Source organism: Euprymna scolopes, chromosome 46 (assembly GCF_053919585.1).
Source record: "Euprymna scolopes isolate OS-2025 chromosome 46, ASM5391958v1, whole genome shotgun sequence".
Taxonomy (NCBI): Eukaryota; Metazoa; Mollusca; class Cephalopoda; order Sepiida; family Sepiolidae; genus Euprymna; species Euprymna scolopes.
The window spans coordinates 146,885,630-147,029,808 of NC_136527.1; the positions used below are offsets into that span (position 1 = coordinate 146,885,630).

Below are 144,179 nucleotides of genomic sequence, written 5' to 3' on the forward strand. Positions count from 1 at the left end.
AGAAAAAACAAATACAAACACAAAAAAAAACAATTAACAGGAAAAATAAAAAAGGGAAAATAAAAATAAGCAAACGAAAAACGCATAAATAACCTTGTTTAAGTGTTAAAACTGTTTAAAAACAGGAAAAACAAATACAAACACAAAAAACAGTGAACAGGAAAAATAAAAAAGGGAAAATAAAAATAAGCAAGCGAAAAAATGCACAAATAACCTTGTTTAAGTGTTAAAACTGTTTTAAAAAATGAAAAACAAATACAAACACAAAACAGTGAACAGGAAAAATAAAAAACAAAAATAAGCAAACGAAAAAACGCATAAATAACCTTGTTTAAGTGTTAAAACTGTTTAAAAAAGTAAAAACAAATACAAACACAAAAAAAAGTGAACACGAAAAATAAAAAATGGAAAATAAAAATAAGCAAACGAAAATACGCATAAAAAACCTTGTTTAAGTGTGAAAACTGTTTAAAAAAGTAAAAACAAAAACAAACACAAAAAGGGAACAGGAAAAATAAAAATGGAAAATAAAAATAAGCAAACGAAAAAACGCATAAATAACCTTGTTTAAGTGTTAAAACTGTTTAAAAAAGTAAAAACAAAAACAAACACAAAAAGGGAACAGGAAAAATAAAAAATGGAAAATAAAAATAAGCAAACGAAAAAACGCATAAATAACCTTGTTTAAGTGTTAAAACTGTTTTAAAAAAGGGAAAAACCAAATAGAAAAACAAAAAAACAGTTAACAGGAAAAATAAAAAAGGGAAAATAAAAATAAGCAAACGAAAAACGCACAAATAACCTTGTTTAAGTGTTAAAACTGTTTAAAAACAGGAAAAACAAATACAAACACAAAAAAACAGTGAACAGGAAAAATAAAAAAGGGAAAATAAAAATAAGCAAGCGAAAAAATGCACAAATAACCTTGTTTAAGTGTTAAAACTGTTTTAAAAAAGGAAAAACAAATACAAACACAAAACAGTGAACAGGAAAAATAAAAAACAAAAATAAGCAAACGAAAAAACGCATAAAAAACCTTGTTTAAGTGTTAAAACTGTTTAAAAAAGTAAAAACAAATACAAACACAAAAAAACAGTGAACACGAAAAATAAAAAATGGAAAATAAAAATAAGCAAACGAAAATACGCATAAAAACCTTGTTTAAGTGGTAAAACTGTTTTAAAAAAAAGTAAAAACAAAAACAAACACAAAAAAGGAAACAGGAAAAATAAAAAAATGGAAAATAAAAATAAGCAAACGAAAATACGCACAAATAACCTTGTTTAAGTTTTAAAACTGTTTTAAAAAAGGAAAAACAGATACAAACACGAAAAAGGGAACAGGAAAAATAAAAAATAAAATAAGCAAACGAAAAAACGCATAAAAAACCTTGTTTAAGTGTTAAAACTGTTTAAAAAAGAAAAAAACAAATACAAACACAAAAAAACAATTAACAGGAAAAATAAAAAAGGGAAAATAAAAATAAGCAAACGAAAAACGCATAAATAACCTTGTTTAAGTGTTAAAACTGTTTAAAAACAGGAAAAACAAATACAAACACAAAAAACAGTGAACAGGAAAAATAAAAAAGGGAAAATAAAAATAAGCAAGCGAAAAAATGCACAAATAACCTTGTTTAAGTGTTAAAACTGTTTTAAAAAAGGAAAAACAAATACAAACACAAAACAGTGAACAGGAAAAATAAAAAACAAAAATAAGCAAACGAAAAAACGCATAAATAACCTTGTTTAAGTGTTAAAACTGTTTAAAAAAGTAAAAACAAATACAAACACAAAAAAAAGTGAACACGAAAAATAAAAAATGGAAAATAAAAATAAGCAAACGAAAATACGCATAAAAAACCTTGTTTAAGTGTTAAAACTGTTTAAAAAAGTAAAAACAAAAACAAACACAAAAAGGGAACAGGAAAAATAAAAAATGGAAAATAAAAATAAGCAAACGAAAAAACGCATAAATAACCTTGTTTAAGTGTTAAAACTGTTTAAAAAAAGGGAAAAAACAAATAGAAAAACAAAAAAACAGTTAACAGGAAAAATAAAAAAGGGAAAATAAAAATAAGCAAACGAAAAACGCACAAATAACCTTGTTTAAGTGTTAAAACTGTTTAAAAACAGGAAAAACAAATACAAACACAAAAAACAGTGAACAAAAAAAATAAAAAGGGAAAAAAATAAGCAAACGAAAAAATGTATAAATAACCTTGTTTAAGTGTTAAAACTGTTTAAAAAAAAGGAAAAAACTAAAACAAACACAAAAAATAGTGAACAGGAAAAATAAAAAAGGGAAAACAAAAATAAGCAAACGAAAAAAATGCATAAGCTACATTTTCAAACGGCGCAAAATTTTGTCATTTTTATATTTTTCAACTCCACATTAATCAGAAGTGTTTAAGGTGTTAAAACTGTTTAAAAAAAAGAAAAAGCATATACAAACACACACAAAAAAATCAGTGAACAGAACCAAAAAAAGGGGGGGGGAAATGGCCGAAATAACCCTGCTTATATGTTAAAAATTCTTTAAAAAATTAAAAAAAAACAAAAACAGAAAAACATGATGGAAAAATAGAAAAAGGGAAATAAAGAAAAAAAAGGCATAAATAATCTTGTTTAAATATTAAAACTTTAAAAGTCGGAAGAAATGTCCGATATGTCAGCGTGAATGTGCAAACTTAAGATAACGACGCTGTCACTATAACTGCTCTATGATCGCGTCAACGAAGTAACGGCGTTTTTTCTATTTAAACTAATTCAAGAAAGAACGGGTTTCGCGCATGCGTGTTAGGATAAATTGTTACACTCCCTCATTGAAAACCTTTATTTCAATAGGAAGTAATTGGCCGTTTTTTCGAATTTTTACATATTTGTCTACGCCAATAGGGGAGATTGTTGATTGGTCATTATTGACTACATTGTTGTAGGTTTTCCAGATAGCACATGTTCCTATTTTCTGTGCTTTAATGCGTTTTCTGGTTGTTTCGGTATATTCTCTCCTAGCTTTTACTTCTTACAATTACTTCTAGCTTTGATAAACTTGTATCTGTTCGTACTGGACTTATGACTGATAAATCTGCGGTATGCATGCTGCCTCTGAGCAATTCTCCAAACCCTGTATATAAAATTTCTAGTCTGTAGACTGAAAATTGACAGAATTATTATGTCGGGAGATGTACACAGACAGACAGGCTGACACACAGACACATAGACAGACACTTTCACACACACACACACACATACACACACACACATATATATATATATATATATATATATATATATATATATATATATATATATACGAAATCTATACAAATTAAAATACATTTTTAAGCTTATTTTACCTCCGAGAAGCCTGGCGCCCCCACCCTACTATTTATTTAATAAATATAAACTGTTTTAAATTATATTCTTTATCCACTTCTGACACTCTATAAACTGGTCCGTCAGATATTTTAATTTTTTCTAATGCTGACATGAAACTATCTAACTTTGTTTGTTTGTTGTTATTTTATTTTTAAATTAAACTATTTAGCAAGATTTTCTGTTCCCTTATAATTTACCATCTCACTATGATTTGAACTTTCCCACTTGAGATTTCTTTTATGAAAATACCTCCAACATTTACGTATTAATATGCTAGTTAAGCCACCCTACTTCTCCTGACTTGAGCTCTCCTAACATTTACGTATTAATATGCTATATAAAACTCCTTACTTCTCCTGACTTGAGCTCTCCTAACATTTACGTATTAATATGCTATATAAGCCTCCTTACTTCTCCTGACTTGAGCTCTCCTAACATTTACGTATTAATATGCTATATAAAACTCCTTACTTCTCCTGACTTGAGCTCTCCTAACATTTACGTATTAATATGCTATATAAGCCTCCTTACTTCTCCTGACTTGAGCTCTCCTAACATTTACGTATTAATATGCTATATAAAACTCCTTACTTCTCCTGACTTGAGCTCTCCTAACATTTACATATTAATATGCTATATCATCCTCCCTACTTCTCCTGAGTTGAGCTCTCCTAACAGTTCCGATACCCGATTCAATCAAAATGAACATGGACAAATTTCCATGGTGATATTCACTGAAGAATATCCCAAGTCTTCACAGTTTCACAGAAACATAAACTGGAAAAAATACTGATCTAATCGTGTGATAGAAGCAACAGAGACGAAAGAAAACAGGAGGTATAAGGATTTAGAACGTAGCATTAGAGTCGTTAGACGTGATAAAAAAAGATTTAATTTAAGTACTAGCTGAGGAGGAGGAAGAGCTTACTGTACCTCCGCGTAAAATACGCTTAATTATGATATTTTAATTTGTCCAGATTTCGTATATAATGTTATAGAGTTGTGATTTCAAAAGTAAAAAAAAAATATTAACATGCTATCATTTCGGGGGAGATAGAGTTTGAAAATGTGGAGCAGACAGACAAACATATAACCGTTAATATATTAGATTACCACGGCAATTTAAAAAAAAACCCAAGAGATAAAAAAAAACGAATAAAAGCCGATAATTCCGCGAAAATGTAAAAATGTAAGACGTTGAGTAGAAAGATGTTTGTTCACAAAGTCATCTACGTGCACATAAACGCACAACGATTAACTAGGACATTGCAAACTTCTGTCAAGCAGTTGAAAGCATCATATATATATATATATATATATATATATATATATATATATATATAGATGATATATATATATAGATGATATATATATATATATATGATATATATATATAGATGATATATATATAGAGATGATATATATATAGATGATATATATATATAGATGATATATATATATTTGTATATATATATACAGATGATATATATATTTGTATATATATAGATGATATATATATATATGTATATATATATATATATATATATATACGATAAAAGTAGTGCTACATTTTCAAACGGTTCAAAATTTTGTCATTTTCATATTTTTCAACTCCATATTAATCAGAAGTGATTTTCTAAAGCATTCATTGTCAAACCAAAATATCAGCTGACGTGATATTGTAAACAAACACGGAATTTGATGGACGACATTATCATCATTATTTTTTAAATATTTTTATTTGGTTATTTTATTGCAAATTAGTCCACCGGGTAAATTATTCCTCGTAATAAATAATATTAAATATAGGATTTATTCTATAATAATACATACGCAATCTGCATAACTGAAAATATCATATTTAAGCATAGTGTACGACCGGGCAACGTCGGGCGTCGATCTGTTCTTGTTCTGACATGATTGTGACTGTTTTTGTTTATCTCGTCGTCATAAAAGTGTAACTAAGCAGCTGAAGTAAAAATGAAACTAGAAATGAAAGTGAAACAGAAAAACAATTAGGCAATTGATGGCGATGTTTTTGGTTGACTGGTTTCATATAAAGCAACAAAGTTGGAAAAGGTATAAACAAGTCAAACAAAACAAAACATTAGCAAAATATTTTTGTTTTTAATTAGTTGTTACCATTGTAACGAAAAGGTGCGTTTCCTTGGTAACATAGTCCGTGTGAGAAAATCAGCGGTCGATGTAGGAAAGCGTGCTAATGAAAATACAGGCTGTTACAAAAGTCTTGGACATATTTCAAGTCCTCATATCTGTTTTCTTGATAAAATCGCCCGTCTGAGAAAATCAACTGCTTAAGTATGTATGGTAGTAATACGAACGTGGTGCCATTTTAAATCGAATGCATTAATTTTTTTATGTATTTTTTAAAGATCCTATATAGCATTCACTCAACCAGAAGATACATTGTGTATGCGTAGATTTTCAACAACTGAATCATGGACACTTGATCAACGTGGATATTTTAGTTAATTATTAACGTTGAGAAAACTTTAAAATTTTAGCATTTTTAAGCTGTAAGCAACAAACAAGTCCATCTATTGCTTCTCTGTAGTGGAATAATATGAATATATAAATCGCTTAAATAATTAAATAATTCGTGCAAAAGAGGAACAAGAAATTTATTTGAAAGACAAAAAAAAATTACACAAAATAAATTTAATAATGCATACTTGTCCATATGCGATTTTCAAAAAAAAAACTTCTTATTAACACAGAAAAGGAAAAATATGTTACTCACAGTTTGAGTTTTCACGCTTTTTTATAATAAGCAGACGACATTTTCTTTTTTTAACAGCATAAGACTTTCTGTGCTTTTAAAGCAAATAAGCTCTACAATAATGCAAGAAACAATTTCTTTCATGGAGAGTTCTTTTTTTTTCTTAAAATTTGTAGAAAAGTCCATAGAAAAAATTTTATTGGTTTCTTTTTCTTTTATTCTTCTTCTTTTGAAATCTTGCCAGACAGCGGCAATTTTATGAAAAAACAAATTCAGAGACGTCTTTTTCTCGGGACAAAATTTGGTTATGAATCTGAAAAGGAAATAGCTGAAAAAAAAGAGCCTAAATAGGAGAATGTAGCTTTTAATATTCTTTTTTATTATATTTAAAAATTAAAATTCTTTCGAACTCAAGAAAACCTCCGTAACTTTCTTTTTTAGAGAATATTCTGAAACAATCCTTGTTTCAATTCTCTTAAATTCTTTTTAATTTATTATTTATCTCTTCGATAAATAATTAATATTTCTTCTTTTTAAATCTAGTCACTCTGACTTCAAGATATATATATCGGATCTCTATCCGAAAAATATTTCCCTCAGGGAAAAATAATTAATTTCTCTTTCTTCAATTTAGTCATTTTAGACTACAATATATATACATATACATATATATATATATATATATATATATATATATATATATATATATATATATATATATATATATATATCGGATATTTTATTTGTTATATAGTGATTATTATTAGTATTATTAGACGATACCACTTGTGCGCGTATGTTACGTGAGTTCTTAATAGTAATGATGTGTGTCTTAGTGAGAGTTCTTGTCTTATTACATATGTTGTTGTATCTTAGAGAGAGAGATGTTGTTGTAATGACATTTTATAACACAGACATATAATAACAATACAATTTTCCTTTTTGTAGAAATCACAAACACAAAGATGATCTTTATCCAAAACACATGATAATTTATTAACTTACGACCGGTCGGGATTTCCTCATTAAGAACTCAAAGTTTCACATCTTAGTTTCTGAAGTGACGTCTCGCTTCAGACGTCCTTCCGTCTCTGTCTCCCCTGACTGTCTCTCTGACTGTCTCTCTGACTCTCTCCGACTCTCTCCACGACCAACTAACTCCCACCTCCTATATTGAGAAATCCATGCATCCCGGCCACGTGAGCAAAATTCACGTGTTTCAACATGCGCGACTTTGCACGTTTCTGACATTGATTTCCCAATAACCTATTTTTCTTGTGTTGTTTCCACAAAGGAATTTAACCTACATATCTAATTTATTTAACTCATATTTTATTATCCACATTCTTTTAACAATTAAATAGTTTATTTATTATTTATTTCATCCGAATTAACAATTTACTGGACATTCCATTTAAACCTATTGTTCTTTAAAACTTATGTCCAGGGTTCGATTTCTGCTTTCTCTTATTTTCATTTTAACTAATCTCTCTATTTTTATGCTTACATGAACAGGGGACAGCCCTTATCATGTAACATTATTTCAAAATTCACTGAAATATTTTGGATTTCTCCCAAAATATTTTAAAACAAATTCTTAATATTTTGACTTCGTCAAAATATTTAAATTTTTTTTACGGAGAATTCTAGATTCGAAATTCAATCAATTATTTGAGAACAATTTGTCTCGGCCCTTCGCAACATTTCTAGAAAGATTTTAACGAAGAAAACATTTTAAAAGGGTATCGATATTTTTTCCGGAGATCAGAAAAAAATCCGAACCGATCAGTTCAGAAATATTTTCCAATCTGATAAAATCTGTTTATTAAGCTTAAAACGAAAACTCTGTTTTTCTTTCGTTTACATCACGTGACACAAAACAGCCAATGAGAAAGCTCAAAAAAGTCGTCTGCTGAATTCAAATAAACCGCTCAAATTCACAAATATTGGAAAAAATCTTAAATCCGTTTTAAAATAAATTTTAATTTTTTTTCTTTTTTACTGAGCCTTTCTGTTGTACTTATTTATTTCTTATTTAAAAATTAAATTCTCAAAACGTTTGTTTAATTAATTACGGTGTAAATAAAGAGAACATATATTTTCTTCCTAAAATAATTTCATTGTGGTAGGTATATCTTGACGATTACAAACGAAACAAATCAATTAACAACGTAACATCTTTGTGGCTTTTTACGCAGAGACATGCAGAAGGACACGTCTGTTTATTTTTACATGTTTACACGAAAAAGAGAGACACGCTGCATACATGTCTTATATAAAACAATCAATTCAAGGGAAATAACTCAGCTAACTAATCTTAAAACATACGTGATCAGTTAACAGAAAAAGGAAGACAACAAGCACGGATCAAAGGAAAACAATTTGGACACCTGAAAATGTTATGAAATGATAAAATCATTTTTATTATCCTTTTAAATAACATGGCTGTATCAAAGAGAGGATAGCCCGATCTAGTTTTCTTTTCTGTTTCTTCATAATATTATTATTAAGAGGACGAGCCTCTCAAATAGAGAAAACCACATCTTGTATTTAAGTGGCTTTTTATTTGATAGAATAAATACTGCCGAATTTCTGTCAAGTTTCGAACAATCACGGAGTACTTGATTTTTTCAAACTATTAACAAAATTTTATAATCACTGACGTATTTATGATTAAACCGAAATTTATTATGATGAATTAATTCCGGTAATAGGATTTTACTTTTTTACTCTTTTTTTTTAATAATTGTAAAAGATAATACAAGAAAAATCTCCATAGAAATCGAAAAATCGACTTACTTGCTTTCAAACAAGTGTAAATATGTAAAATATGTATATTTCTGTGAGAGGAACTTGAATCCTATTTAAATTAAAAACTATATCGACTTTAAGAATGGTCTTAAACTCTATCTTCAATTGACATTTATTCCGTAGATGCTTAATTTTCATACTCTGTCAAAATTAGTTCCTCAGTGTATTATTTTCCTAAATTTAATTAAATTTAAATAAAAACATAAAAAGTGATTTCTAATGTTTTTGATTCATTTGGGATTTTATCTGTTTTTTATTTAATTAGCGGGTGGGTTTTGTCCGGTGTCCTTGTGGTCGATCCCCTAGGTATATATATATATATATATATATATATATATATATATATATATATATATATATATATATATATATATATATGTATGTATATATATGTGTGTGTGTGTGTGTGTGTGTGTGTGTGTGTATACATATATGTATATACATATGTGCATATACTGGTGATGGGATGATTCTAATTTTTCCCACATTCAGATCCAATTCCCGATTCTGTCTTAAATTCCCGGTGTCTATCCATATATATATATATATATATATATATATATATATATATATATATATATATATATATATATATATATATATATATACAGACAGATATATATAGACAGACAGATAGTGTGGCCATGGGTTCCCCATTAGGGCCAGCGTTGGCTAATATTTTTGTGGGTTTTCATGAACAGGATCTATTGTCGGGTTAGCATAAACCAGACATTTATTTTCGTTACGTTGATGATACCTTTTGCTTATTTGACAACGAGGCGAATGCGGATGCTTTTTTTGTGTCTCTTAATAACGTTCATCCAGCCCTTAAGTTTATGTTAGATAAGGAAACGAATTCTACTCTTCCGTTCTTAGATGTACTTGTGTCTAAGACATCTTCGTGTTTTCTTACTTCGGTTTATCGTAAACCAACCTTTACGGGTCTCTATACTCGTTGGGACTCTTTTTGCCCTATTAACCAAAAATATAATTTGATTAAGACATTAATACATAGGGCCTTGATGATTTGTTATAGGGTTAATCTGGATGACGAGTTTAAATTTATTACAAGGGCCCTCTGTAATAATGGTTACCCATTGGATATTGTTGAAACTGTTATTAATAAGAAGGTTTAAAATTTCTATAAACTTAAAGAAATTACGGTTAATAGATGTCCTGTTTACCTACGTCTACCTAAGCAAAAAGAAAATCTTCTTGGACTTAATTTGGTCTCTATGTAATTTTGTTTCCCCTGTTTATTTTTGATATTTATTTTTCTCCTTTCCCTTGCCATATTCATGATTTTCTTCATTTTTTTTTAATCGTATTGCCCTCGATTTGGCTCTGTTGAGCGAGGATCGAAACCGGGTTAGCTGGTCTTTATTTTTATTTTTTATTTTTTTAAATAATCATTATGTATATTGGTCTATATGTAGCCATCATTAAATTCTGTACCCCTCGAAAGATTTTCAAAGATATATATATATATATATATATATATATATATATATATATATATATATATATATATATATATGTGTGTGTGTGTGTGTGTGTGTGTGTGTCTGTGTCTGTGTCTGTGTATATGTATGTACTAGTAATGAGATAATTCCAAATCTTTTCGCGATTCCGATTCAATTACCGATTCTGTCTTAAATTCCTGATCCAATACGATTCCGATTCTTTTAAAATTTTTAAATATTTAATTACTGATTTGTATTTGTCTTTTTTTCGTATTACTCTAAACATGCTCATGTCTGCATATATTTTCGCAAACAAAAAATGCACTTAGTGTGTGTGTGGGAGGGGCATATATTAAATATACGGGGGTGGGGCTAAATATTTTTCTCGAGAAAATTATGAAACAACTAAAGATGCATTTCTTTTTTTAAAACAAAGACGATTTACATTTGTCATTAGTTGGCAAAATGCTGTTTGAATATTTCATAAACAGTTAAAAATAATTAACGATTGTTATGCAAAATAAAACGGTATAGGAGCAGTATAGTTAACAATGTCCCCTCCCTTAAACATAAGTTTCTAAATAACAGAGTTACAATACAGAAAACAATTATAAACTTAAGAACGGATGTGAATGTATTCTTAACTATTCTATACGTTCGCTCTACCAAAGAATGATCATGTGTTTACCCCAATCATCAATATTTTCCCTGTTATTACTACCGACGATGTCACAGATATGTAGTAGATTGATTTCTTAAACAAGATACAGATAATTATAACAGAAATACTTTTTACTAATATTGTGAGAATTTTAGACTCACACCCTTATCTAAAAATGATATTTTCCTTTTGTTTTATTCAACTTTCATTTTGTTTTATGCGATTGCATATGGACAGCTTGAAAATCTTGCCGGAGAAAAGCACAGACAATTATTTTTAAATTTAGATTTTAGTACATAAATTTAACCTAATATGATGAATAATCATTATTTCCAGACTACTCTTACATTTTAGAAATGTTCATTAAGCCGAAGTCTGACTGGCAAGGTTGTAAAACTTTGCGTAATCGCTTAGATCCCCCCAAAAGCTTACAGCATTTATTTTCATGAGGAAAGTAATAATTTATGGTAAGTGTTCTAAAATGCTACAATGCCTCTAAAATGCTACAATGTTTCTGAAATGCTAAAAACCATTTTACGTCCAATTAATATTGCTCAAACGTTTCTCAACTGGAAGGATCTAGAGATCCGACTTGCTGAAGGAAATGTTGTTGACAAAGTAGAGTAAAATCTTTTTGAGAAGGAAACTAAGAAGTGGCGGAGAATTCTAGCTAGATTGCTGGACATTATCAGGTTTCTCACCAAGCAGAATCTGGCACTATGCGGTCACCGGAAAGACGTCCATAATAATGAAAGAGACCAAGAAAACAAATGGAATTTTTTTAGAATTGGTAAATTTAATGGTCGACCAGATCAAGGAAAGCAAATATTTTTGCTTCATTTTTGATAGCACCTCTGATGTATCTCACAAGGACGAGATGAGTGAGGTGTTGCACTACTTAAAAATTGACGAAAATAAAGTGACAGTGGAGGAGTCATTTCTCCGCTCCATCGAGACAAAAGGTAAAATCGCGGGGGACATTTCTAAACTGATTTTGAGAGAACTGAAGAACGATGGGATTTAGACTGGTGACTGTATTGGCCAGGTATTTGACAGTGCTGCTATTATGGCAGGCCACCGATCTCCGGAATCAACCCAAAAGCTCTATTTGTGCCATGCACTAACCATTCATTAAATTTGCCTTGTGTACATGCCGCTTCTGTAGCGGTTCGCTCTGTTAGATTTTTTTTGCATACTGGAACGGTTATTCTCGTTCTTTTCTGCATCTACACATCGCTGGGACGTCTTCATTCAGTTGACCGGTCTAAGTATTAAGCGGGCTGTGAAAACTAGAGTGAGTAATCGAGCAGACGCTTGTAAATGATGTGATAAAAAAATACTGCAAGTCGTCATTGCCCTGGAACAGCTCATGGAAGAAGGAGAAAATGCAACCACAAGATGAGATGCATCTTTAATTCTCAACTCGCTACTGTCGTTTCTGTTTTTTTTTTGTTTTTTTTTTATTTCTGAGCCTTTGGAAAACTATTCTTCCAGAAATCAAGTATATTCAAACAAAAAGACTGGATCTGCAACAAAATTCTGTCGGGCTGACAGTGTTGAGAGGTTGATTTCTTCAGAATAGAGAAAAGATGGTGGACACTGCAATAGACGAGTCCAAAAATCCTGCTCTGAAATGAGGATTATCATGGAGCATCGTGTCCACGAAAAGAAACGAATGGTGAACGATTGACTGCTGCAACGCTGGGGTTTGATATTGAGTTGAGATTGGAAATGCTGTCTATCATAGAAAGGTTGGCTGAAGAAATATCTTGCAGATTTCCGCAAGTTCACAATCTTGCAAGTAAATACGCTTTTCTTACACCTTCAAATCTGCTTGATGATAATTATGATTGTCAGCTTGGTGAAGTTGACGAAGTTATAGAAAAAGATAAATTCTTTGCCGAAAGGAAGAGATTACAGTATTTTGTGAAAGCTTCAGGAAAAGACAAAATCAATGGACCCCTTGAAATTTTGAACTTTATACAGAGATATCACCTTGGGGATTCCGTATTTAGTACTGTGATCTTACTGCGCATTTTCCTTACCCGTTGCCAACTGTGAGCGCTCTTTCTCGAAACTGAAACTCATAAAATACTACTTTCGATCAAAAATGAGCCAGACAAGTCTTAGAGATTGGCAATAATCTCCATAGAGAGGGAACTTGTCGATAGAGTGAATTTTGATAGAGTTATTGATAACTTTGCCAAAAAAAAAAAGCGCGAAAAATATGTTTGTAAATTTTCAACCGATTAATGCCTTGTATTTACGGTGTAGCGCTTAGTTTCTATTTAAAATTATATTCTCGTATATGACGATCATAAAATCTGTTTACAGTCAATTTTTATTCCGTACTTGCTTAATGTTTCTATAATTCCAAAATTATGTAATTTTCTGTTGCTTATTTTCCGTTGTATCATTTAATTATCAGTGATGTCTGAAAGTATTTTTCTTGACAAAAATGTTTTGTTTAATTTTTCAGCATTTTTGGAACATGTAAACCAACTGCTTTCTTTGAAAGGTTACGCAGAGAATTTATACAACTTTTTAAAACTTGTTTTTACAAATAAAATAAATTTACATCATATAGTGATGATTTAAAAACAATAAATATTTAGTACAAAGAATGAAAAATTAAATTAAAAATTTTTAAAAATCGGTTTAGGAATCGTAAATTAAGGACACATTTTTCCGACTCCGATACCTTTAAAAGTTCACATTGTTTTACAACATTTCGGTATAAAATTTCAAATCTTTTGTAAGATTTTTTTTTTTCTATTTTTATCCTCACAAAATGCCGCCCTCTGGTATGTGCCGTTTGTAAAATCGGGACACATTTTTCACGTTTCAATATCTCCAAAAGTTCCGATTTTTTAAAAACATTTCAGTATAAAATTTAGGATATTTTGTTAGCGTTCATTCATTTTTATATATTTTTCTATTTTCTATTTCCCCTCTTAAAATGCCCCCCCCCTCTGACATGAGCCGCTCATAAAATAGAGACACCATTTTCTGCTTCCGATACCTCCAGAAGTTCTGATTTTTTACAACAGGTTTGGTAAAAGAATTTCAATTTTATTGTTAGGTTTTATTTATTTTTCTATTTTCTATTTTTAAACTCTTAACGTGCTCCCCCCCGACGTGTGCCGCTCATAAAATAGGGACATATTTTTCTGATTCCGATACCTCCCCCTTTTTCTGATTCCGATAATTCTAAAGTCCCGATGTTTTACAACCTTTTCGGCATAAAATCTCAGATTTTTGTTAGCTTTCATTTATTTATTTTTACCCTCTCAAAATACCGCCCCCTTGGAACGTGCCGCACGGGGCAGACCGCCCCAACCCCGCCCTTACTACGCCACGTACCACATTTAAACTTCTGTAAGTTAATAAATTCAGCGAAGCAGGAATCAAGGAAGGAATTCCAAAGTCTAGCAGTCCGAGAGAAAAATTAGAAAACCTTCTGGCATGGAGGGACATCAACAGTAAAGAGGGGGGTTGCTCTATGTTAATTTAGGTAGGAGACACCGATTATGAGTTAATTAGAAGAAATTCCATGAAAATACTTGAAAAATAGGCATAGGATTGTGACATTGTGGCGATGGGACAGAGGTTTGGGAGTGGTCGATAGTGTGGGACCCATTGAATTTGAAGCTCGTTAATGTAAATGTCAAAAATACAAGCGTAAATCAAAAACCTCAACTCCTACTTGCACGCATATATTTTTTCACAATTATTTCCCTCATGACCATTAGTTGATTTTTTCTAGATTTATTAAAAACGGGTATGTTTTCACGTTCACAATGCTTACTACATGGGAACGTTATTTTAAAGCACCAATTATGTGAATACGATTTTCGTCTCGCAATTTTCATTATTTTCGTTTGATGGAAATATTTTTTAAAACTATTACTAGTGAATTTTGCCCTTCTTCTTTTAAATGGTACAAAAGTTATACTGATAATATTAATTTATAATAAAGTTAAATCGTGTTACATATAGGGTAGGGTAATTCTGTGGTGAGTTTTGGGGTGCTTATTATACATTTTGTCCATTTGCTTAGTTTATTTTTAATTCTTTATTTTCAATCTGTTAATATTCGTGTCACTTTGATACAGTGGTAACATAAACAGCTATTATTACTGCAGTGTCTGTTTCGATTCGAGCTTTTTTAATTTTTAACATCACGATTCTATAATAATATATATGAAATCTGGACGAATTCAAATACATATTTAAGCGTATTTTACTCTCGAGTACAGCTGACCGCCTATTCCAGCGATTTATTTCATAAATAAATATAAACTGTTTTAAATTATACTATTAACCTCCCCTTCTCACACTGTATAAACTGGTCCATCAGACATTTTCATTTTTTCTAACCCAAAACTATCAACCTTCATAGTTTATTGTTATTTTATTTTTAAATTAAACTATTTAGCAAGATTTTCTATTCCCTTACAATTTACCATCTCACTATGGTTTAAACTCTCCCACTTGAGATTTCTTTTATAAAAATACTCCCACATTTACGTATTACCATGCTATATAAGCCTCCCTACTTCTCCTGAGTTGAGCTCTTCTGTCATTTACGTATTAATATACTATATAAGCCTCCCTACTTCTCCTGAGTTGAGCTCTCCTAACATTTACGTATTAATATGCTATCTCCGCCTCCCTGCTTCTCCTGATTTGATCTTTCCTAACATTTACGTATGGCTATGCTACATCAGCCTCCCTACTTCTCCTGAGTTGAGCTCTCCTAATATTTACGTATTAATATACTATATAAGCCTCCCTACTTCTCCTGAGTTGAGCTCTCCTGTCATCTACGTATTAATATGCTATATCAGCCTCCCTACTTCACCTGAGTTGAGCTCTCCTAACATTTACGTATTAATATGCTGTATAAGCCACCCTGCTTCTCTGGGTACGGATCTCGGTACATTTACGTATTAATATGCTATATAAGCCTCCCTACTTCTCCTGAGTTGAGCTCTCCTAACATTTACGTATTAATATGCTATATAAACCTCCCTACTTCTCCTGGGTTGCTCTCCAAACATTTTCGTATGAACATGCTATATACGCCTCCCAACTTCTTCTGAATTCAGCTCTCCTAACATTTACGTATTAATATGCTATATAAGCCTCCCTCCTTCTCCTGGGTTGAGCTCTCCTAACATGTACGTATTAATATGATATACAAGCCTCCCTACTTCTCCTGAGTTGAGCTCTCCTAACATTTACGTATTAATATGCTATATAAGCCACCCTACTTCTCCAGAGATGAGCTCCTTACATTTACGTTTTAATACGCTATATCAGCCTCCCTACTTCTCCAGAGTGTAGCTCTCCTATCATTATCATTAATATGTTATACCAGCCTCCCTACTTCTTCAGAGTTGAGCTCTCCTAACATTTATGTATGAACAGGCTGTATCACAAATTATCCTGAGTTGAGCTCTCCTAACATTTACTTATATATATGCTATCTCAGCCTCCTTGCTTCTCCTGAGTTCAGCTTTCCTAACATTTACGTATTAATATGCTCTATAGGCCTCCCTACTTCTCCTGAGTTGAGCTTTCCTAACATTTACGCATGAACATGCTCTATACGCCTCCCTACCTCTTCCTGAGTTATCCCTCCTAACATTTACGAATTAATATGCTATTTCAGCCTCCCTACTTCTCTTGGGTTGTTCTCAAAACATTTTCGTATTAACATGCTATATCAGCCTCCCAACTTCTTCTGAATTCAGCTCTCCTAACATTTACGTATAAATATGCTATCTCAGCCTCCCTGCTTCTCCTGAGTTGAGCTTTCCTAACATTTACGTATGGCTATGCTACATCAACCTCCCTACTTCTCCTGAGGTGAGCTCTTCTATCATTTTCGTTATAATATGCTATATCAGCCACCCTGCTCCTCCTGAGTTGAGCTCTCATAACATTTACCTATTAATATGCTATATAAGCCTCCCTACTTCTCCTGATTTGAGCCTTTCTGTCATTTACGTATTAATATACTATATAAGCCTCCCTACTGTTCCTGAGTTGAGCTCTCCTAACATTTACGTATTAATATGCTATATCAGCCTCCCTACTTCTCCTGAGTAAAGCTTTCCTTAAATTTACGTATTAATATGCCATATAAGCCTCCATACTTCTTCTGAGTTGAACTGGTCAGACATTTACGTATTAATATACTATATAAGCCTCCCTACGTCTCCTGAGTTAAAAATAGTCGAAAACATGTACGTATTAATATGCTATACCAGCCTCCTTACTGCTCCTTAGTTGAGCTCTCCTAACTTTTACGTATTAATATGTTATATACGCCTCCCTACTTCTCCTGGGTTTTGCTACCCTAACATTTACACAATAACATGCTATATCAGCCTCCCCACTTCTTCTGAGTTTAGCTCTTCTAACATTTACGTATTTATATGCTATATAAGCCTCCCTACTTCTCCTGAGTTGAGCTCTCCTACCATTTACGTAATTATATGCTATTTCAGCCTCCCTGCTTCTCTTGAGTTGTTCTCCTAACATTTACGTACTAATATGCTATATCAGCCTCCCAACTTCTTCTGAGTTGAACTGTTCTGACATTTACGTATCAATATACTATATAAGCCTCCCTACTTCTACTGAGGTCAGCTCTCTAAACGTTTACGTATTAATATGCTATACCGGCCTCCCTCCTTCCCCTGAGTTGAGCTCTCCTAACGCATTAATATGCTATATAAGCCTCCCTACTTCTCCTGAGTTGAGCTCTACTAACATTTACGTAATTATATGCTATGTCAGCCTCCCTGCTTCTGCTGGGTTAAGCACTCCTAACATTTATGTATTAATATGTTATAGCAACCTCCCTACATTTCAGGAGTTGAGCTCTCCTAACATTTACGTATTAATATGTTATAGCAACCTCCCTACATTTCAGGAGTTGAGCTCTCCTAACATTTACGTATTAATATGCTATAGCAACCTCCCTACATTTCAGGAGTTGAGCTCTCCTAACATTTACGTATTAATATGTTATAGCAACCTCCCTACATTTCAGGAGTTGAGCTCTCCTAACATTTACGTATTAATATGCTATATCAACCTCCCTACATTTCAGGAGTTGAGCTCTCCTAACATTTACGTATTAATATGTTATAGCAACCTCCCTACATTTCAGGAGTTGAGCTCTCCTAACATTTACGTATTAATATGCTATATCAACCTCCCTACATTTCAGGAGTTGAGCTCTCCTAACATTTACGTATTAATATGTTAAAGCAACCTCCCTACATTTCAGGGGTTGAGCTCTCCTAACATTTACGTATTAATATGTTATAGCAACCTCCCTACATTTCAGGGGTTGAGCTCTCCTAACATTTACGTATTAATATGTTATAGCAACCTCCCTACATTTCAGGAGTTGAGCTCTCCTAACATTTACGTATTAATATGTTATAGCAACCTCCCTACATTTCAGGGGTTGAGCTCTCCTAACATTTACGTATTAATATGTTATAGCAACCTCCCTACATTTCAGGAGTTGAGCTCTCCTAACATTTACGTATTAATATGTTATAGCAACCTCCCTACATTTCAGGAGTTGAGCTCTCCTAACATTTACGTATTAATATGTTATAGCAACCTCCCTACATTTCAGGAGTTGAGCTCTCCTAACATTTACGTATTAATATGTTATAGCAACCTCCCTACATTTCAGGAGTTGAGCTCTCCTAATATTTACGTATTAGTATGTTATAGCAACCTCCCTACATTTCAGGAGTTGAGCTCTCCTAACATTTACGTATTAATATGCTATATCAACCTCCCTACATTTCAGGAGTTGAGCTCTCCTAACATTTACGTATTAATATGTTATAGCAACCTCCCTACATTTCAGGAGTTGAGCTCTCCTAACATTTACGTATTAATATGTTATAGCAACCTCCCTACATTTCAGGAGTTGAGCTCTCCTAACATTTACGTATTAATATGTTATAGCAACCTCCCTACATTTCAGGAGTTGAGCTCTCCTAACATTTACGTATTAATATGCTATATCAACCTCCCTACATTTCAGGAGTTGAGCTCTCCTAACATTTACGTATTAATATGCTATATCAACCTCCCTACATTTCAGGAGTTGAGCTCTCCTAACATTTACGTATTAATATGCTATATCAACCTCCCTACATTTCAGGAGTTGAGCTCTCCTAACATTTACGTATTAATATGTTATAGCAACCTCCCTACATTTCAGGAGTTGAGCTCTCCTAACATTTACGTATTAATATGTTATAGCAACCTCCCTACATTTCAGGAGTTGAGCTCTCCTAACATTTACGTATTAATATGTTATAGCAACCTCCCTACATTTCAGGAGTTGAGCTCTCCTAACATTTACGTATTAATATGTTATAGCAACCTCCCTACATTTCAGGAGTTGAGCTCTCCTAACATTTACGTATTAATATGTTATAGCAACCTCCCTACATTTCAGGAGTTGAGCTCTCCTAACATTTACGTATTAATATGTTATAGCAACCTCCCTACATTTCAGGAGTTGAGCTCTCCTAACATTTACGTATTAATATGTTATAGCAACCTCCCTACATTTCAGGAGTTGAGCTCTCCTAACATTTACGTATTAATATGCTATATCAACCTCCCTACATTTCAGGAGTTGAGCTCTCCTAACATTTACGTATTAATATGTTATAGCAACCTCCCTACATTTCAGGAGTTGAGCTCTCCTAATATTTACGTATTAATATGCTATATCAACCTCCCTACATTTCAGGAGTTGAGCTCTCCTAATATTTACGTATTAATATGCTATAGCAACCTCCCTACATTTCAGGAGTTGAGCTCTCCTAACATTTACGTATTAATATGCTATAGCAACCTCCCTACATTTCAGGAGTTGAGCTCTCCTAACATATTCGTATTAATATGCTATAGCAACCTCCCTACATTTCAGGAGTTGAGCTCTCCTAATATTTACGTATTAATATGCTATATCAACCTCCCTACATTTCAGGAGTTGAGCTCTCCTAACATTTACGTATTAATATGCTATAGCAACCTCCCTACATTTCAGGAGTTGAGCTCTCCTAACATTTACGTATTAATATGTTATAGCAACCTCCCTACATTTCAGGAGTTGAGCTCTCCTAACATTTACGTATTAATATGCTATATCAACCTCCCTACATTTCAGGAGTTGAGCTCTCCTAACATTTACGTATTAATATGTTATAGCAACCTCCCTACATTTCAGGAGTTGAGCTCTCCTAACATTTACGTATTAATATGCTATATCAACCTCCCTACATTTCAGGAGTTGAGCTCTCCTAACATTTACGTATTAATATGTTAAAGCAACCTACCTACATTTCAGGAGTTGAGCTCTCCTAACATTTACGTATTAATATGCTATATCAACCTCCCTACATTTCAGGAGTTGAGCTCTCCTAACATTTACGTATTAATATGTTATAGCAACCTCCCTACATTTCAGGAGTTGAGCTCTCCTAACATTTACGTATTAATATGTTATAGCAACCTCCCTACATTTCAGGAGTTGAGCTCTCCTAACATTTACGTATTAATATGTTATAGCAACCTCCCTACATTTCAGGAGTTGAGCTCTCCTAACATTTACGTATTAATATGTTATAGCAACCTCCCTACATTTCAGGAGTTGAGCTCTCCTAACATTTACGTATTAATATGTTATAGCAACCTCCCTACATTTCAGGAGTTGAGCTCTCCTAACATTTACGTATTAATATGCTATATCAACCTCCCTACATTTCAGGAGTTGAGCTCTCCTAACATTTACGTATTAATATGTTATAGCAACCTCCCTACATTTCAGGAGTTGAGCTCTCCTAACATTTACGTATTAATATGCTATATCAACCTCCCTACATTTCAGGAGTTGAGCTCTCCTAACATTTACGTATTAATATGTTAAAGCAACCTACCTACATTTCAGGAGTTGAGCTCTCCTAACATTTACGTATTAATATGCTATATCAACCTCCCTACATTTCAGGAGTTGAGCTCTCCTAACATTTACGTATTAATATGTTATAGCAACCTCCCTACATTTCAGGAGTTGAGCTCTCCTAACATTTACGTATTAATATGTTATAGCAACCTCCCTACATTTCAGGAGTTGAGCTCTCCTAACATTTACGTATTAATATGTTATAGCAACCTCCCTACATTTCAGGAGTTGAGCTCTCCTAACATTTACGTATTAATATGTTATAGCAACCTCCCTACATTTCAGGAGTTGAGCTCTCCTAACATTTACGTATTAATATGTTATAGCAACCTCCCTACATTTCAGGAGTTGAGCTCTCCTAACATTTACGTATTAATATGCTATATCAACCTCCCTACATTTCAGGAGTTGAGCTCTCCTAACATTTACGTATTAATATGTTATAGCAACCTCCCTACATTTCAGGAGTTGAGCTCTCCTAACATTTACGTATTAATATGCTATATCAACCTCCCTACATTTCAGGAGTTGAGCTCTCCTAACATTTACGTATTAATATGCTATATCAACCTCCCTACATTTCAGGAGTTGAGCTCTCTTAACATTTACGTATTAATATGTTATAGCAACCTCCCTACATTTCAGGAGTTGAGCTCTCCTAACATTTACGTATTAATATGCTATATCAACCTCCCTACATTTCAGGAGTTGAGATCTCCTAACATTTACGTATTAATATGTTACAGCAACCTCCCTACATTTCAGGAGTTGAGCTCTCCTAACATTTACGTATTAATATGTTATAGCAACCTCCCTACATTTCAGGAGTTGAGCTCTCCTAACATTTACGTATTAATATGTTATAGCAACCTCCCTACATTTCAGGAGTTGAGCTCTCCTAACATTTACGTATTAATATGTTATAGCAACCTCCCTACATTTCAGGAGTTGAGCTCTCCTAACATTTACGTATTAATATGTTATAGAAACCTCCCTACATTTCAGGAGTTGAGCTCTCCTAACATTTACGTATTAATATGTTATAGCAACCTCCCTACATTTCAGGAGTTGAGCTCTCCTAACATTTACGTATTAATATGTTATAGCAACCTCCCTACATTTCAGGAGTTGAGCTCTCCTAACATTTACGTATTAATATGTTATAGCAACCTCCCTACATTTCAGGAGTTGAGCTCTCCTAACATTTACGTATTAATATGTTATAGCAACCTCCCTACATTTCAGGAGTTGAGCTCTCCTAACATTTACGTATTAATATGTTATAGCAACCTCCCTACATTTCAGGAGTTGAGCTCTCCTAACATTTACGTATTAATATGCTATATCAACCTCCCTACATTTCAGGAGTTGAGCTCTCCTAACATTTACGTATTAATATGTTATAGCAACCTCCCTACATGTCAGGAGTTGAGCTCTCCTAACATTTACGTATTAATATGCTATATCAACCTCCCTACATTTCAGGAGTTGAGCTCTCCTAACATTTACGTATTAATATGTTATAGCAACCTCCCTACATTTCAGGAGTTGAGCTCTCCTAACATTTACGTATTAATATGCTATATCAACCTCCCTACATTTCAGGAGTTGAGCTCTCCTAACATTTACGTATTAATATGTTATAGCAACCTCCCTACATTTCAGGAGTTGAGCTCTCCTAACATTTACGTATTAATATGCTATATCAACCTCCCTACATTTCAGGAGTTGAGCTCTCCTAACATTTACGTATTAATATGTTATAGCAACCTCCCTACATTTCAGGAGTTGAGCTCTCCTAACATTTACGTATTAATATGTTATAGCAACCTCCCTACATTTCAGGAGTTGAGCTCTCCTAACATTTACGTATTAATATGTTATAGAAACCCCCCTACATTTCAGGAGTTGAGCTCTCCTAACATTTACGTATTAATATGTTATAGCAACCTCCCTACATTTCAGGAGTTGAGCTCTCCTAACATTTACGTATTAATATGTTATAGCAACCTCCCTACATTTCAGGAGTTGAGCTCTCCTAACATTTACGTATTAATATGTTATAGCAACCTCCCTACATTTCAGGAGTTGAGCTCTCCTAACATTTACGTATTAATATGTTACAGCAACCTCCCTACATGTCAGGAGTTGAGCTCTCCTAACATTTACGTATTAATATGTTATAGCAACCTCCCTACATTTCAGGAGTTGAGCTCTCCTAACATTTACGTATTAATATGTTATAGCAACCTCCCTACATTTCAGGAGTTGAGCTCTCCTAACATTTACGTATTAGTATGTTATAGCAACCTCCCTACATTTCAGGAGTTGAGCTCTCCTAACATTTACGTATTAATATGCTATAGCAACCTCCTTACATTTCAGGAGTTGAGCTCTCCTAACATTTACGTATTAATATGTTATAGCAACCTCCCTACATTTCAGGAGTTGAGCTCTCCTAACAGTTACGTATTAATATGTTATAGCAACCTCCCTACATTTCAGGAGTTGAGCTCTCCTAACATTTACGTATTAATATGTTATAGCAACCTCCCTACATTTCAGGAGTTGAGCTCTCCTAACATTTACGTATTAATATGCTATATCAACCTCCCTACATTTCAGGAGTTGAGCTCTCCTAACATTTACGTATTAATATGTTATAGCAACCTCCCTACATTTCAGGAGTTGAGCTCTCCTAACATTTACGTATTAATATGCTATATCAACCTCCCTACATTTCAGGAGTTGAGCTCTCCTAACATTTACGTATTAATATGTTATAGCAACCTCCCTACATTTCAGGAGTTGAGCTCTCCTAACATTTACGTATTAATATGTTATAGCAACCTCCCTACATTTCAGGAGTTGAGCTCTCCTAACATTTACGTATTAATATGCTATATCAACCTCCCTACATTTCAGGAGTTGAGCTCTCCTAACATTTACGTATTAATATGTTATATCAACCTCCCAACATTTCAGGAGTTGAGCTCTCCTAACATTTACGTATTAATATGCTATATCAACCTCCCTACATTTCAGGAGTTGAGCTCTCCTAACATTTACGTATTAATATGTTATAGCAACCTCCCTACATTTCAGGAGTTGAGCTCTCCTAACATTTACGTATTAATATGCTATATCAACCTCCCTACATTTCAGGAGTTGAGCTCTCCTAACATTTACGTATTAATATGTTATAGCAACCTCCCTACATTTCAGGAGTTGAGCTCTCCTAACATTTACGTATTAATATGCTATATCAACCTCCCTACATTTCAGGAGTTGAGCTCTCCTTACATTTACGTATTAATATGTTATAGCAACCTCCCTACATTTCAGGAGTTGAGCTCTCCTAACATTTACGTATTAATATGTTATAGCAACCTCCCTACATTTCAGGAGTTGAGCTCTCCTAACATTTACGTATTAATATGTTATAGCAACCCCCCTACATTTCAGGAGTTGAGCTCTCCTAACATTTACGTATTAATATGTTATAGCAACCTCCCTACATTTCAGGAGTTGAGCTCTCCTAACATTTACGTATTAATATGTTATAGCAACCTCCCTACATTTCAGGAGTTGAGCTCTCCTAACATTTACGTATTAATATGTTATAGCAACCTCCCTACATTTCAGGAGTTGAGCTCTCCTAACATTTACGTATTAATATGTTATAGCAACCTCCCTACATTTCAGGAGTTGAGCTCTCCTAACATTTACGTATTAATATGTTATAGCAACCTCCCTACATTTCAGGAGTTGAGCTCTCCTAACATTTACGTATTAATATGTTATAGCAACCTCCCTACATTTCAGGAGTTGAGCTCTTCTAACATTTACGTATTAGTATGTTATAGCAACCTCCCTACATTTCAGGAGTTGAGCTCTCCTAACATTTACGTATTAATATGCTATAGCAACTTCCCTACATTTCAGGAGTTGAGCTCTCCTAACATTTACGTATTAATATGTTATAGCAACCTCCCTACATTTCAGGAGTTGAGCTCTCCTAACATTTACGTATTAATATGTTATAGCAACCTCCCTACATTTCAGGAGTTGAGCTCTCCTAACATTTACGTATTAATATGCTATATCAACCTCCCTACATTTCAGGAGTTGAGCTCTCCTAACATTTACGTATTAATATGCTATATCAACCTCCCTACATTTCAGGAGTTGAGCTCTCCTAACATTTACGTATTAATATGTTATAGCAACCTCCCTACATTTCAGGAGTTGAGCTCTCCTAACATTTACGTATTAATATGTTATAGCCACCTCCCTTCATTTCAGGAGTTGAGCTCTCCTAACATTTACGTATTAATATTTTATAGCAACCTCCCTACATTTCAGGAGTTGAGCTCTCCTAACATTTACGTATTAATATGCTATATCAACCTCCCTACATTTCAGGAGTTGAGCTCTCCTAACATTTACGTATTAATATGTTATAGCAACCTCCCTACATTTCAGGAGTTGAGCTCTCCTAACATTTACGTATTAATATGCTATATCAACCTCCCTACATTTCAGGAGTTGAGCTCTCCTTACATTTACGTATTAATATGTTATAGCAACCTCCCTACATTTCAGGAGTTGAGCTCTCCTAACATTTACGTATTAATATGTTATAGCAACCTCCCTACATTTCAGGAGTTGAGCTCTCCTAACATTTACGTATTAATATGTTATAGCAACCCCCCTACATTTCAGGAGTTGAGCTCTCCTAACATTTACGTATTAATATGTTATAGCAACCTCCCTACATTTCAGGAGTTGAGCTCTCCTAACATTTACGTATTAATATGTTATAGCAACCTCCCTACATTTCAGGAGTTGAGCTCTCCTAACATTTACGTATTAATATGTTATAGCAACCTCCCTACATTTCAGGAGTTGAGCTCTCCTAACATTTACGTATTAATATGTTATAGCAACCTCCCTACATTTCAGGAGTTGAGCTCTCCTAACATTTACGTATTAATATGTTATAGCAACCTCCCTACATTTCAGGAGTTGAGCTCTCCTAACATTTACGTATTAATATGTTATAGCAACCTCCCTACATTTCAGGAGTTGAGCTCTTCTAACATTTACGTATTAGTATGTTATAGCAACCTCCCTACATTTCAGGAGTTGAGCTCTCCTAACATTTACGTATTAATATGCTATAGCAACTTCCCTACATTTCAGGAGTTGAGCTCTCCTAACATTTACGTATTAATATGTTATAGCAACCTCCCTACATTTCAGGAGTTGAGCTCTCCTAACATTTACGTATTAATATGTTATAGCAACCTCCCTACATTTCAGGAGTTGAGCTCTCCTAACATTTACGTATTAATATGCTATATCAACCTCCCTACATTTCAGGAGTTGAGCTCTCCTAACATTTACGTATTAATATGCTATATCAACCTCCCTACATTTCAGGAGTTGAGCTCTCCTAACATTTACGTATTAATATGTTATAGCAACCTCCCTACATTTCAGGAGTTGAGCTCTCCTAACATTTACGTATTAATATGTTATAGCCACCTCCCTTCATTTCAGGAGTTGAGCTCTCCTAACATTTACGTATTAATATTTTATAGCAACCTCCCTACATTTCAGGAGTTGAGCTCTCCTAACATTTACGTATTAATATGTTATAGCAACCTCCCTACATTTCAGGAGTTGAGCTCTCCTAACATTTACGTATTAATATGTTATAGCAACCTCCCTACATTTCAGGAGTTGAGCTCTCCTAACATTTACGTATTAATATGTTATAGCAACCTCCCTACATTTCAGGAGTTGAGCTCTCCTAACATTTACGTATTAATATGTTATAGCAACCTCCCTACATTTCAGGAGTTGAGCTCTCCTAACATTTACGTATTACTATGTTATAGCAACTCCCTACATTTCAGGAGTTGAGCTCTCCTAACATTTACGTATTAATATGCTTTATCAACCTCCCTACATTTCAGGAGTTGAGCTCTCCTAACATTTACGTATTAATATGTTATAGCAACCTCCCTACATTTCAGGAGTTGAGCTCTCCTAACATTTACGTATTAATATGCTATATCAACCTCCCTACATTTCAGGAGTTGAGCTCTCCTAACATTTACGTATTAATATGTTATAGCAACCTCCCTACATTTCAGGAGTTGAGCTCTCCTAACATTTACGTATTAATATGCTATATCAACCTCCCTACATTTCAGGAGTTGAGCTCTCCTAACATTTACGTATTAATATGATATAGCAACCTCCCTACATTTCAGGAGTTGAGCTCTCCTAACATTTACGTATTAATATGCTATATCAACCTCCCTACATTTCAGGAGTTGAGCTCTCCTAACATTTACGTATTAATATGTTATAGCAACCTCCCTACATTTCAGGAGTTGAGCTCTCCTAACATTTACGTATTAATATGCTATATCAACCTCCCTACATTTCAGGAGTTGAGCTCTCCTAACATTTACGTATTAATATGTTATAGCAACCTCCCTACATTTCAGGAGTTGAGCTCTCCTAACATTTACGTATTAATATGCTATATCAACCTCCCTACATTTCAGGAGTTGAGCTCTCCTAACATTTACGTATTAATATGTTATAGCAACCTCCCTACATTTCAGGAGTTGAGCTCTCCTAACATTTACGTATTAATATGCTATATCAACCTCCCTACATTTCAGGAGTTGAGCTCTCCTAACATTTACGTATTAATATGTTATAGCAACCTCCCTACATTTCAGGAGTTGAGCTCTCCTAACATTTACGTATTAATATGCTATATCAACCTCCCTACATTTCAGGAGTTGAGCTCTCCTAACATTTACGTATTAATATGTAATAGCAACCTCCCTACATTTCAGGAGTTGAGCTCTCCTTACATTTACGTATTAATATGCTATATCAACCTCCCTACATTTCAGGAGTTGAGCTCTCCTAACATTTACGTATTAATATGTTATAGCAACCTCCTTACATTTCAGGAGTTGAGCTCTCCTAACATTTACGTATTACTATGTTATAGCAACCTCCCTACATGTCAGGAGTTGAGCTCTCCTAACATTTACGTATTAATATGCTATATCAACCTCCCTACATTTCAGGAGTTGAGCTCTCCTAACATTTACGTATTAATATGTTATAGCAACCTCCCTACATTTCAGGAGTTGAGCTCTCCTTACATTTACGTATTAATATGTTATAGCAACCTCCCTACATTTCAGGAGTTGAGCTCTCCTAACATTTACGTATTAATATGTTATAGCAACCTCCCTACATTTCAGGAGTTGAGCTCTCCTAACATTTACGTATTAATATGTTATAGCAACCTCCCTACATTTCAGGAGTTGAGCTCTCCTAACATTTACGTATTAATATGTTATAGCAACCTCCCTACATTTCAGGAGTTGAGCTCTCCTAACATTTACGTATTAATATGTTATAGCAACCTCCCTACATTTCAGGAGTTGAGCTCTCCTAACATTTACGTATTAATATGTTATAGCAACCTCCCTACATTTCAGGAGTTGAGCTCTCCTAACATTTACGTATTAATATGTTATAGCAACTTCCCTACATTTCAGGAGTTGAGCTCTCCTAACATTTACGTATTAATATGCTATATCAACCTCCCTACATTTAAGGAGTTGAGCTCTCCTAACATTTACGTATTAATATGTTATAGCAACCTCCCTACATTTCAGGAGTTGAGCTCTCCTAACATTTACGTATTAATATGTTATAGCCACCTCCCTACATTTCAGGAGTTGAGCTCTCCTAACATTTACGTATTAATATTTTATAGCAACCTCCCTACATTTCAGGAGTTGAGCTCTCCTAACATTTACGTAATTATATGTTATAGCAACCTCCCTACATTTCAGGAGTTGAGCTCTCCTAACATTTACGTATTAATATGTTATAGCAACCTCCCTACATTTCAGGAGTTGAGCTCTCCTAACATTTACGTATTAATATGTTATAGCAACCTCCCTACATTTCAGGAGTTGAGCTCTCCTAACATTTACGTATTAATATGTTATAGCAACCTCCCTACATTTCAGGAGTTGAGCTCTCCTAACATTTACGTATTAATATGTTATAGCAACCTCCCTACATTTCAGGAGTTGAGCTCTCCTAACATTTACGTATTAATATGCTATATCAACCTCCCTACATTTCAGGAGTTGAGCTCTCCTAACATTTACGTATTAATATGTTATAGCAACCTCCCTACATTTCAGGAGTTGAGCTCTCCTTACATTTACGTATTAATATGTAATAGCAACCTCCTTACATTTCAGGAGTTGAGCTCTCCTAACATTTACGTATTCATATGTTATAGCAACCTCCCTACATTTCAGGAGTTGAGCTCTCCTAACATTTACGTATTAATATGCTATATCAACCTCCCTACATTTCAGGAGTTGAGCTCTCCTAACATTTACGTATTAATATGCTATATCAACCTACCTACATTTCAGGAGTTGAGCTCTCCTAACATTTACGTATTAATATGTTATAGCAACCTCCCTACATTTCAGGAGTTGAGCTCTCCTAACATTTACGTATTAATATGTTATAGCAACCTCCTTACATTTCAGGAGTTGAGCTCTCCTAACATTTACGTAATTATATGCTATATCAACCTCCCTACATTTCAGGAGTTGAGCTCTCCTAACATTTACGTATTTATATGTTATAGCAACCTCCCTACATTTCAGGAGTTGAGCTCTCCTAACATTTACGTATTAATATGTTATAGCAACCTCCTTACATTTCAGGAGTTGAGCTCTCCTAACATTTACGTATTCATATGTTATAGCAACCTCCCTACATTTCAGGAGTTGAGCTCTCCTAACATTTACGTATTAATATGCTATATCAACCTCCCTACATTTCAGGAGTTGAGCTCTCCTAACATTTACGTATTAATATGCTATATCAACCTACCTACATTTCAGGAGTTGAGCTCTCCTAACATTTACGTATTAATATGTTATAGCAACCTCCCTACATTTCAGGAGTTGAGCTCTCCTAACATTTACGTATTAATATGTTATAGCAACCTCCCTACATTTCAGGAGTTGAGCTCTCCTAACATTTACGTATTAATATGTTATAGCAACCTCCCTACATTTCAGGAGTTGAGCTCTCCTAACATTTACGTATTAATATGTTATAGCAACCTCCTTACATTTCAGGAGTTGAGCTCTCCTAACATTTACGTATTAATATGTTATAGCAACCTCCCTACATTTCAGGAGTTGAGCTCTCCTAACATTTACGTATTAATATGTTATAGCAACCTCCCTACATTTCAGGAGTTGAGCTCTCCTAACATTTACGTATTAATATGTTATAGCAACCTCCCTACATTTCAGGAGTTGAGCTCTCCTAACATTTACGTATTAATATGCTATATCAACCTCCCTACATTTCAGGAGTTGAGCTCTCCTAACATTTACGTATTAATATGTTATAGCAACCTCCCTACATTTCAGGAGTTGAGCTCTCCTTACATTTACGTATTAATATGTTATAGCAACCTCCCTACATTTCAGGAGTTGAGCTCTCCTAACATTTACGTATTAATATGTTAAAGCAACCTACCTACATTTCAGGAGTTGAGCTCTCCTAACATTTACGTATTAATATGTTATAGCAACCTCCCTACATTTCAGGAGTTGAGCTCTCCTAACATTTACGTATTAATATGCTATATCAAACTCCCTACATTTCAGGAGTTGAGCTCTCCTAACATTTACGTATTAATATGTTATAGCAACCTCCCTACATTTCAGGAGTTGAGCTCTCCTAACATTTACGTATTAATATGTTATAGCAACCCCCCTACATTTCAGGAGTTGAGCTCTCCTTACATTTACGTATTAATATGTTATAGCAACCTCCCTACATTTCAGGAGTTGAGCTCTCCTAACATTTACGTATTAATATGTTATAGCAACCTCCCTACATTTCAGGAGTTGAGCTCTCCTAACATTTACGTATTAATATGTTATAGCAACCTCCCTACATTTCAGGAGTTGAGCTCTCCTAACATTTACGTATTAATATGTTATAGCAACCTCCCTACATTTCAGGAGTTGAGCTCTCCTAACATTTACGTATTAATATGTTATAGCAACCTCCCTACATTTCAGGAGTTGAGCTCTCCTAACATTTACGTATTAATATGTTATAGCAACCTCCCTACATTTCAGGAGTTGAGCTCTCCTAACATTTACGTATTAGTATGTTATAGAAACCTCCCTACATTTCAGGAGTTGAGCTCTCCTAACATTTACGTATTAATATGCTATAGCAACCTCCCTACATTTCAGGAGTTGAGCTCTCCTAACATTTACGTATTAATATGTTATAGCAACCTCCCTACATTTCAGGAGTTGAGCTCTCCTAACATTTACGTATTAATATGTTATAGCAACCTCCCTACATTTAAGGAGTTGAGCTCTCCTAACATTTACGTATTAATATGTTATAGCAACCTCCCTACATTTCAGGAGTTGAGCTCTCCTAACATTTACGTATTAATATGCTATATATACCTCCCTACATTTCAGGAGTTGAGCTCTCCTAACATTTACGTATTAATATGCTATATCAACCTCCCTACATTTCAGGAGTTGAGCTCTCCTAACATTTATGTATTAATATGTTATAGCAACCTCCCTACATTTCAGGAGTTGAGCTCTCCTAACATTTACGTATTAATATGTTATAGCAACCTCCCTACATTTCAGGAGTTGAGCTCTCCTAACATTTACGTATTAATATGCTATATCAACCTCCCTACATTTCAGGAGTTGAGCTCTCCTAACATTTACGTATTAATATGTTATAGCAACCTCCCTACATTTCAGGAGTTGAGCTCTCCTAACATTTACGTATTAATATGTTATAGCAACCTCCCTACATTTCAGGAGTTGAGCTCTCCTGACATTTACGTATTAATATGCTATAGCAACCTCCCTACATTTCAGGAGATGGGCTCTCCTAACATTTACGTATTAATATGTTATAGCAACCTCCCTACATTTCAGGAGTTGAGCTCTCCTAATATTTACGTATTAATATGCTATAGCAACCTCCCTACATTTAAGGAGTTGAGCTCTCCTAACATTTACGTATTAATATGTTATAGCAACCTCCCTACATTTCAGGAGTTGAGCTCTCCTAACATTTACGTATTAATATGTTATAGCAACCTCCCTACATTTCAGGAGTTGAGCTCTCCTGACATTTACGTATTAATATGCTATAGCAACCTCCCTACATTTCAGGAGTTGAGCTCTCCTAACATTTACGTATTAATATGTTATAGCAACCTCCCTACATTTCAGGAGTTGAGCTCTCCTAATATTTACGTATTAATATGCTATAGCAACCTTCCTACATTTAAGGAGTTGAGCTCTCCTAACATTTACGTATTAATATGTTATAGCAACCTCCCTACATTTCAGGAGTTGAGCTCTCCTAACATTTACGTATTAATATGTTATAGCAACCTCCCTACATTTCAGGAGTTGAGCTCTCCTAATATTTACGTATTAATATGCTATATCAACCTCCCTACATTTCAGGAGTTGAGCTCTCCTAACATTTACGTATTAATATGTTATAGCAACCTCCCTACATTTCAGGAGTTGAGCTCTCCTAACATTTACGTATTAATATGCTATATCAACCTCCCTACATTTCAGGAGTTGAGCTCTCCTAACATTTACGTATTAATATGTTATAGCAACCTCCCTACATTTCAGGAGTTGAGCTCTCCTAACATTTACGTATTAATATGCTATAGCAACCTCCCTACATTTCAGGAGTTGAGCTCTCCTAACATTTACGTATTAATATGTTATAGCAACCTCCCTACATTTCAGGAGTTGAGCTCTCCTAACATTTACGTATTAATATGCTATAGCAACCTCCCTACATTTAAGGAGTTGAGCTCTCCTAACATTTACGTATTAATATGTTATAGCAACCTCCCTACATTTCAGGAGTTGAGCTCTCCTAACATTTACGTATTAATATGCTATATCAATATAATGTAATTACTAAGAATTTAATAATTTAAATATTAGTATAAAAAAAGTAATAAAAATAATTATTGTAAAAGAATTGAATTACTAAGTATTTAATAATTTAAATATTAGTATAGAAAAAATAATAAAATAATTATTGAAAAGAATTTAATTGCTAAGTATTTAATAATTAAAATATTAGTATAGAAAAAGTAATAAAAAAAATTATTTTAAAAGAATTTAATTACTAAGTATTTAATAATTAAAATATCAGTATAGAAAAAGTAATAAAAATAATTATTGTAAAAGAATTTAATTAAACATATGTAATAATTAAAATATTAGTATAGAAAAAGTAATAAAAATAATTATTGTAAAAGAATTTAATTACAAAATATTTAATAATTAAAATATTAGTATAGAAAAAGTAATAAAAATAATTATTGTAAAAGAATTTCATTACTAAATATTTAATAATTAAAATATTAGTATAGAAAAAGTAATAAAAATAATTATTGTAAAAGAATTTAATTACTAAGTATTTAATAATTAAAATATTAGCATAGAAAATGTAATAAAAATAATTATTGTAAAAGAATTGAATTGCTAAGTATTTAATAATTAAAATATTAATATAGAAAAAGTAATAAAAATAATTATTTTAAAAGAATTTAATTGCTAAGTATTTAATAATTAAAATATTAATATAGAAAAAGTAATAAAAATAATTATTGTAAAAGAATTTGATTACTAAGTATTTAATAATTAAAATATTAGTATAGAAAAAGTAATAAAAATAATTATTGTGAAAGAATTGAATTACTAAGTATTTAATAATTAAAATATTAAAAAGTAATAAAAATAATTATTGTAAAAGAATTTAATTACTACATATTTAATAATTAAAATATTGGTATAGAAAAAGTAATAAAAATAATTATTGTAAAAGAATTGAATTACTAAGTATTTAATAATTAAAATATTAGTATAGAGAAAAGTAATAAAAATAATTATTGAAAAGAATTTAATTACTAAGTATTTAATAATTAAAATAATAGTATAGAAAAAGTAATAAAAATAATTATTGTAAAAGAATTTAATTACTAAGTATTTAATAATTAAAATATTAGTATAGAAAAAGTAATAAAAATAATTATTGTAAAAGAATTGAACTACTATGTATTTAATAATTAAAATATTTATATAGAAAAAGTAATAAAAATAATTATTTTAAAAGAATTGAATTACTAAGTATTTAATAATTAAAATATTAGTATAGAAAAAGTAATAAAAATAATTATTGTAAAAGAATTTCATTACTAAATATTTAACAATTAAAATATTAGTATAGAAAAAGTAATAAAAATAATTATTGTAAAAGAATTTTATTACTAAGTATTTAATAAGTAAAATATTAGTATAGAAAAAGTAATAAAAATAATTATTGTAAAAGAATTGAATTGCTAAATATTTCATAATTAAAATATTAGTATAAAAAAAGAAATAAAAACAATTATTGTAAAAGAATTTAATTACTAAGTATTTAATAATTAAAATATTAATATAGAAAAAGTAATAAAAATAATTATTTTAAAATAATTTAATTACTAAGTATTTAATAATTAAATATTAGTATAGAAAAAGTAATAAAAATAATTATTGAAAAAGAATTTAATTACTAAGTATTTAATAATTAAAATATTAGTATAGGAAAAGTAATAAAAATAATTATTGAAAAGAATTTCATTACTAAATATTTAATAATTGAAATATTAGTATAGAAAAAGTAATAAAAATAATTATTTTAAAAGAATTCAATTACTAAGTATTTAATAATTAAAATATTAATATAGAAAAAGTAATAAAAATAATTATTGTAAAAGAATTGAATTACTATGTATTTAATAATTAAAATATTAATATAGAAAAAGTAATAAAAATAATTATTGTAAAAGAATTTAATTACTAAGTATTTAATAATTAAAATATTAATATAGATAAAGTAATAAAAATAATTATTGTAAAAGAATTTAATTGCTAAGTATTTAATAATTAAAATATTAGTATAGAAAAAGTAATAAAAATAATTATTGTAAAAGAATTTAATTACTAAGTATTTAATAATTAAAATATTAGTATAGAAAAATAATAAAAATAATTATTGTAAAAGAATTTAATTGCTAAGTATTTAATAATTAAAATATTAGTATAGAAAAAGTAATAAAAATAATTATTGTAAAAGAATTTAATTACTAAGTATTTAATAATTAAAATATTAATATAGATAAAGTAATAAAAATAATTATTGTAAAAGAATTTAATTGCTAAGTATTTAATAATTAAAATATTAGTATAGAAAAAGTAATAAAAATAATTATTGTAAAAGAATTTAATTACTAAGTATTTAATAATTAAAATATTAGTATAGAAAAATAATAAAAATAATTATTGTAAAAGAATTTAATTGCTAAGTATTTAATAATTAAAATATTAGTATAGAAAAAGTAATAAAAATAATTATTGTAAAAGAATTTAATTACTAAGTATTTAATAATTAAAATATTTATATAGAAAAAGTAATAAAAATAATTATTGTAAAAGAATTTAATTACTAAGTATTTAATAATTTAAATATTAGTATAGAAAAAGTAATTAAAAAATAATTATTGTAAAAGAATTTAATTACTAAGTATTTAATAATTAAAATATTAGTATAGAAAAAGTAATAAAAATAATTATTTTAAAAGAATTGAATTACTAAGTATTTAATAATTAAAATATTAGTATAGAAAAAGTAATAAAAATAATTATTGTAAAAGAATTGAATTACTAAGTATTTAATAATTAAAATATTAATATAGAAAAAGTAATAAAAATAATTATTTTAAAAGAATTAAATTACTAAGTATTTAATAATTAAAATATTAGTATAGAAAAAGTAATAAAAATATTTATTGTAAAAGAATTTAATTGCTAAGTATTTAATAATTAAAATATTAGTATAGAAAAAGTAATAAAAATAATTATTGTAAAAGAATTTAATTACTAAGTATTTAATAATTAAAATATTAGTATAGAAAAATAATAAAAATAATTATTGTAAAAGAATTTAATTGCTAAGTATTTAATAATTAAAATATTAGTATAGAAAAAGTAATAAAAATAATTATTGTAAAAGAATTTAATTACTAAGTATTCAATAATTAAAATATTAGTATAGGAAAATAATAAAAATAATTATTTTAAAAGAATTGAATTACTAAGTATTTAATAATTAAAATATTAGTATAGAAAAAGTAATAAAAATAATTATTGTAAAAGAATTGAATTACTAAGTATTTAATAATTAAAATATTAATATAGAAAAAGTAATAAAAATAATTCTTTTAAAAGAATTTAATTACTAAGTATTTAATAATTAAAATATTAGTATAGAAAAATAATAAAAATAATTATTGTAAAAGAATTTAATTGCTAAGTATTTAATAATTAAAATATTAGTATAGAAAAAGTAATAAAAATAATTATTGAAAAAGAATTTAATTACTAAGTATTTAATAATTAAAATATTAGTATAGAAAAATAATAAAAATAATTATTGTAAAAGAATTTAATTGCTAAGTATTTAATAATTAAAATATTAGTATAGAAAAATAATAAAAATAATTATTTTAAAAGAATTTAATTACTAATTAAGACTAATATGCGAATAACATATATATATATATATATATATATATATATATATATATATATATATATATATATATATATATATTTATATATATATATATGTATATATATATATATATATATATATATATATATATGTATATATATATATGTATATATATACATATATTTATCAAAGCAAGTGAAAATACATTGATTTTCTTAAAATCTTTTTTTTAAAGGAAACCGATGTAAAAAAAAACAAATATTGCATAATTTGCTATTAAACCTATTATTTTTTTTAATTTGGTCTTTGCTCCTTTAATTGAAAAAAAATTTGGTTTTGATTTACATTTTTCAAGTAGTTATAAGCTTCGAAAAGATAGTTGAAGTATTCGTTCTTTTAATGGTCGCTTCTGATACACCTAGCCCAGCAAAGTGGCAGGTAAAAACAGGTTCCTTTATACTTAAGTACAGGGTAAAACGATCAAATTGTCGCTCTAAAGAAAAGAACACTACGGCCTTTTTTTAAAAAATCAATCCAGGTTACTTAATTATGTTATAGAGCTGACATCTATTCAATGTAGCCGCCTTCAGCCTCAATCGAGTTTGGTGTTATGGTAGGTCATGTTGTTGATGTGCGCGTCTTATGACCAAACGAAATAGTCCATCGGATTCAGTTCGGCAAAGGAGGGAAAGAGGAGGTACAAAGTCGTAACATTCCTTCTGAAGCTAAGCCTGAGTCTTTTTGGACTTGTGAACCAGATGGTTGCCCCTTTTTTTTTAAACGCTAATAAAAATTAATTTTCCGTGCAAGTCTATAAATGGGCCACAAGTAATCTTTTTTACTATAAAAATCTGGAAAAAGATCTATATAATGTACGTACTTGTTACTTCATGAAAATGTCATATTCCAAAAATCACGTAAATCGATCAAGTAGTTTTTTTTATTTAAGAAAATCAAATATTATCGAATGTTTAATCGAAGATTTGCCACGCGCCATCTTGTTTGAGAGATAACGCCACTAAAAGAATGTGGAAAGCACTAGTTTTTTTTTTGTTCGTCTGAAAACAGACTTTAATAAGTGTTGTGGTGGCAACCACTTATTTGCATATGCGAATAACATAACACTATAAATGGCAAGCCTAGGTTGGTCTTGGTGTGTCTTACTCAAATGCCACCGGAAGTGACGCCGAGGAGCGTACATGTCCTCCCACCAAGATTCTCTGACTCGACACCGTCATTTGTACATATTGTAAATATACCTTTTCTTTAATACACTTATTATTGCGTTATCTTGGTGTTTGCGTCTTCATTGTATTTCCTTACTAATTATTGTTCAACCTTGCAACCACAACAATAAGCGAAGTACTTCTTTTTTTTTTTTTTGAAGAAAAAACAAACTTTACAATTTTTAGGGATAAGAGAATGTGTCTTTTAGTAAAGATAATGTGTCTTTTAATAAAGATAAAGTGTCTTTTAATAAAGATAAAGTGTCTTTTAATAAAGATAATGTGTCTTTTAATAAAGAGAATGTGTCTTTTAATAAAGATAATGTGTCTTTTAATAAAAATAATGTGTCTTTTAATAAAGATAATGTGTCTTTTAATAAAGATAATGTGTCTTTTAATAAAGAGAATGTGTCTTTTAATAAAGATAATGTGTCTTTTAATAAAGAGAATGTGTCTTTTAATAAAGATAATATGTCTTTTAATAAAGATAATGTGTCTTTTAATAAAGATAATGTGTCTTTTAATAAAGATAATGTGTCTTTTAATAAAGATAATGTATCTTTTAATAAAGATAATGTGTCTTTTAATAAAGATAAAGTGTCTTTTAATAAAGATAAAGTGTCTTTTAATAAAGATAATGTGTCTTTTAATAAAGAGAATGTGTCTTTTAATAAAGAGAATGTGTCTTTTAATAAAGATAATGTGTCTTTTAATAAAGATAATGTGTCTTTTAATAAAGATAATGTGTCTTTTAATAGATAATGTGTCTTTTAATAAAGATAATGTGTCTTTTAATAAAGATAAAGTGTCTTTTAATAAAGATAATGTGTCTTTTAATAAAGATAATGTGTCTTTTAATAATAAGACCATCGACTATTTTTAGTTTTTTTTTTCTTAAATGTCGAAAACCCTTTTTGGGTTTGTATTACTGTACACATAGATTCGAAAAAGTTGCCAAAAAACAAATATATAATAAATAGATGTGATCAAAGGCAAGATAAGTTACTTTTCTACATAACTGGATATTTTTTGTGTTTTTATTAAATGTAATATGTTTATTTAGCTCGAAAAACATACAGTGTTTACCGATGTATTGGAAAATTTAAAATGGCGCCCGACTCTCTTTCATACGGTAAGTTTGCGAAAAGGGGTTATAAATAAAAAACTAGACAACATACTTTTAGAAAGTCGCTCAATATGTTACCGTGACATAGGCAGACATATATTCGGTGGGTTTTTAACAGTATTTTGTATATTTTTTTTTATTTTTAACTCATTTTCCCAAACATACCGTGTTCAACAGAGAAGCTGGCGCCATTTTAAATTTTCCAATACATCGGTAAATACTGTATGTATTTCGAACTGAATAAACATGTTACATTGAATAAAAACACTAAAAGATTATTCAGTTAAGTAGAAAAGTAACTTATCTTGCCTTTGATAACATTTATTTGTTTTTTGACAACTTTTTCAAATCTATGTGCACAGTAATACAAACTCAAGTCAATTTATTTATTTATTATCCCTAAAAATCGCAAAATTTGATTTTCTTAAAAAAAAAAAAAAGTACTTGATTGATGAAATATTCGATGGTCTGCATGTACTGCCCTTGTTGACCCATATTTCCGCCAGGGGTCGTTAGTTGCGTTATCTTTCAAACAAGATGGCGCGTGGCTTTTTCTTCGATGAATCGTCCGATAATATTTGATTTTCTTAAATAAAAAAAAAACTACTTGATCGATTTACGTGATTTTTGGAATATGACATTTTCATGCAGTAACAAGTACGTACATTATAAAGAGTTTTTTTTTCAGATTTTTATAGTAAAAAAGATTACTTGTGGCCCATTTATAGACTTGCACCTACTTTCCTTCCAATACAAACAAAATTATAATCAATCAAGTTTAATTTTTTTCCTTAATATTTAAAAATACATCTTAATTTGTTTTCAAGTCGACTCAAAAGACAAATCACCCGGAATAGGAATGCCCTAATCCTCTACTTAAAATTTATATTATATTTCAGGCTGCTCACATGTAATCGCATATAAAAAGTAAAATTTGATTGGGGGGGGATAGGATTTATGTGAGGGTGAAAGTCCTCCGTTAAATATTGATATGATTTCTAGTTGTAGTTATTAAAAACTGTCTGCCGTCGACTTTTTTCATTTTAACATAATTTGTTTTGGGTTTGTATTACTGTAGGCACCGCCAAAACTGGGGGGGCAGGTCAGTACTTTTTGACGGACCGTCTTTTTAAAAATCTACCAAAAATCAGGTAATTATCCGATCAATACGAAATTTTCAGCGATTATTAGGAGAAGAATGAACTTTATAACAGTGTACTTATTTTTGATAAACGATATTTATATATATATATTTTTTTGCTTACAAAACCCCCCCTTGTTTTGAAGTGGGAACAAATATGCTTAAAATAATCATCTGAAACTGAACAAAACATATTGTGTTGTTGTAAGAGACAGAATTATAGATTAAAAAAAAAACAAACAAAAAACATTGTTTGCATACCTTATTTTGACGTCTGAATATCAGAACTTCGATTGTGTTTAATTATCCCGCTTTTGAGTTTTGAAGTGTGAAATTCGGTGAATATGTTAAGTAAAATAATTAATTTAAGTTAAGCAAAAAAAAAAAAAAAAATTTTTATATTTATACGAAAAAAGCCATTTTAAAATTTTTGATAAATAAATTAACAATTTTTTTTTAGCGAGCCGAATAATGCATGACCATTATTAAACAGAGCATGCTTTGAATAATCGATACAAAAAAAAAAAATTCGATAAATATTGTGCCCTTTGTGTTAAAAATAGCATCTTTTTTTTCGATCTCGTTTGAAAACGTTTGCCGCCTTTCGACTACGGTGGACCAAACGCGCTGAAATAATTTTTTTTTATTCTGCTTTAAATTGCCCCCTCCCCCCATTTTGGGGAGCCTGGCCCCCACACACATACACATTAAAAACCAAACTCATACAAATGGTCACCCATCTGGTACTGGCCAGCCTCAGCTTAATAATACATTGAAATTTTCGTCACTGAAAAATAAGTTTTTTTGGCCTGTTTGGTCTTCCATAGTTTTCGTCTCAATCAAAAGAAAACGTAAACAGAGTCGATCTGAACTCTACGGCGACGCGAAATGTCTGGTTACCTATATGAATAAGTGGAATTATTTGAAATTCAGGTACTTATATTATAATATTTTTGCATATTCTCTTAGAAAATCATCCTAAATCTTAGTTAGACAATAAATGAATAAATAAATTATTTCAAAACCCCTTTTTTTTAAATATTTAAGTACGTTATTTGTGCAAGACAAAAAATATCAATTGTTAACTTTTTGGGAAAATTTAACATTTAAAATTGAATTAAAAATAGTAGAAAAAGTTTTACATTATTCTGTTTTCTATATGATAAAATTCAGAGTTTTATCTTTCTGGAAAAAAAAAAAGTTACTCAGAAATAATGGATTGTAATAAATGTAATTTAGTTTTAAAAAACAACAACAACTTGATTTTGCGGCCATTTTTGGCGGTGCCTATATTACTGTACACATAGATTCGAAAAAAATTGTCAAAAAACAAGTATATAACAAATAAATGTTATCAAAGGCACGATAAAAGTTACTTTTCTACCAAACTGGATATATTTTTCGTGTTTTTATTCACTATAACATGTTTATTCAGCTCGAAAGCCATACCGTGTTTACCGATGTATTGGAAAATTCAAGATGGCGTCTGACTCCCTCTTTAACACGGTAAGTTTGGGAAAAGGTGTTATAAATAAAAAACTGGATAAAATGCTGTTAAATACTGGCTCAATATATGTTACCGTGACATAGGTTGACATATATTCGGCGGGTTTTTAAAAACCCACCGAATATATGTCAACTTATGTCACGGTAACATATATTGAGCGAATTTCTAACAGTATTTTGTCTAGTTTATTATTTATAACACCCTTTCCCAAACTTACCGTGTTAAAGAGAGAGTCAGACGCCATCTTTAATTTTCCAATACATCGGTAAACACTGCATGATTTTCCAGCTGAATAAACATGTTACATTGAATAAAAACACACAAAAAATATCCAGTTAGGTAGAAATGTAAATTATCTTGCCTTTGATAACATTTATTTGTTATATATTTGTTTTTTTGACAACTTTTTCGAATCTATGTGTACAAACCCGTTTTTTTTTATTCAATTGTAAGGTTGAAGTATAGAATAGGTAACTACATCCTCCCCTCCAAATGTTAAGAATGGCTTTTTAAATAATAACGTTATTATTTACGTCCGGATCACTCTCTGCACTAGTACCCAAATATCAAAACTTGATAGAAAAAAATTCGTCACACTTAAATAATGAACGGATATTTTTTACACGAGGAACAAAATAACGATTACACCGTTTTTTTTACACGAGGAACAAAATAACGATTACACCGTTTTAACATGACCTAAATTCATTGTTCCTTTGCAGTTGATTTTCTTTTTAAATAATTTCTCGTTTAAATCGTGTTTTTCATCTTTTAATTTTGATTCTTTTATATTTTCATATATTTTATTTCTTAATATCAAATCAAAAGTTGTATCAATTTACTAAAGAAATCCTAACGAACAAAACAATATTTTCTGTTTTGAACACAAAAGAATTCATCCCGATTTTTTTTTTTCATTCTCGGAATGAAAGGTAAGTTTTTTCCCTTCTTCTTTTAAACTGTTTAAATAATCCTATTCAGTAACTGTTTAAATTATTTGCATAACTTTTAAAATAATCTTAAACATAAAAAAGGTTATTTTTATTACAATGAAAATATATTGATTCCGCCATACTTTATAACAAACCTAAATAACAAAAAAAAAAAGTTTGAATCTTCGATTTAAAAGTTTCTCAAAATTACTTTTTTTCTTTCTGATATTTAAAAATGTGTTTATTTAAGTAAAACGTATGTGATTTCTGTGGAAATAGTAATATTCATCATAAATATAATATTTGGTTATCTTTCAGATGCAAGGTTCATTGTTTACTTGCGGTTTTAACGATGTAAGATTCCGTTGTACGGAAGACCAAATCGGCCAAAATGTCTATGATGTTTTTATTGGCGCTTTTCTTCGCATTTTTAATAACATTTTTTTGCACCATTTACAAGTTCTTTTTACAAATAATTTTTTTAATACTGTAATAGTAAAATTAAGATACATTTATTAATTATACGGAAAAAGTATCTCGTAATGTTTTCACACGAGATTTGTTTCCTGTTGATTTCTCTTTTTTTTTTAATATTAAAATTGATTTACTATTTAAAGTGATTTTAACGCCTTTAACATGACGGAGTTTACAATGAAAACCAAATTACCGTTAAAATTAAAATAATCTTTATTAGAAATTTGTAACAAAATAACAAAATTATAAAACTATTAGATTAAAATTGAGAACTTTTAATTAAACAACGTGAACATTTTATAATGAGTGTTTTGATGAAATGTATTTTTAATAATAAAAAAATAATAATTTTTATTAGAAATTTGTAACTGAAGTTAGAAATCAACAGGAAAAAAATCTCGTGTGAAAACATTATGAGATACTTTTTTCGTATAATTAATAAATGTAACTTTATTTTACTATTACAGTATTTAAAAAAATATTTGTAAAAAAAAAAAAAAACTTGTAAATGGTGCAAAAAAAATGTTATTAAAAAATACGAAGAAAAGCGCCAATAAAAACATTGTAGACGTATATTATCATTTAAACAGTATATCAATTTAAATATTTAAATTTAGTAAATAAATTTAAATATTTAAATTATAGCCGATTTGGTCTTCCGTACAACGGAATCTTACATCGTTACAACCGCAAGTAAACAAGGAACCTTGCATCTGAAAGATAACCTAATATTTTAATTCAAAGCTGGTCGAATTGTGAGATAAAAGAAAAAACTGCTTTTTCGATATTTAATCTTAACGTTTTTTTTTGTTTGTTGTTTTTTTTTTAATTTCCTCTTCCTATTGTGTTGCCAGAAATTCCTTTTGATTTTTTAATCTAATATTTTAAATTGTTCAATCATTAATTATATAATTATTATTATAAAAATATAATTATTGTAAAAGAATTAAAAAATAAATAAATTATTGTTTAAACATGTAATCATTGGTTAATTATTAATTACGTAATTCTTATTATTAAAATATAATTATTGTAAAAGAATTTTAAAAAAATGTAATTATTGATAAAACACATAATTATTGTTTAATTATTAGGCACTGCCAAAAATGGCCGCAAAATCAAGTTGTTGTTGTTGTTTTTTAAAACGAAATTACATTTATTAAAATCCATTATTTCTGAGTAACTTTTTTTTTCCGGAAAGATAAAACCCTGAATGTTATCATATAGAAAACAGAATAATGTAAAACTTTTTCTACTATTTTTAATTAAATTTTAAATGTTAAATTTTCCCAAAAAGTTAACAATTGACATTTTTTGTCTTGCACAAAAAACGTACATAAATATTAAAAAAAAAAAGGTTTTGGAAATAATTAATTTATTTATTTATTGTCTAACTAAGATTTAGGATGATTTTCTAAGAGAATATGCAAAAATATTATAATATAAGTACCTGAATTTCAAATAATTCCACTTATTCATATAGGTAACCAGATATTTCGCGTCGATTTAGAGTCTAAATCGACACTGTTTACGTGTGCGTTTGCTAAGAAGAAAACTATGGAAGACCAAACAGGTCAAAAAAACTTATTTTTCAGTGACGAAAATTTCAATATATTATTAAGCTGAGGCTGGCCAGTACCAGATGGGTGACCATTTGTATGAGTTTGGTTTTTAATGTGTATGTGTGTGGGGGCCAGGCTCCCCAAAATGGGGGGGGCAATTTAAAGCAGAATAAAAAAAAATTATTTCAGCGCGTTTGGTCCACCGTAGTCGAAAGGCGGCAAACGTTTTCAAACGGGATCGAAAAAAATGATGCTATTTTTAACACAAAGGGCACAATATTTATCGAATTTTTTTTTTGTATCGATTATTCAAAGCATGCCCTGTTTAATAATGGTCATGCATTATTCGGCTCGCTAAAAAAAATTGTTAATTTATTTATCAAAAATTTTAAAATGGCTTTTTTCGTATAAATATTTAAAAAAAATTTTTTTGTTTTGCTTAACTTAAATTAATTATTTTACTTAACATATTCACCGAATTTCACACTTCAAAACTCAAAAGCGGGATAATTAAACACAATCGAAGTTCTGATATTCAGACGTCAAAATAAGGTATGCAAAAATTTTTTTTTTTTTTTTAATCTATAATTCTGTCCCTTACAACAACACAATATCTTATGTTCAGTTTCAGATGATTATTTTAAGCATATTTGTTCCCACTTCAAAACAAGGGGGGGTTGTAAGCAAAAAAAAGTATATATATATAAATATCGTTTATGAAAAATAAGTACAGTTATAAAGTTCATTCTTCTCCTAATAATCGCTGAAAATTTTGTATTGATCGGATAATTACCTGATTTTTGGTAGATTTTTAAAAAGACGGTCCGTCAAAAAGTACTGACCTGCCCCCCCCCCAGTTTTGGCGGTGCCTATTAATTATTAATTATGTAATTATTATTATAAAAATAAAATTATTGTAAAAGTCCTATTTCAGTAAAACAATTTGATTATTGAAAGTTAAACATTTTACATTATTTTAAAATTAGAAAAATTAATTGAAATCTCATGAAATCATTAATAAACAAAAAATCAAAATGCACAAAGAGGCATAGAACAAATTGTTGATCATGTTGATGCGTTAAAATATGTTATATCTTCCTTGTATATTATTATGTATTCCAAAACAATATCATTTCGAATTATGTTTGTTTATTTGTGTATTTAATATAAATCATTGGTACTTATGCATTTTTGTTCCCATGAACATGAAAGGCATTCTTAACATAGGGTGTTTTGTAACTATTTTGTGCTTCCACCTAACAATTTAATCAATAAAAAATATTGTGAAACTTGAATTTAACCTGAAAAAATCTATTAAATATTGCTTTACAAGGGAAAAGAGAAAATGGCCGTTTGTTTTTTTTTGTTTTTGTGCAAACAGGCATAAGTCATTTGAACGAAAATAAGGAGGCGGTCATGCCTGGCATGTGTAGCTTTTGAGTAATCCCAAGTAGTCACCCATCTTAGAATGACCAGACAAAATATGGCTTAACTTTAGTCATCTGCATAAGTCATTTGGTCGAATAATGAAAATGACTTGGCGGAAAGTCTTAAAACATAGTAAAACGATTCTCATTTCCTTTCTACACCTCTCCCCCCTCTCTCTCTCTCTGTCTTTCTCCACCCCCCCTCTCTCTCTCTCTCTCTCTCTCTCTCTCTCTCTCTCTTCATTTCTCATAAACAAAGATGGAAAGAAAATGGTTGTATGAAAAAAACAAATAATCTTAGCTAATGTATCGTCTCAAACCTAATTTAATAAGCGTATTTTTTTTTGTTCTGGAATGTTTTGTTCGTAATGTTTTGTTTGACTATCGTATCTAACTATTTTTAACCTGCTAATAACTTTGGTAAAGTTGTCATAACGTCTAAATTAATATTTTTATTTGTATCGTACTTCGCAGTTTTTGCCGATAAGAATCTGTCAATAAAAACATTGAATTAAGACATCGCCGTTACTGAGTGGAATATGAACTACTAAAGAAGTTAGAAGAACTCCCTAAGGATGCGGTATTAAAATTATTTCAACATCAAGATATGGATTCAGATCTAGTAGTAGAATATTTAAAGAAAAATGCAGTATTCACTCCAGATATAAACGTTACCTCCTTTAATAAAAATACTAATATTATGGATCCTTCTGATGTAGATCGTAGTTATGAGAACTTAATTATTTTTGATGATGTAATTCTAGAAAAACAAGTAAGTGTGAAGATTATTATATTCGTGGAAGACACTCAAATATTGTTTTTATATCTCACAAAACTATTTTAAATTAAACAAACCACCAGAGAAAATTCGAATCTATTCTTTTCTATCAAGATAAAAGATCTCTTAGATTTATCTATGAGGATTACGCCTGGGATGATATGTTTTATCCTGAATTCCGAAAATCATTTAATGGTATATGGAATAAGGACTTTGGTTTTTTATGTATAGATCTTAGTAAAAAGAGAGATCAAGGGAAGTATAAAGATAAGTTTACTCCTTTAAATCTATAATAAAATGGATATATTTGGAAGAACAATAAATTCAAAAACTCAAGTATCAACTGTGAAAAATACTGATTATGTAAAGAATGGAATTGCCTCAGGAGAAATTGATATGAATTCTCAGCATATAAAACATCTTAAAACACCAGTAGATTCCAATGATGCAGTTAATAAACAATATGTAGATTAAAAAGAAATAAATATTACAAAGAATCTTGATATGAAGAATCTTAGAATTCTTTTTATTTTTTGGCACATCCAAATTCGTTCATGCAATCCTCAACAATATCACTGAATTGACGCGCCATAGCACTAAACGATATTGTTGGCATGCTGATTCAGCGATATTGTTCAGTGGCATGTCGTGTAGGTCGACAGTGTTGTTCGGGAACATGTTTCTCGATATAATGATAGTGTTCGGTGGCATGGCATGTTGATTTGACGTTATTGTTTGGGATTGCATCGACAGATTTGCACAGGACTGTGCTGTTACTGTTTTTGGGTGCTCTCTTGATGTGTCGAGCTATTTTGGTCATCATAGCCTTAGATCCAAAGCTCATATTTGATGGCAGTGAATCCAGACAGTTATTAGTGGAGTGATTGGAGAAAGTTGAACTAATATGTCAGGTGAGTGGGGTGAAATGCATTGAGTGCGTCATTCTGATGTGCTTGTCAGGCGGCGCATATGCTGTGTAACAGCAATTTGATGAGGAAAAGCCAATTTTGATTGTAGAAACAAAACACTGTACACAGTATTTGCTTTGGATTCTTCAGCTGCATGGAAGGAGTTCACAGCACACCGAGTGAAACAGTCAATGTATTTTTGGCTGAACTACGCAGGCTTGTTGTTCTGTTTGGTGTGTATCAGATCAATGTCTACAATGTGCATTCATTACTGGATTGGCGAAACATGTGGAAGACTTGTTACGAGCATCCTCCCAGACGGATAACCTAGATCTATCACATCTGTTGGCAAGCAATCCTGCAATTTTAAAGAACTGCACGGGTGTTCCAGAGCAATAGATGTTGGTGTAAAGCCCTGAAAACCTATCACGTGTTACCGATGTCAACAGTGAGGGCACATTTCTCAATTTTTCCACAAAACAAGAGGACGAGAATTCAGTGCCAATCTCATCTCCCAAACTGGTGTAAATGGCGCATCACTGTTCACATGCACACAGTAATTGGTCTGGAACATGTGGAAGACTTGTTATGAGCATCCTCCAAGATGGATAACCTAGATCTATCACATCTGTTGGCAAGCAATCCTGCAATTTTAAAGAACTGCACGGGTGTTCCAGAGCAATAGATGTTGGTGTAAAACCCTGAAAATTCAGTGCCAATCTCATCTCCCAAACTGGTGTAAATGGCGCATTGCTGGTTATCATTGTTCACATCAATGGACTACCGTGTACAGATGCACACAGTCATTGGTCTGCAAGGAATGGGTGAGAAAGTAACCCCAATGCTGTCAGCAGATGGAAGCACATTTAGTTGCTATGGAATAGGAATGATGCAAGTCAACCTTGGTTCAATGTGGAGTATTGACATAGAAGTCTTAGTTTTGAATAGATACTTACTGAGATTTTATCTATTGCTTGGCTTGACGCAATCAAGCGACTGACTGTATCTAGTGAATGTGAGGTTACATTTCTTGTGGAGAAAGAAGTAGCTTACCGTTAAAGCAGCTGCGCATTTGTGCCTGCAGAGCACAAATTGAGAATCAAGATGGCGCCCGCATGCGTTTATGTGGAAAAAAGTCTCGGGGAATCTCGGAGAATCTCGTACCCTGATTCCATAAATAACGAGGAAAGGAAAGCGGGAAGACAGACGATTTTTAGTCATTAAAGCGAACGGACGTGTGTAAAAGAAGAGGTAGAAGAAAAGAGTGTGGTGAACGAAACAAACAACGACTCGGTTGAAAGTAGAGTTGTAACGAACACATTTCCACATTTCAGCAAGACTAATTTTGTTGTTTTCATCATTACTGAGCTTGACTTCTCTGCCGAGTATAAGCAGAACACTCAGAAGTGGACTACATTGTGGAAATAGGCTAGCGACCAACCTCCACTTATGTTGAGAAATAGACTTGTAAAGTATCCAACCTTAACACCAATGTGTGAGGAATATGATTGTGAACTGCAGGTGTAGATCGATAATGGTTGGCTCCTGCCATATTCTGAGGATTAACTGGTTCTTCAAACGGTCTAATTCTCCTCATGGCTATTGTTCAGAAGAACAAACAAAATGTGCATTTTTTATGGATTATCAGGAACTAAATGAGTATATGGACGTGCATATGGCCAATATATATATATATTATATATATACACACAAGTCGATTTTTTTTCTCCTATTAGATATTGGATCAGGTAAGGAGAACTTTAGGAGCATTGTTTAAATTTAAATATATATGTAACTTTAGAAAACCAGTACTGTGATACTATCAATGTTGCCCTCTCCCTCACCAGTGTTAGGAAATTATTATGGTGGCATGGAAGTGACCTTCCAGCAGTGCCCTATAGACTTACTTACCGAATTGTATTTTCAGTGTGCAGGAAACTGACTGGCCATTTCCTGGTGTATGGCTGGTTATACGTCGCCACAGCATTTGAAAAATGAAGAGAAAATATGATGATAACTTATGTGGAGTTTGAGTGTGAATACGTGTCATGTTACTATAGTGGGTTCTTCACTATCTGAACCCAAGTTACATTTGTGGCCTATTTGAGTTCGTTTTATAATCGTCTAAATGTTCTTATGTGGGTGTGTTTGTGTGTGTGTTATATATGTATTCGACACACCTTATCAATTTAGGCGTTGGTCTTTTGGTCTACCTGGAACTTTGTCTTTTTTTGGAGGGAAGCTAGAAATTGATTGAACGAATACATTTCACTTCAAAACGATGGTTGGTTTTATACATAGCTTAATTCTATTAGTCACCATTTTTATAGACACGTCAGATCCTTCCCCAGTGAATGGGGACAACTTGTTTAACCATCTCTTTGACGTCCAAATTCTAACTCACCTATTTTCTCAGCTAATAGAACATGTAACAACAACCACGTCCTTCCAGTCAGCTATTTTTAGAGCTTTCGCTGCAACTTACCTAAATAATGTTTTGACAACTTTTTATCAAAACATAGCTTCACATCTAATCTCTTGTTTAACTCGCCAGTTATATTGATAGATAGATCGGGATAGATACACATATCTATATAAATAAATAGATAGATAGCAAGATCGATAGATACACAAAAATAGCTAGATAGTTCGACAGACAGATAAATAACAGATAATTTCTTGTGTTCGAAAAACTACATAACAGTTGCATTGTACTAAAATGTTTGCCTAAAACCTAAATAATAAGAATGAACGGAAATGTTTTACAGTTTTTTTTCTTCCCCAAAACAAGTCACAATGCCAGTCGGACCTAAGGGACTTCTATATAGGATTAAAACTACAGTAATATCATATGACAATACGTTTAGGTTTAATATTTTCTGCTTTTTTTATATCGTGGTTGGATATCGTCTCTTCCCATTTCTGAAAATATAATCGTTAAGCTGATGAAATTTGCCACTACATCTGTTGAATTTAATTTCAACAATGTAATGTATCGGTAAATAGGTGTGTCGATGGGCTCAGTTTTAGGGCTGATAATGGCAAATATTTTCGTGGGTTTCCATAAAAAGAAATTGCTCTCTGGACTCATGAAATCTTTGGTCTATTTTCGATATGTTGACGACACATTTTGTATCTGTAATGCAATACAATAGAGGCAAATAAGTTATACTTATGAAGAAGAGTTTAACTCATCCATAGCGATGTATTAGTAACTAAAACACCATCTAGTTACCTTACATCATGGGACTGTATATGCGCTGGAATTCATTTTGCTCCCGAAAATGTAAGATAAACAGTGAATGACTTACAAACTAAGGTTAGCGAATATAGTTTTTAGGAATTTATTTCAATTTATTTTTTTTTTAACTTTTTCTTTTTTTTTTCACATTTTTTATTTCATTTATTCTCCTTTCTCTTTTTATATTTCTAATTTTTCTCATGTTTTCTCGTTTCTTATTTCTGTGTTTTTTTCGTTTCTTTCATTTAATGTTTTCTTGTTTCTTTCATTTAGTTTTTTGTTTCTTTCATTTAGTTTTTTGTTTCTTTCATTTAGTTGTTTCTTTCATTTAGTTTTTTGTTTCTTTCATTAATGATCTGCTCAAAATCAAAATTGGATGAGGAATTTAAAGTAATTACTGATATCCTATCCAATTACTGATATCCTATCCAATTACTGATATCCTATCCAAAAATGGGTACCCTCTGGATGTGATTAGGTCAGTTATGCAAACAAAAATAGTGGAATTCTCTGTAACTAAAATTCAAACAGTTAATGAATGTCCAGTATTTCTATGTTTGCCGTGACTGGGGACCGTAAGTGAGAAATTCGCAAAGCAAATCAACTCACCAGTGCAAAATTGTTATTTTGTTTCAAATGTCTGTGTTGTCTATGAGAACATTAATGCCGTCATCTCGAAAAGATGGTCTACCCCCCATCATAATAATAATGTAATTTATAATTTTGAATGTTGTTGCAATACCAACTGTGTAGGTTGAACAACATGAAGATTGGATGGAAGAATCCAGCAACACATACCTACAAAATCAGAAATGGGACATACAAAACAACAGACGTACTTGTCAACACATACTTACTGAGCACCTTATAAAAAACCGTCATGTGCAACGAACTTTAGCACAAACATTTTTTCAATCCTGAGTCGTGCTCACTCATTATTTTATCTAAAGATCTTGGAGACTATTCACGTCTGGTTAAGAAGGCCTTCTCTCTGTAAACAGAAGGAATGCCTCTTAGGTTTGAGTGTGATTAGTGCTAAGATCTTTGAGTTATATAACGTTGCTTTATTCACTTTCCCCCATTTTCTTATCTTTTTTCCCCAACACATAATTTAACGCAACATGATTTTATTTATTTTATTTGTACATATTTTCAATTATCATTTGGGTTTTTTTCTCCCCCAAAACAAATCCCTCATTTTTATTCCTCTGTTCACCCCGTTGACTTTATTTTAAAATCATGAATTTAAGTTTTTCCTTTATGACTGCGATAAAGAATCATGATACAAATATATCTCTTCTCACTATGATGAAAATCAATAAATATTATTTCAACTAGATAATAACTTAAGCAACACTTATATAAACGGAGAAAATTCTAGAGTCTAACAGACCGAGGGAAAGAATTATTAGAATAAAAGGTTTTCTGATACATAGATACATAAACAGTGAAGGTGTGAGATTTTGCTGATAGTCGGGTTTATTCAAAGTGTGTACGCCGAGGGGGCACAATTACCTATCACACCACATTCTGTGAAATTACTTATAAAACAGGCATGCGGATGCAAGGTTGTAGAAATATGATCAAGTGGAGCTTAAACGTATAGATGGAACCTATTAGATTAAATACTCTTTTTTAATGTGTCTAAGATGATTGTTATTGTATGTGTAGCCATCTATATGTTGTTACAATAGTCAACCACTTGTAGTTACAAAAAATTTTTATGTTCAGATGAATTAAAATTAACACACTGATAAGTTAAACACTTGTAGTTACAAAATTACGATGATGAAAATCATAGCAAAACAATATTTAACGTGTCTAACATGATTGTTATGGTATTTGTAGCCATCTATATGTTGTTACAATAGTCAATGCATATGCAAACGTAGTCGTCCAGGACAGTCTCAGTCAAAAGTAATTTTCTAACAGGGTTGCGCAAGCCCATCTTCTTTCAAGAATTTTTTCCAATGTTTTTAAATTATTTGCTAATGAATTTGACAATTAGTAAACTAAAAAATTGTTCAAACCAAACGAACCATTACATTGTTCCTACCAATATTTAAAGACAAATGAAACATTAAGTTAACCACTTGTAGTTACAAAAAATTTTTATGTTCAGATGAATTAAAATTAACACACTAATAAGTTAAACACTTGTAGTTACAAAATTACGATATACCTATCACACCTATCATTTTCTTTTCTTTTTTCCCCAACACATAATTTAACGCAATGTGTTTTTATTTGTACATATTTTCAATTATCATTTGTGTTCCCTCAATTTTTATTCCTCTCTTCACCCCGTTGACTTTATTTTAAAATCATGAATTTAAGTTTTTCCTTCATGACAGCGATATATAAATTTTGTACCCCTCAAAGAATCATGATACAAATATATCTCTTCTCACTATGATGAAAATCAATAAATATTATTTCAACTAGAAAATAACTTAAGCAACACTTGTAGCAACTTACTCTATGTCAAGTTAGAAAATATCTGATCATTTTTGTGATGTGTCTTGTATGAATTTTTTTAGATGAAATAAATCTACATGTTGTGGTTCAATCTAATAATATTGACCGGACGTGAATAGTCTCCAATATTATTTCTATATTGACACAGAGTAAGTCAATACAAGTGTTGCTTAAGTTACTATCAAGTTGAAATAATATTTAGTGTTTTGTTGTGATTTTCATCATAGTGAGAAGACATATATATATATATATGTATATATATATATATGTATATATATATATACAATATTACAATATATATATACTTGTATCTTAATGTAACAATGAAAGTAAATAACCATATGTCCACCTAATATGTATTATTGCATACAATATTTTGCTTGCTTAAAGCATGTATTTATAACTGATATATAAATATGCAAAATTATCAAATATATTGAAACATTTTATTCATGTTGATTTGTACCTAAAATACACAAAATTGGTTGAAAAAGCTGCCGTGATATTCTACATATTTCCATATCTATTCATTCATATGTTTTTTTTCTTACATTTGTAAATTCCATTATTCCATCAGCATTTGTTTGAGGGAATATATCCACTCACCTCTAATTCATCCGAACATAAACAATTATTTTTTAACTACAAACGTTTAACTTATAAGTGTGTGTCAGTTTACTAAGTCTTAAATACATTAGCACATAATTTCAGAACATTAGAAAGATTTCTTAAAAGGTGTTTTTTTTCACCCCTGCAAGAAATTTATTTGGGACTGGGACTATCTTGGACGTCTATATTTTCATATGCATTGTGTATGGTTGCAACGTATAACTTTGATTAATTAACTAATCAATTGTTTATATAGAAGACATTGGAGACTAGGTACAAAGCTACTTGATATAAGAAATATTAACAAGAACGAAATATGATAGAACAGAGGCAGTATTTGCCTTATCTGAAAAGACCAAAATTATAAGAAACACAGTATGAATTGCATATTGCTTTTGAGAAACAAATTGCTGGAAGCTGGCGAAAGCAATGACCCAGTAAATTACCACTTCATAAGCCTCCGCCCACCTTTTGCCAAAATATTTGAGTCCATAATTAACCAAGCTCTAGTCCGTCACCTTACAGATGCTAAACTTCTTACCAACCAACAATATGGATGCCCGTTCCACAGCAGACATTGTAACTATAATCTTTGAGCGTATATACCATTCACTTAATAAAGCATATACCATTTACTTGACAAAGCACTATGATGAAAATCAATAAATATTATTTCAACTAGATAATAACTTAAGCAACAGTTATATCAACTTACTCTTTGTTAAGTTAGAAAATATCTGATCATTTTTGTGATGTGTCAGACATATATATACAGATATAAAACAAATCCCTCATTTTTATTCCTCTCTTCACCCCGTTGACTTTATTTTAAATATATTTAATCATGAATTTAAGTTTTTCCTTCATGACTGCGATATATAAATTTTGTACCCCTCAAAGAATCATGATACAAATATATCTCTTCTCACTATGATGAAAATCAATAAATATTATTTAAACTAGATAATAACTTAAGCAACACATGAAATAAATCTTCATGACTGCGATATATAAATTTTGTACCCCTCAAAGAATCATGATACAAATATATCTCTTCTCACTATGATGAAAATCAATAAATATTATTTCAACTAGAATAGAAGTTATATATATTATATAAGATAATAACTTAAGCAACACTTATATCAACTTACTCTTTGTCAAGTTAGAAAATATCTGATCATGTGTCTTGTATGAATTTTTTTAGATGAAATAAATCTACATGTTGTGGTTCAATCTAATAATATTGACAGCAATAACAATAAAAATAAATCTACATGTTGTAGTTCAATTTAATAATATTGACAACACAACCAATAAAAATAAATCTACATGTTGTAGTTCAATCTAATAATATTGACAGCAATAACAATAAAAATAAATCTACATGTGGTTCAATCTAATAATATTGACAGCAATAACAATAAAAATAAATCTACATGTTGTGGTTCAATCTAATAATATTGACAGCAATAACAATAAAAATAAATCTACATGTGGTTCAATCTAATAATATTGACAGCAATAACAATTAAAATAAATCTACATGTTGTAGTTCAATCTAATAATATTGACAGCAATAACAATAAAAATAAATCTACATGTGGTTCAATCTAATAATATTGAAAGCAATAACAATAAAAATAAATCTACATGTTGTGGTTCAATCTAATAATATTGACAGCAATAACAATAAAAATAAATCCACATGTGGTTCAATCTAATAATATTGACAGCAATAACAATAAAAATAAAGCTACATGTTGTGGTTCAATCTAATAATATTGACAGCAATAACAATAAAAATAAATCTACATGTGGTTCAATCTAATAATATTGAAAGCAATAACAATAAAAATAAATCTACATGTTGTGGTTCAATCTAATAATATTGACAGCAATAACAATAAAAATAAATCTACATGTGGTTCAATCTAATAATATTGACAGCAATAACAATAAAAATAAATCTACATGTGGTTCAATCTAATAATATTGACAGCAATAACAATAAAAATAAATCTACATGTTTTGGTTCAATCTAATAATATTGACAGCAATAACAATAAAAATAAATCTACATGTTGTGGTTCAATCTAATAATAATGACAGCAATAAAAAAAATAAATCTACATGTTGTGGTTCAATCTAATAATATTGACAGCAATAACAATAAAAATAAATCTACATGTTGTGGTTCAATCTAATAATAGTGACAGCAATAACAATAAAAATAAATCTACATGTTGTAGTTCAATCGAATAATATTGACAGCAATAACAATAAAAATATATCTACATGTGGTTCAATCTAATAATATTGACAGCAATAACAATAAAAATAAATCTACATGTTGTGGTTCAATCTAATAATATTGACAGCAATAACAATAAAAATAAATCTACATGTTGTGGTTCAATCTAATAATATTGAAAGCAATAACAATAAAAATAAATCTACATGTTGTGGTTCAATCTAATAATATTGACAGCAATAACAAAAAAAATAAATCTACATGTTGTGGTTCAATCTAATAATATTGACAGCAATAACAAAAAAAATAAATCTACATGTGGTTCAATCTAATAATATTGACAGCAATAACAATAAAAATAAATCTACATGTTTTGGTTCAATCTAATAATATTGACAGCAATAACAAAAAAAATAAATCTACATGTTGTGGTTCAATCTAATAATATTGACAGCAATAACAAAAAAAATAAATCTACATGTTGTGGTTCAATCTAATAATATTGACAGCAATAACAATAAAAATAAATCTACATGTGGTTCAATCTAATAATATTGACAGCAATAACAATAAAAATAAATCTACATGTTGTAGTTCAATCTAATAATATTGACAGCAATAACAATAAAAATAAATCTACATGTGGTTCAATCTAATAATATTGACAGCAATAACAATAAAAATAAATCTACATGTTTTGGTTCAATCTAATAATATTGACAGCAATAACAATAAAAATAAATCTACATGTGGTTCAATCTAATAATATTGACAGCAATAACAATAAAAATAAATCTACATGTTTTGGTTCAATCTAATAATATTGACAGCAATAACAATAAAAATAAATCTACATGTGGTTCAATCTAATAATATTGACAGCAATAACAATAAAAATAAATCTACATGTTTTGGTTCAATCTAATAATATTGACAGCAATAACAATAAAAATAAATCTACATGTGGTTCAATCTAATAATATTGACAGCAATAACAATAAAAATAAATCTACATGTTGTAGTTCAATGTAATAATATTGACAGCAATAACAATAAAAATAAATCTACATGTTGTAGTTCAATCTAATAATATTGACAGCAATAACAATAAAAATAAATCTACATGTTGTGGTTCAATCTAATAATATTGACAGCAATAACAATAAAAATAAATCTACATGTTGTAGTTCAATCTAATAATATTGACAGCAATAACAATAAAAATAAATCTACATGTTGTAGTTCAATCTAATAATATTGACAGCAATAACAATAAAAATAAATCTACATGTTGTGGTTCAATCTAATAATATTGACAGCAATAACAATAAAAATAAATCTACATGTGGTTCAATCTAATAATATTGACAGCAATAACAATAAAAATAAACCTACATGTTGTGGTTCAATCTAATAATATTGACAGCAATAACAATAAAAATAAATCTACATGTTGTAGTTCAATTTAATAATATTGACAACACAACCAATAAAAATAAATCTACATGTTTTGGTTCAATCTAATAATATTGACAGCAATAACAATAAAAATAAATCTACATGTGGTTCAATCTAATAATATTGACAGCAATAACAATAAAAATAAATCTACATGTTGTGGTTCAATCTAATAATATTGACAGCAATAACAATAAAAATAAATGTACATGTAGTAGTTCAATCTAATAATATTGACAGCAATAACAATTAAAATAAATCTACATGCTGTAGTTCAATCTAATAATATTGACAGCAATAACAATAAAAAAAAATCTACATGTTGTAGTTCAATCTAATAATATTGACAGCAATAACAATAAAAATAAATCTACATGTTGCGGTTCAATCTAATAATATTGACAGCAATAACAATAAACATAAATCTACATGTTGTAGTTCAATCGAATAATATTGACAGCAATAACAATAAAAATAAATCTACATGTTGTGGTTTAATCTAATAATATTGACAGCAATAACAATAAAAATAAATCTACATGTTGTAGTTCAATCGAATAATATTGACAGCAGTAACAATAAACATAAATCTACATGTTGTAGTTCAATCTAATAATATTGACAGCAATAACAATAAACATAAATCTACATGTTGTAGTTCAATCTAATAATATTGACAGCAATAACAATAAAAATAAATCTACATGTTGTAGTTCAATCTAATAATATTGACAGCAATAACAATAAACATAAATCTACATGTTGTGGTTCAATCTAATAATATTGACAGCAATAACAATAAAAATAAATCTACATGTTGTAGTTCAATCGAATAATATTGACAGCAATAACAATAAAAATAAATCTACATGTTGTAGTTCAATCTAATAATATTGACAGCAATAACAATAAAAATAAATCTACATGTTGTAGTTCAATTTAATAATATTGACAACAATAACAATAAAAATAAATCTACATGTTGTGGTTCAATCTAATAATATTGACAGCAATAACAATTAAAATAAATCTACATGTTGTAGTTCAAGCGAATAATATTGACAGCAATAACAATAAAAATAAATCTACATGTTGTAGTTCAATCTAATAATATTGACAGCAATAACAATAAAAATAAATCTACATGTTTTGGTTCAATCTAATAATATTGACAGCAATAACAATTAAAATAAATCTACATGTTGTAGTTCAATCTAATAATATTGAAAGCAATAACAATAAAAATAAATCTACATGTTGTGGTTCAATCTAATAATATTGACAGTAATAACAATAAAAATAAATCTACATGTTGTAGTTCAATCTAATAATATTGAAAGCAATAACAATTAAAATAAATCTACATGTTGTGGTTCAATCGAATAATATTGACAGCAATAACAATAAAAATAAATCTACATGTTGTGGTTCAATCTAATAATATTGACAGCAATAACAATAAAAATAAATCTACATGTTGTAGTTCAATCTAATAATATTGAAAGCAATAACAATAAAAATAAATCTACATGTTTTGGTTCAATCTAATAATATTGACAGCAATAACAATTAAAATAAATCTACATGTTGTAGTTCAAGCGAATAATATTGACAGCAATAACAATAAACATAAATCTACATGTTGTAGTTCAATCTAATAATATTGACAGCAATAACAATAAACATAAATCTACATGTTGTGGTTCAATCTAATAATATTGACAGCAATAACAATAAAAATAAATCTACATGTTGTGGTTCAATCTAATAATATTGACAGCAATAACAATAAAAATAAATCTACATGTTGTGGTTCAATCTAATAATATTGACAGCATTAACAATAAAAATAAATCTACATGTTGTGGTTCAATCTAATAATATTGACAGCAATAACAATAAAAATAAATCTACATGTTGTAGTTCAATCTAATAATATTGAAAGCAATAACAATAAAAATAAATCTACATGTTTTGGTTCAATTTAATAATATTGACAGCAATAACAATAAAAATAAATCTACATGTTGTAGTTCAATCTAATAATATTGACAGCAATAACAATAAAAATAAATCTACATGTTGTAGTTCAATCTAATAATATTGACAGCAATAACAATAAAAATAAATCTACATGTTGTAGTTCAATCTAATAATATTGACAGCAATAACAATAAACATAAATCTACATGTTGTGGTTCAATCTAATAATATTGACAGCAATAACAATAAAAATAAATCTACATGTTGTAGTTCAATCGAATAATATTGACAGCAATAACAATAAAAATAAATCTACATGTTGTAGTTCAATCTAATAATATTAACAGCAATAACAATAAAAATAAATCTACATGTTGTAGTTCAATTTAATAATATTGACAACAATAACAATAAAAATAAATCTACATGTTGTGGTTCAATCTAATAATATTGACAGCAATAACAATTAAAATAAATCTACATGTTGTAGTTCAAGCGAATAATATTGACAGCAATAACAATAAAAATAAATCTACATGTTGTAGTTCAATCTAATAATATTGACAGCAATAACAATAAAAATAAATCTACATGTTTTGGTTCAATCTAATAATATTGACAGCAATAACAATTAAAATAAATCTACATGTTGTAGTTCAATCTAATAATATTGAAAGCAATAACAATAAAAATACATCTACATGTTTTGGTTCAATCTAATAATATTGACAGCAATAACAATTAAAATAAATCTACATGTTGTAGTTCAAGCGAATAATATTGACAGCAATAACAATAAACATAAATCTACATTTGGTTCAATCTAATAATATTGAAAGCAATAACAATAAAAATAAATCTACATGTGGTTCAATCTAATAATATTGACAGCAATAACAATAAAAATAAATCTACATGTTGTAGTTCAATCTAATAATATTGAAAGCAATAACAATAAAAATACATCTACATGTTTTGGTTCAATCTAATAATATTGACAGCAATAACAATTAAAATAAATCTACATGTTGTAGTTCAAGCGAATAATATTGACAGCAATAACAATAAACATAAATCTACATGTTGTAGTTCAATCTAATAATATTGACAGCAATAACAATAAACATAAATCTACATGTTGTGGTTCAATCTAATAATATTGACAGCAATAACAATAAAAATAAATCTACATGTTGTGGTTCAATCTAATAATATTGACAGCAATAACAATAAAAATAAATCTACATGTTGTAGTTCAATCTAATAATATTGACAGCATTAACAATAAAAATAAATCTACATGTTGTTGTTCAATCTAATAATATTGACAGCAATAACAATAAAAATAAATCTACATGTTGTAGTTCAATCTAATAATATTGAAAGCAATAACAATAAAAATAAATCTACATGTTTTGGTTCAATCTAATAATATTGACAGCAATAACAATAAAAATAAATCTACATGTTGTAGTTCAAGCGAATAATATTGACAGCAATAACAATAAAAATAAATCTACATGTTGTGGTTCAATCTAATAATATTGACAGCAATAACAATAAAAATAAATCTACATGTTGTAGTTCAATCTAATAATATTGACAGCAATAACAATAAAAATAAATCTACATGTTTTGGTTCAATCTAATAATATTGACAGCAATAACAATAAAAATAAATCTACATGTTTTGGTTCAATCTAATAATATTGACAGCAATAACAATAAAAATAAATCTACATGTTGTGGTTCAATCTAATAATATTGACAGCAATAACAATAAAAATAAATCTACATGTTGTAGTTCAATCTAATAATATTGAAAGCAATAACAATAAAAATAAATCTACATGTTGTGGTTCAATCTAATAATATTGACAGCAATAACAATAAAAATAAATCTACATGTTTTGGTTTAATCTAATAATATTGACAACAATAACAATAAAAATAAATCTACATGTAGTTCAATCTAATAATATTGACAGCAATAACAATAAAAATAAATCTACATGTTGTGGTTCAATCTAATAATATTGACAGCAATAACAATAAAAATAAATCTACATGTGGTTCAATCTAATAATATTGGCAGCAATAAAAATAAAAATAAATCTACATGTTGTGGTTCAATCTAATAATATTGACAGCAATAACAATAAAAATAAATCTACATGTTGTGGTTCAATCTAATAATATTGACAGCAATAACAATAAAAATAAATCTACATGTGGTTCAATCTAATAATATTGAAAGCAATAACAATAAAAATAAATCTACATGGTGTGGTTCAATCTAATAATATTGACAGCAATAACAATAAAAATAAATCTACATGTTGTAGTTCAAGCGAATAATATTGACAGCAATAACAATAAAAATAAATCTACATGTTGTAGTTCAATCTAATATGATTGACAGCAATAACAATAAAAATAAATCTACATGTTGTAGTTCAATCTAATAATATTGACAGCAATAACAATAAAAATAAATCTACATGTTGTAGTTCAATCTAATAATATTGACAGCAATAACAATAAAAATAAATCTACATGTTGTGGTTCAATCTAATAATATTGACAGCAATAACAATAAAAATAAATCTACATGTTGTAGTTCAATCTAATAATATTGAAAGCAATAACAATAAAAATAAATCTACATGTTTTGGTTCAATCTAATAATATTGACAGCAATAACAATAAAAATAAATCTACATGTTGTGGTTCAATCTAATAATATTGACAGCAATAACAATAAAAATAAATCTACATGTAGTTCAATCTAATAATATTGACAGCAATAACAATAAAAATAAATCTACATGTTGTGGTTCAATCTAATAATATTGACAGCAATAACAATAAAAATAAATCTACATGTGGTTCAATCTAACAATATTGACAGCAATAACAATAAAAATAAATCTACATGTTTTGGTTCAATCTAATAATATTGACAGCAATAACAATAAAAATAAATCTACATGTTGTGGTTCAATCTAATAATATTGACAGCAATAACAATAAAAATAAATCTACATGTTGTGGTTCAATCTAATAATATTGACAGCAATAACAATAAAAATAAATCTACATGTTTTGGTTCAATCTAATAATATTGACAGCAATAACAATAAAAATAAATCTACATGTTGTGGTTCAATCTAATAATATTGACAGCAATAACAATAAAAATAAATCTACATGTTGTGGTTCAATCTAATAATATTGACAGCAATAACAATAAAAATAAATCTACATGTTTTGGTTCAATCTAATAATATTGACAGCAATAACAATTAAAATAAATCTACATGTTGTGGTTCAATCTAATAATATTGACAGCAATAACAATAAAAATAAATCTACATGTTGTGGTTCAATCTAATAATATTGACAGCAATAACAATAAAAATAAATCTACATGTTGTAGTTGAATTTAATAACATTGACAGCAATAACAATAAAAATAAATCTTCATGTTGTAGTTCAATCTAATAATATTGACAGCAATAACAATAAAAATAAATCTACATGTAGTTCAATCTAATAATATTGAAAGCAATAACAATAAAAATAAATCTACATGTTGTAGATCAATCTAATAATATTGAAAGAAATAACAATAAAAATAAATCTACATGTGGTTCAATCTAATAATATTGAAAGCAATAACAATAAAAATAAATCTACATGTTGTGGTTCAATCTAATAATATTGACAGCAATAACAATAAAAATAAATCTACATGTTGTAGTTCAATCTAATAATATTGACAGCATTAACAATAAAAATAAATCTACATGTTGTTGTTCAATCTAATAATATTGACAGCAATAACAATAAAAATAAATCTACATGTTGTAGTTCAATCTAATAATATTGAAAGCAATAACAATAAAAATAAATCTACATGTTTTGGTTCAATCTAATAATATTGACAGCAATAACAATAAAAATAAATCTACATGTTGTAGTTCAAGCGAATAATATTGACAGCAATAACAATAAAAATAAATCTACATGTTGTGGTTCAATCTAATAATATTGACAGCAATAACAATAAAAATAAATCTACATGTTGTAGTTCAATCTAATAATATTGACAGCAATAACAATAAAAATAAATCTACATGTTTTGGTTCAATCTAATAATATTGACAGCAATAACAATAAAAATAAATCTACATGTTTTGGTTCAATCTAATAATATTGACAGCAATAACAATAAAAATAAATCTACATGTTGTGGTTCAATCTAATAATATTGACAGCAATAACAATAAAAATAAATCTACATGTTGTAGTTCAATCTAATAATATTGAAAGCAATAACAATAAAAATAAATCTACATGTTGTGGTTCAATCTAATAATATTGACAGCAATAACAATAAAAATAAATCTACATGTTTTGGTTTAATCTAATAATATTGACAACAATAACAATAAAAATAAATCTACATGTAGTTCAATCTAATAATATTGACAGCAATAACAATAAAAATAAATCTACATGTTGTGGTTCAATCTAATAATATTGACAGCAATAACAATAAAAATAAATCTACATGTGGTTCAATCTAATAATATTGGCAGCAATAAAAATAAAAATAAATCTACATGTTGTGGTTCAATCTTATAATATTGACAGCAATAACAATAAAAATAAATCTACATGTTGTGGTTCAATCTAATAATATTGACAGCAATAACAATAAAAATAAATCTACATGTGGTTCAATCTAATAATATTGAAAGCAATAACAATAAAAATAAATCTACATGGTGTGGTTCAATCTAATAATATTGACAGCAATAACAATAAAAATAAATCTACATGTTGTAGTTCAAGCGAATAATATTGACAGCAATAACAATAAAAATAAATCTACATGTTGTAGTTCAATCTAATATGATTGACAGCAATAACAATAAAAATAAATCTACATGTTGTAGTTCAATCTAATAATATTGACAGCAATAACAATAAAAATAAATCTACATGTTGTAGTTCAATCTAATAATATTGACAGCAATAACAATAAAAATAAATCTACATGTTGTGGTTCAATCTAATAATATTGACAGCAATAACAATAAAAATAAATCTACATGTTGTAGTTCAATCTAATAATATTGAAAGCAATAACAATAAAAATAAATCTACATGTTTTGGTTCAATCTAATAATATTGACAGCAATAACAATAAAAATAAATCTACATGTTGTGGTTCAATCTAATAATATTGACAGCAATAACAATAAAAATAAATCTACATGTAGTTCAATCTAATAATATTGACAGCAATAACAATAAAAATAAATCTACATGTTGTGGTTCAATCTAATAATATTGACAGCAATAACAATAAAAATAAATCTACATGTGGTTCAATCTAACAATATTGACAGCAATAACAATAAAAATAAATCTACATGTTTTGGTTCAATCTAATAATATTGACAGCAATAACAATAAAAATAAATCTACATGTTGTGGTTCAATCTAATAATATTGACAGCAATAACAATAAAAATAAATCTACATGTTGTGGTTCAATCTAATAATATTGACAGCAATAACAATAAAAATAAATCTACATGTTTTGGTTCAATCTAATAATATTGACAGCAATAACAATAAAAATAAATCTACATGTTGTGGTTCAATCTAATAATATTGACAGCAATAACAATAAAAATAAATCTACATGTTGTGGTTCAATCTAATAATATTGACAGCAATAACAATAAAAATAAATCTACATGTTTTGGTTCAATCTAATAATATTGACAGCAATAACAATTAAAATAAATCTACATGTTGTGGTTCAATCTAATAATATTGACAGCAATAACAATAAAAATAAATCTACATGTTGTGGTTCAATCTAATAATATTGACAGCAATAACAATAAAAATAAATCTACATGTTGTAGTTGAATTTAATAACATTGACAGCAATAACAATAAAAATAAATCTTCATGTTGTAGTTCAATCTAATAATATTGACAGCAATAACAATAAAAATAAATCTACATGTAGTTCAATCTAATAATATTGAAAGCAATAACAATAAAAATAAATCTACATGTTGTAGATCAATCTAATAATATTGAAAGAAATAACAATAAAAATAAATCTACATGTGGTTCAATCTAATAATATTGAAAGCAATAACAATAAAAATAAATCTACATGTTGTGGTTCAATCTAATAATATTGACAGCAATAACAATAAAAATAAATCTACATGTGGTTCAATCTAATAATATTGACAGCAATAACAATAAAAATAAATCTACATGTGGTTCAATCTAATAATATTGACAGCAATAACAATAAAAATAAATCTACATGTTGTGGTTCAATCTAATAATATTGACAGCAATAACAATAAAAATAAATCTACATGTTGTGGTTCAATCTAATAATATTGACAGCAATAACAATAAAAATAAATCTACATGTTTTGGTTCAATCTAATAATATTGACAGCAATAACAATAAAAATAAATCTACATGTTGTGGTTCAATCTAATAATATTGACAGCAATAACAATAAAAATAAATCTACATGTTGTAGTTCAATCTAATAATATTGAAAGCAATAACAATAAAAATAAATCTACATGTTGTGGTTTAATCTAATAATATTGACAGCAATAACAATAAAAATAAATCTACATGTTTTGGTTCAATCTAATAATATTGACAGCAATAACAATAAAAATAAATCTACATGTGGTTCAATCTAATAATATTGACAGCAATAACAATAAAAATAAATCTACATGTTGTAGTTCAATCTAATAATATTGACAGCAATAACAATAAAAATAAATCTACATGTTGTGGTTCAATCTAATAATATTGACAACAATAACAATAAAAATAAATCTACATGTTGTGGTTCAATCTAATAATATTGACAACAATAACAATAAAAATAAATCTACATGTTGTAGTTCAATCTAATAATATTGACAACAATAACAATAAAAATAAATCTACATGTTGTAGTTCAATTTAATAATATTTACAGCAATAACAATAAACATAAATCTACATGTTGTGGTTTAATCTAATAATATTGACAGCAATAACAATAAAAATAAATCTACATGTTTTGGTTCAATCTAATAATATTGACAGCAATAACAATAAAAATAAATCTACATGTGGTTCAATCTAATAATATTGACAGCAATAACAATAAAAATAAATCTACATGTTGTGGTTCAATCTAATAATATTGACAGCAATAACAATAAAAATAAATCTACATGTTGTGGTTCAATCTAATAATATTGACAACAATAACAATAAAAATAAATCTACATGTTGTGGTTCAATCTAATAATATTGACAGCAATAACAATAAAAATAAATCTACATGTTGTAGTTCAATCTAATAATATTGACAGCAATAACAATAAAAATAAATCTACATGTTGTAGTTCAATCTAATAATATTGACAGCAATAACAATAAAAATAAATCTACATGTTGTGGTTCAATCTAATAATATTGACAGCAATAACAATAAAAATAAATCTACATGTTGTAATTCAATCTAATAATATTGTCAGCAATAACAATAAAAATAAATCTACATGTTGTTGTTCAATCTAATAATATTGACAGCAATAACAATAAAAAAAATCTACATGTGGTTCAATCTAATAATATTGACAGCAATAACAATAAAAATAAATCTACATGTTGTAGTTCAATCTAATAATATTGACAGCAATAACAATAAAAATAAATCTACATGTTGTGGTTCAATCTAATAATATTGACAGCAATAACAATAAAAATAAATCTACATGTTGTAGTTCAATCTAATAATATTGACAGCAATAACAATAAAAATAAATCTACATGTGGTTCAATCTAATAATATTGACAGCAATAACAATAAAAATAAATCTACATGTTGTAGTTCAATCTAATAATATTGACAGCAATAACAATAAAAATAAATCTACATGTAGTTCAATCTAATAATATTGACAGCAATAACAATAAAAATAAATCTACATGTAGTTCAATCCAATAATATTGACAGCAATAACAATAAAAATAAATCTACATGTGGTTTAATCTAATAATATTGACAGTCATAAAAATAAAAATAAATCTACATGTTGTAGTTCAATCTAATAATATTGACAGCAATAACAATAAAAATAAATCTACATGTTGTGGTTCAATCTAATATTGACAGCAATAACAATAAAAATAAATCTACATGTTGTGGTTCATTCTAATAATATTGACAGCAATAACAATAAAAATAAATCTACATGTCGTAGTTCAATCTAATAATATTGACAGCAATAAAAAAAAATAAATGTACATGTTGTGGTTCAATTTAATAATATTGACAGCAATAACAATAAAAATAAATCTACATGTTGTTGTTCAATCTAATAATATTGACAGCAATAAAAAAAAAATAAATGTACATGTTGTGGTTCAATCTAATAATATTGACAGCAATAACAATAAAAATAAATCTACATGTCGTAGTTCAATCTAATAATATTGACAGCAATAACAATAAAAACAAATCTACATGTGGTTCAATCTAATAATATTGACAGCAATAACAATAAAAATAAATCTACATGTTGTAGTTCAATCTAAAAATATTAACAGCAATAACAATAAACATAAATCTACATGTGGTTCAATCTAATAATATTGACAGTCATAAAAATAAAAATGAATCTACATGTTGTAGTTCAATCTAATAATATTGACAGCAATAACAATAAAAATAAATCTACATGTTGTGGTTCAATCTTATAATATTTACAGCAATAACAATAAAAATAAATCTACATGTTGTAGTTCAATCTAATAATATTGACAGCAATAACAATAAAAATAAATCCACATGTGGTTCAATCTAATAATATTGACAGCAATAACAATAAAAATAAATCTACATGTTGTAGTTCAATCTAATAATATTGACAGCAATAACAATAAAAATAAATCTACATGTCGTAGTTCAATCTAATAATATTGACAGCAATAACAATAAAAACAAATCTACATGTGGTTCAATCTAATAATATTGACAGCAATAACAATAAAAATAAATCTACATGTTGTAGTTCAATCTAAAAATATTGACAGCAATAACAATAAAAATAAATCTACATGTGGTTCAATCTAATAATATTGACAGTCATAAAAATAAAAATGAATCTACATGTTGTAGTTCAATCTAATAATATTGACAGCAATAACAATAAAAATAAATCTACATGTTGTAGTTCAATCTAATAATATTGACAGCAATAACAATAAAAATAAATCTACATGTTGTAGTTCAATCTAATAATATTGACAGCATTAACAATAAAAATAAATCCACATGTGGTTCAATTTAATAATATTGACAGCAATAACAATAAAAATAAATCTACATGTGGTTCAATCTAATAATATTGACAGCAATAACAATAAAAATAAATCTACATGTTGTAGTTCAATCTAATAATATTGACAGCAATAACAATAAAAATAAATCTACATGTTGTAGTTCAATCCAATAATATTGACAGCAATAACAATAAAAATAAATCTACATGTTGTAGTTCAATCTAATAATATTGACAGCAATAACAATAAAAATAAATCTACATGTTGTGGTTCATTCTAATAATATTGACAGCAATAACAATAAAAATAAATCTACATGTTGTAGTTCAATCTAATAATATTGACAGCAATAACAATAAAAATAAATCTACATGTTGTGGTTCAATCTCATAATATTTACAGCAATAACAATAAAAATAAATCTACATGTTGTGGTTCAATCTAATAATATTGACAGCATAAACAATAAAAATAAATCCACATGTGGTTCAATCTAATAATATTGACAGCAATAACAATAAAAATAAATCTACATGTGGTTCAATCTAATAATATTGACAGCAATAACAATAAAAATAAATCTACATGTGGTTCAATCTAATAATATTGACAGCAATAACAATAAAAATAAATCTACATGTGGTTCAATCTAATAATATTGACAGCAATAACAATAAAAATAAATCTACATGTGGTTCAATCTAATAATATTGACAGCAATAACAATAAAAATAAATCCACATGTGGTTCAATCTAATAATATTGACAGCAATAACAATAAAAATAAATCTACATGTGGTTCAATCTAATAATATTGACAGCAATAACAATAGAAATAAATCTACATGTTGTTGTTCAATCTTATAATATTTACAGCAATAACAATAAAAATAAATCTACATGTTGTAGTTCAATCTAATAATATTGACAGCAATAACAATAAAAATAAATCCACATGTGGTTCAATCTAATAATATTGACAGCATTAACAATAAAATAAATCCACATGTGGTTAAATCTAATAATATTGACAGCAATAACAATAAAAATAAATCTACATGTGGTTCAATCTAATAATATTGACAGCAATAACAATAAAAATAAATCTACATGTGGTTCAATCTAATAATATTGACAGCAATAACAATAAAAATAAATCCACATGTGGTTCAATCTAATAATATTGACAGCAATAACAATAAAAATAAATCTACATGTTGTGGTTCAATCTCATAATATTTCCAGCAATAACAATAAAAATAAATCTACATGTTGTAGTTCAATCTAATAATATTGACAGCATTAACAATAAAAATAAATCCACATGTGGTTCAATCTAATAATATTGACAGCAATAACAATAAAAATAAATCTACATGTGGTTCAATCTAATAATATTGACAGCATTAACAATAAAATAAATCCACATGTGGTTCAATCTAATAATATTGACAGCAATAACAATAAAAATAAATCTACATGTGGTTCAATCTAATAATATTGACAGCAATAACAATAAAAATAAATCTACATGTGGTTCAATCTAATAATATTGACAGCAATAACAATAAAAATAAATCTACATGTGGTTCAATCTAATAATATTGACAGCAATAACAATAAAAATAAATCTACATGTGGTTCAATCTAATAATATTGACAGCAATAACAATAAAAATAAATGCACATGTGGTTCAATCTAATAATATTGACAGCAATAACAATAAAAATAAATCTACATGTGGTTCAATCTAATAATATTGACAGCAATAACAATAAAAATAAATCTACATGTGGTTCAATCTAATAATATTGACAGCAATAACAATAAAAATAAATCTACATGTTGTAGTTCAATCTAATAATATTGACAGCAATAACAATAAAAATAAATCTACATGTTGTAGTTCAATCCAATAATATTGACAGCATTAACAATAAAAATAAATCTACATGTTGTAGTTCAATCTAATAATATTGACAGCAATAACAATAAAAATAAATCTACATGTTGTAGTTCAATCTAATAATATTGACAGCAATAACAATAAAAATAAATCTACATGTAGTTCAATCTAATAATATTGACAGCAATAACAATAAAAATAAATCTACATGTTGTAGTTCAATCCAATAATATTGACAGCAATAACAATAAAAATAAATCTACATGTTGTTCAATCTAATAATATTGACAGTCATAAAAATAAAAATAAATCTACATGTTGTAGTTCAATCTAATAATATTGACAGCAATAACAATAAAAATAAATCTACATGTGGTTCAATCTAATAATATTGACAGCAATAACAATAAAAATAAATCTACATGTTGTAGTTACATCTAATAATATTGACAGCAATAACAATAAAAATAAATCTACATGTAGTTCAATCTAATAATATTGACAGCAATAAAATTAAAAATAAATCTACATGTTGTAGTTCAATTTAATAATATTGACAGCAATAACAATAAAAATAAATCTACATGTTGTTGTTCAATCTAATAATATTGACAGCAATAACAATAAACATAAATCTACATGTTGTGGTTCAATCTAATAATATTGACAGCAATAACAATAAAAATAAATCTACATGTCGTAGTTCAATCTAATAATATTGACAGCAATAACAATAAAAACAAATCTACATGTGGTTCAATCTAATAATATTGACAGCAATAACAATAAAAATAAATCTACATGTTGTTGTTCAATCTAATAATATTGACAGCAATAAAAAAAAATAAATCTACATGTTGTGGTTCAATCTAATAATATTGACAGCAATAACAATAAAAATAAATCTACATGTCGTAGTTCAATCTAATAATATTGACAGCAATAACAATAAAAACAAATCTACATGTGGTTCAATCTAATAATATTGACAGCAATAACAATAAAAATAAATCTACATGTTGTAGTTCAATCTAAAAATATTAACAGCAATAACAATAAAAATAAATCTACATGTGGTTCAATCTAATAATATTGACAGTCATAAAAATAAAAATGAATCTACATGTTGTAGTTCAATCTAATAATATTGACAGCAATAACAATAAAAATAAATCTACATGTTGTGGTTCAATCTTATAATATTTACAGCAATAACAATAAAAATAAATCTACATGTTGTAGTTCAATCTAATAATATTGACAGCAATAACAATAAAAATAAATCCACATGTGGTTCAATCTAATAATATTGACAGCAATAACAATAAAAATAAATCTACATGTTGTAGTTCAATCTAATAATATTGACAGCAATAACAAAAAAAAATAATCTACATGTGGTTCAATCTAATAATATTGACAGCATTAACAATAAAAATAAATCCACATGTGGTTCAATCTAATAATATTGACAGCAATAACAATAAAAATAAATCCACATGTGGTTCAATCTAATAATATTTACAGCAATAACAATAAAAATAAATCTACATGTTGTAGTTCAATCTAATAATATTGACAGCATTAACAATAAAAATAAATCCACATGTGGTTCAATCTAATAATATTGACAGCAATAACAATAAAAATAAATCTACATGTGGTTCAATCTAATAATATTGACAGCAATAAAAATAAATCTACATGTTGTAGTTCAATCTAATAATATTGACAGCAATAACAATAAAAATAAATCTACATGTTGTAGTTCAATCTAATAATATTGACAGCAATAACAATAAAAATAAATCTACATGTTGTAGTTCAATCCAATAATATTGACAGCAATAACAATAAAAATAAATCTACATGTTGTAGTTCAATCTAATAATATTGACAGCAATAACAATAAAAATAAATCTACATGTTGTGGTTCAATCTTATAATATTTACAGCAATAACAATAAAAATAAATCTACATGTTGTAGTTCAATCTAATAATATTGACAGCAATAACAATAAAAATAAATCTACATGTGGTTCAATCTAATAATATTGACAGCATTAACAATAAAAATAAATCCACATGTGGTTCAATCTAATAATATTGACAGCAATAACAATAAAAATAAATCTACATGTGGTTCAATCTAATAATATTGACAGCAATAACAATAAAAATAAATCTACATGTGGTTCAATCTAATAATATTGACAGCAATAACAATAAAAATAAATCTACATGTGGTTCAATCTAATAATATTGACAGCAATAACAATAAAAATAAATCTACATGTGGTTCAATCTAATAATATTGACAGCAATAACAATAAAAATAAATCCACATGTGGTTCAATCTAATAATATTGACAGCAATAACAATAAAAATAAATCTACATGTGGTTCAATCTAATAATATTGACAGCAATAACAATAAAAATAAATCTACATGTTGTGGTTCAACATTATAATATTTACAGCAATAACAATAAAAATAAATCTACATGTTGTAGTTCAATCTAATAATATTGACAGCAATAACAATAAAAATAAATCTACATGTGGTTCAATCTAATAATATTGACAGCATTAACAATAAAATAAATCCACATGTGGTTCAATCTAATAATATTGACAGCAATAACAATAAAAATAAATCTACATGTGGTTCAATCTAATAATATTGACAGCAATAACAATAAAAATAAATCTACATGTGGTTCAATCTAATAATATTGACAGCAATAACAATAAAAATAAATCTACATGTGGTTCAATCTAATAATATTGACAGCAATAACAATAAAAATAAATCTACATGTGGTTCAATCTAATAATATTGACAGCAATAACAATAAAAATAAATCCACATGTGGTTCAATCTAATAATATTGACAGCAATAACAATAAAAATAAATCTACATGTGGTTCAATCTAATAATATTGACAGCAATAACAATAAAAATAAATCTACATGTGGTTCAATCTAATAATATTGACAGCAATAACAATAAAAATAAATCTACATGTAGTTCAATCTAATAATATTGACAGCAATAACAATAAAAATAAATCTACATGTTGTAGTTCAATCCAATAATATTGACAGCATTAACAATAAAAATAAATCTACATGTGGTTCAATCTAATAATATTGACAGCAATAACAATAAAAATAAATCTACATGTTGTAGTTCAATCTAATAATATTGACAGAAATAACAATAAAAATAAATCTACATGTAGTTCAATCTAATAATATTGAAAGCAATAACAATAAAAATAAATCTACATGTTGTAGTTCAATCCAATAATATTGACAGCAATAACAATAAAAATAAATCTACATGTGGTTTAATCTAATAATATTGACAGTCATAAAAATAAAAATAAATCTACATGTTGTAGTTCAATCTAATAATATTGACAGCAATAACAATAAAAATAAATCTACATGTGGTTCAATCTAATAATATTGACAGCAATAACAATAAAAATAAATCTACATGTTGTGGTTCAATCTAATATTGACAGCAATAACAATAAAAATAAATCTACATGTTGTGGTTCATTCTAATAATATTGACAGCAATAACAATAAAAATAAATCTACATGTCGTAGTTCAATCTAATAATATTGACAGCAATAAAAAAAAAATAAATGTACATGTTGTGGTTCAATTTAATAATATTGACAGCATTAACAATAAAAATAAATCTACATGTTGTGGTTCAATCTAATAATATTGACAGCAATAACAATAAAAATAAATCTACATGTAGTTCAATCGAATAATATTGACAGCAATAACAATAAAAATAAATCTACATGTTGTGGTTCAATCTAATAATATTGACAGCAATAACAATAAAAATAAATCTACATGTTGTGGTTCAATTTAATTATATTGACAGCAATAACAATAAAAATAAATCTACATGTTGTAGTTCAATCTAATAATATTGACAGCAATAACAATAAAAATAAATCTACATGTTGTAGTTCAATCTAATAATATTGAAAGCAATAACAATAAAAATAAATCTACATGATGTAGTTCAATTTAATAATATTGACAGCAATAACAATAAAAATAAATCTACATGTTGTAGTTCAATCTAATAATATTGACAGCAATAACAATAAAAATAAATCTACATGTGGTTCAATCTAATAATATTGACAGCAATAACAATAAAAATAAATCTACATGTTGTAGTTCAATCTAATAATATTGACAGCAATAACAATAAAAATAAATCTACATGTTGTGGTTCAATCTAATAATATTGACAGCAATAACAATAAAAATAAATCTAAATGTTGTGGTTCAATCTAATAATATTGACAGTAATAACAATAAAAATAAATCTACATGTTGTGGTTCAATCTAATAATATTGACAGCAATAACAATAAAAATAAATCTACATGTTGTGGTTCAATCTAATAATATTGACAGCAATAACAATAAAAATAAATCTACATGTTGTAGTTCAATCTAATAATATTGACAGCAATAACAATAAAAATAAATCTACATGTTGTAGTTCAATCTAATAATATTGACAGCAATAACAATAAAAATAAATCTATATGTTGTAGTTCAATCTAATAATATTGAAAGCAATAACAATAAAAATAAATCTACATGTTGTGGTTCAATCTAATAATATTGACAGCAATAAAAATAAAAATAAATCTACATGTTGTAGTTCAATCTTATAATATTGACAGCAATAACAATAAAAATAAATCTACATGTTGTGGTTCAATCTAATAATATTGACAGCAATAACAATAAAAATAAATCTACATGTTGTAGTTCAATCTAATAATATTGACAGCAATAACAATAAAAATAAATCTACATGTTGTAGTTCAATCTAATAATATTGAAAGCAATAACAATAAAAATAAATCTACATGTTGTGGTTCAATCTAATAATATTGACAGCAATAAAAATAAAAACAAATCTACATGTCGTAGTTCAATCTTATAATATTGACAGCAATAATAATAAAAATAAATCTACATGTTGTGGTTCAATCTAATAATATTGACAGCAATAACAATAAAAATAAATCTACATGTTGTAGTTCAATCTAATAATATTGACAGCAATAACAATAAAAATAAATCTACATGTAGTTCAATCTAATAATATTGACAGCAATAACAATAAAAATAAATCTACATGTTGTGGTTCAATCTAATAATATTGACAGCAATAACAATAAAAATAAATCTACATGTTGTAGTTCAATCTAATAATATTGACAGCAATAACAATAAAAATAAATCTACATGTAGTTCAATCGAATAATATTGACAGCAATAACAATAAAAATAAATCTACATGTTTTGGTTCAATCTAATAATATTGACAGCAATAACAATAAAAATAAATCTACATGTGGTTCAATCTAATAATATTGACAGCAATAACAATAAAAATAAATCTACATGTTGTGGTTCAATCTAATAATATTGACAGCAATAACAATAAAAATAAATCTACATGTAGTTCAATCGAATAATATTGACAGCAATAACAATAAAAATAAATCTACATGTTGCGGTTCAATCTAATAATATTGACAGCAATACCAATACAAATAAATCTACATGTTGCGGTTCAATCTAATAATATTGAAAGCAATAACAATAAAAATGAATCTACATGTTGTGGTTCAATCTAATAATATTGACAACAATATCAACAAAAATAAATCTGCATGTTGTAATCTAATAATTATGACAGCAATAACAATAAAAATAAATCTACATGTTGTGGTTCAATCTTATAATATTGACAGCAATACAAATAAATCTACATGTTGCGGTTCAATCTAATAATATTGAAAGCAATAACAATAAAAATAAATCTACATGTTGTGGTTCAATCTAATAATATTGTCAGCAATAACAATAAAAATAAATCTACATGTTGTGGTTAAATCTAATAATATTGACAGCAATAACAATAAAAATAAATCTACATGTTGTAGTTCAATCTAATAATATTGACAGCAATAACAATAAAAATAAATCCACATGTTGTTGTTCATTCTAATAATATTGACAGCAATAACAATAAAAATAAATCTACATGTTGTGGTTCAATCTAATAATATTGTCAGCAATAACAATAAAAATAAATCTACATGTTGTGGTTAAATCTAATAATATTGACAGCAATAACAATAAAAATAAATCTACATGTTGTAGTTCAATCTAATATTGACAGCAATAACAATAAAAATAAATCTACATGTTGTTGTTCATTCTAATAATATTGACAGCAATAACAATAAAAATAAATCTACATGTTGTGGTTCAATCTAATAATATTGACAGCAATAACAATAAAAATAAATATACATGTTGTGGTTCAATCTAATAATATTGACAGCAATAACAATAAAAATAAATCTACATGTTGTAGTTCAATTTAATAATATTGACAACAATAACAATAAAAATAAATCTACATGTTGTGGTTCAATCTAATAATATTGACAGCAATAACAATTAAAATAAATCTACATGTTGTAGTTCAATCGAATAATATTGACAGCAATAACAATAAAAATAAATCTACATGTTGTAGTTCAATCGAATAATATTGACAGCAATAACAATAAAAATAAATCTACATGTTGTGGTTCAATCTAATAATATTGACAGCAATAACAATAAAAATAAATCTACATGTTGTAGTTCAATCGAATAATATTGACATCAATAACAATAAAAATACATCTACATGTCGTGGTTCAATTTAATAATATTTACAGCAATAACAATGAAAAAAATCTACATGTTGTAGTTCAATTTAATAATATTTACAGCAATAACAATAAACATAAATCTACATGTTGTAGTTCAATCTAATAATATTGACAGCAATAACAATAAAAATAAATCTACATGTTGTGGTTCAATCTAATAATATTGACAGCAATAACAAAAAAATAAATCTACATGTTGTGGTTCAATCTAATAATATTGACAGCAATAACAATAAAAATAAATCTACATGTTGTGGTTCAATCTAATAATATTGACAGCAATAACAATAAAAATAAATCTACATGTTGTAGTTCAATTTAATAATATTGACAGCAATAACAATAAAAATAAATCTACATGTTGTAGTTCAATCTAATAATATTGACAGCAATAACAATAAAAATAAATCTACATGTTGTAGTTCAATTTAATAATATTGAAAGCAATAACAATAAAAATAAATCTACATGTGGTTCAATCTAATAATATTGACAGCAATAACAATAAAAATAAATCTACATGTTGTAGTTCAATCTAATAATATTGACAGCAATAACAATAAAAATAAATCTACATGTTGTAGTTCAATCTAATAATATTGACAGCAATAACAAAAAAAATAAATCTACATGTGGTTCAATCTAATAATATTGACAGCAATAACAATAAAAATAAATCTACATGTGGTTCAATCTAATAATATTGACAGCAATAACAATAAAAATAAATCTACATGTTTTGGTTCAATCTAATAATATTGACAGCAATAACAATAAAAATAAATCTACATGTAGTTCAATCGAATAATATTGACAGCAATAACAATAAAAATAAATCTACATGTTTTGGTTCAATCTAATAATATTGACAGCAATAACAATAAAAATAAATCTACATGTTGTGGTTCAATCTAATAATATTGACAGCAATAACAATAAAAATAAATCTACATGTTGTAGTTCAATCTAATAATATTGACAGCAATAACAATAAAAATAAATCTACATGTAGTTCAATCGAATAATATTGACAGCAATAACAATAAAAATAAATCTACATGTTTTGGTTCAATCTAATAATATTGACAGCAATAACAATAAAAATAAATCTACATGTGGTTCAATCTAATAATATTGACAGCAATAACAATAAAAATAAATCTACATGTTGTGGTTCAATCTAATAATATTGACAGCAATAACAATAAAAATAAATCTACATGTAGTTCAATCGAATAATATTGACAGCAATAACAATAAAAATAAATCTACATGTTGCGGTTCAATCTAATAATATTGACAGCAATACCAATACAAATAAATCTACATGTTGCGGTTCAATCTAATAATATTGAAAGCAATAACAATAAAAATGAATCTACATGTTGTGGTTCAATCTAATAATATTGACAACAATATCAACAAAAATAAATCTGCATGTTGTAATCTAATAATTATGACAGCAATAACAATAAAAATAAATCTACATGTTGTGGTTCAATCTTATAATATTGACAGCAATACAAATAAATCTACATGTTGCGGTTCAATCTAATAATATTGAAAGCAATAACAATAAAAATAAATCTACATGTTGTGGTTCAATCTAATAATATTGTCAGCAATAACAATAAAAATAAATCTACATGTTGTGGTTAAATCTAATAATATTGACAGCAATAACAATAAAAATAAATCTACATGTTGTAGTTCAATCTAATAATATTGACAGCAATAACAATAAAAATAAATCCACATGTTGTTGTTCATTCTAATAATATTGACAGCAATAACAATAAAAATAAATCTACATGTTGTGGTTCAATCTAATAATATTGTCAGCAATAACAATAAAAATAAATCTACATGTTGTGGTTAAATCTAATAATATTGACAGCAATAACAATAAAAATAAATCTACATGTTGTAGTTCAATCTAATAATATTGACAGCAATAACAATAAAAATAAATCTACATGTTGTTGTTCATTCTAATAATATTGACAGCAATAACAATAAAAATAAATCTACATGTTGTGGTTCAATCTAATAATATTGACAGCAATAACAATAAAAATAAATATACATGTTGTGGTTCAATCTAATAATATTGACAGCAATAACAATAAAAATAAATCTACATGTTGTAGTTCAATTTAATAATATTGACAACAATAACAATAAAAATAAATCTACATGTTGTGGTTCAATCTAATAATATTGACAGCAATAACAATTAAAATAAATCTACATGTTGTAGTTCAATCGAATAATATTGACAGCAATAACAATAAAAATAAATCTACATGTTGTAGTTCAATCGAATAATATTGACAGCAATAACAATAAAAATAAATCTACATGTTGTGGTTCAATCTAATAATATTGACAGCAATAACAATAAAAATAAATCTACATGTTGTAGTTCAATCGAATAATATTGACATCAATAACAATAAAAATACATCTACATGTCGTGGTTCAATTTAATAATATTTACAGCAATAACAATGAAAAAAATCTACATGTTGTAGTTCAATTTAATAATATTTACAGCAATAACAATAAACATAAATCTACATGTTGTAGTTCAATCTAATAATATTGACAGCAATAACAATAAAAATAAATCTACATGTTGTGGTTCAATCTAATAATATTGACAGCAATAACAAAAAAATAAATCTACATGTTGTGGTTCAATCTAATAATATTGACAGCAATAACAATAAAAATAAATCTACATGTTGTGGTTCAATCTAATAATATTGACAGCAATAACAATAAAAATAAATCTACATGTTGTAGTTCAATTTAATAATATTGACAGCAATAACAATAAAAATAAATCTACATGTTGTAGTTCAATCTAATAATATTGACAGCAATAACAATAAAAATAAATCTACATGTTGTAGTTCAATTTAATAATATTGAAAGCAATAACAATAAAAATAAATCTACATGTGGTTCAATCTAATAATATTGACAGCAATAACAATAAAAATAAATCTACATGTTGTAGTTCAATCTAATAATATTGACAGCAATAACAATAAAAATAAATCTACATGTTGTAGTTCAATCTAATAATATTGACAGCAATAACAAAAAAAATAAATCTACATGTGGTTCAATCTAATAATATTGACAGCAATAACAATAAAAATAAATCTACATGTGGTTCAATCTAATAATATTGACAGCAATAACAATAAAAATAAATCTACATGTTTTGGTTCAATCTAATAATATTGACAGCAATAACAATAAAAATAAATCTACATGTAGTTCAATCGAATAATATTGACAGCAATAACAATAAAAATAAATCTACATGTTTTGGTTCAATCTAATAATATTGACAGCAATAACAATAAAAATAAATCTACATGTGGTTCAATCTAATAATATTGACAGCAATAACAATAAAAATAAATCTACATGTTGTGGTTCAATCTAATAATATTGACAGCAATAACAATAAAAATAAATCTACATGTAGTTCAATCGAATAATATTGACAGCAATAACAATAAAAATAAATCTACATGTTGCGGTTCAATCTAATAATATTGACAGCAATACCAATACAAATAAATCTACATGTTGCGGTTCAATCTAATAATATTGAAAGCAATAACAATAAAAATGAATCTACATGTTGTGGTTCAATCTAATAATATTGACAACAATATCAACAAAAATAAATCTGCATGTTGTAATCTAATAATTATGACAGCAATAACAATAAAAATAAATCTACATGTTGTGGTTCAATCTTATAATATTGACAGCAATACAAATAAATCTACATGTTGCGGTTCAATCTAATAATATTGAAAGCAATAACAATAAAAATAAATCTACATGTTGTGGTTCAATCTAATAATATTGTCAGCAATAACAATAAAAATAAATCTACATGTTGTGGTTAAATCTAATAATATTGACAGCAATAACAATAAAAATAAATCTACATGTTGTAGTTCAATCTAATAATATTGACAGCAATAACAATAAAAATAAATCTACATGTTGTTGTTCATTCTAATAATATTGACAGCAATAACAATAAAAATAAATCTACATGTTGTGGTTCAATCTAATAATATTGTCAGCAATAACAATAAAAATAAATCTACATGTTGTGGTTAAATCTAATAATATTGACAGCAATAACAATAAAAATAAATCTACATGTTGTAGTTCAATCTAATAATATTGACAGCAATAACAATAAAAATAAATCTACATGTTGTTGTTCATTCTAATAATATTGACAGCAATAACAATAAAAATAAATCTACATGTTGTGGTTCAATCTAATAATATTGACAGCAATAACAATAAAAATAAATATACATGTTGTGGTTCAATCTAATAATATTGACAGCAATAACAATAAAAATAAATCTACATGTTGTAGTTCAATTTAATAATATTGACAACAATAACAATAAAAATAAATCTACATGTTGTGGTTCAATCTAATAATATTGACAGCAATAACAATTAAAATAAATCTACATGTTGTAGTTCAATCGAATAATATTGACAGCAATAACAATAAAAATAAATCTACATGTTGTAGTTCAATCTAATAATATTGACAGCAATAACAATAAAAATAAATCTACATGTTGTTGTTCATTCTAATAATATTGACAGCAATAACAATAAAAATAAATCTACATGTTGTGGTTCAATCTAATAATATTGACAGCAATAACAATAAAAATAAATATACATGTTGTGGTTCAATCTAATAATATTGACAGCAATAACAATAAAAATAAATCTACATGTTGTAGTTCAATTTAATAATATTGACAACAATAACAATAAAAATAAATCTACATGTTGTGGTTCAATCTAATAATATTGACAGCAATAACAATTAAAATAAATCTACATGTTGTAGTTCAATCGAATAATATTGACAGCAATAACAATAAAAATAAATCTACATGTTGTAGTTCAATCGAATAATATTGACAGCAATAACAATAAAAATAAATCTACATGTTGTGGTTCAATCTAATAATATTGACAGCAATAACAATAAAAATAAATCTACATGTTGTAGTTCAATCTAATAATATTGACAGCAATAACCATAAAAATAAATCTACATGTTGTAGTTCAATCTAATAATATTGAAAGCAATAACAATAAAAATAAATCTACATGATGTAGTTCAATTTAATAATATTGACAGCAATAACAATAAAAATAAATCTACATGTTGTAGTTCAATCTAATAATATTGACAGCAATAACAATAAAAATAAATCTACATTTGGTTCAATCTAATAATATTGACAGCAATAACAATAAAAATAAATCTACATGTTGTAGTTCAATCTAATAATATTGACAGCAATAACAATAAAAATAAATCTACATGTTGTGGTTCAATCTAATAATATTGACAGCAATAACAATAAAAATAAATCTAAATGTTGTGGTTCAATCTAATAATATTGACAGTAATAACAATAAAAATAAATCTACATGTTGTGGTTCAATCTAATAATATTGACAGCAATAACAATAAAAATAAATCTACATGTTGTGGTTCAATCTAATAATATTGACAGCAATAACAATAAAAATAAATCTACATGTTGTAGTTCAATCTAATAATATTGACAGCAATAACAATAAAAATAAATCTACATGTTGTAGTTCAATCTAATAATATTGACAGCAATAACAATAAAAATAAATCTATATGTTGTAGTTCAATCTAATAATATTGAAAGCAATAACAATAAAAATAAATCTACATGTTGTTGTTCAATCTAATAATATTGACAGCAATAAAAATAAAAATAAATCTACATGTTGTAGTTCAATCTTATAATATTGACAGCAATAACAATAAAAATAAATCTACATGTTGTGGTTCAATCTAATAATATTGACAGCAATAACAATAAAAATAAATCTACATGTTGTAGTTCAATCTAATAATATTGACAGCAATAACAATAAAAATAAATCTACATGTTGTAGTTCAATCTAATAATATTGAAAGCAATAACAATAAAAATAAATCTACATGTTGTGGTTCAATCTGATAATATTGACAGCAATAAAAATAAAAACAAATCTACATGTCGTAGTTCAATCTTATAATATTGACAGCAATAATAATAAAAATAAATCTACATGTTGTGGTTCAATCTAATAATATTGACAGCAATAACAATAAAAATAAATCTACATGTTGTAGTTCAATCTAATAATATTGACAGCAATAACAATAAAAATAAATCTACATGTAGTTCAATCGAATAATATTGACAGCAATAACAATAAAAATAAATCTACATGTTGTGGTTCAATCTAATAATATTGACAGCAATAACAATAAAAATAAATCTACATGTTGTAGTTCAATCTAATAATATTGACAGCAATAACAATAAAAATAAATCTACATGTAGTTCAATCGAATAATATTGACAGCAATAACAATAAAAATAAATCTACATGTTTTGGTTCAATCTAATAATATTGACAGCAATAACAATAAAAATAAATCTACATGTGGTTCAATCTAATATTATTGACAGCAATAACAATAAAAATAAATCTACATGTTGTGGTTCAATCTAATAATATTGACAGCAATAACAATAAAAATAAATCTACATGTAGTTCAATCGAATAATATTGACAGCAATAACAATAAAAATAAATCTACATGTTGCGGTTCAATCTAATAATATTGACAGCAATACCAATACAAATAAATCTACATGTTGCGGTTCAATCTAATAATATTGAAAGCAATAACAATAAAAATGAATCTACATGTTGTGGTTCAATCTAATAATATTGACAACAATATCAACAAAAATAAATCTGCATGTTGTAATCTAATAATTATGACAGCAATAACAATAAAAATAAATCTACATGTTGTGGTTCAATCTTATAATATTGACAGCAATACAAATAAATCTACATGTTGCGGTTCAATCTAATAATATTGAAAGCAATAACAATAAAAATAAATCTACATGTTGTGGTTCAATCTAATAATATTGTCAGCAATAACAATAAAAATAAATCTACATGTTGTGGTTAAATCTAATAATATTGACAGCAATAACAATAAAAATAAATCTACATGTTGTAGTTCAATCTAATAATATTGACAGCAATAACAATAAAAATAAATCTACATGTTGTTGTTCATTCTAATAATATTGACAGCAATAACAATAAAAATAAATCTACATGTTGTGGTTCAATCTAATAATATTGTCAGCAATAACAATAAAAATAAATCTACATGTTGTGGTTAAATCTAATAATATTGACAGCAATAACAATAAAAATAAATCTACATGTTGTAGTTCAATCTAATAATATTGACAGCAATAACAATAAAAATAAATCTACATGTTGTTGTTCATTCTAATAATATTGACAGCAATAACAATAAAAATAAATCTACATGTTGTGGTTCAATCTAATAATATTGACAGCAATAACAATAAAAATAAATATACATGTTGTGGTTCAATCTAATAATATTGACAGCAATAACAATAAAAATAAATCTACATGTTGTAGTTCAATTTAATAATATTGACAACAATAACAATAAAAATAAATCTACATGTTGTGGTTCAATCTAATAATATTGAAAGCAATAACAATAAAAATGAATCTACATGTTGTGGTTCAATCTAATAATATTGACAACAATATCAACAAAAATAAATCTGCATGTTGTAATCTAATAATTATGACAGCAATAACAATAAAAATAAATCTACATGTTGTGGTTCAATCTTATAATATTGACAGCAATACAAATAAATCTACATGTTGCGGTTCAATCTAATAATATTGAAAGCAATAACAATAAAAATAAATCTACATGTTGTGGTTCAATCTAATAATATTGTCAGCAATAACAATAAAAATAAATCTACATGTTGTGGTTAAATCTAATAATATTGACAGCAATAACAATAAAAATAAATCTACATGTTGTAGTTCAATCTAATAATATTGACAGCAATAACAATAAAAATAAATCTACATTTGGTTCAATCTAATAATATTGACAGCAATAACAATAAAAATAAATCTACATGTTGTAGTTCAATCTAATAATATTGACAGCAATAACAATAAAAATAAATCTACATGTTGTGGTTCAATCTAATAATATTGACAGCAATAACAATAAAAATAAATCTAAATGTTGTGGTTCAATCTAATAATATTGACAGTAATAACAATAAAAATAAATCTACATGTTGTGGTTCAATCTAATAATATTGACAGCAATAACAATAAAAATAAATCTACATGTTGTGGTTCAATCTAATAATATTGACAGCAATAACAATAAAAATAAATCTACATGTTGTTGTTCAATCTAATAATATTGACAGCAATAAAAATAAAAATAAATCTACATGTTGTAGTTCAATCTTATAATATTGACAGCAATAACAATAAAAATAAATCTACATGTTGTGGTTCAATCTAATAATATTGACAGCAATAACAATAAAAATAAATCTACATGTTGTAGTTCAATCTAATAATATTGACAGCAATAACAATAAAAATAAATCTACATGTTGTAGTTCAATCTAATAATATTGAAAGCAATAACAATAAAAATAAATCTACATGTTGTGGTTCAATCTAATAATATTGACAGCAATAAAAATAAAAACAAATCTACATGTCGTAGTTCAATCTTATAATATTGACAGCAATAATAATAAAAATAAATCTACATGTTGTGGTTCAATCTAATAATATTGACAGCAATAACAATAAAAATAAATCTACATGTTGTAGTTCAATCTAATAATATTGACAGCAATAACAATAAAAATAAATCTACATGTAGTTCAATCGAATAATATTGACAGCAATAACAATAAAAATAAATCTACATGTTGTGGTTCAATCTAATAATATTGACAGCAATAACAATAAAAATAAATCTACATGTTGTAGTTCAATCTAATAATATTGACAGCAATAACAATAAAAATAAATCTACATGTAGTTCAATCGAATAATATTGACAGCAATAACAATAAAAATAAATCTACATGTTTTGGTTCAATCTAATAATATTGACAGCAATAACAATAAAAATAAATCTACATGTGGTTCAATCTAATAATATTGACAGCAATAACAATAAAAATAAATCTACATGTTGTGGTTCAATCTAATAATATTGACAGCAATAACAATAAAAATAAATCTACATGTAGTTCAATCGAATAATATTGACAGCAATAACAATAAAAATAAATCTACATGTTGCGGTTCAATCTAATAATATTGACAGCAATACCAATACAAATAAATCTACATGTTGCGGTTCAATCTAATAATATTGAAAGCAATAACAATAAAAATGAATCTACATGTTGTGGTTCAATCTAATAATATTGACAACAATATCAACAAAAATAAATCTGCATGTTGTAATCTAATAATTATGACAGCAATAACAATAAAAATAAATCTACATGTTGTGGTTCAATCTTATAATATTGACAGCAATACAAATAAATCTACATGTTGCGGTTCAATCTAATAATATTGAAAGCAATAACAATAAAAATAAATCTACATGTTGTGGTTCAATCTAATAATATTGTCAGCAATAACAATAAAAATAAATCTACATGTTGTGGTTAAATCTAATAATATTGACAGCAATAACAATAAAAATAAATCTACATGTTGTAGTTCAATCTAATAATATTGACAGCAATAACAATAAAAATAAATCTACATGTTGTTGTTCATTCTAATAATATTGACAGCAATAACAATAAAAATAAATCTACATGTTGTGGTTCAATCTAATAATATTGTCAGCAATAACAATAAAAATAAATCTACATGTTGTGGTTAAATCTAATAATATTGACAGCAATAACAATAAAAATAAATCTACATGTTGTAGTTCAATCTAATAATATTGACAGCAATAACAATAAAAATAAATCTACATGTTGTTGTTCATTCTAATAATATTGACAGCAATAACAATAAAAATAAATCTACATGTTGTGGTTCAATCTAATAATATTGACAGCAATAACAATAAAAATAAATATACATGTTGTGGTTCAATCTAATAATATTGACAGCAATAACAATAAAAATAAATCTACATGTTGTAGTTCAATTTAATAATATTGACAACAATAACAATAAAAATAAATCTACATGTTGTGGTTCAATCTAATAATATTGAAAGCAATAACAATAAAAATGAATCTACATGTTGTGGTTCAATCTAATAATATTGACAACAATATCAACAAAAATAAATCTGCATGTTGTAATCTAATAATTATGACAGCAATAACAATAAAAATAAATCTACATGTTGTGGTTCAATCTTATAATATTGACAGCAATACAAATAAATCTACATGTTGCGGTTCAATCTAATAATATTGAAAGCAATAACAATAAAAATAAATCTACATGTTGTGGTTCAATCTAATAATATTGTCAGCAATAACAATAAAAATAAATCTACATGTTGTGGTTAAATCTAATAATATTGACAGCAATAACAATAAAAATAAATCTACATGTTGTAGTTCAATCTAATAATATTGACAGCAATAACAATAAAAATAAATCTACATGTTGTTGTTCATTCTAATAATATTGACAGCAATAACAATAAAAATAAATCTACATGTTGTGGTTCAATCTAATAATATTGTCAGCAATAACAATAAAAATAAATCTACATGTTGTGGTTAAATCTAATAATATTGACAGCAATAACAATAAAAATAAATCTACATGTTGTAGTTCAATCTAATAATATTGACAGCAATAACAATAAAAATAAATCTACATGTTGTTGTTCATTCTAATAATATTGACAGCAATAACAATAAAAATAAATCTACATGTTGTGGTTCAATCTAATAATATTGACAGCAATAACAATAAAAATAAATATACATGTTGTGGTTCAATCTAATAATATTGACAGCAATAACAATAAAAATAAATCTACATGTTGTAGTTCAATTTAATAATATTGACAACAATAACAATAAAAATAAATCTACATGTTGTGGTTCAATCTAATAATATTGACAGCAATAACAATTAAAATAAATCTACATGTTGTAGTTCAATCGAATAATATTGACAGCAATAACAATAAAAATAAATCTACATGTTGTAGTTCAATCGAATAATATTGACAGCAATAACAATAAAAATAAATCTACATGTTGTGGTTCAATCTAATAATATTGACAGCAATAACAATAAAAATAAATCTACATGTTGTAGTTCAATCGAATAATATTGACATCAATAACAATAAAAATACATCTACATGTCGTGGTTCAATTTAATAATATTTACAGCAATAACAATAAAAAAAATCTACATGTTGTAGTTCAATTTAATAATATTTACAGCAATAACAATAAACATAAATCTACATGTTGTAGTTCAATCTAATAATATTGACAGCAATAACAATAAAAATAAATCTACATGTTGTGGTTCAATCTAATAATATTGACAGCAATAACAAAAAAATAAATCTACATGTTGTGGTTCAATCTAATAATATTGACAGCAATAACAATAAAAATAAATCTACATGTTGTGGTTCAATCTAATAATATTGACAGCAATAACAATAAAAATAAATCTACATGTTGTAGTTCAATTTAATAATATTGACAGCAATAACAATAAAAATAAATCTACATGTTGTAGTTCAATCTAATAATATTGACAGCAATAACAATAAAAATAAATCTACATGTTGTAGTTCAATTTAATAATATTGAAAGCAATAACAATAAAAATAAATCTACATGTGGTTCAATCTAATAATATTGACAGCAATAACAATAAAAATAAATCTACATGTTGTAGTTCAATCTAATAATATTGACAGCAATAACAATAAAAATAAATCTACATGTTGTAGTTCAATCTAATAATATTGACAGCAATAACAAAAAAAATAAATCTACATGTGGTTCAATCTAATAATATTGACAGCAATAACAATAAAAATAAATCTACATGTGGTTCAATCTAATAATATTGACAGCAATAACAATAAAAATAAATCTACATGTTTTGGTTCAATCTAATAATATTGACAGCAATAACAATAAAAATAAATCTACATGTAGTTCAATCGAATAATATTGACAGCAATAACAATAAAAATAAATCTACATGTTTTGGTTCAATCTAATAATATTGACAGCAATAACAATAAAAATAAATCTACATGTGGTTCAATCTAATAATATTGACAGCAATAACAATAAAAATAAATCTACATGTTGTGGTTCAATCTAATAATATTGACAGCAATAACAATAAAAATAAATCTACATGTAGTTCAATCGAATAATATTGACAGCAATAACAATAAAAATAAATCTACATGTTGCGGTTCAATCTAATAATATTGACAGCAATACCAATACAAATAAATCTACATGTTGCGGTTCAATCTAATAATATTGAAAGCAATAACAATAAAAATGAATCTACATGTTGTGGTTCAATCTAATAATATTGACAACAATATCAACAAAAATAAATCTGCATGTTGTAATCTAATAATATTGAAAGCAATAACAATAAAAATAAATCTACATGTTGTGGTTCAATCTTATAATATTGACAGCAATACAAATAAATCTACATGTTGCGGTTCAATCTAATAATATTGAAAGCAATAACAATAAAAATAAATCTACATGTTGTGGTTCAATCTAATAATATTGTCAGCAATAACAATAAAAATAAATCTACATGTTGTGGTTAAATCTAATAATATTGACAGCAATAACAATAAAAATAAATCTACATGTTGTAGTTCAATCTAATAATATTGACAGCAATAACAATAAAAATAAATCTACATGTTGTTGTTCATTCTAATAATATTGACAGCAATAACAATAAAAATAAATCTACATGTTGTGGTTCAATCTAATAATATTGTCAGCAATAACAATAAAAATAAATCTACATGTTGTGGTTAAATCTAATAATATTGACAGCAATAACAATAAAAATAAATCTACATGTTGTAGTTCAATCTAATAATATTGACAGCAATAACAATAAAAATAAATCTACATGTTGTTGTTCATTCTAATAATATTGACAGCAATAACAATAAAAATAAATCTACATGTTGTGGTTCAATCTAATAATATTGACAGCAATAACAATAAAAATAAATATACATGTTGTGGTTCAATCTAATAATATTGACAGCAATAACAATAAAAATAAATCTACATGTTGTAGTTCAATTTAATAATATTGACAACAATAACAATAAAAATAAATCTACATGTTGTGGTTCAATCTAATAATATTGACAGCAATAACAATTAAAATAAATCTACATGTTGTAGTTCAATCGAATAATATTGACTGCAATAACAATAAAAATAAATCTACATGTTGTAGTTCAATCGAATAATATTGACAGCCATAACAATAAAAATAAATCTACATGTTGTGGTTCAATCTAATAATATTGACAGCAATAACAATAAAAATAAATCTACATGTTGTAGTTCAATCGAATAATATTGACATCAATAACAATAAAAATACATCTACATGTCGTGGTTCAATTTAATAATATTTACAGCAATAACAATAAAAAAAATCTACATGTTGTAGTTCAATTTAATAATATTTACAGCAATAACAATAAACATAAATCTACATGTTGTAGTTCAATCTAATAATATTGACAGCAATAACAATAAAAATAAATCTACATGTTGTGGTTCAATCTAATAATATTGACAGCAATAACAAAAAAATAAATCTACATGTTGTGGTTCAATCTAATAATATTGACAGCAATAACAATAAAAATAAATCTACATGTTGTGGTTCAATCTAATAATATTGACAGCAATAACAATAAAAATAAATCTACATGTTGTAGTTCAATTTAATAATATTGACAGCAATAACAATAAAAATAAATCTACATGTTGTAGTTCAATCTAATAATATTGACAGCAATAACAATAAAAATAAATCTACATGTTGTAGTTCAATTTAATAATATTGAAAGCAATAACAATAAAAATAAATCTACATGTGGTTCAATCTAATAATATTGACAGCAATAACAATAAAAATAAATCTACATGTTGTAGTTCAATCTAATAATATTGACAGCAATAACAATAAAAATAAATCTACATGTTGTAGTTCAATCTAATAATATTGACAGCAATAACAAAAAAAATAAATCTACATGTGGTTCAATCTAATAATATTGACAGCAATAACAATAAAAATAAATCTACATGTGGTTCAATCTAATAATATTGACAGCAATAACAATAAAAATAAATCTACATGTTTTGGTTCAATCTAATAATATTGACAACAATAACAATAAAAATAAATCTACATGTTGTAGTTCAATCTAATAATATTGACAGCAATAACAAAAAAAATAAATCTACATGTTTTGGTTCAATCTAATAATATTGACAGCAATAACAATAAAAATAAATCTACATGTTGTAGTTCAATCTAATAATATTGACAGCAATAACAATAAAAATAAATCTACATGTTGTAGTTCAATCTAATAATATTGACAGCAATAACAATAAAAATAAATCTACATGTTGTAGTTCAATTTAATAATATTGACAGCAATAACAATAAAAATAAATCTACATGTTGTGGTTCAATCTAATAATATTGACAGCAATAACAATAAAAATAAATCTACACGTTGTAGTTCAATTTAATAATATTGACAGCAATAACAATAAAAATAAATCTACATGTTGTGGTTCAATCTAATAATATTGACAGCAATAACAATAAAAATAAATCTACATGTTGTGGTTCAATCTAATAATATTGACAGCAATAACAATAAAAATAAATCTACATGTTGTGGTTCAATCTAATAATATTGACAGCAATAACAATAAAAATAAATCTACATGTAGTTCAATCTAATAATATTGACAGCAATAACAATAAAAATAAATCTACATGTTGTAGTTCAATCTAATAATATTGACAGCAATAACAATAAAAATAAATCTACATGTTGTAGTTCAATCTAATAATATTGACAGCAATAACAAAAAAAATAAATCTACATTTTGTAGTTCAATCTAATAATATTGACAGCAATAACAATAAAAATAAATCTACATGTTGTGGTTCAATCTAATAATATTGACAACAATAACAATAAAAATTAATCTACATGTAGTTCAATCTAATAATATTGACAGCAATAACAAAAAAAATAAATCTACATGTTGTAGTTCAATCTAATAATATTGACAGCAATAACAATAAAAATAAATCTACATGTTGTAGTTCAATCTAATAATATTGACAGCAATAACAATAAAAATAAATCTACATGTTGTAGTTCAATCTAATAATATTGACAGCAATAAAAAACGGAATACTAATATTTGAATGCAAATACTAAAATATTGAACTTCATTATTTTTTACAGATGTTCCTGATTGAACCCTATTTCAATGTTAATGGAGGATCAATATCTTTAAATATTAAGATATAAACAGGCATGACATTATTTGGAACACTACAGCGACATATGTGAGAAAATTTATTATACGATTTAATGAATTTTGTTTGGAACACTCCACGACACCTGAACAATTGAATTTAATGAATTTAGCTAAACAGTGGGGAAAATATAACACGACATGAAAACAGGCATGCGGATGCAAGATTGTAGAAATATGACCAAGTGGAGCTTAAACATATAGATGGACCCTATTAGATTTAAGACTCTTTTTAACGTGTCTAACATGATTGTTATAGTATTTGTAGCCGTCTATATATAAGAATTACATTTATATATATATATATATATATATATATATATATATATATATATATATATATTGTAGTATGGTATATATAAATATATCTGTTCTCATTATGATGAAAATCATAACAAAACAATATTTTAACTAGATAATACATTGAGCAACACTTGTATCGACTTAATCTCTGTCAAGTTAGAAAATATAGTCTTTGTTTGCAAAAATGTGTGTAATGTTCAAATATAAGTATGTGACTTTTAACAAATCTATATTTCCTTTAATATCGAAAAAAAATAGCTCTAAAATTATTTTTAAGAAAAGTAACACCTTATGAACGTTAAATTATTTGCAATAGCATTTTAAAAACATACCTTGGTTGAAATATATGACGAAATTGGTAGATGTTTGTCATCTGTATAGTGCCGCACATAGAACGTGTGTGTGTTTGTGGATATAATCGTTTTGCCAGATACAATTGAGTAAAACATATAGGTACTCACACTGAAAAATAGAAACATTTTTGTAAAGTGTGTGGATGTTCTTGTTTTCATAAACTTTTGTGATTAATATGAAAACTAACGATGGGAAAAGCCGCATTTTGGTAAAGTTTGTGGATATTCTTGTTCTTAAAAATTAGACTTAATGAAACATGAGAACTCACACTGGGGAAAAGCCATATTCTTGTGAAGTGTGTGGATATTCGCAGCCCAAATAAGATCTCCTCACTACGGCTACTCCACAGCTTTTCCAAGGAATGGTGCACCTTCTCCAAGTGATATTAGCTCAAGTAATAGCACGAAGCTGGATACTCCACCAGACTAGATAAATTCTTGTCCTGGAACCCAGTAAGACCAAGAGACCAACATGAAAGATATACGACATTGTATAAAAATGGTTAATTGGGGAGAGGAAAATTGTTCTAAATTTCTTTACTTACTCAGTGTTTGAGAGATAAAGAACTTAAATGAAACATTCGAATATCTATGTATTTCATATAGAGATCAAGTGTTAGCCCCAGGTCGTGGGTCCCTTGATTTCTGAGAACTTCGACTGAAGTAAAATAAAACAAAAAAATGTGAAAAGCCATATTCTTGTGAAGTTTGTGGAAGTTTCACAAATCAGCCTTAGATTGATTCAATTTTAATCTTTAAACATTGATCTGTAAACTGTTATTACTTTATTTGGGACACTACATCTGTGAGAAAATTTATTATACTGGACAATACTAGTTAATGAATTTTGCTAACCAGTGGTGAAAACATAACACGACTTGAAGGTAATATAAATGTTTGTAAAAATGTGTGGAAAAAGGTTCAAATATAAGAAATCAGCAACATATGTAACCAATCTATGGTTCTTGTAGAAAAGTAACAATTTTCTTTGACATAGCATTTCAAAAAGATGTCTCGGTTGAAATGTATGGAGTAAAGGCATGAAGAATTGAGTGGTCAAAAATTTAACGAGACACTGGGTGTGTCTGCGTGAGATGCCATGGAAAAGGCATGTGAGAATACGAATATCATAGATATGTGATCTCTCTGCCGGTCCGCAGTGACAGACACTGTGCACCACTGATGAACGGGGAAACTCTTGAGAATATGAGATAGAATGGTCAATAAGTGAGAGAGAGAGAAAAGATGCTTATGCCGAAATAACCTGAAGAATGTTTGTGAAAAGGAATACGAATATCATAGAAACTGCGACAGTTGACAGTTTGGGAAGAAAAAATATGTGATCGTTTCGTGGTTTCTGAAATTGAATTAAGTTAGGGTAGAAAAACGTAATGTGCGATTTTGTTGTATACTTTAAATCATGGTTTATCGGCACGGACTGCAAGGAGATAGTGAGAAATAAATAAGGACTTTCACAAAGTTACCGGTTGGTTGAGAAAATGCATAGTCTGTGTTGTCGTGTGGGTGGCGGATTGAGATGTAATGGGAAAATGCTGCCGAAGACAATTGTCCCAAATGTGATGCAAACCCCGAAGAAGTGCTGCATCCTCAGCTTGAACAAATTATTAAGATAATTGGAATAAAAAGACGTGAAGTGTGCGGATATTCTTGTTTTAATAAATGAACTTTAATGAACAATATGAGGACTGACACGGTGGAAAAGCCACATTCTTGTCAAGTCTGTGGCTATTCGTGTTCTTCAGTATCAAGGTTAGTGACACATATGAGAATTCACACTGGGGAAAAGCCATATTCTTGTAAAGTGTGTGGATATTCTTGTTCTGACAAATCAAATTTAGTAGGTCATATGAAAACCCACACTGTGGAAAAGCCACATTCTTGTGAAGTTTGTAGATATTCTTGTTCTAAAAAATCAAACTTAGTGAGACATATGAGAACTCACACTGGAGAAAAGCCTCATTCTTGTGAAGTTTGTGGATATTCTTGTTCACACAAATCAGCCTTAGTGACACATATGAGAAGACATACTGGAGAAAAGCCACATTCTTGTCAAGTCTGTGAATATTCTTGCTCTACAAAATCACATTTAGTGGACCATGTGAGAACTCACACTGGGGAAAAGCCACATATTTGTCAAGTCTGTGGATATTCTTTTTCTCGAAAATCACATTTAATAAACCATATGAGAACTCACACTGGGGAAAAGCCACATTCTTGTCAAGTGTGTGGATATAATTTTTCGCTAAGATCGAATTTAGTGAAGCATATGAGAACTCATACTGGGGAAAAGCCATATTCCTGTCAAATGTGTGAATATTCTTCCTCTCAAAAATCTGTCTTAGTTACACATATGAGAACTCATACTGGGGAAAAGCCATATTGTTGCCAAATGTGTGAATATTCTTCCCCTCAAAAATCAAATTTAATAAAACATATGAGGACACATGCTGGGGAAAAGCCACATTGTTGTCAAGTGTGTGGATATTCTTGTTGTAAAAAATCAGACTTAGTGAAACATAGGATAACTCATAAAGCCATTAAAACAGGGAAACCAAGTGAAAAGGAGATTTAAACAATTGCACTCAAAGGTAAATATTAAAACAATCTCTCTGTTGAAATGTATAAAATAATGAATTTTTGCCATGTCTCATACTTAAACAAAAGATAAGAAATAGAAAAGAGGGAAAGCCTACATTCGTGTCAATGTCGATTGGAAGATCTTTTGAGAGATTCAACTTGACAGATCGTTGAACATCTGGGATTATGAAACAAAAAACATGACAGTGTTCTATGACAAAGAAATACATACTGGGGAAAAGCCATATTCAAAGGAAGAAAATTTAAAAAAGTGAAAAACCATATTCTTGTCATTTAGTGAGCCATATGTTTGTCAAAACAACCTGTCATGAGTATACTTTTTCCAAAGAAGTAAACCCTGACCAAATATTCAAAATCACATAGTATTCGCTGCCTAAATAAGAAAATAAGATCTTGCTATGGTTTATCAATATTAGCTTTTACGAGGAATGGTGCACCTTCTCCAAGTGATGTTATCTCAAGTAACAGCACGAAGCTGGATACTCCACCAGACTAGATAAATTCTTGTCTTGGAATTCAGTAAGACTAAAGGACCAAAATGAAAGATATAATACAATATATGAAAATGGTTAATTGGGGAGAGGAAAATTATGTCCTCAAATATTCAAAATCACATAGTATTTGCTGCCCAAATAATATCTCCTCACTATGGCTAACCCATATTAGATAAAGAACTTAAGTGGAACATTCGAATATCTATGTATCTCATATAGAGTTCAAGTGTTAGCCCCAGGTTGTGGGCCCCTTGATTTCTGAGAACTTCGACTGAAGTAAAATAAAACAAAAAAGTGAAAGAGATCCAGACAATTGCACTTAAGGGAACAGCGAGGATACTAAAAAGAGCTCTCTGTTGGTTTCAATAAAAAGCGGAGCAATGTTGGCAGCTGGTTTGGCTGCCCCATACCCAGCCTCATTCTTTTAAGGTGTTCTTGTTCTCGAAAATCTGTCTTACTTACACATGAGAACTCATACTGGGGAAAAGCCATATTCTTATCAAGTGTGTTTATATTCTTGTTCTCAAAGATCAAATTTAGCGAGCCATATGAAAACTCATTCTGGGGAAAAGGCACATTCTTGTAATGTGTATGGATATTCTTCTCAAAAATCTGTCTTAGTTACATGTAGGGGGCCCCTTGATTTCAGAGAACTTCGACTGAAGTAAAATGAAAGAAGAAAGTGAAAAAAGGGAAAAGCCACATGAACACAGAAAAGAAATGTTACAGCGATTTCTCGGTTGGAATGTATGAAATCGCAGGTGAATGCTCGGTATCTGGTAGGATGCCTCACCCTGACTTATGATAAGAAAAATGAATAATAAACTGTTAAGAAAAATAGAAAAAAAAGAAGAAAAGCCCACATTCTTGTTAATGTCTTTGGAGAGATTCAACTTTACAGATCATTGAACATCTGGCATTATGAAGCACATCAAACAGAAAATGACAAAATTGTTCTATGACAAAGAAATACAGCTGGGCAGATACATAAAAGAAAGGGTCATCAAATCAGACAATGTAATATAGAAGAAGCCTGAACAGGAAAAGATAACAAAATATCAGGAGCTAAAAATGACTTAATTAATATTGTCATAATAGAGTAAAAAGGAAGAATATAATACAATATAAGAAAGTATAAAATCATTTAAAATTATTCTTAATTAGTATTGTCATAATAGAGTAAAAAGGAAGAATATAATACAATATAAGAAAGTATAAATCATTTAAAATTATTCTTAATTAATATTGTCATAATAGAGTAAAAAGGAAGAATATAATACAATATAAGAAAGTATAAAATCATTTAAAATTATTCTTAATTAGTATTGTCATAATAGAGTAAAAAGGAAGAATATAATACAATATAAGAAAGTATAAATCATTTAAAAACTATTCTTAATTAATATTGTCATAATAGAGTAAAAAGGAAGAATATAATACAATATAAAAAAGTATAAAATCATTTAAAAACTATTCTTAATATTGTCATAATAGAGTGAAAAGAAATAATATAATACAATATAAGAAAGTATAAAATCATTTAAAAACTATTCTTAATTAATATTGTCATAATAGAGTGAAAAGAAATAATATAATACAATATAAAAAAGTATAAAATCATTTAAAAACTATTCTTAATTAATATTGTCATAATAGAGTGAAAAGAAGAATATAATACAATATAAAAAAGTATAAAATCATTTAAAAACTATTCTTAATTAATATTGTCATAATAGAGTAAAAAGGAAGACTATAATACAATATGAAAAAGTATAAAATCATTTAAAAACTATTCTTAATGAATATTGTCATAATAGAATGAAAAGGAATAATATAATACAATATAAGAAAGTATAAAATCATTTAAAAACTATTCTTAATGAATATTGTCATAATAGAATGAAAAGAAATAATATAATACAATATAAGAAAGTATAAAATCATTTAAAAACTATTCTTAATTAATATTGTCATAATAGAGTGAAAAGAAGAATATAATACAATATAAGAAAGTATAAAATCATTTAAAAACTATTCTTAATTAATATTGTCATAATAGAGTGAAAAGAAGAATATAATACAATATAAGAAAGTATAAAATCATTTAAAAACTATTCTTAATATTGTCATAATAGAGTTGAAAGGAAATAATATAATACAATATAAGAATGTATAAAATCATTTAAAAACTATTCTTAATGAATATTGTCATAATAGAATGAAAAGGAAATAATTTAATCTTTATACCTATAATTCCGTATTCCTTTGGTGTGTAGTGATATTCATATTAAAAACCCTATTTTTCTATTTATTTAAAAAGAAAATACAATTTTCTTATATATGAGTTATCGAATTGCATTCATTAGCAAAAGATCTAACTAATTTGCATATTCTTTTAAACATTCATTTTTAATTAATTCCCTATTAGTTTTTTCAGTTTTCTTATACGGTGATCACCTTTAGTTAACTATTATGGGTAATTATATTCATGCAGATATTCTACATGATTTATACTTGCGAAATATTTGCGTAAAAAGGTTACAATGAACATTAATCGTTTCCATATATATTTATGTATACGTATATATTTTTGTTTATCTATAAAAGTGAACGTGTCTGTCTGTGTACATTTCCCTACGCAATAACTCTGTCAATTTTTAGTCTATAGACTCGAAATTTGAAATACCGGGTACTGAGATTTGGGAAAATCGATGTGACGGGTGTCAGCCAGAAATTTGGCTTTTAAGGGGTCAAATTTCAACGATTTGACCTTTAAGAACTCTACCAAACTCCTCCGATAATTTTGGGTCTAGACACTTGAAATTTTAGACATAGGTTCCTTGAACCTGGATCTAATTTAATAAAGTGATTTGAGCCCGAAACTATAAATTTTAAGGGGTCAAATTAAAAAAGAATTTACTCTTTTTTTGTTTTTCTCAGCATACACCTCCATACACCCGGGCAACGCCGGGCTGAAATGCTAGTACAATATAAGAAAGTATAACATCATTTAAAAACTATTCTTAATGAATATTGTCCAAATAGAGTGAAAAGGAAGAATATAATACAATATAAAGTATAAAATCTTTTAAAATTATTCTTAATGAATATTGTCATAAGATAGTGAAAAGGAAGACTATAATACAATATAAAAAAGTATAAAATCATTTAAAAACTATTCTTAATGAATATTGTCATAATACAGTGAAAAGGAATAATATAATACAATATAAGAAAGTATAAAATCATTTAAAAACTATTCTTAATTAATATTGTCATAATAGAGTGAAAAGGGATAATATAATACAATATAAGAAAGTATAAAATCATTTAAAAACTATTCTTAATGAATATTGTCATAATACAGTGAAAAGGAATAATATAATACAATACAAAAAAGTATAAAATCATTTAAAAACTATTCTTAATTAATATTGTCATAATAGAGTGAAAATAAATAATATAATACAATATAAAAAAGTATAAAATCATTTAAAAACTATTCTTAATTAATATTGTCATAATAGAGTGAAAATAAATAATATAATACAATATAAGAAAGTATAAAATCATTTAAAAACTATTCTTAATGAATATTGTAATAATAGAGTGAAAATAAATAATATAATACAATATAAGAAAATATAAAATCATTTAAAAACTATTCTTAATTAATATTGTCATAATAGAATGAAAAGAAATAATATAATACAATATAAGAAAATATAAAATCATTTAAAAACTATTCTTAATTAATATTGTCATAATAGAATGAAAAGAAATAATATAATACAATATAAGAAAGTATAAAATCATTTTTAAAAAAAGTCTCTAAAAAATTTGATGAGCAAATACTTTTATTATTTTTTTTAAATTAAGACGAATAAAAACTTAAAGAAATACATATACACAATTCTTTAAAGAAAAAACTTGCGAAAAAACGATACAAGTTATAAAAGCAACAACGTCTATACTAAAATAAAACGTCTAGTATTTATTTTTATCGTATTGTCTGTCTTATTATATAAGCAGATGGTCTTTACATTGCGACCACAAAGTATGTAAATACTTTTATTGGAAAATCTGTTGAGAGATGCAGCTTGAAAGATGGCCGAACATGAATCACTCCTGTTAGTTAGCCAGACATGTAATGTGGAAGAAGCCTTTAGAAACTGTATTATTAATTTCTATTATTAATATTAATTTTAAAGCAAAATATTAGAATGATTGCAAACGACAATAAAATAAATATTGATCTTGTAAAAACCATGAAATATCTGGAAAATATATGTGGTGAACAAGTTGCGAATAATTTGAAATAATAGTGATTAAAGGAAATTTCAGAATTTTCAAATGTCTTTGTAAGAATGTATAAGAAAATAGGATAATACTTGGCATCTGATAGGTTTAAAATGATCAGAAAAAAGAAAATAAACAAGAAACCAAGAAGATATTTAATATACTTCAATATAACAAAAACAAACCTAAATGCCTCATAATCACAGCTAGACGAAAATGATATGAAAATAAAACAATCAAACAAGAGTCCATGTAGATATTGAATATATCTGAATATAACAAAAAGAAATTTAAATTCCTCACCATCACAGCTAGACGAAAATTAGTAGAAAATAAACAAGAAACCAAGTAGATATTAAATATCTCAATATAAAAAAGAATCCAAATGCCTCATCATCACAGCTAGACGAAAATGATTAGGAAATAGGAAATAAACAAGAAACCAAGTAGGTATTGGTTTATTTACACTAACAAGAGACGAAGTAAATATTGAATATATCTCAATATAACGAAAACAAATCTAAATGCCTCATCATCACTGCTAGACGAAAATCATTAGAAAATTAAACAAACAAGAGACCAAGTAGATATTGAATATATCTCAATATAACAAAAACAAATCTTAGGACCTCATCATCACAGTTAGATGAAAATGATTAGAAAATAAAACAAACAAGAGACCAAGTAAATATTGAATATATCTCAATATAACAAAAACGAATCTAAATGCATCACCTGCACAGCTAGACGAAAATGATTAGAAAATTAAACAAACCACAGACCAAGTAAATACTGAATATATCTCAGCATAACAAAAACAAATCTAAATGCCTCATCATCACAGCCAGATGAAAGTGATTTGAAAATAAAATAAAGAGACCAAATATATATTGAATATATCTCAATATAACAAAGATCTAAATGCCTCATCATTACAGCTTGACGAAAATGATTAGAAAATAAAACAATTAAACAAGAGACCAAGTAAATATTGAATATATCTCAATGTAACAAAAACAAATCTAATGCCTCATCATCACTGCTAGACGGAAAGGATTAGAAAATAAAACAAACAAGAAACACTAGATTTTGAATATATCTCAATATAACAAAAACAAATCTAAATGCCTCATCATCACAGCTAGACAAAATGAGAAAATAAAATAGAAATTATATAAGAGACCAAATAGATATTGAATATATCTCAATATAACAAAAACAAATCTAAATATCAGCGCCCGGAATCCCTGCATAGAACACCTACCAAATTTCTGATTGAAGAAGCTATCTTCATTCCATAGAAACTATTACGTTTTTGCTGATTGGTAAATAGGTTACACAAACTTATCATCACCAAATACAGGCAAATATTCGGTTTTATTACAATATAAAAGTGAAGGCCTATTCCCTAAGAAATACCGAAAAATACCCTGTCTTACTACAATATAAAAGATTTTTTGCTATAATTGATTGCATACAACATCTGTGCAATATTATTGTCTGAAGTATGGCTTGAAAAGAACAAGCAAGGGGAAGAATTTTCGCAATAACAACTAATTGTTGATTAATAAGATGATCAAGTAAGGTTGTAGAAAGTTGCAGATAATTCTAATCTTTGTTTGGATTGATTACCAATGAGAATTTACACAAGACAAAACATTCAACAAACAAGAAATAAAGAAGATATTAAATATATCAAAATGTAACGAAAACAAGTTTGAAATGCTAGAGCCACGAATAATTACTCATCATCAAATACAGGCAAATATTCTGTTTTATTACAATATAAAAGTGAAGGACTATTTCCTAAGAAATACCGAAAAATACCGTCTTACTACAATATAAAAAGTTTTTTGCTATAATTGGTTGCATACAACATCTGTGCAATATTATTGTCTGAAGTATAACAGCTATACGAAAATGATTATAAAATAAGATAGAACAAAATAGAGACCAAGTAGATATTCAATATATCTCAATATAACAAAACAAATCTAAATATTAGCACCAGGAATCCTTGCATAGAATACCAACCAAATTTCTGATTGAAGAATCTATCCTCATTCCATAGAAACTATTAAGTCTACGTCATCAATTAGCTGATTAGTAAGTCTTATTACAGGCGATGCAAACTCTTCTCTAGAACAGTGATTACTACCTAAGAAATACCGACAAATATTCTGTCTTACTACAATAAAGAATTTCTTTACTACAACTGGGTGCATACAACACTGTGCAATATTATTGTCTGAAGTATAACTTAAAAAGAACAAGCAAGGTGAAGAATTTTTGCAATAACAACCAATTGGTGATTAATAAGATAATCAATTAAGGTTGTAGAAAGTAACAGATAATTCTAATCTTTGTTTGGATTGATTACCAATGAGAATTTACACAAGACAAAACATTCAACAAAGAAGAGATAAAGAAGATATTAAATATATCAAAATGTAACGAAAACAAGTTTGAAATGCTAGAGCCACGAATAATGTCTGGAATGTTAACGGTTGATTGATTACCGGTATGACAACATCAATGCATAGGCAATCTAGCATCACTCCATAGCAACTACTCTTGTTGATTTGTAATGAGGCTTCAAAAACATGACAAATAAAAGGCGATACAATCCTCATATCACCATAAAAGTCAAACATTGTTTCTTATAAAATACAAACGAATATAAAAGCTCTTCACTCAGCTGGTTACATACAACATCTATGAACAATTATTGTCTCAAGTGTAGCTTAAAAAAGAACAATCAGGATGAAGGAGGAAGTGTTTTCCCACCAGTTGATTAACAAGATCATCAATGAAGGTTGTACAAAACAGCAGAGAATTCTAATCTTGGCTTCGATTGATTACCAATGAGAATTCACACTGAGCAAAATAATCAAGAGTATTTGTGAACCTTATACATAAGTCTAAGTTATGAAAACAAGGGTGAAATGCCAGAGCCAAGAATAACGTCCGGAATGTAAAAGTTGGATCGATTCTAGTGTCGCAAAATTCAACATAGACTACCTATCACTTTCTGACTGAATAAACTCATATCATTCTATAGCAAAAATATTCCTCCGGGACAAGATCAAAGTGTAGTATCTGTTCTTCAGATGCTCCACTTCAATTTCTTGTTCTCTGTCAGTGGAGGAGAAATCCTTCACGACTGGGACAATTTTTATTTTTGTTCCTTTTCTCCGCGTTAAAAAACGACCCTGCTGTCTAACTCTGTCCCGTGGGGGGGGGGCATTGTAAATAGGAACAATACAGATGAATATACTTTCTCATTACGAAACATTGTTTCATTTTGTGACTCCCGGACAGCGGCGATGGAGAAGAATGTTACAAAATAAAATATAACAGTTGAAATTTAGTTCATAAAAATAAACAAAGGACGTGTGAATGCATGTTAATCAACATAAAATTGTTACAAATATTTTTAAAGCTGGAGAATAAAAGGAAGTGAAGGGCAGGAAAAAAGCAAAATGAAAAAATAACTTGTTTCGTTTTGATGAAAATATACCCCTGGCAGCTGACAATCACGAGAATTAGGAACAAAAACTGTCTTGCATAGTTTATTTGTTGCAGTTGTGAACAGTATTAACGTAATGATATGTGTATACACAGTAATGATATGTGTATACACAGTAATGATATGTGTATACACAGTAATGATATGTGTATACACCGTAATGATATGTGTATATACAGTAATAATATGTGTATACACCTGCATACAAAAACAACCGACGATATATACTAACAAAACAGAGGAAAACATTATACATACATCAAGAAAGACATTTACATGAACACAGTTACATAGACGCTATACAACATAACACACATATATGCATGTTATATATATGTATATAGAAAGATATAGTACCACGCATGCTTTTCCATGGCCTGATATAATAAACCATTGTCTGTAATATTACATGTTTCAAGTGTTTTGTAAATTTTTGTATTCTTAATTTTTTTCAATAATTTTTCAGTTGAATATAGTTAACAGATTAATAATTAATTAGTAATAAAATTATTTTATCTTCATTTATTCATCTTAAATCAATAGTTAAATAATTTTTATGTTAGTTTATTAAAAGTTCATATAAAGCAATACTATAATTTATGTTCATTTATTAATTTTAATTTAATAGTTATTTTCTGGTCGCAGGTCAGTAAAGTGTGATCCTATGATCGTCCAAGTTACTATCTCGGCCGACAGCAACTAAACGAAACTTTTTCATGTGGCAGAACCTGTTAATCGTGTTCAGTGGCCTCAATTCGCGGCCGGGTGTTCTTCAGTGTTTCTCACATCAGGGTCGATATGTCGTCGCCTCGCCAGTCTGTCGTATGCTAAAAGGCAGTGACGTAGCAAGAGGGCGAGGGGTCCGCCTCTGGCGGTATGTGCCAGGGGGCTGCATTTTTAGAGGGTAAAAAAATAAATGAAAGCTAACAAAGAAATCTGAAATTTTATGTCAAAAAGTTGTAAAAGATAGGGACTTTTATAGATATCGGAAGAAGAAAAATATTTCCCTATTTTATGAGTGGTACACGTCAGAGGCGACTTTACCGAAAATATTTTTAAAAAAGTCGGAACTTTTAGAGATATCGGAATCCGAAAATGTGTCCTTATTTTATGAGCGGTACACGTCAGGGGGGGGGCTTTTAAGAGGTAAACATAGAAAATAGAAAACTAATAAAAATCGGATTTTTTTTACCGGAAGTAAAAGTTTTGGAAGTATCAGTATATCCCTATTTTACAAGCAGTCCATGTCATGGGGTGGCATTTTGAGAGGGTAAAATAGAAAATAGAAAAAATAAATATATATAATATCTTAAATTTTATACCGAAATGTTTTTTTTAAAACGGAACTTTTGGAGGTATTGGAATCGAAAAAAATGTGTCCCTATTTTATGAGCGGCACATATCCGTGGGAGACATTTTGAAAGCGTAAAATACAAAAAATGAATAAAAATAAATAAAAGCTGAAATTTGAAATTTTATACCGAAAAAGTATTAAAAAATGAGCAGCACTAGGTGTCAGAAATTTTGTAAAAAATATTGAATAATTCCACTCCGTCTTTCCAAGCTTATAACTCCTCGAAAAATGTAATTCAGTTTTTCAATTAAAGGTGCAAGGATCAAGATTTCATTAAAAAAAAAAAAAACAAAGAACAAAAAAGATCACGTGATTTTTTTTTAAAAAAGGTTTTAAACTTCGGACTTTAAAATTTCTAAAAAAACACTTTTTTGTTTTAAATTAGAATATATTAATTATTAATCTTTTATCTTCAATTTGTGGTATATAACACTTTGGTGAGTAAATTAATTATTTACTTTTTAATAGACAGTTCAAAATGGGAGGCGTGAATTAATTCGATTCCCTGTCTTTCCAAGTTATAACTACTCGACATATGTAATTCAAGCCCTAATTTTTTTTCAACTTAAGTAGTAAGGACCACGGTTCCATTAAAAAACAAACATAAGAAAAAAAAACAAGCAACGTGGTTAAAAAAAAGGTTTTAAACTTCGGACTTTACAGGTAAATTTTTAAAAAACACTATTTTTTGTTTTAAATTTGAATATATTATTGATCTTTTATCTTTAATTTGTGATATATAAAACTTTGGTGAGTAAATTAATTATTTACGTCTTAATAGACATTTGAAAATGGGGGGCGTGAATTAAAAAAAACGTTTGTCTAAAATATTATATTCGGTTTATTAGAAAGAGCATAAAATTTCACATTTACCCGGAAAATATCGTAAAAATTGAATCAATAGAAAAATTTTGATAGATTTTTAAAGTTTAAAAATTGAAAAATACTGAGCTCGTAAAATTCAATTAATTTCATTAGTTTTTTTTTTAATATAAAAAAAGATATTTCTATTACTTTTAAAACAACTGTAATAGTTTATTTTGGAAGTATAATCCATAAAAAAAATATACAACCCACTTTTAACAGAGAAATTACGAGTTTTTTCATATTTTATTCGGAGTTTCGTGTTAGGGGTGCCAAAAATTCCTACAAAAATTCTGATACACCCAGAGTAGCACATCTTAGGTGCGGCTCTTTGAGAGGTTTAAAATAGAAAATAGAAAAATAAACAAAAGGTAACAAAAAAACTGAGATTTTATAACGAAAAACTTGTAAAAAATCGGAACTTTTGGAGGTATCGGAAAAATGTATCGTAATTTACAATTCCCAAACCGATTGTTTAAAATGTTTAATAACATTTTTCATTATCGGTACTAATGATAAATATTCATTGTTTTAGAAACTTTGATTTCTGTTTTCTCTATTAGATTACTCAGCGAATCTTCGGTCTAAACCAAATTCATTATGAATATATCAAACGCATCTATTTCAATTCCAAACCTTTTAAAACTCTCTCCTGTCGAAACTTGTCGAAATGATAAACGAATATAATAAAATACAGATTGGTAGTATTGATACAAATTTATTAAACAACTTACGTGTCATAACTAAAATGATAACATCAAAATATAATAAAATACAGATTGGTAGTATTGATACAAATTTATTAAACAACTTACGTGTCATAACTAAAGTGATAACATCAAAATAATTTTTTAAAAAGTTGCATAAATAACCTTTCAAACAAAGCAGTTAATTTACATGTTCATAAAATGTTGGAAAATTAAACAAAACATCTCTGCCAAGAAAAATACTTTCAAACATCACTAATAATTAAATGATACAATGGAAAATTAGCAACAGGAATTGGTGTAATTTTGGAACTGGAGAAACATTGAGCAAGTACGGAATAAAAATCGACAGATCCCTCTTAACCATTTACATTCTAATATTCCAGTAACCACCCCTACCAAGTTCCTCTGGGGAAGTAACACTAGCTGTTCCCGGAAGTTTTGTACCACCAGCAAAGAGGTATTTAAATTCCAGTAGTCAGCAAGTTTAGGCCTATTTCCTAATTTCAAACAGGCCATAACTAGATTATGGTTCGATTGACCTAGCCACCTTAATGTAGAGCATGATAAAAAGTCTACTTCGCTTTTTCAAACTAACATCCTATTCAAATAAGTATTCGGTTGAGAAGAGACTATTTGTCCATGTCCACGTCTTCCTCCCTGGGTGCTCGACAGGAAACCTGTCAACAAGGTCGTATCTGGCCATCAGATCAGCCAGGCTGGTTTTGTACCTCTCTGTTTCTCAATCTCTCCATGACCTTTTCTGTATGGGGATCCATAAATTCCAATAGAACAATGCGCGTCAACCACGCAACAAAGGCGTCAAGATCTCGAGAAAAGAAGCTCCCTACTCGATCTCTGCTGGGCGCATTAACCGCGACCACCCAAAACACAGTTTTCACAAGCAATAAGACACTCTTCCCCCGGCGATCTTTACATGCTTAAAAGACATTGACATCTCTTGTCAGCATCTGGCCATTCCTAGATGAAACGATTTTATGATTGCTATATCGTCGGATATAATTTGAAATGGGAACTAAGCGCTACACCTCAAATACTATTTAAATGGCTTTTTATTTGATAGTTTAAATACTGCTGAATTTATGTCAAGTTTCGAACAATTACGGAGTAATTGATTTTTTTTTTCAAACTATTAGCAAAATGTTATAATCACTGACGTATTTATGATTAAACCGAAATTTATTATAATGAATTAATTCTGGTAATAGGATTTTAATTATTTTGGGGTTTGCTTTACAATATAGAGAGATTTGAAAAAGTGGTAAACAAATCAAATATATGACAAAACATTTCCCCATTGGCTATAAAAGTTACTTTGCAACCTACCTGAATCATTTATTGGTATTTTTAAGTAGTTTTAAACGCTCTTTATTTCATTTTAAATATTAACTTTATAAGAGTCGTAAGGATTCAAAAAGGCGAAACATACCACCTCTTCGTCTTCATAAGCAGTGAGCTTATTTTTCAGATTTGTTTTCGCGCACATGTTTGAAAACTGAACTGCTCAAAAATAGAAAATCAAATACTCAACAGAATGAAAAAGTGGACAAAAACATTTATAACATTTAAAATAGAAAATAAAATGAAGGCCTCCCCAAAAGTTTCTTGTTTTATGGGGGAGTAGTAACGGTCTCTCTCTCTCTCTCTCTCTCTCTCTCTCTCTCTCTCTATATATATATATATATATATATATATATATATATATATATATATATATATATATATATATATATATACTTTAAGGGTGAGGCATCTCAGAAAAATGATTTTATGGGGGGGGATATCTCACCTTTTTGTGGTATTAGTACGGAACAACACAAGAAGGTACTTATGCAGAGAAATGCCGTGCTATGTTTTCAAATACAATTAAAAAATTTTCAGAATATTTGCGTGAATTTTCGAAGAAAGTACCGTAATAAAGAGAATGAAGGAGAATGGTGCGGTATTCCGTAAAAAGCGAAAAACAAACGAAGATGAAGCAAAAAAGAATAATGGCACGCTGTTGAAATTCATGGAAAAAGATTTCTATGGCCGAAACGAAAGTCGAAAATCATGCTGAAACTGAAGATCAAATTTATATTAGTAATGTTGATGATGTTACTTCGGAAATTAACATTGACAGTGTTGATATATCAAAAATTGTCAATGATGATGATGCGTCTGAAGTTGAAGAATTGGAAAGACAATCACTAGTTGGCGCGAAAACATACAACCGATTTTACAGATGTTGGTTTATGGCCAGTTAACATCAATCGTAAAATTTGCACTATACTTGTTCGGCAGGGGTCTGCCGCTGATCATGAATTCAAGGAAGTAGTCTGACCAGGAACAAAAACTAAAGGTGACGTTCGAAAGCTAACTAAAAATTGGTTCTAGCGGGAATTGTGCAACGATGAGAAAATTTTGAGAACATGGATGGTGTATTCTCCTTCCAGAGAAGCCTTACTTTGCTTCTGCTGCAGACTGTTTTCAACTGGTCTGTCGAGTTTTTCTGCTAATGTGGGTTTTACAAATTGGTGGAAATTAAACCCGAAAGTATATGAACATGAAGTATATGAACATGAAGTATATGAACATGAAGTATATGAACAAAAAGTATATGAACATAAGCTCATAAAAAACCACCTTCGGTCAAAAATAAGCCAGACAAGTCTTAGAGACTTGGGAATTTTCTTCATAGCGAGGGAACTTGTCGATCGAGTGAATTTTGATAAAGTTTGGATAACTGTGCCGAAAAAAGCGCGTAAAGAATGCTTGTAAATTTTCAACCAACTTTATTTGTTGCGAAAATTCTCTCCAAAAATAAATTTATAGCCTTATTAAAAAAATACATTTATTAATTGTAAAGAATTGAAACATTATTAACAACAACAAATTTTTGTAATCCTTTCCATACTCAGTGCGACTGAGCAATCAACGCCAATTGCTTGAACCGATCTTAGTACTTAGTAATTGAACATATCTTCAAAATCATAATAGCGGTTTATTGATGATCAGACATGACTTGTAATAAAACAGAAGAAAGGCATATTGGGATTGATTCGTCACATATTTATTTAACAAATGTAATGTTACAAAAATTTGGTCGATACATTTATATGCACCTTAAACAACTAGAGATATTAGCAATTAAATATCTATATCTCTGGATTATGAAAGTTAATATTTAAAGTACTGTATTCAAGAAAATATAAAATGTATTATGACTCTGATCTTGGCGGAAAAATCGTTACTTCCAAAAGTTACAATTTTTGCGATTTCAAATTTATCATCCTAACGCACACAAACACACACACACATATATATATATATATATATATATATATATATATATATATATATATATATATATATATATTCAGACAAGTACTGGTTGTTTTTTGCAAGCACTTTCTACTGTTTCATCAGTCGTCTCTTTGTTTGTTTTTTTTGCAATCACTTTCTACTATGTTTTATCGTTAGTCTTTTTTGGTTGTTTTTTGCAATCATTTGTTTCATCAGTCGGCTTTTTTGTTGTTTTTTGTCAAGCACTTTCTACTGTTTCATCAGTCGTCTTTTTGGTTGTTTTTTACAAGCACTTTCTACTATGTTTCATCGTTCGTTTTTTTTTGTTTGTTTTTTTGCAAGCACTTTCTACTATGTTTCATCAGTCGTCTTTTTGGATGTTTTTTGCAAGCACTGTATACTATGTTTTATCGTTCGTCTTTTTTGGTTGTTTTTTGCAAGCACTTTCTACTATTTCATAAGTCGTTTTTCGCTTGTTTATATATACATATATATATATATATATATATATATATATATATATATATATATGTATGTATGTGCGTGTTTGTAAAAATTATAAAATGTGTATAACCGAGGTCCCTGATGGGGTAACAATGGGGTCCATATTGGGATCCAGCTTTAACAACTTTTATCTGTCTAACCCTAACCCTAACCCTAACCTGGACAATAAATAATAGTATTAAAAAGCCTATTTACGATATTTTTATTCTTGCTGACAATAACAACGAAACAGAGAAACTATATGATCATTTTCAAACAAACTTCGTAATAGCTTTCACTTATAAATTAAATTACAACAATAGTATTGGATTTTTTTGACGTTCTCATAGACTCCAGTTAAAATTAATTAATTACTTCTCCGTATAAGAAGACTATTGCAACCAATTCCTGCATCTTAAACTTTAAAAGTGAATATTCCTTCCGATACTACAATTATAAAAAATCTTATTAATCGAGCCAAATAAATTAAAAAGCCTATTTACGATATTTTTATTCTTGCTGACAATAACAACGAAACAGAGAAACATCCTAACACTACTATATATATATATATATATATATATATATATATATATATATATATTCAGACAAGTACTGTTGAATAGCGCAGAGTGTTCTTGTTTAATGAGCTTTTTTGTAATTTTTCAAATTTTCGAATTGTCTTTCTTGTTTCCTTATTTCTCGATTAATCTGTGCAAGAGTCGTCTTTTTGCTTGTTTTTTTGCCAGCACTTTCTACTATGTTTCATCAGTCGTCTCCGGGCAGTTTTGATTATTGTCCGTTTAAAATCTGGATGCTTTTATATGCTTTAATTAAAATTATATTTAAATTTCTTGAACTGGGGAAGCATCTCAAGCGCGAAAAAGATCCTTTTTAACGTGTAAAGAACGTGGCTACAATAAATATATAATGGTTTTAAAGGTACGATTTACAAAATTATATAGAATTTACAGCTTTGTAATAATTTGTAACTTTACATTAAAACATATGCATACATATATGTACGCATATATATATATATGTGTGTGTGTAAAAATTATAACTAGTGTGTATAACCGAGGTCCATTTTTATGATCATAAAGACAACATTTAAATACAAATCAATGAGGTAGAAATGGAGAATAAAATATTTAATAGTATCAAAATAACGTAATACGTTATTCTTGCTGACAACGAAACAGAGAAACTAAAGGATCATTTTCAAACAAACTTCGTAATAGCTTTCACTTATAAATTAAATTACAACAATAGTATTGGATTTTTTTGACGTTCTCATAGACTCCAGTTAAAATTAATTAATTACTTCTCCGTATAAGAAGACTATTGCAAACAATTCCTGCATCTTAAACTTTAAAAGTGAATATTCCTTCCGATACTACAATTATAAAAAATCTTATTAATCGAGCCAAATAAATTTTTCAAAGAAACGTTTTAATATATTATTTTATATAGACAAAGATTAAAAATTAAAAGAAACGAAAAAAAATCGCTATAATAAGTCCAAAGGTAAATTTTATTATGAGTCTAATCTGGCCAAGAAAATCGTTATCATAAGTCCAACATATTTGTCTTCTGCACTTCATACACGTTTGTCTTCCATATGTAAACAAATATGATTAATTAAAAGCAACGAAAAAATCGTCATAAGTCCAAGATATTTGTTTTCTGCACTTCATACACGTTCGTCTTCCATATGTATATGAATATGATTAAAGTAAACTTTTGTATACATGCCATTTGTCTCCATTATGGGTTTACATATGTTGCTACGTATTTGCCTTCTGTGAAAAAAAGAACCGCATTCTACACAACTATATGGTTGCTCTACTATATATACCCTTGTATATGGTTTCGCATATGTCGCAACAAAGATATCTTATGTGCAAAAGCAGAACCACATACTTTACAAGAATGTGGTTTTTCTCCTGTATGTGTTCGCATATGTTCCAACAAATGTGAGTTCTCTGTAAACGAAGAACCACATACTTCACAAGAATATGGTTTGTCTCCTGTATGTGTAATCATATGTCGCAACAAAGATGACTTATGTGCAAAAGAAGAACCGCATACTTCACAAGAATGTGGTTTTTCTCCTGTATGTGTTCGCATATGTTTCTGCAAAGATGACTTCTGTGCAAACGAAGAACCACATACTTCACAAGAATGTGGTTTGTCTCCTGTATGTGTTTGCATATGTCGCAACAAAGTTGACTTCCGTGTAAAAGAGGAACCACATACTGCACAAGAATGTGGTTTCTCTCCCGTATGTGTCAACATATGTTCCAACAAAGATGACTTCCATGTAAAAGAACTACCACATAGTTCACAACAATGTGGTTTGTCTCCTGTATGTGTTCGCATATGATTCACTAAATATGATTTACATGTAAAAGAAGAACCACATACTTCACAAGAATGTGGTTTGTCTCCTGTATGTGTCAACATATGTCGCAACAAGGATGACTTATGTACAAAAGAAAAACCACATACTTCACAAGAATATGGTTTTTCTCCTGTATGTGTTCGCCTATGTTGCAACAAATTTGACTTCTCTGTAAAAGAAGAACCACATATGTAACAAGAATGTGGTTTGTCTGCTATATGTGTAAACATATGTCGCAACAAATATGACTTTCGTGCAAAAGAATCACAACATACTTCACAAGAATGTGGTTTATCTCCTGTATGTGTTTGCATATGTCGCAACAAAGATGACTTCACTGTAAAAGAAGAACCACATACTTTACAAGAATGTGGTTTGTGTCCTGTATGTGTAAACACATGTCGCAACAAAGATGACTTTCGTGCAAAAGCAGCACCACATAGTTCACAAGGATGTGGTTTGTCTCCTGTATGTGTCAACATATGTCGCAACAAATGTGACTTTTGTGCAAAAGAAGAACCACATACTTCACAAAAATGTGGTCTATCTCCTGTATGTGTCAACATATGTCGCAACAATGATGACTTCTCTGTAAAAGAAGAACCACATACTTCACACGAATGTGGCGTGTCTCCTGTATGTGTTCGCATATGTTGCGATATATGTGACTTCTTTTTAAAACAGGCACCACATACTTCACAAGAATGTAGTTTGTTTTCCATATTACTTAGCATATAGTAAAATAAACTATATTTCAATGAGAAAAAACTCTATAAAATTATTAGAGTATAGTACATGTTTGAATTTTCCACAATAAAAATGACTTTTCCCTAATAAAAACAACCAACATTTATTAAAGAATTTTTATTTTTATTTTTCCTTTGTTTCTATTTTACTTAACCGTTGGTCTTTGATACACCAGATTTTTCAGAAATGTTTTTTGTGTTTCACCTTAGACTTCAAGTTTTCTTTTATTATAAACGTATGATTTTTCGCATAATTATTTTTCATGCATTTTTCGATTTTTAGTTTATTTCGAAAAAAACTCTAAAACATGAACATTTTTTCACCTTTGTTAGTAAAATATACTTTCATTTTATCAACCCTAATTTTAGTTTCAGCAGATATGTATTCTGTTAAGATACTTAATAAAATTTGTATTTTTCTTAAACAACAGATTTTTTTTGCATTTTTAAATTTTTCAGTCATTTTTTACATTGATGGTAATATTATATGTAAAAGAATTCATACATAACAAGAACAACATTTGGAACTACTTTGCATCAAATTTGATGTCACGTGTTTCAAACGTCTATGATTTCTATCTGATATGTTCACGAAATTTATATGTGGACATTTATCTAATCTGGTGGAGTATCCAGCTTCGTGCTATTACTTGAGGTAATATCACTTGGAGAAGGTGCACCATTCCTCGGAAAAGCTGTGAGGTAGCCGTAGTGAGGAGATCTTATTTGGGCTGTGAATACTATGTGATTTTGAATATTTGGTCAGGGTTTACTTCTATGGAAAAAGTATCCTCATGCCAGGTTGTTCTGACAAACCCCTGTACAGAGAGACCTTAGACACTCGAAGATAGTGTCTAGTAGGCATTCAACTTGTATGGGTCTGCATATGTCACAACAAATGTATAAAATGTGTAAAAGAAGAACCACATACTTCACAAGAATATGGTTTATATCCTGTATGTGTTTGCATATGTCGCAATAAACTTGTCTTACATGTAAAAGAAGAACAACATACTTCACAAGCATGTGGTTTCTCTCCTATATGTGTAAATATATGTCGCATCAAAGTTGACTTTTCTGTAAAAGACGAACCACATACTTCAAAAGAATGTCGTTTGTCTCCTGTATGTTTTAACATATCTCAGTAAATGTGACTTCTGTGCAAAAACAAAACAAAATATTAAACATTCACCTTTTTTCACCTTTGTTATTAAAATATATTTTCATTTTATCGACTCTAACTTGTACTGATTTTAGTTTCAGTGTTAAGATACTAAATAAAATTCGTATTTTTCTTAATCGTTATAGATGTAGGATTTTTTTGCATTTTTTTAATTTTCTATGCATTTTTACATTGATGGTAATATTATATGTAAAAGAATTCATACACGTAACACGAACAATGTTTTGAACTAATTTGCATCAAGTCTATGATTTCTTTGCTTTCAGATATTTTCATGAAAAATATATGTGGACATTTCAAAATATGTTATGAGTTTCTTATATCATCAACGGAAAATGAAGATCAATTCTAATCAAATATTTGATTTCTGTCGATTGCTGCAAATTCTGAAAATATAAAATAAATATATAAAATAGATTTCATGCAGTATTATCCAATTTTTTCACATTCTTAAAAAAATGAACAAATTAGTTATTGTTCAAAAAACAATATATAATTGCTACTTCTTCATGCAATATTTCTTTGTAAACAGAATGAATTTACAATTCTGAATTTTGGAGATGAGTGGTGAATGCTTGTGTTATTTTGATTAATCAGACTTTTATTCTTATCTTTTTGTTATTAGCACAACCTTTTGGTCGCTACACCCTGTCGCCTTCTCCAGCATGACACTTTTGCTCTAATAAGAAAAAATGCATTATAGGAATTCTAACCATGGGTTTGATGGTAGGTCTGTAAATCAAAAAAATGTTCAAACATCATTATTGTTGAAAAATAAAATATAATTAGTAATTATTCATGTAATATTTGTTTAACAAAATATAATTAAGACTTCTTCATGTAATACTAGGTTTGTAAAATCAAAAATATAATTAGTACTTCTTCATGTAAGACTTGTTTGTAAACGAAATATAATTAGTACTTCTTAATGTAATATTTGTTTGTAAACAAAATATAATTACGACTTCTTTATGTAGTAATTTGTAAAAACAAAAATATAATTCTCCATGTAAGACGTGTATGTAAACAAAATATAATTAGTACTTCTTAATGTAATATTTGTTTGTAAACAAAATGAATTTACAATTCGGAATATTTGAGATGAGATGTGAATGATTGTGTTATTTTGATTAATTAGACTATTATTCTTATCTTTGTATTATTAGTACAGCGTTTCAGTCGCCTTCATCAGGTGTTGAAAGCCTTGCATTACAAATTTTTTAACTGTGGTTTGAAGGGGCGGTAAATTATAAAGAAAGTTCAATCTTCCCGAATCTTAAGAGATATCATTCCACAGAAAAATACGTCTGACTGGTTCATATAGTAAATGTATGACAATTTAAAAGCGTGTCAATAGTTTTGCTCTGGTATTAATCCCTGTTTAAGTCACATAAATTCATATGATGTAAAATTTGTGTTCATGCTCAACAAAATATTCACTTGTTCACTAAACAATTTTTTTCATAATATTTGCTAAAGAAAATGTAAACAAATTATTATATTTGCTAAAATAAAAAAATGTTAATTATATTTGCTAAAATAAAATATTTTAATTATATTTGCTAAAATAAAGTTTTTAATTATATTGGCTAAAGTAAATTTTTTAAATTATATTTACTAAAGTAAAATGTTTTAATTATATATGCTAAAGAAAAAGTGTTTAATTATATTTGCTAATGTAAAAAATTTACTTATATTTAAAAAAGTATAAAATTTATATTATATTTGATCAATAAAAACAATAATTATATTTGCTAAAGTAACAAATTTTAGTAAAGTAAAAAATTTCAATTATATTTACTAAAGTAAAAAGTTTTAATATTTGCTTAATAAAAAATTCAATTAACAACAGTAAAATATATTATTATATTTGCTGAACAACTAAAAATGTTAATTTTATTTTCTCAAGTAAAAAAATTTAATTATATTTGCTTAAGTAAAAAATGTAATAATAAATTATATTTGCAAAGTAAAAGATTAATTATATTTGCTAAAGTAAAACATTTTCATTATATTTGCTAAAATAAAAATATTTTAATAATATTTGCTAAAGTAATATTTTAAAATTATATTTGCTAAAGTAAAAGATTAATTATATTGCTAAAGTAATAGATTAATTATATTTTATTAATTAAACAAATTGAATTATATTTGCTAAAGTAAAATTTTTTAACTATATTTGCTTAAGTAAAATATTTTAAATATATATGCTGAAGTAAAAAAATTTTAATGTATTTGCTAAAGTAAATTATTTTACTTATATTTGCTAAAGTAAAAGATTAATTATATTTGTTAAAGTAAAAAATTTTAATCATATTTACTAAACTAAAAATATTTTAATAATATTTGCTAAAGTAAAATTTTTAATAATATTTACTAAAGTAAAATTTTTAATAATATTAACTAAAGTAAAAGACTAATTATATTTGTTAAAGTAAAAAATTTTAATTAATTGTTTAAGTGAAAAAATTTATTTCTATTTGCTAAAGTCAAAAATACAAATAAACTTAAAAATAATTTAATATCACTAAGTATTTAAATCATAAAAACGTTTGTAAAATAACCAAAAAACGGTTCTCATGCATATATTGATCCATTCGCTCAGCTTTCGTCAGACTATGACATCAATGGTCGAATAATGCCGAGCATTGCCGATGAAATAATATGAACACTAGATACCCTCAGGTTCCCCTGCTGTCTGACTAAACATAAAGCTGGGCCAATTACAGTGCAACAGGGTGACTGTCCTAGCATTGTATAAATATCCCCAAACCTCCTTAACATAAAGCTGGCCCAATTAAAATGCCACACGGTGACTGTCCTAGCATTGTATAAACATCTCACAACCTGCTCATTAAAATAAAGCTGGGCCAATTACAATGCAACACGGTGACTGTCCTAGCACTGTATGAACATCTCCCAATCACTTCATACCCATAAAGCTGAACCAATTACAATGCCACACGGTGATTGTCCTAGCATTGTATACACATTCCCCAACCTCCTCATTAACATAAAGCTCAGCCAATTACAATGCCACACAGTGACTGTCCTAGCATTTTATAAACATCTTCAAACCTCATTAACATAAAGCTGGACCAATTACAATGCCACACGGTGATTGTCCTAGCATTGTATAAACATCCCCAAACTTCCTCATTAACATAAAGCTCAGCCAATTACAATGCCACACGGTGACTGTCCTAACATTGTATAAACATCCCCCAACCTCCTGATATATATTATTAATTAGCCCAGCTTTATGTTAAGGAGGTTGGGGGATGTGTATACAATGCTAGGATAGTCAGAATATATAAGAATATATTACTGGAGTGCCATCAGCTATACTCGAAACCGAAACCAAAACTTATGAAGATTTCTTGGTAAAATTATTTATTACAAGAAATGGAAGTCTGTAACAATTAAACAACAGTAACCCGGATGTAAGCGTGACACAGAAAATAACACACATGCTATCGTAATAATATATATATAGATAATAATAATAATAATAATGATAATGATAATAATAATAATAATACCAGATGCCGTAATAATTAACAGAAAAGAAAAATCCAGCCAAATCGTAGACTTTGCAGTTCTAGCTGACCACAGGGTGAATATGAAAGAAAAGGAGAAACGGAGCGAATACACAGAGCTAGGCAGAAAGTTGGAAGGGATATGGAAGATGAAGGAAATCAAAATAATACCTATAATAGTAGGAGCACTAGGAACAATGCCAAAAACCTTGAAAAAAGAATGGGAGAAATTGGAATCAGAGGAATGACTAGAAAAATACAGCAAACAACAATACTGAAAACAGCTGAAATATTCAGGAAAACCCTTTAATGTGGAGACCAACACAGACGAAACAAAAGCGTAGGCCAGACAAACTGCTACAGAGAGAAAACATGAAGTGCTACATGGAACCAAGAACATTGAAGCAGCATACCTATACATTCTCTAACTCCACACCCATACCCCATTACAACAACATCACTGTCCCCACAAAAAAGAGTTAAACCAAATAGTCAAGTAGGCAAGGAAGAAGGAAAGATCTAGAAGTGAGCACTTACAAGACCTCCACTGTGTAAGTGCGAAGAGAACTGGGACCTTGGCGAGGCTTATTGCCACTCAAATTCCAGTAAAGACCAATGGCCACTGCCAATGAGAAATCAATGGAAAGCAGCTGTTGTGATAATGCAAATTGATTTGCAAATGTTATCGAACGTGGAGAGTACTAAAAAATCTGGGGAGACTTGTTGTCACTCAGCTTCCAGGGGACACCACAGGTTGTATTCAATATCTTTGATAACCCGTGTGAAAGCTCCTTATGAGCCCACAATAATAACTCCTAACACAGTTCGAAAGTGCTTAACTTTTAAAAAACTCAGATCTTTCAGACCGTGTATATAACGCAGTGCATAAAGGTGCTGATTCAATGCACGTTAATTCACAAGAGCCCACCATCATATATATTTTTTTCAGATACTCTTTCGTAGGGACCCCACCTCAGAAAGAAAACGGGACCGTGTGCATTACTGTTAGTTGGACAATATATTTGTTTTAATTTTTAAAGAACCTCTTTTAAAGGGGAGTCAATTCAAGAGCAAGAGAGATTTGCAGAACTTTTAGTTAAAGAAAGAGTTATTATTTAGAAAGCATTTTAACAATTAATAATAAATATATTTGCAATTAAAATAAAATTCAAATTTTTAGTGAAAGAAATCACATACAATATTATGTGTTGGTCTAAACAGTTGTACATATTAAATATGCATGAAACTTATTTTTGTAATTAACCATTGACTGCTCAAACATTTTTAAACTGACGCTGCAATTCTCTGTCATTAAACAATTGTAACCAAACTGACGCTGCAATTCTCTGTCATTAAACAATTGTAACCAAACTAATTACATACGTGCTGTCGTACAAGTAGTTTAGAATTTTAGAAATTTAAAAAAGAGTTGTCGGTACATTGCTCTAAAAAAATTGTACCATCAAAAAAATAGATCAATTAAAAAGTCTCTATTAAAAATATGCCACCTTCACGCACACAAAATTACATTTGTTACACAAAAAAAAACGAAATAAAAAGAAAAAGATTTTTGTAAATCTTTACTATCTAACCCAGCATAGTTTTCCCCTAACTTTTCAATTTATACCTTTTGGAGGCTTTTATATTTCAACAGCCTAAAAAAATATATGAACTGAAGTAATTAATAAATAATAAATAGGTTTTAGAGTAGGAGATCAGTTTCCTATATAAATTAAACATAAAATAAAGTTGGTTTTTAATGTGTGGAAAATCTAGCTACCCAAAGAGGAGCACTCTAAATGAGAACAAAATAACAAAAATAAAAGCTGCCTCAATCTAGAAGGATTTCTGCTCCACTGATCGAGGTCAGAAAAGGTGAAATGTAGTATCAGAACAGATATTACACTTTAATCCTAGCCAAAAGACCAAGAAATGTACAGTAAAAATATCGTTGTCGACTTTCTTAAATGTTAATATTCCAATTCATATTTTATATTTTACAAAAAATTTTTATTTTTTGTTTTACATTCTATAAAAATGAAGAGGTTAAATTATTATTAATTAAAAGTGTTTAAACAGTTTTTATTTTTTGTTTTATATTCTATAAAAATGAAGAGGTTAAATTTTTATTAATTAAAATTTTTAAAAAGTTTTTATTTTTTGTTTTACATTCTATAAAAATGAAGAGGTTAAATTATTATTAATTAAAATTTTTAAAAAGTTTTTATTTTTTGTTTTACATTCTATAAAAATGAAGAGGTTAAATTATTATTAAATAAAAGTTTTAAAAATTTTTTTAATTTTTGTTTTACATTCTATAAAAATGAAGAGGTTAAATTATTATTAATTAAAAGTTTTAAAAAGTTTTTTTTTACATTCTATAAAAATGAAGAGGTTGAATTATTATTAATTAAAATTTTAAAAAAAAATTATTTTTTGTTTTACATTCTATAAAAATGAAGAGGTTGAATTATTATTAATTAAAATTTGGGGAAATTTTTTTACTCATACATTTTTTGTTGTTCTTTTTTAAATAAATAATTGAGTTGAATGTAATAGTCAAAGAAGCAAGCGCCCACGTGTGTGTGCTTTGTGTAGCTATACAACTCACCATCATGTGGGATCTGAGAGAGAGAGTGAGATTAAAAGATGTGATTTATAAGGTGTAGTCTCATGGAATTGCATAAGATCACACCGCCTACTGCACACATATGAAAATGAAATGCAATCAGTTTTTTTTTAAATAAAAAGCCTGTTGGTGAGAGGCTGGAAGTTGAGAGAGAAAGTTGTAAGGATGAGGAAATACAGTGATGAATTCTATCTGTAAACTTTTTTTTACATAGGCGTCACCACTTATCAAGGCCAAGAGACCATTCGAGGATAATGATTAACAAGTGTACAGTAGTCAATGAGAAATAAGTAGCTGAGCAGCGGCTTGGTTCCCACCAGTTCTGGCAAATAGCAAACAGGATCTTGAACAGAAGCGTGCGTTCTATCCCAACTATCATCAATGGAGTTGAGGTCATCTCATCAGCATCAGACAAGGCCAGACTATTTGCCAAAAACTTTGCAGCTAATTCTATCCTTTGGTACAATGACCATCAACTCCCTGTATTTCGTCCTATAACAGACAACACGCTATGCAACATAAAATATCTGTGCGTGAGGTCGCCAAGCTAATCAAGAACCTTGATTCCAGTAAAGCAACTGGCCCTGACGGCATTCCAGTTATAGTGCTGAAAAAGCTCCAACCAGAACTTGCCCCAATACTTACAAAACTGTTTAAGCGTTGCCTTAAGGAGAAGTGCTTTCCAACACCCTGGAAAACCTCATCAGTATGTCCTGTATTTAAAAATTCAGGTGAAAAGTCATCTCCCTCTCAGTATAGACCAATAAGTCTCCTGTGTGTCATGAGTAAGTTGTTGGAATCCATATAAAATAAAGAAAGAGTCAACCACCTCAACAGAAACAACCTTCTTAGTGACATGCAATATGGTTTCTGCTCTGCAAGATCTACCGCAGATGTGCTAATGGTTATATCTCATAGGATTAGTGAATCTCTCGACAAAGGCTTCCTTTCCAGGGCAATTGCTCTCAAAATATCAAAGGCCTTCGACAAGGTATGGCATAAGGGCCTACTTCACAAGATTTCCAGCTACGGTATTACTGGAAATGTTTTCTCAATCATTAAATCATTTCTCTCTGATAGGTTCATAAGAGTAGTGGTTGATGGGCAGAAATCAGAGGCCCACAGTATTAATGCTTGAGTCCCCCAGGGGTCCATCCTGGGTCCAACTCTTTTCCTGATCTACATCAATGATCTCCCTAAACACATACTTAAATCATTCGTTGACATCTATGCTGATGACACGACCATCTATGGCAACACATCGAAGGCCGTAAATGACAAAGTTTTATCTAATTCTCTCTCCTCTGATCTTGAGCACGTGGTACAATGGGGAAAGAGGTGTCTGGTCACTTTTAATGCATCCAAAACCAAGCTTCTATCTTTACATCATCAACGCTCTGATCCTCATCTGGCATCAATTGAAATGGATGGCTCTCATCTTGGGGAGGCTCCATGTCTTGATAAGCTTCTGGGTTTGACGTTTACTCCTGATCTGAAATGGAACACGTACATCAAATCTGTTGCCAGGGACGCTGGGAAAATGGTGGGATCCTTCTACCACTCCAGAAGATATCTCACTACTGATGCAATTCTCTATCTGTATAAAAGCCAAGTACGTCCACATCTGGGCAGGAGCTGCTAAAAACAGCCTGTCCTGCCTTGACAGAGTACAAAATAGACTTCGTGGTTTAGTGGGGGATGCCCTTTTCTCTTCCCTGCAACCTCTCTTCCACAGAAGAGACGTTGCGAGCATGTCTTTGTTTTATCGTTATTTCCATGGCAGGTGCTCGTCTGAGCTCCAATCCCTCGTCCCCCCTCGCCAATCTTTCATGAGAAACACCTGTCTGGCTGAAACTACTGTCAATAATTTTCCCCACTCTTTATCTGTGCCTAAATCCAAACATAGATTCCATGAGCAAAGCTTCTTTCTTAGAACGGCACGCCAGTGGAACTCTCTATCGCATGCCTGTTTCCCACCTGACTACAACTTTGACGTCCTCAAGTCCAACATAAACAAACTCCTGACAAACCGCCCCCTTAAATAAGACACTCTATCAAAACCCCCAATACTAATGATTACTACAATACTATCTCATTGATTAATGTACACGCAATAACCCTTATCCCTTAGTTGCCTTCACGCCTTGATAAGTGGTGACCCCCATGTAAAAAAAAACATCGTCAGTAGTTGAAATTCGGTATATCTTTTAACTACGTGGAATGGCTCTTCAAGAACTTGTTTACATTGGACTTGAAGACGCCCATATTGTAGTCAGCTGGAAAGCAGGCAAACGGAAGACAGTTCCAAAGGCGTGCAGTTCTAAGAAAGAAACTTTGTTCATGGAATCTACGTTTAGGTTTAGGCACAGACAAAGTGTAGGGTAAATCACTGATTGTGTTTTCAGCTAGACGGGTGTTTCTCATGAAAGTTTGGCAAGAGGGAACCACAGATCGGAACCCAGACGAGCACCTGCCATGAAAATAACAAAGCAGAGAGAATTTGGCCATTTTAGATCTTTGCTGTGTTACTCATACATTCTATTCTTTTATAAAGGACACCTCAACTTATTAATGATAATGGTATTTTAGAAAGCTATTCTTAACATGAGAAACGGGGTCCTTGATAACTAATTTGTACTTTCACCTGACAATTGAAAAAATTAAATGGGAATTTTAGACAGAAAATGGAAAGTGGAAAATATCAAATATATAACAAATGATTGTTACCAAAGGCAACATTAGTTACTCTTCTACCTATTTGAATAAGCTTGTTTTTTGCTTTAACTTATTTTGAAGTATTTATTTACTTTAAACAAATCGTACAGAGTCCTATGTTAGAATTAGAAGAATTGGCTGATATAAAACAGCCATCTAGTTCTAATAATCATTTGAAAATAATTAAACCACTAAATAAATGTCATGTTGGTTTTTTATGCGTAACGATTTTTCTTGTATTAAATTGGCTTATTAAATCGTTAAGAGAAAGTACAGAATAGTTAACAACACTTACGATCTAATCCCCATCGAAAAAAAAACCTAAGAAAGCAAAAATTGATATAGCTCTACTCTCTTCTCCTCCAACAACAAAAAAAATACAGATATTATTGACTGCTAACTGGTCATGAAGTGGGTGCTCATTTTACGTTAAATTATATAAGAAAATGATTACCCACCCCCAAAACTTCAATATTTATTATTTTAAAAATTCTTTTTGCGGATATTTTTAAGCTGTTAAAACGTAGGTGCCAAATTCAACTTTTTATATAAGGAGAAAACTACGCTGTGTTAGATTGTAATGTTTTACAACTATTTTTTGATATTAAGTTTTTTTTCAAGTTGGTGATGGCCTATAAATGCGTTTATTTTATGTAAATTTATCAAAGAAAGTGATCCCTATTCTAAAATTTAAAATATTGGAGAAAACATAAACAATCAAACGAAATTCTCTAGCGTAACGATTTTTCTTGTATTAAATTGTTAAGAGGAAGTACAGAATAGTTAACAACACTAAGGATCTAATCCCCATCGAAAAAAAAAATGTAAGAAAGCAAAAATTGACATGAGCTCCACTCACTTCCAACAACAAAAAAAAATAACAGATATTTTTGACTGCTTACCGATCATGAAGTGGGTGCTCATTTTATGTTAAATTTATATAAGAAAGTGATTACCCACCCCAAAAACTTCAATATTTATGATTTTTTACATTCTTTTTGCAGATATTTTAAAGCTGTAAAAACGTAGGGGTACTAGTGCAGAGAGTGATCTGGACGTAAATAATAACGTTATTATTTAAAAAGCCATTCTTAACATGGGAAGGGGAGGGTGTTTTGTACCTATTCTATACTTCAACCTTACAAGTGAATAAAAAAAACATATCATAAAACTTTAATTAAACTTGGAAATACGATTTTAAAAAATAGCGCGGATCACTCTTTGCACAAATGTAAATGTCAGGTTAAATAATATAATGGGTTTGTATTACTGTACACATAGATTCGAAAAAGTTGTCAATAAACAAATATATAACAAATAAATATTATCAAAGGCAAGATAAATTACTTTTCTACCAAACTGGATATAATTTTCGTGTTTTTATTCGATTTAACATGTTTATTCAGTTCGAAAAACATACAGTGTTTACCGATGTATTGGAACATTCAATATGGCGTCTGATTCTCTCTTTAACACGGTAAGTTTGGGAAAAAGTGTTATAAATAAAAAAAACGGATAAAATACTGTTAAAAACTCGCTCAATATATGTTACTGTGACATAGGTTGACATATATTCGGCGGATTTTTAATAGTATTTTCTATAGTTTTTTTTATTTATAACACCTTTTCCCAAACTTACGGTGTTAAAGAGGGTGTGAGACGCCATCTTGAATTTTCCAATACATCGGTAAACACTATGTTTTTCGAGCTGAATAAATATGTTACATTGAATAAAAACACGAAAAATATATCCAGTTTGGCAGAAAAGTAACTTATCTTGCCTTTGATAACATTTATTTGTTATATATTTTTTTGACAACTTTTTCGAATCTATGTGTACAGTAATACAAATCCAATATAATTATAGTAGCTTTTTAGTGCTTCTTTAAGATAGACTCGATAGATGCATTTTTTTAAATTATGTCGTTTTAAACAAAAACATTATTACGTACTTAACTAAAATATCGAAAATAGTAATATTTAAAAAAAATTATGTTGTTTTAAACAAAAACATTATTACGTTCTTAACTAAAATATGGAAAATAGTAATATTTTTAAAAAATTATGTCGTTTTAAACAAAAACATTATTACATACTTAAATAAAATATTGAAAATAGTAATATTTTTAAAAATATGTCGTTTTAAACAAAAAACATTATTACATACTTAACTAAAATATCGAAAATAGTAATATTTTTAAAAATTATGTCGTTTTAAACAAAAACATTATTACGTACTTAACTAAAATATCGAAAATAGTAATATTTTTAAAAATTATGTCGTTTTAAACAAAAACATTATTACGTACTTAACTGAAATATCGAAAATAGTAATATTTTTAAAAATTATGTCGTTTTAAACAAAAACATTATTACATACTTAACTAAAATATCGAAAATAGTAATATTTTTAAAAATTATGTCGTTTTAAACAAAAACATTATTACGTACTTAACTAAAATATCGAAAATAGTAATATTTTTAAAAATTATGTCGTTTTAAACAAAAACATTATTACGTACTTAACTGAAATATCGAAAATAGTAATATTTTTAAAAATTATGTCGTTTTAAACAAAAACATTTTTACGTACTTAACTAAAATATCGAAAATAGTAATATTTTTAAAAATATGTCGTTTTAAACAAAAACATTATTACGTACTTAACTAAAATATCGAAAATAGTAATATTTTTAAAAATTATGTCGTTTTAAACTAACTAAAATATTATTACGTACTTAACTAAAATATCGAAAATAGTAATATTTTTAAAAATTATGTCGTTTTAAACAAAAACATTATTACGTACTTAACTAAAATATCGAAAATAGTAATATTTTTAAAAATTATGTCGTTTTAAACTAACTAAAATATTATTACGTACTTAACTAAAATATCGAAAATAGTAATATTTTTAAAAATTATGTCGTTTTAAACAAAAACATTATTACGTACTTAACTGAAATATCGAAAATAGTAATATTTTTAAAAATTATGTCGTTTTAAACAAAAACATTTTTACGTACTTAACTAAAATATCGAAAATAGTAATATTTTTAAAAATATGTCGTTTTAAACAAAAACATTATTACGTACTTAACTAAAATATCGAAAATAGTAATATTTTTAAAAATTATGTCGTTTTAAACTAACTAAAATATTATTACGTACTTAACTAAAATATCGAAAATAGTAATATTTTTAAAAATTATGTCGTTTTAAACAAAAACATTATTACGTACTTAACTAAAATATCGAAAATAGTAATATTTTTAAAAATTATGTCGTTTTAAACTAACTAAAATATTATTACGTACTTAACTAAAATATCGAAAATAGTAATATTTTTAAAAATTATGTCGTTTTAAACAAAAACATTATTACGTACTTAACTGAAATATCGAAAATAGTAATATTTTTAAAAATTATGTCGTTTTAAACAAAAACATTTTTACGTACTTAACTAAAATATCGAAAATAGTAATATTTTTAAAAATATGTCGTTTTAAACAAAAACATTATTACGTACTTAACTAAAATATCGAAAATAGTAATATTTTTAAAAATTATGTCGTTTTAAACTAACTAAAATATTATTACGTACTTAACTAAAATATCGAAAATAGTAATATTTTTAAAAATTATGTCGTTTTAAACAAAAACATTATTACGTACTTAACTAAAATATCGAAAATAGTAATATTTTTAAAAATTATGTCGTTTTAAACTAACTAAAATATTATTACGTACTTAACTAAAATATCGAAAATAGTAATATTTTAAAAAATTATCTCGTTTTAAACAAAAACATTATTACGTACTTAACTGAAATATCGAAAATAGTAATATTTTTAAAAATTATGTCGTTTTAAACAAAAACATTATTACGTACTTAACTAAAATATCGAAAATAGTAATATTTTTAAAAATATGTCGTTTTAAACAAAAACATTATTATGTACTTAACTAAAATATTATTACGTACTTAACTAAAATATCGAAAATAGTAATATTTTTAAAAATTATGTCGTTTTAAACAAAAACATTATTACGTACTTAACTAAAATATCGAAAATAGTAATATTTTTAAAAATTATGTCGTTTTAAACAAAAACATTTTTACGTACTTAACTAAAATATCGAAAATAGTAATATTTTTAAAAATATGTCGTTTTAAACAAAAACATTATTACGTACTTAACTAAAATATTATTACATACTTAACTAAAATATCGAAAATAGTAATATTTTTAAAAATTATGTCGTTTTAAACAAAAACATTATTACGTACTTAACTAAAATATCGAAAATAGTAATATTTTTAAAAATTATGTCGTTTTAAACAAAAACATTATTACGTACGTAACTGAAATATCGAAAATAGTAATATTTTTAAAAATTATGTCGTTTTAAACAAAAACATTATAACGTACTTAACTAAAATATCGAAAATAGTAATATTTTTAAAAATTATGTCGTTTTAAACAAAAACATTATTACGTACTTAACTGAAATATCGAAAATAGTAATATTTTTAAAAATTATGTCGTTTTAAACAAAAACATTATTACATACTTAACTAAAATATCGAAAATAGTAATATTTTTAAAAATTATGTCGTTTTAAACAAAAACATTATTACGTACTTAACTAAAATATCGAAAATAGTAATATTTTAAAAATATGTCGTTTTAAACAAAAACATTATTACGTACTTAACTGAAATATCGAAAATAGTAATATTTTTAAAAATTATGTCGTTTTAAACAAAAACATTATTACGTACTTAACTAAAACATCGAAAATAGTAATATTTTTAAAAATATGTCGTTTTAAACAAAAACATTATTACATACTTAACTAAAATATCGGAAATAGTAATATTTTTAAAAATTATGTCGTTTTAAACAAAAACATTATTACGTACTTAACTAAAACATCGAAAATAGTAATATTTTTAAAAATTATGTCGTTTTAAACTAACTAAAATATTATTACATACTTAACTGAAATATCGAAAATAGTAATATTTTTAAAAATTATGTCGTTTTAAACTAACTAAAATATTATTACGTACTTAACTAAAATATCGAAAATAGTAATATTTTTAAAAATTATGTCGTTTTAAACTAACTAAAATATTATTACATACTTAACTGAAATATCGAAAATAGTAATATTTTTAAAAATTATGTCGTTTTAAACTAACTAAAATATTATTACGTACTTAACTAAAATATCGAAAATAGTAATATTTTTAAAAATATGTCGTTTTAAACAAAAACATTATTACGTACTTAACTAAAATATCGAAAATAGTAATATTTTTAAAAATATGTCGTTTTAAACAAAAACATTATTACATACTTAACTAAAATATCGAAAATAATAATATTTTTAAAAATATGTCGTTTTAAAAAAAAACATTATTACGTACTTAACTAAAATATCGAAAATAGTAATATTTTTTAAAAATATGTCGTTTTAAACAAAAACATTATTACGTACTTAACTAAAATATCGAAAATAGTAATATTTTTAAAAATATGTCGTTTTAAACAAAAACATTATTACATACTTAACTAAAATATCGGAAATAGTAATATTTTTAAAAATATGTCGTTCTAAACAAAAACATTATTACGTACTTAACTAAAATATCGAAAATAGTAATATTTTTAAAGAATATGTCGTTTAAAACAAAAACATTATTACGTACTTAACTAAAATATCGAAAATAGTAATATTTTTAAAAATATGTCGTTTTAAACAAAAACATTATTACGTTCTTAACTAAAATATCGAAAATAGTAATATTTTTAAAAATATGTCGTTTTAAACAAAAACATTATTACGTACTTAACTAAAATATCGAAAATAGTAATATTTTTAAAAATATGTCGTTTTAAATAAAAACATTATTACATACTTAACTAAAATATCGAAAATAGTAATATTTTTAAAAATATGTCGTTTTAAGCAAAAACATTATTACGTACTTAACTAAAATATCGAAAATAGTAATATTTTTAAAAATATGTCGTTTTAAATAAAAACATTATTACGTACTTAACTGAAATATCGAAAATAGTAATATTTTTAAAAATATGTCGTTTTAAACAAAAACATTATTACGTACTTAACTAAAATATCGAAAATAGTAATATTTTTAAAAATATGTCATTTTAAACAAAAACATTATTACGTACTTAACTAAAATATCGAAAATAGTAATATTTTTAAAAATATGTCGTTTTAAACAAAAACATTATTACATACTTAACTAAAATATCGAAAATAGTAATATTTTTAAAAATTATGTCGTTTTAAACAAAAACATTATTACGTACTTAACTAAAATATCGAAAATAGTAATATTTTTAAAAATATGTCGTTTTAAACAAAAACATTATTACGTACTTAACTAAAATATCGAAAATAGTAATATTTTTAAAAATATGTCGTTTTAAACAAAAACATTATTACATACTTAACTAAAATATCGAAAATAGTAATATTTTTAAAAATATGTCGTTTTAAATAAAAACATTATTACGTACTTAACTAAAATATCGAAAATAGTATTATTTTTAAAAATTATGTCGTTTTAAACAAAAACATTATTACATACTTAACTAAAATATCGAAAATAGTAATATTTTTAAAAATATGTCGTTTTAAACAAAAACATTATTACATACTTTACTAAAATATCGAAAATAGTAATATTTTTAAAAATTATGTCGTTTTAAACAAAAACATTATTACGTACTTAACTAAAATATCGAAAATAGTAATATTTTTAAAAATATGTCGTTTTAAACAAAAACATTATTACATACTTAACTTAAATATCGAAAATAGTACTATTTTTAAAAATATGTCGTTTTAAACAAAAACATTATTACGTACTTAACTAAAATATCGAAAATAGTATTATTTTTAAAAATATGTCGTTTTAAACAAAAACATTATTACATACTTAACTAAAATATCGAAAATAGTAATATTTTTAAAAATATGTCGTTTTAAACAAAAACATTATTACATACTTAACTAAAATATCGAAAATAGTAATATTTTTAAAAATTATGTCGTTTTAAACAAAAACATTATTACGTACTTAACTAAAACATATAAAATAGTAATATTTTTAAAAAATTATGTCGTTTTAAACTAACTAAAATATTATTACGTACTTAACTAAAATATCGAAAATAGTAATATTTTTTTAAAAATGATCTCGTTTTAAACAAAAACATTATTACGTACTTAACTAAAATATCGAAAATAGTAATATTTTTTTTAAAATATGTCGTTTTAAACAAAAACATTATTACATACTTAACTAAAATATCGAAAATAGTAATATTTTTTTAAAAATTATCTCGTTTTAAACAAAAACATTATTACGTACTTAACTGAAATATCGAAAATAGTAATATTTTTAAAAATATGTCGTTTTAAACAAAAACATTATTACGTACTTAACTAAAATATCGAAAATAGTAATATTTTTAAAAAATTATGTCGTTTTAAACAAAAACATTATTACATACTTAACTAAAATATCGAAAATAGTAATATTTTTAAAAATTATGTCGTTTTAAACAAAAACATTATTACGTACTTAACTAAAATATCGAAAATAGTAATATTTTTAAAAATATGTCGTTTTAAACAAAAACATTATTACATACTTAACTAAAATATCGAAAATAGTAATATTTTTTAAACATATGTCGTTTTAAGCAAAAACATTATTACGTACTTAACTAAAATATCGAAAATAGTAATATTTTTTTAAAAATATGTCGTTTTAAACAAAAACATTATTACGTACTTAACTAAAATATCGAAAATAGTAATATTTTTAAAAATATGTCGTTTTAAACAAAAACATTATTACGTTCTTAACTAAAATATCGAAAATAGTAATATTTTTAAACATATGTCGTTTTAAGCAAAAACATTGTTACGTACTTAACTAAAATATCGAAAATAGTAATATTTTTAAAAAATTATGTCGTTTTAAACAAAAACATTATTACGTACTTAACTAAAATATCGAAAATAGTAATATTTTAAAAAATTATCTCGTTTTAAACAAAAACATTATTACGTACTTAACTAAAATATCGAAAATAGTAATATTTTTAAAAATATGTCGTTTTAAACAAAAACATTATTACATACTTAACTAAAATATCGAAAATAGTAATATTTTTAAAAATTATGTCGTTTTAAACAAAAACATTATTACGTACTTAACTAAAACATCGAAAATAGTAATATTTTTAAAAATATGTCGTTTTAAACAAAAACATTATTACGTACGTAACTAAAATATCGAAAATAGTAATATTTTTTAAAAATTACGAAAATTGTACAAGTGAAAAGTATTTATAGGTAAAAGTAACTTTAGTTAAAAAGTTGGATAAAATTGCATTTTTCTTAGATGTCCTAGAGTAGACAATGAAGATTTCATCGTTTAGATTAAATCAACATTTATAGTTTATAGTGAGACTTCTTTTCTTTTCTTTTTTTACTAAAAATACAAAAGCAGTTGTTCAATTCGATTAGTTTTCGTAGTTTTTTCATGTTTTTTTTTTATTGAATTGCAATAAAAATAAATGTTTTTATGTTTAAAATTATTTTAAAAGTCATTAAATTTTTAAATTTATAAAAATTAAAAGAAAAAAAAAACTTACCTTTCATTTCAGGAATTAAAAAAAATCGGGATGAATTCGTTTTTTTCTTTTGTGTTCAAAACATATAATTTGTTTTGTTTGTTAGGATTTGTCTTTAATAAATTGATACAACTTTTGTTTTGTTTATACAATTCATTAAGAAATAAAAAATATGAAAATATAAAAGAATCAAAATTAAAAGATGAAAAACACGATTTAAACGTGAAATTATTTAAAGCAGAAAATCTACTGTTAAAGAACAATGGATTTAAGTCAGCGAAAAACGGTGTAATCATTATTTCGTTCCTCGTGTAAAAATGTCCATTTATTAGTTAAGTGTGCCAAATTGTTTTTCTATCAAGTTGAGATTATTTTTATCAATACTTAAGGTTTGTTGTAATTCATTTGGTAAAAATTATTGTTAAAATACAATTTATTTAAAAAAAAAATTGAAGATTTATTTTTAAAAATTCATTTTTAAATACAATTTATTTGTCAATACTTAAGGTTTATTTTTATTTGTTTTGTAAAATTAAGTTTTTTATTATACAATTTATTCAAAAATAAAAATTATATGAAGATATTCATTGTGTAAAATTAAGTTTTTTAAATAGAATTTATTCAAAAGAAATAAAAAAAATCGTACGAAAATATTTATTTTGTAAAATTCATTTTTATATACAATTTATTAAAAAATAAAAAAAAAAATATGAAGATACGAAAACCAGGTGTGTTTTCTAAGATTGAACATTTCATTATTTTTTGGATTAGTCGAATTACTGTTAACATCCAAGATGAGAACAGTAATCCGAAGTATATTGTCAAAAATAAAAAAAAATAAAAAACTTTGGCAATTTTTTTTACGTAATATTTGATTTCCTTTTTTGTAGCACTCTGACCTGCCACTGAAGTGCTAGATTTACCCCTTTAAGTGTAGCATCAAGCTCAGCCAGGTTTATGTGAAAGCGAACTTTTAAGGACTTATTTACGTGGCTACGGTTTGCACGTAAATGGAAGGAGATACATTTTAAAGGACTTTAAATCGAGAAAAAAAGAAAAAGGCACGTGCCTGATTGCCTTCAATTTGTGAGTACGTTCCTTGATACGACATTTTCAATATAAGAACCAGCATGTGTTTTCATTATATGTTGTTACCTTGGCGTTCTTTGAATTTAATACCTGCAAAGGGAAAAAATTGCAACTAATTTTATTGTAAATAAAATCTCTCCTTCCTTTTGAAAAAGACCTTTCTATTTTATTATTTACCCTCCTCCTTTTTTATTTAATGCTTTTATTTTTTTGCAGTTTTTTTTTTGTTAGTTTCGCGTCGAATTCATCTGAAAGAGGATAAAATTCCGGCAGAAGAGGGTGAAGAGAGAAATGAACATTGCTGAATTTATGGCTTCAAAAATCTTTTTATATACTTCTGTTATATCATAATATTATAGTTTCCACAGACCAATTCTAATAATAAATAAAACCAAAAACATAAAAACATTTTTTTTGCATAAATTTATTTGATAAATAATGCACCTTTTTTATTTCATGAAAATGAAGGTTTTTGATAAATTTTATAGACGTTGAAACAAAGGTAACATTAAAAATATACGTGCATAAAAATATACACGATTTCGGGAAAATTTGTAGCATAAATTAAAGATAATGTTCTATATATGTGCATACAAGTCAAGAAACGCATGGTTTCCAATTCATAAGACATCGAACCAAATACTTATCAACGTTCTTTATTGTAAAAAAGATCCGAGTCTCAAGATCATCAGAGACTCTTTTAATAACCAACATGTGAACCTGGTCAACATACTGCGAACGTTTGTTTTTTTATTAATCAGCACAAGCCAAAGACTTTGAAGGAATTTAGACGAGTAACGGAATGCCATAAAAGTACCATATAGAACATAATCCTTAAATTATGTTATTGATTTTCCCAACAGCGTGTATATATGGGTGTCTTCATAAGTATATAATAAGAATATATATTGTGTGTATTTAAGCAAAATTTTAAAATTAAAACAATTTTTCTGGGTTTTTTATGTTTATTTGCGTACTAATGTGGGTAAAACCAGCTCCCCAAAAAGGGCGTTCTTGTTAGTAACAATAAAACTGTATCAGTCATGAAGGAGTTCTCCTCCAATAACCGAGACCAAAAAAGTGTAATGAAAAAAGTAAAGTGCAACAACAGAACAGATACTACACTTTTAGGTTTTCGTTATTCATTTTAGTAAATGTAAAAATTACAAATATTCGCCAAAAAATAAACAGTTAGATACAAGGCCAACTCAAAAATGGGGATCGCTGTACCTTTTAAGAAATATCCTAACGTTCTTACTCAAGGGGCTGTCCTACTTATTGTTAACAAATCGACTTTTTTTTTGTCTGTATTTTGGAGATGAGGTGTTTTCATTGATTGAACAATTGGGGAACCGTTTGTTAGGAGTCTCGAACCCAACCCTTTATTATTATTACGGGGGTACCGTGTTCGGACTCCAGCTAGGCTTTGGGACATAGTTGCTGATTCTCTGTTTTCAATGTTGCTTTTTCACTGCCTTCGTCAGGATTGAACTCAGCACCTTTGGGTAACTGTAAACTTTGATACAACGTCTAGGACCACTCGGCCATATGACAATTCTTAGCTGGTTTTTGTTAATGTTAAACCTATGTTGTTATTCAAGGTTTTCTCTCTCTATCAGAGGTGTCAAAATTGCATTCAGCTCTATGCTTGGTTTGCTCAAGTGTTTCTTTTCAAGATTAAATATGTTTTTAACGTTTTATTAAATGTTTGCTCTTATATATATATATATATATATATATATATATATATATATATATATATATATATATATATATATATATATATACATATATAAACATATATGTATATATATATAAACATATATGTATATATATATATAAACATATATGTATATATATATGTATATATATATATACATATATAAACATATATGTATATATATATATAAACATATATGTATATATATATATAAACATATATATATATATATATATATATATATATATATATATATATATACATACATATATATAGGGGGAATAGAAAGCCCTTGGACCATTTTTAGTTTTAAAATTAAATATTGTTAAAATCACTTTTTCTCTTTTCGAATAAAGTAAGTATTTAGTCTAACTATTGATCTAATTATTTTCAACAAAAATATTAAAATAATTTTGTTTAAACTTTCAGAAAAATGAGCAATTCAGCTTCATTGCGTGGGAAGGACAAACTCATAGATTATTAAGCTCTTGAAAGTGGCTAAATCCACCGTGTACCATGTTGTGAACAGATTTAAGGAACTTGGTACATCTGAAGACCGTCCTAGGAGTGGAAGACCTCGCACTGCTCGAACAAAGAAGGTGATTAAAGCTGTCCGAGAGAGGGTAAGGAGGAACCCGAAGGGATCTGCAAGACAAATGATTAAAGACACGAATGTGAGCGTGACCTCGATGAGAACCATCGTAAAAAACGATCTCTAGTTGTCCCCCTACAAGATGAGAAAGAGACAGTACCTCACACCTGCCCAAAAGCACAAGAGAATTGAAGCGACTGTTAACAATCAGAACGACAGAGTTTACGCAAAATCTTCAGCAGACATTGATGACTCCGTGAGAATAGTTTTCCGCCGAAAAAAGCCGTCTTCCCTCATGGTGTGGGCTGCAGTCTCCAAATCTTAGAAGTCGCCTCTGATTTTCGTGGAGCAGGGGGGTTAAGATCAACACAGATCGCTACATTAACGATATTTTGGTTCCAGCATTTGAAGAGATGTAGAAACACTTCAAAGATCAGCCTTTCACCTTCCAACAAGATGGAGCACCATCCCACACCTCCAGAAAAAAACTCAGGACTGGCGCCAACGTCATTTTCCAAGATTCTGGAGTAAGGAGATGTGGCCTCCTGCATCGCCTGATTTGAATCCCATAGATTTTTCGGTGTGGTCTTTGTTGGAGGCAAAGGTCTGTTCTGTTGCTCATCCAAGTGTTGATGCTTTGAAGACACCTCTTCTGAGTAAATGGGCTAAAATACCTCAGGAAACGCTGCGTGCCTTGGTTGGTAACTTCAGACAGAGAATTGAACGTCTAATCGAAAGGAAGGGACATCACATTGAAAATAAATAATTTGAATTTATTCTTGGTTTCCTAACTTATAATTTTCATTCATGTTTTATTTATATTTTTGTAATTTTCTATTAATAAACCACTTTTGAATTGGTCCAAGGACTTTCCGTTCACCCTATATATATATATATATATATATATATATATATATATATATATATATATATATATATATTATTTTTAAAATATAATTATCCACTGACAAGTGTTTCGTCGCCCACGACTCATCAGAGTGTCTAAATCTAGCGAGATTCGAAAGCGGCACCTCGTGATAAGAAGCCTAAACCTCTACCACGGTGTTAACCTCGCCGGACTACTAAATGTATCACCTTTACGTAGATGTTTTTATTTGTTTTTGTTAGCGATACTTGCTTTAATGAATTCAAGTATTTATACGAAAGTGCATTTTTACCTAAATGCTTGTTGGGAATAATTTTCCCATTGACCAATCTAGTACCCCCTTTTAATGGGGAGCGACATATATATTATTTTTAAAATATAATTATCCACTGACACGTGTTAATTATATTTTAAAAATAATATATATGCCGCTCCCCATTAAAAGGGGGTACCAGATTGGTCAATCGGAAAATTATTCCCAACAAGCATTTAGGTAAAAAAATATGCACTTTCGTATAAATACTTGAATTCATTCAAAAAACTATCGCTAACAAAAACAAATAAACACACACACACACACACACACACACACACACACACACACACACACACATATATATATATATATATATATATATATATACTTTGAAGAACAAACGGTCTTAAAATCCGTCAATTTTGATCTTAAAATATTTCGAAAAAGAACTGAGGTGATTGACTTATTCCAGAATATTTAGAAATCAAATAGAAGACCTCACGAACTGCGAACAGATGTGAATTTTAGTAAGGATTAAATCAAATTTTAGTAAGGATTAAATCAAATTTTAGTAAGGATTAAATCAAATTTTAGTAAGGATTAAATCAAATCTAGTATAAAATCTATAAAAGTGAGGTGTGTGTGTGAGAGGGCAATTATAACCTTACGTATTTTTTATCTACACACTTGAATTTATATATATGGCATTCAAACATGAATTACTTGAAATCTTAACCTTCAAAGGAAAATTAACATTTTCAGTTTTCAGAGACTGCAAGGAAAAGGAGGTGGAGAATTATGTGAGATGAAATTTATGAGATTAAAATCAATAAGTGAATTAACAATTCACTTACAAGCCTTTCTTTTATCTTTTTTAATCAGACAGAGTTTCAATGTCCATTTTCAAGGTTTTTTCCATACAAAATTCAAACATAAAACATATTTTAATAATATTTATTTTTGATTGTGAACTTCACTTAGGCTTCCTCCGTAAAGTATATAAGTAACGTAGGTTAGTTTATGATAAAACGCCGTAACTCTTATATAATTAATATCGGGAATAACCATACAATTTCAGAAGAATGTACATCTGGGAGGTGAAAAACTAAAAAGCCAGTTCATCGTCTTGGAGTGAATGGATATTCGTCCAAAATGTATGTACCACACACACACACACACACACACACACACACACACACACACACAAACAAACACACACACAACTGCAATGAATATACAACAAACAGACAGAACATTTAGACGATCACACAACGTTCCCCTGATTAGATACAACAACACAACAGTTGTAGTGTTCGAACGCCCTTTTCCCAAATAAAAGCGCTCTTGCCCTATTTGTATAAAGGGAGTCTGGTTAAATTCGTATTTTTGGTACGTATAAACTATTGGGTAGACAAAAAGTGCAGTGAAATTCAACATTTCCGGTACTTATAACTATTCGATACACAAGAATGCAGTCCAATTCAAACTTTCTAGTACTTATAACAATTCGGTACACAAGAATGCAGTTCAATTCAACATTCTTTGTACTCATAATTATTTGGTACACAAAACATGCAGCGCAATTAAAGATTTTCTGTACCTATAACTATTCGATACACAAAACGTGCAGTGAAATTAAAAATTACAAAATTCAAACATATTTTAATAATATTTATTTTTGATTTTGAACTTCACTTAGGCTTCCTCCGTAAAGTTTATAAGTAACATAGGTTAGTTTATGATAAAACGGCGTAACTCTTATATTATTAATATCGAGAATAACCATACAATTTCAGAAGAATGTATTTATTTCGATTTGATTTTTTATGTTTAAAAATATTTTAATAGTATTTTAATGTTTAAAAATATATAATAGCATTTATTTCGATTTTATTTTTTATATTCTGGCACAAATCTTTACTGCACATAAAGCCTACAATTTTCAAGACATTTTCAAGATATTTTTCATATTGTCAAGGCCTTTTTAAGGCAATAATAGAAATAAGGCCGTTTAAAGAAAAAACTCCAAACTGGAGGCCTTTAACAGCCTGTGTGAACCATATATAGAACTTATACTACAAGATGCAACAGCTTATGCCATTTTGCCCATGTTGCCTTCCGCGTTATGGTTGTTGTGAGTTCACGTCAGCCATCTGCGTGCAGCATATATTCTCGGTAGCATGAAAAGTCTATGTCCAAAGTGTTATTATATAGCACCATCTTTTTGTGAAGACGACTACTAATTATAGTTGGGCTTCACAGCTAATTTCCCTTTCAATTTACTAGACCCGTGTTAATCTAAAATAGGCACGCCACATTGTACCGCAATTCCTCTATCAAACAGGCACACAAGTTTCATTTACTTTGCAATAACGCATCACATAACAGATTCACTTACTAAAACGAGGAAGAATGAAAATCGAGGATTGCGATTGATGAGAGGCATCAAAGGAAATAGTGAGGTCATAATCCTTTGAGAAACAAAGTTTGGATCTGGGAAGGTTTAATAATAATTTCCACTTCACTCTCACACACACCACCTCACCCAAATAGGGGTTAAAAGATTGACCATCGCAAGTCTGATCATAAAAGGGTAAAGCACAAGTTCAAAATTCCATATTTTCTTACCCAGCCAACTCTCGCTTTTTTTCCTGAAGAGGCAAAATGTTTTCTTCGATTGTATTTTCACAAATAAATCTGAAAATATAAAAAATAAATAAATCCATGAAATTTAGGAACTTTTTATTAATTTATATCGAATACATATAAATACATAAACATATACACCTATCTAACTCTCATAAATATATAAATAAGGTCCTGAAAGTGATTGAGATAATAATTGAGCGGCAAATAAGTCAGATAAGCATAGATCAAGTACAGGTTAATTTGATGCCAAGAAAAATGCAAGAGACGTCTCTTAATGCTTTTGTGAATCTAGAGAAAGCTTTTAACAAAGTGCCAAGGAGTACTGTTTCGGAAATTTGGCTTAAATTAACAAACGAGTAAAAATTGTTAACACATTGTTCAAAGCCGTGTTAAAATAAACAGCAGATTTAATGGTAGAATCATTGTCAAAGTTTGACTACATTAGGGTCCTGTACTAAGTCCATTGCTTTTCTTTTGTCCAAAGGAGATGCTGCTGATTTAGTACTTACTACCAAAATGAAATTATATGGAAAGTAAAAGCCTGAGCCTATATGTTACAGAAACTAATGTGATCGTCAGTTATTGTGTTAGGAAATGGATCGAGAAATAGAGGGAGGTGTGTACATTATATTGTGGACACGTTTACCGGAAGTGAGGGTCAGCTGATCGGATTTGCGTGTGAGTCACGTGATCAGGTTAGCTGGAATCAGTGAGATTGGGTTTGGACACAGAAGACAACGGACGGCTTAACAGTCATCCCCTCCCCTTCACTGAGGGTGGGACGCTGACGTGTTTGGAAATAAGGCCTAGAAGTAAACCCCGCAGGCCAGAAATTCACTTTCCATCCTTCTGCGATCGACATCTGGAAGGTGAAAAATTATAAAGCCAGTTCATCGTATTGGAGTGAATGGATATTCGTCCCAAACAGGTTCCTGTTTCCCCCCCAAGACATGAGATGAATACCAGGTTGACCAACATCACCGACGCATGATGGGATGTCCAAAATGTATGTACCACACACACACACACACACACACACACACACACACACACACACACACACAACTGCAATGAATATACAACAAACAGACAGAACATGTAGACGATCACACAACGTTCCCCTGATTAGATACAACAACACAACAGTTGTAGTGTTCGAACGCCCTTTCCCCAAATAAAAGCGCTCTTGCCCTATTTGTATGAAGGGAGTCTGGTTAAATTCGTATTTTTTGGTACGTATAAACTATTGGGTAGACAAAAAGTGCAGTGAAATTCAACATTTCCGGTACATATAACAATTCGATACACAAGAATGCAGTTCAATTCAAACTTTCTAGTACTTTTAACAATTCGATACACAAGAATGCAGTTCAATTCAAACTTTCTAGTACTTAAAACAATTCGGTACACAAGAATGCAGTTCAATTCAACATTCTTTGTACTCATAATTATTTGGTACACAAAACATGCAGCGCAATTAAAGATTTTCTTTACCTATAACTATTCGATACACAAAACGTGCAGTGAAATTAAAAATTACAAAATTCAAACATATTTTAATAATATTTATTTTTGATTTTGAACTTCACTTAGGCTTCCTCCGTAAAGTATATAAGTAACATAGGTTAGTTTATGATAAAACGGCGTAACTCTTATATTATTAATATCGAGAATAACCATACAATTTCAGAAGAATGTATTTATTTCGATTTGATTTTTTATGTTTAAAAATATTTTAATAGTATTTTAATGTTTAAAAATATATAATAGCATTTATTTCGATTTTATTTTTTATATTCTGGCACAAATCTTTACTGCACATAAAACCTACAATTTTCAAGACATTTTCAAAATATTTTTCATATTGTCAAGGCCTTTTTAAGGCAATAATAGAAATAAGGCCGTTTAAAGAAAAAACTCCAAACTGGAGGCCTTTAACAGCCTGTGTGAACCATATATAGAACTTATCCAATGCTACGAGGCAACAGCTTATGCCATTTTGCCCATGTTGCCTTCAGCGTTATGGTTGCTGTGAGTTCACGTCAGCCATCTGCGTTCAGCATATATTCTCGGTAGCATGAAAAGTCTATTTCCAAAGTGTTATTATATAGCACGATCTTTTTGTGAAGACGACTACTAATTATAGTTGGGCTTCACAGCTAATTTCCCTTTCAATTTACTAGACCCGTGTTAATCTAAAATAGGCACGCCACATTGTACCGCAATTCCTCTATCAAACAGGCACACAAGTTTCATTTACTTTGCAATAACGCATCACATAACAGATTTGCTTACTAAAACGAGGAAGAATGAAAATCGAGGATTGCGATTGATGAGAGGCATCAAAGGAAATAGTGAGGTCATAATCCTTTGAGAAACAAAGTTTGGATCTGGGAAGGTTTAATAATAATTTCCACTTCACTCTCACACACACCACTCCACCCAAATAGGGGTTAAAAGGTTGACCATCGTAAGTCTGATCATAAAAGGGTAAAGCAAAAGTTCAAAATTCAATAGTTTCTTACCCACGGACACCATCACACGCCAACTCTTGCTTTTTTTCCAGCATAGCCAAAATTTTTTCTTCGATTGTATTTGTACAAACAAATCTGAAAATATAAAAAATAAATAAATCCATGAAATTTAGGAACTTTTTATTAATTTATATCGAATACATAGAAATACATAAACATATACACCTATCTAACATTAGGGTCCTGTACTAAGTCAATTGCTTTTCTTTTGTCCAAAGGAGATGCTGCTGATTTAGTACTTACTACCAAAATTAAATTATATGGACAGTAAAAGCCTGAGCCTATATGTTACAGAAACGTGTTTGCAAATAAGGCCAAGAAGTAAACCACGCAGGCCAGAGATTCACTTTCCATCCTTCTGCGATCGACATCTGGAAGGTGAAAAACATCGTATTGGAGTGAATGGATATTTGTCCCAAACAGGTTCCCGTTTCCCCTCCAAGACATGAGATGAATTCAAAGTGGATCAAAATCACCGACGCATGATGGGACGGATAAACGATTGGGTAGGCAAAAAGTGCAGTGAAATTAAAAATTTCCGGTACCTATAACTATTCGA

General features: G+C 28.0%; 1 protein-coding gene and 1 long non-coding RNA gene across 2 annotated transcripts in view; one reads left to right on the forward strand and one right to left on the reverse strand.

Moving 5' to 3' along the window:
* The first annotated feature begins 42,511 nt into the window (after positions 1–42,511).
* Positions 42,512–98,552, forward strand: LOC145271161 (uncharacterized). Its single transcript, XR_013865717.1, has 2 exons — positions 42,512–42,755; positions 93,605–98,552. It is a non-coding gene; the product is annotated as an uncharacterized LOC145271161 (long non-coding RNA).
* Positions 98,553–140,745: 42,193 nt separating this feature from the next.
* LOC145271157 (transcription termination factor 2-like) overlaps positions 140,746–144,179 on the reverse strand; it is a 120,512-nt gene continuing 117,078 nt past the window's right edge. The window contains exons 7-8 of the mRNA XM_080126693.1: positions 143,612–143,695; positions 140,746–141,134 (exon numbers count right to left, since the gene is read on the reverse strand). Of these exons, the coding sequence (XP_079982819.1) occupies positions 141,062–141,134; positions 143,612–143,695 (157 nt within the window). The 3' untranslated portion in view covers positions 140,746–141,061. The remainder of the gene's footprint in view (positions 141,135–143,611; positions 143,696–144,179) is intronic.